Source organism: Trichosurus vulpecula, chromosome 9, assembly GCF_011100635.1.
Source record: "Trichosurus vulpecula isolate mTriVul1 chromosome 9, mTriVul1.pri, whole genome shotgun sequence".
Lineage (NCBI taxonomy): Eukaryota > Metazoa > Chordata > Mammalia > Diprotodontia > Phalangeridae > Trichosurus > Trichosurus vulpecula.
In genome coordinates, this window is record NC_050581.1 from 119,208,783 (window position 1) to 119,324,234 (window position 115,452).

A 115,452-nucleotide genomic window follows, 5' to 3' on the forward strand; every position below is an offset into this window, starting at 1 on the left:
GGAGAAATAAAAGCACAAAAAGGGAGAGGGAAACAGGATGGAGAAAAAGACACAGCTTGTAATCATAACTGTGAATGTGAATGGAATGAACTCTCCCATAAAGTGGAGGCAAATAGCAGAATGGATTAAAAACCATAATCCTACAATATGTTGTTTACAAGAAACACATCGAAACAGGGGGATACATACAGGGTAAAGGTAAAAGGATGGAGTAGAATATATTGCGCTTCAGCTAAAGTAAAAAAAGCAGGAGTAGCAATCCTAATCTCAGACAAAGCAAAAGCAAAGATAGATCTAGTTAAAAGAGATAAGGAAGGATGCTATATCCTGCTAAGAGGCACCATAGAAAATGAAACAATATCACTATTTAACATATATGCGCCAAGCGGTATAGCATGCAAATTCTTAGAGGAGAAGTTAAGGGAGTTACAGGAAGAAATAGACAACAAAACCATACTGGTGGGGGATTTCAACCTCTCCCTCTCTGAATTTGATAAATCTAATCTCAAAATAAACAAGAAAAAAGTTAAGGAGGTGAATAGAATTTTAGAGAAGGCAGATATGACAGACTTCTGGAGAAAACTGAATGGAGATAAAAAGGAATATACTTTTTTTCTCAGCAGCATATGGCACATACTCAAAAACTGACCATGTACTAGGGCATAAAAACCTCACAATCCAGTACAGAAAGGCAGAAATAGTCAATGCATCCTTCTCGGATCATGACTCAATAAAAATTATTTGTAATAAAGGACCACGGGAAGATAAACCAAAAATTAATTGGAAACTAAATAATCTAATCCTAAAGAATGAGTGGGCCAAAGAACAAATCATAGAAACAACTAATAACTTCATTCAAGAAAATGACAATAATGAAACAACAAACCAAAACTTATGGGATACAGCAAAAGCAGTTCTTAGGGGAAGTTTTATATCTCTAAATGCTTATATGAATAAAATAGATAAAAAGGAGATCAATGAAATGGGCATGCAACTGAAAGAGCTAGAAAAAGAACAAATCAAAAATCCCCAATTAGATACCAAATTAGAAATACTGAAAATCAAAGGAGAGATTAATAAAATTGAAATCAAGAAAACTATTGAACTAATAAATAAAACTAAGAACTAGTTTTGTGGAAAAAAAACCAATAACATTGATAAACCCTTGGTCAATTTGATTTAAAAAAAGAAAGAAGGAAACCAAATTACCAGTATCAGAAATAAAAAGGGTGAATTCACCTCCACTGAAGAGGAAATTAAAACAATAATTGGGAATTATTTTGCCCAATTGTATGCCCATAAATTTGATAACCTTAGGGAAATGGATGAATATTTACAAAAATGCAAATTGCCCAGGTTAACAGAAGAGGAATTAAATTACCTAAATAACCCCATCTCAGAAAAAGAAATTGAGCAAGCCATCAATGAACTCCCTAGGAAAAAATCTCCAGAGCCAGATGGTTTTACATGTGAATTCTATCAAACATTTAAAGAACAATTAATTCCATACATTATAGACTATTTAGGAAAATAGGCGAAGAAGGAGTCCTACCAAGTTCTTTTTATGGCACAAATATGGTACCTAAATCAGGAAGAGTCAAAACAGAGAAAGAAAATTATAGACCAATTTCCCTAATGAATATTGATGCAAAAATGTTAAATAAAATATTAGCAAAAAGATTGCAGCAGCTTATCAGGAGAATAAGACACTATGACCAGATAGGATTTATTCCAGGAATGCAAGGCTGGTTCAATATTAGGAAAACTATCAGCATAATTGATCATATCAATAACAAAACTAGCAGAAACCATATGATTATCTCAATAGATGCAGAAAAAGCTTTTGACAAAATACAGCACCCATTCCTACTAAAAACACTAGAAAGCATAGGAATAAATGGAGTCTTCCTTAAAATTATAAATAATATCTACCTAAAACCATCAGCAAGCATTATTTGTAATGGGGATAAGCTAGATGCATTCCCAATAAGATCTGGGGTGAAACAAAGATGTCCATTATCACCCCTATTATTCAATTTGGTACTAGAAATGTTAGCTTTAGCATTAAGAGAAGAAAAGTAAATTGAAGGAATTAGAATAGGCAAAGAAGAAACTAAATTATCACTTTTCACAGGTGATATGATGATTTACTTAGAGAATCCTAGAGATTCAAGTAAAAAACTATTTGGAATAATAAATGACTTTAGCAAAGTTGCAGGATATAAAATAAACCCACATAAATCCTCAGCATTCCTATATATTACTAACAAGCCCAACAGCAAGAGATAGAGAAATTCCATTTAAAGTTACTGTAGAAACTATAAAATATTCAGGAGTCTACCTGCCAAGACAAACCCAGGGCCTATATGAACATAATTATGAAACACTTCTCACACAAATAAAGTCAGACCTAAATAAATGGAATAACATCAGTTGCTCATGGTTAGGCCGAGCTAATATAATAAAAATGACAATTTTACATAAATTAATTTACTTACTCAGTGCCATACCAATTGAACTACCAAAAAATTATTTTACAGAGCTGGATAAAATAATAACAAAATTCATCTGGAAGAACAAAAAGTCCAGAATATCAAGGGAATTAATGAAAAGAAATGCTAGGGAAGGTGGCCTAGCCATACCAGATATCAAACTGTACTATAAAGCAGCAGTCATCAAAACTACCTGGTACTGGCTAAGAAACAGAGTGGTAGATCAGTGGAATAGCTTAGGTACACAAGACGCAGAAGTCAACAAGTATAGCAATCTACTCTTTGATAAACCCAAAGAATCCATCTTCTGGGCTAAGAATTCACTATTTCACAAAAACTGCTGGGAAAGTTGGAAAATGGTAGGGCAGAAACTGGGCATAGACCAATATCTTACACCGTATACCAAAATAAAGTCAAAATGGGTTCATGATTTAGGAATAAAGGCTGATAGTATAAGCAATTTGGGAGAGCATGGAATAGTTTACCTATCAGATCTATGGGAAGGGAAGAATTCATGACCCAACAAGAGATAGAGAGCATTACAAAATGCAAAATGAATAATTTTTATTATGTTAAACTATTTTTGTATAAACAAAGCCAATGCAACAAAGATTAGGAGGGAAGCAGAAAATTGGGAGAAAATCTTTACAATCAATGTCTCTGATAAAGGCCTCATATGTAAAATATATAGGGAACTGAGCCAAATTTATAGGAATAAAAGCCATTCCCCAATTAAGAAATGGTCAAAGGATATGACCAGGCAGTTTTCAGAGGAAGAAATTAAAGACATCTATAGGCATATGAAAAAATGCTCTAAATCACCACCGATTAGAGAAACGCAAGTCAAAACAACTCTTAGGTACCACATCTCTCCTGTCAGATTGGCTAACATGACAAAATAGGAAAAGGATAAATGCTGGAGAGGATGTGTTAAAATTGGAACATTAATACATTGTTGGTGAAATTGTGAACAGATCCAGCCATTTTGGAGAGCAATTTGGAACTATGCCCAAAGGGCTATAAAAATGTTCATACCCTTTGACGCAGCAATACCACTCCTAGGGCTGTATCCCAAAGAGATCACACAAGTGGGAAAGGGACCTGTACGTACAAAAATATTTATAGTGGCTCTTTTTGTGGTAGCAAAGAATTAGAAACCAAGGTGATACCCATCAATTGGGGAATGGCTGAACAAGTTGTGGTATATGAATGTAATGGAATACTATTGTGCTATAAGAAATGGAGAAGGTACAGACTTCATAGTAACCTGGAAAAACCTACGTGATGTGATGCTGAGTGAGAGGAACAGAACCAGGAGAACATTGTACACAACCACAGTCATATTGATTCTGTGATGACTAACTTTGATAGACTTGGCTCTCCTCAGCAATACAAGGCTCAAAGACAGCTCCAAAGGATGCATGATGGAGAGAGCTAGCTACATCCAGAGAAAGAAGTATGGAGTCGGAATGTAGACTGAGGCAAACTATTTGCTCTTTTTTTTCTGTTCTTTTTTGGTTTTGTTTCTTCTCTCTTGTGATTCATTCCATTGGTCATAATTCTTCTTTGCAACTTGACTATTGTGTAAAAAAGTTTAATGCAAAGGTTTATGTAGAATCTATAGCAGACTGCATGCTGTTTTGGGGGGAGGGGGAAGGAGAGGGAAGGGAAGAAAATTTGAAACTCAAGAACATGTAGAACTGAGTGTTGTAAACTAAAAATAAAAAATTTAATTAAAAAAAGAAAGTTAAGAAGACAAAAAAAAGAATGAAGGACAAACCACAGCTAATATTTCTAATACAATATTAAATAAAAATGACAATAATGGAATCTTTGTATCACTTCTCATCTCACTGGAAAGGCTTCTAGCTTCTCCCCACTCTGGATAATGCTTGCTCTTCATTTTAGATATACTACTTTACGTTTTTGGGGCAGTTCAGTGACACAGTGGATGAAACACCAGGTCTGTAATTAGGATGACCTGAGTTCAAATCCAACCTCGGACACTTACTATGTGACCTTGGGCAAGTTACTTAACCCTGTTTGCCTCAGTTTCCTTATCTGTGAAATGAACTGGAGAAGGAAATGGCAAATCACTCCAGTATCTTTGTCAAGAAAACCCCAAATGGGGTCACAAAGAGTTGGACATGACTGAACAACTTATCATTTTAAGAAAAGTTCCATTCATTCCTGTGCTTTGTAGTGGTTTTTTCTTTAAACAGGAATGGGTGCTATATTTTGTCAAAAACTTTTCCTGCATCTATAGAAATAACATGATTTTTGCTGGTCAATTGTGCTTATAGTTTTCTCAATATCGAACCAGTCTTGCATTCCTGGTATAAATCTAACCTTGTCATTGTGTATGGGTCTTTGTGATATATTGCTATAATCTCATTGCCAGTGTTTTAAGGTTTTTTTTTTTCATCAATACTCATTAGCGAAATTGGAATACAGTTTTCTTTCTCAATTTTGACTCTCACTGGTATAGGTTTCAAGACCATATTTAAGTCATAGAAGGAATTTGATAGGACTCCTTCCATACCTATTTTTTCAAACAGTATTATGTAATACTGAAAGTAATTATTCTTTAAATGTTTGGTACAATATACATGTAAATCCATCTGGTCCTGGAGTTTTTTTTTCCCCTTAGGGAGCTTATTTATGGCTTGTTCAATTTCTTTTTCTAAGATGGGGTTGTACTATATCAAATTACTTGCCTTCTCAATGAAGGGAGGAGAGGAGGAGGGAAAAAATTTAGAACTCAAAAATTTTAAGAAAGAATATTATAAATTATTTTACATGTAATTGGAAAAAATAAAATTTTTATAAGTTAAAAAAATAATATAGTGTTGTTTAAGTATTCTATTTCTTGTTTTGTTAATCTGGGCCATTCACATTTTTATAAATATTCATCCATTTTATTTAGATTATCAGTTTTATTGGCATATAGTTGGGCAAAATAGCTCCTAATAATTGTTTCTATTTCTTCCTCATTGGTTGTGAATTAACTTTTTAAACTTTTGATACTGATAATTTGGTTTTCTTTCTTTTTAAAAATCAGATTAGCTAATGGTTTATCCATTTTCATGTTTGTTGGAAAAAAAACACCTTCTAGTTTTATTTATTGTTTAATTCCTTTTTACTTTCAATTTTGGTAATTTCTTCTTTGATTTTCAAGATTTTTATTCTGGTGTTTAATTGAAGGTTTTAAAAATTGTGTTTTTCTAGGTTTTTTTAGTTGTATGTCCAATTAATTGATCTGCTATTTTTTATATATGTAGGCATTTTGAGATATAAATTTTCCCTAAGTACTGTTTTGGCTGTGCCCCATGAACTTTGGTATGTTGTCTCATTGTTGTCATTATCTTTAATGAAATCATTGATTGTTTGTATGATTTGTTCTTTGACCCACTCATTTTTTAGGATTAAGTTATTTAGTTTCCAATTAATTTTTTATCTATGCTTCAAAGATCCTTTACTGAATATAATTTTTATTGTATTATTGTCAGAAAGGGATAATATTTCTGCTTTTCTGCATCTGTTTATGAGGTTTTTATGCCCTAATACAGAGTCAGTTTTTGTGAAGGCTCATTGTACAACTGAGAAATAAGTTCAATTCTTTCTATTCCCATTCAATAGTATCCAGGAGTTTATCATACCTAACTTTTCTAAAATTCTATTCATCCCTTCAACTTCTTTCTTGCTTATTTTGTAGTTAATTTTACTAGATCTGAGAGGGTGTAAATTGAGGTCCTCCGGGGGTGTAGTTTACTGTTTCCTCCTGTAACTCATTTAACTTTTCCTTTAAGAATTTGGATGCTATGCCATTTGGAGCATATATGTTGAGTATTGATATTATTGTCTATTGTACCTTTTAGCAAAATGTTGTTTCCCTGTTTATCTCTATTTTTGATTTTGTTTTGTCTGAGATCCTGATTGACATCTCTGCTTTTTTTACATTAGCTGAAACATAATTGATTCTGTTCCAGCCCCTTATTTTAACTCTATATGTATCTTTCTGTTTTAAGTGTGTGTTTTTTTGTAGACTCTATATTGTTGGATTTTAATTTATTCTGCTATTTTATGAGTGAGTTCATTCCATTCACATTCATAGTTATGATTGTGGACTCTGTATTTCCCACCATCCTATTTTCTTATTTTCATCCTTCTCCTCTTTACCTTGTCCTTCCTCAAGTGTCCATTTTACTACAATATTCCTGGGAGTTTTCATTCTAGAGTTTCTTTTGGAAAGGGACTGGTAAATTTTTTTGATTTATACTTTGCCCCCGGGTTCTAGGATATCTGGAGAGATTTCCTTTATAGTTTCTTGCAATGTGATGTCTAGGTTCTATTTTTTTGTTGTTGTTGTTCATGGTTTTCACATAGTTCAATTATTCTCAAATTATGTCTTCTTGATCAATTTTTCAGGTCAGTTGTTTTTCTTATGAAATATTTCATAATTTCTTTTATTTTTTCAGTCTTTTGACTTAGTTTCATTATTTCCTAATGTTTCGTTGAGTCATCAACTTCCATTTGGCCAATTCTAACTTTTAAGGAGTTATTTTCTTTAGTAATGTTTTGTACTTCCTTTAAAATTCTCTTAATTCTCCACTTTTTGGGATAACTCATTTCTTTTCCCATTTTTTCCTTTATAGTTTCTTATCCAGTTTAATTTTTTTTCTTTTTTTAGATCTCTTTAACTCTTCTAGGAATTTTTGCTGGGCTTCCAGCCAATCTAGATTTTTCTTTGAAGCTTTGCTTGTAAATGTTTTCAAACCATTGTCTTCTGTGTTTGTGTCTTGAATTTCTCTGTCACCTAAAAGCTGCTAGATTTTTATGGTCAGATTCTTTTTTTGTTCACTCATTTTTCCAGCCTACTTCTTGACTTTGGACTTTATGTCAGTATTTGGATCTGTTCACTTACAGGGGAGATGTCTGGCCTGAGCTTTTGTCTCTTTATGACTTTCTGCTATTTGGAAATCTCAGTCTGGGGGCCTGCAAGTTTTCAGTGCTTCCAAAGCAGAGTAATCTGGGGGGAGAGGTATGTTCACTGCTCTCCTGGTCTGAGCCCTGCAAGTTCCTGACCCAAATTTGGATCTGTTGGCTTGTGTGTGGTTGAGTTTCTGTAAATGGCTGCTGGACTCAGTGATTTTTAGCCTATTGGGAGGTTCTGCAGGTTCAGAGTGACCGAACTGTTTGACTCCTGTTTGGTGCTGGTTTCTTGCCCTTGCTGTTCTATTGCAGGTTTATGTGAGGGGCTAAAGGTTAGAATTGAGTCCTTTCTCTGCTCTTGGGCTCAGAGCCACACATCTAAGCTTCTGAAACTTGTTCCTTTTCCTGTACGCAGCTAAGGACTCTCTTGCTCAAAGCTGTAACCACTCCTCTCCACTCTGGAACTGGGTAATGGATGACAGAGCTGCCAGATGGTGCCTGTTTGTGCTCCCAGCACTAGTTTAGGGGTCCCCTAGTATCTCTTTCTGGCCTGGAGCTTCCAGCGTTGGTGTTCAGTCTTAGCCCCCTTACCATCCCTAGTGCTAGAATGCTCCCCACTGCTGCTGCCACTGCACTGAGCTCCTGGCCAGTCCCCACCCCAGTGTTCACAGACCTCTCTATCTTCTTAAACTGCCCTGGGCTGAAAAAATGACTCACTGCGACTTTTTTTTGGCTTTCCCAATCAGAATTTAGTATAGCAGTTTTCCAGGTTGTTGTAGATGAGGTATGTTGGGCAAAAATGGGCAAAAATGTTGATTCTCACTCCACCATCTTGACTCTGTACCTTCAATTATTTTAAAATATTATCATAAGAATCCCATGGATTCAATGGTGATGATTCTCAAATCTACTTATCCAGCCTTAACCTCTTTACTGACCTCTACTTTCACATCTCCAAATGCTTGTTGGATAGCTTGAATCAGAATGTCCCATTCTCACCTTGAACTCAACAAGTCCAAAACAGAACTCATTATCTTTCCCTCCAAATCCTTCGCCTTCCAAATTTCCCTATTGTTGTCAAAGGCACCACCGTTCTCCTGATCATTCAATCTTGCAACCTAGAGGGCATCTAGGGGGCACAGTGGTAAAGCCAGGAGTTAGGAAGACAATTCAAATCTGGTCTCAGACACTAACTCTGTGACCCTGGGCAATTCATTTAACCCATTTGCCTCAATTTCCTCAACCATAATACTGGGATAATAATAGCACCTACCTCCCAGGGTTGTTGTGAGGAACAAATGAGATAATTGTAAGGTGCTTAGCACACCTTGTAAGTCACAGAACAAATCCCTGACTCTTAACCCTAAATGCCTCAAACTCTAACCCCTTAATGAAAGGATTTGTTCTCTGACCTAGAGGGCCACATGTGGCCTCAAGGCTGCACACCTGCTCTAGGGAAACAGATTCTGTGTCCTCAAAGCTCTGTCCACTCTCCCTTTATTTATTTTATTTTTTGCAGGGGGGAAGGCAGGGTAATTAGGGTTAAGTGACTTGCCCAAGGTCACACAGCCAGTAAATGTGTTAAGTGTCTGAGGCTGGGTTTGAACTCAGGTACTCCTGACTCCAGGGCTGGTGCTCTACTCACTGCACCACCTAGCTGCCCCCACTCTCCCACCAGTTGGAAGGGTGTGTGGCTCAAGTGTATTACTAAGTGTGACTTAGACATCCCAAATGTGGCTTCAGAGAATGAATGGGTACCCAAGGCTTAAAAAATTGTTGTAATTCTCAAACCATTTATTTGGACAGTCTCCAGCTCCCCTTTGAGGACCCCTCCTGTGTTCTCCCCATTGGATATCTGTTGTCTGCCCATCCTGCATTTCCTCTGGACAGGAGGAATGTTCTACTTTCTGTTCTTGCCAATCCTTTCTACCAAATGAAATCACTGAATTATCAGAGCTGCACGGGAACTCAGAAATCATCAAGATTGTCTCATTGCAGCCCAGAGAGGTTAAGCCACCCATCCTAGGTCACACAGCCAGTTAGCAACATAGCCTATACTCTAGCCTAGATCTCCTGATTTCCAATTCAGTGTTCCTTTTCACTGTGACAGACTCCCTGTATTCTGCCTTCCTTTAAAGTTCAGTGAAAACCACCTCCTACCTGGCAGTAAACACTCCCTTCTCTGAAGCCCCTGGCTCTGAGCCTCAGCCTCCTTCATGGTTCTCGTTCTGCTTTGGATTGGGGCTAGGTCGGGTCTTTGTAAGTTTTCTCGTCCATCAATTTCCACCTTGGGGTGGCCTAGCACAGGGCCCTGCAAGCAGAAGGCGCTCAGGAAGTGCATAACAGGGAAGGGAAGGGGGCAAGCAATTACAAAGTGCCTACTATGTGCAGGCACATCATCTCCACGGTCTATGGCAAGAGTTTTCATTCACTTTCATTGACTCCTGGTCAAGGACACAGCTTGGGTGCCTGAGCAAAGACTCCTAGGCTGTGTCAGCGCAGATGCGTATCCCTTCTATAGCAGGCATTGGTCTTCACCTTTGTTGTGTTATGGACCCTTTGGATGCTTTGCAAATGCTATCTCACCAGACACTAACCCTAATTCTAATCCCACTTAGCACTAATGCAGACCTTGCAAAGTGCTTTGTCTGTCTTATCTCATTTGATCCTCACAGCTGGGAAGTAGTGTTATTATTAGCCCTATTTTACAAAGAGGGAAACTGAGGCTGAAAGATGGTAAGTGACCCGCCCAGGGTCACACAGCTAGTAAATGCCCAAATCTTGGGCTTTCTGACTCCAACGCTCTATCCACGAGCCTCCCCCCCACCCCCGCCAGCTGCCTGCTAAATGACTATGTTGGATTAGACTGGGGTCAGGACTGTTTTGTGTCACGCATCTCTTTGGCAGCCTGGTCAAACCTAATACTGCTGTGCTTTGGTGAGTCCACTCAAATCCAAGGAATGATCAGTAAAATTAGTGGAAATAAAGATGTACATTTTTCCCTCCAAGGGCCCCTTGAAATCTTCCCAAATGACCGCCGAGAACCCCTGAACTAGGTGGTTTCTGAAGTTTAATGACAATGTAATTGGGTTTTGAGGGATGGAGGTGCGGGACTTTGGGTTGGGAAGGAGGAGGAATTCATACGTTCAGAGATTTCCCCACCAGGGGGCGCAGCTGCTCCACTCAGTCCAGGGTTTTACCTAGGAAAAGGATGAATGACCGCCAAGAAAAAGAGGCTGAAGCCGGTGTGGGGGTTAAGGGGTTGGACCTTTGAGTTTCTGGGGTTAGCCTTCACCCCTGGTTCTGACCTCTGGGCACAGAAGACCCGGAGGCAGGGCAGGGTGCAGTTAGCTCTGGAAGCTCTCATTTGGCCAGGGTTTACCGTGATCGCCCTTGGGAGTGTGTGTGGGCGGTGGTCAGATCGCACCCCCATCCCGCCCCATCCCTGCGGATCCTCCAGCCTCCCATAGCTGGCCAATAGTCCTCCTTCCTCTGCACCCCGGAAAGGGGTCTGTGTCTCTGTCAAGACTGAACGGTAGCAGCTAGCCTTTGTATGGCACTTTGAAGTTTGCAAAGCGCTTTACAAATATGATTTTATCTTTACATTCCTGGGAGACCGACGCTTTTAAGACCTTCATTTTAGAAACTGAGTCAGGCAGTGGTTACGCAGCTAGTGAAGTGACTAAGGCTGGAAGTGGACTCCCGTTTTCCAGACTCCATGTTTAACACTCTGTTCACTGTGCCAACTAACTGCCTTGATGTAGGGGGCAGAAACATCAGATCCTGATGGCATTTTTGAGCCAGAAGAGACCCTAGTCCATCTAATCTCCTTATTTTTACAAAGAAAAAGGTTTTAAACTCCGCCCCTCCCCCAATTGTTCTCTTCTCTCTACCTCTCCTCCCTCAATTAGAAAAAGAAAAACTAAATCCTTTTTAACAAACATGCATGGTCAAGCAAAACAAATCTCCCAAGTTAGGCACGTCCAAAAATATGTCTCATTTACAGAGATGAAAATTGAGGACCAGGGAGGAGCAGGCATATGGGTAGTAAGATGTTATAGAACAGGAGTTCTTACCATGGGGTCCATGGATGGATTTCAGGGGATCCTTGAACTTGGAAAATATTACATCTTGGGTTTTTACTAAGGTTTAACTGAAATTTGGGCTCTCTTTGAATTATTTCAAAACATGATTCTGAGAAAGGCTTCACTACACTGCCAGGAGGGTCCATGATACAAAAAGGGTTAAGAGGTTCCACTATAGAAGCTACTTCCCAAGCTCAGACTTCCCTGTGGTTTTAGATCTCTCTGTCTCTGTCTTTCCATCTCTCCCCCTCCCCCCCTCTCCCTTTCTCTGTCTCTGCCATTTCTACCCCTCCCCCTTCTCTTTCTCCTCCTTTCTCTCTCCCCTTTCTCTTTCTTTCTCTCCTTTCTTTTTCTCTCTCCCCTTTCTCTTTCTTTCTCTCCTTTCTTTTTCTCTCTCCTCCTTTCTCTTTCTCTCTGCTCCTTTCTCTTTCTTTCTCCTTTCTTTTTCTCTCTCCTCCTTTCACTTTCTCTCTCTCCTTTCTCTTTCTCTCTCTCCTTTCTCTTTCTCTCCTCCTTTCTCTTTCTCTTCTCCTTTCTCTTACTCTCTCCTCCTTTCTCTTTCTCTCTCTCCCTTTCTCTTTCTTTCTCTCCTTTCTCTTTCTCTCTCTCCTCCTTTCTCTTTCTCTCACTCCTCCTTTCTCTTTCTCTCTGCTCCTTTCTCTTTCTTTTTCCTTTCTCTTTCTCTTTCCTCCTTTCTCTTTCTCTCTCTGCTCCTTTCTCTTTCTCTCTCTCCTCCTTTCTCTTACTCTCTCTCCTCCTTCTCTTCTCTCTCTTCCCTCCTTTCTCTTCTCTCTGCTGCCTTCTCTTTCCTCTGCTTCCTTTCTCTTTCTTTTCCTTTCTCTTTCTCGCTCCTCCTTTCTTTCTTTCTCTCTCTCCTCCTTTCCCTTCTCTCTCTCCTCCTTTCTCTTTCTCATCTGCTCCTTGTCTCTTTTCTCTTTACTTTTTCCTTTTTCTTTTCCTCTTTCGCTTCCTTCCTTTCTCTTTCTCTTCGCTCCTTTCTCTTCTCTTCCTCCTCCTCTTTCTCCTCGCTCTTCCTCTCTCTTCTCTCTTCTCCTTTCTCTTTCTTTTTTCCTTTCTCTTCTCTCCCTCCTTTCTCTTTCTCTCTCTGCTCCTTTTTCTTTCTCCTCCTTTCTCTTTCTCTCTCTCCTCCTTTCTCTTTCTCTCTCTCCTCCTCTCTTTCTCTCTCTCTGCTCCTTTCTCTTCCTCCTCCTCCTCCTGCTTCTCCTCCTCCTCCTCCTTCTCCTCCACCTCCTCCTCCTCCTCTTCCTTCTTCTTCTTCTTCTTCTTCTTCTTCTTCTTCTTCTTCTTCTTCTTCTTCTTCTTCTTCTTCTTCTTTTCTCTCTCTCTCTCTCTCTCTCTCTCTCTCGCTCGCTCTCTCTCTCTCTCTCTCTCTCTCTCTCGTCCCATTCTCTCCCCACACCCCATTGTGGAAAGAACACTGGCCTTGAGTGAGGGTTAGAAACCCTGGGTGACTGACCCTTCTACATGTGATCTTGAGCCAGTTCCCTCCCATCTCTGGGCCTCAGTTTCCTCCTATGCACAATGAGGGCAACAGAGTAACTCTAATCCCTGGTGCCCCTTCTGGCTGACATATTCCATTTTCAATTCAGTGAACACTGATTGGGCAACAAAGACAAAAACAAAAGCCTCCATGCCTCAAAGAGATAGTAGGCTACAGATGCCATATATGTATATATACATATATATGTATATATACATATATATATATATACACCCATACATATATACATACATATATACACATACACATATTGAGAGAGAATAGGTCTGACTGGGGTGAATCAGAGGTCTTCATAGGGATCAATCAATCCACAAGTATTTATTAAGCATCTACTGAGAGTGCCAGCATTGGGATGGGTGCTGGGCATAAACACAAAAAGAAGAACACAATACCCACTTGCTAGGAGGTTTCCTTCTAATGAGGGATGCCAGCACCCGAGCTGTATGCGCCTGGAAGGAAGAGAGATTTTTGACAGGATATGAGGAGGGGGAGTGTGTTTCGTGAAGGATATCGAGCCCTGACATTCTAAATTCTATGTTCCAAGATCTCTTCCAAATCTGACATTGTGCTCTGTGTTTTAAATTCTGACTTTCAAGTGATTCTCACGAGCCCAATCACTGTTCCAAACACCCATCCACACCCCCAGGAGCCTCTCCCATACATGCCCTGTCCCACAGAAAGCTCTGGTCCCATCACTTTTGAGGGGTGGGGAGGACAAGCTCAGGAAAGAGAGGGTACAATGCGGGGAGGGGGTCACCATACTATTCCCCAGGGCTAGGTCTCCCGATTCTTGCCTCCAGCTGGAGGCGGGGGCTCCAGTTACAGCCCCCCTCCTCTCCACCCTCCCCACACTTCCCTGCCTCATTGGCTGACTGTGGGAGGGGCGCGGCCTGGGCTACAGCCAGATGTTGGGAGCAGCAGGAGGGAGGGGAGAGCAGAGCCGGCCATCCTCCAAACTCTACTCCGGCGATCCCTGCCCAAGCCACAGACGTCCTGTAGCAGCGGCTGCCTGAGTGGAGAGGGCCTGGGGAGGAGGTGCTGGCCCCAGTTGGGGCCCTTCTCCCTAGTTGGGAATGCGCAGCTCCCGGCTGGACAGCTTCCTGGGACAGTTCCGTCTAGAGTTGGTGAGCTTTCTGCCCTGAGAGAGCATGGGGAGGGGGCACAGTGGGGAACTGTAGAAGGACCCCTAGAGGGTTGGGGAGCAGCTGGCTCCTTTGCTTCTTTTCACTGAGGTGGGCTCTTAGCGGAGGTGGGTCCTGGGGAGGCAGAGGCCTGCCCACCAGGAAGAGAACCTAGAATGGTTTCTGGGGCACCCCAAGGCTGTTTCTCCTCCCACAGCCTTGACCCCAGAACAAGACAGGAAGTAGCTGTCCCCACCCCCACTCCCTAGCCAGCTCACCCCACCATAGATGTATTAGAAGAAGGTAGTACCTTGGACTTGGCATCTTTATGGGTAGTGAGTATGTGGGGATGGGGGCTTTTGGCAGACACAATTGTGGAGGACGTGTGGTCCTATATTAGGTCTGTGTTTGCCCACACGTGTGGGACTGGGGGAGGGGCACCCCAGCTGGCTGAAGCTGCCCTGGCAGATGGCTGGGGTTGGGTTTCGGACGGTTGGGGAACTTTGGGGGCTGTCCCGGGCATCAGGTAACAACATCCTGGCTAGCCGTGCTTGGCAGAGGGCTTCCCTCCCCCTATCTCCTACATCCAGGAAAGGAAAAAAAAAAGCTTCTCTCTCACAAAGAGAGAAACTGAGGTAGGCAGGCACCTAAGTCTATCCGGCACCCATGGTAGCCAGGAGGAACTCACACAACCAGCAGCTTCTATCTCAACAGCTGTGGTTTTTGTAGCTGACTGGGGGTGGGGGGTGGGGTGGGTCAGAACGAGGAGGGCTGTCTGCTGCCTGTTATGGGCCTAGGGGTAAAAAGGGAGGGGGGACTCAGCTAGCTTGAGTGTGACAAGGAGAGGGGGGAAGAAGGGGAGACCTTATAACATTCCGGGGGCCACTTCCCCTTACTCTTGAGCCAGGATAGAACCAGGATTGGAATGGGGGCTGAGACAGCAGCCCCCTGGGTCAGGATACGGCCCCCTTACCCTGCCCTGCCCTAGTTCCTTTCCCCCTCCCCAGCTCAGCTCAGCTCAGCCCAGCCCGACCCATCCTGGCCCAGCTTCTCCACACCCGCACTCCGCCACCCCCGGGCCGCCTGCAGCGGGTGCTGACTTGCCTGCTGGGGAACATGCTGCAGCCTGCCAGTCTGAAGAAAGCAGGGAGCCAGGAGGTTGGGGGGCCAGGCACGTGGCAGCTGCTGCCGGCTGGGCAGGGTTGCGCGTGCCAGGGGGCCAGGCAGGCTTTTGGTAGGTGTCCCACCTGTTTCTGGTATGCGCTATATCAGGATATAAATGCCCCCCATAGTAGGAAATAGGTGGCAATGCCCCAAATTGGACATAGCGCTTGGGGCCCAGTCTTCGTCTCCCCCAGAACATTTTCCACCAGCATGAAAATGCTTTTGGCTCCTGCAAATCTGGGCGCTTTCTGGGCTAATAGGAAAAGATGGGATAGGGGAGAGGAGGGAACCCGGGAGTGTACCCAGCATAAAGCATGAGCACAGATCCTAGAGGTGGTCCGTGACCCTGGCCTACAACGTCACAGCTGGGTAACCTTAAGAAGTCATTTTGCCTCAATTTCCTCACCTGCAAAACTAGGATATGTGTCCTTGCGTGTTATAATGTAAGAACAATAAAAATGTTTTGCTAAAATTTATTCTTGTCCAGGCTTTGTATTAATTCGTTACATGGGCTAGTCATTTTCACTGCTCAGTACCTCAGTTTCCCCATATGGGGATGGAATAATCCCATTTCTCACGACGACCAACACTCTTCACAGAATGCCTACTGTAAGCAGGCAGTGAGTCCCTCCTCTATGACTCTGTTCCCGCATCTCTAAAATAATCCCGCATGACTTTGACCTTTGCTCTCTCCTCTCTCCTTCAGCTGTGCGGGCGGGAAGAGCCGGGCTCCCCACGGATGCAGGGTCCCTCCCAGCCACCCGCACCAGAGCCAGCCAGTGGCCCCCGGCCCTGCCACCCACCAAGAGCCTCGGATGCTTCGGAAGCAGATTCAGCCTGCTGCCTAGAAGAGGACGACGAGGAGGGGGCTGCACTGTCCCCCTGTGAACGCACCCTGGACTGGGACTCAGGCTACTCAGAGGTGTCAGGGAGCACCTGGCGGGATGAGGACCGGCCAGTGCTTAGGAGGGTGGGCCGCTTACGGGGCCGGGCCAGCCCCCCACCTGGACGTCGGCCCCGCCCCAAATCTACGTCTGACATCTGTCTGGAGCAGTGGCGGGGACTAGATGCCGAGGACTGGACAGCATGTCTACTGTCCCGGAGCCGCAGCCGCCAGCCCCTGGTGCTAGGGGATAACTGCTTCGCAGACCTGGTGGAGAACTGGATGGAGCTGCCCGAGGCAGCGGGTGAAGGGTGCCCGGCGGCGGCCCCCCGCTGGTTGGGAAAGCCCCACCACTTCTTGCTCAACCTCTCGGACCATCTCAGGCGCAGGCTGGGTGGGGGTGGAGGTGGGAGCGGGGGCCGGGCCCGGGGCCCCTCTGGAGCCGGGGCAGCCCCCCAGAGGAGCAGCCCGGCAGCCATGGCTGCCAAGCGCCTGTCCTGCCCCCCTGCACCTGGGTGCCCCCTCCCCTCGCCGGACCTTGCCTCAGACTTTACCCACTTTGCTGCTCTTATGAGGAGCCGCAGCCGCCAGCCCATCATTTGCAATGATGTCATTGGCTACATTTGACACCTCTTCCCTCCACCCCCATCCCCAACCACGGACAATAAAGGGTTTTCTATTAGACCCCGATTTCTACCTTCCTTGGCAGGGAGCAGAAAGGGTTTGGGGGAGGAGCCCTGCCCCAAGACTACCCAGCAGGGTCTACCGCCGGCTCCAGGAACACCTCACCCTTAGAATCACAGGATTCGGATTCTAGCAATCCTTTCATTATCCATAGGCAGAAGCTAAGACCCAGAGGGGACAAGAGATTGGCCCAGGGTCACACAGAATCTGGCAGAGCAAAGACACAGATCCTAACCCCTTGACTCCACAATATGCCACATTGCAGCGTTTGGTCTGAAGAGAATCCCAGCTGCCTTTGAGGCGTGGTCCCAGGACGCAAGGACAGGGCCGGAACTAAGAGTAGGCAGTGAGAAGAGGGTCGGTGCCATACTTTTGGTAGTCTACAAATTTGCCTTGGGCAGATATCTTTCTTTCCTGGGCTCCCTCTGGGAACTGGATTGGTTGAGGACGAAAGTCTTTTCCAGCTCTACCTCTCACGATTCGATGAAGGAGCAGAGCCAGTATTGTTACCAGGGAGGATGCCTGGCCATGACGCAGTAGGGTGCCTGAGTCTCCAATGGGGTGGGGGGAGATGGGAGAAAAAGGAAAAGAGGGGCTCGGTGCGGCAGCCTGTTCCCTGGGCGGGAGAGGCAGAATCCTGGGCTGTAAGAGAGTCTGATTGGCTGGCAACATTTCAAGCAATTTTTTTCTGACATCCAATTGGCCACCATCACCTGGGGCTAGTTAATGCTTCATCAACTGTTTTATTAATGATTCTGGGGCTGGGAGCTCAGTCGTGTGTCCGTCTTTGTGGTCTGGGCTCAGCAAAGGCAGTAATGCAGTGGGGGGAAGGTAGTGTCCTCCTCTTCGTCCTCACAGCTGATCTCGAACACCAGCTCCTTTCGGCCCACCTTCGGCTCCATGCCAGTCACCTGATGCACCAATTCTGTCACCCTGTGGGGGAGGATGGGTGGGCAGCGGGAGTCAGGGGCTCAGCCAGACTTGGATGAGGGAGCAAAGAGAGAAAGAGAGCCAGAGTTGGGGGCCCAAGCAGGGGGGCGGTGAGAAACAGGAGCAGCTCAAGACAGGAAACATCTGAAACTATTTTAGGAGAGAGCCGAAGGCAGAGAGGCAGGAAACGGGCCATTCTCTCAGAGGAACAGCCCTGAGCAGCAAGTAGGGTGGGGATCTGGCCCTATCCCCAGAACCAAGTCCAGGACCTGCAGGATGGAGTGGGCAGATGGACTGGGGGATGCTAGCTTCTCCCTGGGCCCAGGCAGGACCCTAATTCTGCTCTTACCTAGCTTCCTCCCCCCTCCCTTTCCCTCCTCCCACCTTCTACAGAATCCATTTGGCAGCTCCATTTGGTTGCAGGAAACTGCCGGGGAAGTGTGAGGGGCCCCTTTGGTGGGGACAGGGAGGGAAGAAAAGGTCACGGTAATGGGTCAGTTAGTGATGGGACCCCTAGGAAGCTTGCTGTTGTAACACTGGCTTTATCACGCCTCTGCTATGTAGTAGCTAGATGACGTTAAGCAAATCACTGAACCCCTCTGGGACTTGGTTTTCTCTGCTGCAAAATGAAAGGGTTAGAACGAGATGTTCTTTCAGTCCCCTCCCCCTTCAAATGCTGCAGCATTCCCTACTCTTGCTACCTGACGCACACTTGGATCCTTCCGATGCCTCCTTCCCCAGCCTCCGTTCCTGATTTGTGAAAGAGACACTGCTCAGCCACACATAGTCCCGTCCTTCTGGATGCCCTGGGCTCGGACCCTAGCCTCTCTGCTCTCACCCAGGCCCGCCCCCCCCCCTCAATCACACAGACACCGGCCACTCCTGGAAGGGTCCTCTCACAGCCTGGAGGCACTGGCCGGTTTCAGCTGTGACCCAGAGGAATCTTTGCCCTGGTCCCCACAGCCACTTGCTCATCTCACCCCCTTTCCCTCCTTCTCCCCAAAGGGCAGCCTCTGAATGGGAGGAACTTCTCTGGGTCTAGAGGGGTACCTTTCTCTCTGAGCAGCCTCCAAGCTTGGATCTAGCTGAGGCCCAGAGAAGACTGAAGAGGGAGTGAATGAGTGTTTATCTATAGTGCCTACTGTGTGCCAGGTGCACACACACTGAACTCTTTTTACAAGTATTATCTCATTTGAGCCTCACAACAATCCTGGGGGGTCAGTACAATTGTTACCCCCATTCTACAGTCAGGGAAACTGAGACTGACAAAGGTGAAGTGACTTGCCCAGGGTCATACAGCTAGTACACGTCTGAGGCTGGATTTGAACTCAGGTCTTCCTGACCGTAGGCCCAGAGCTCTACTCACTGTGTCACCCTCTGAAGAGCATGAGGAGCATCTCTAATCCCCCTGGGAAAAGATGCTGGGATTTAAACGGCTACTGGAACAGAGAGGAAGCTGATCTTCTTGTGGGTGGCAGAGAGTGAGAACCCTGGGGGTACCTCAGAAAGGAGAGGTTGGAGGAGGCCTGGACACCCTTTCCTCCAGACCGGACCTCACCTGAGCTGGAGGTTTTTCTGAGCCTCTGGCCAGCGCCTTGAGTACAGGAGATAGGAATCCAGCAGTAACATGGTCACTGGAACGTTGTAATTCTCCTGGGGGTAATGGAGATAGGACATAGGCCCTGCTGAGCCCTAACCTGGCCCCATACATGTGGAGGAATCCATGGGGTGGGTTGGAAGCCATAGAGGCCACTGGTGGGGGGAGAGGGGGGCAGGTAGGGGCAAGGTGTGAAGAAGAGACTCTTCTAGGGAGAATCTACTCTGTGGGTCCTCTCCTGGGAGGGGAGGGAAGAAGAAGCCAGGACCATTAGCATCTGGACCCATGGGCATTGAAGGGATGAATGAGTCTGCTGGGAGAGGGGGTGTTTCTAAGGGATAGGGCACTGGAGGTAGGAGAGATCTGAGCCCCTAGGCAATGGGGTCCAATCTTCTAAAGGGGGACATGTCCCAAGTCCTTGGGCAACTCATCCATTCCCCATTTGGGGAGGCCCAGATAGAAGTCCATTGCTAAGGGCTATGTGACTGTGCATGAGGTCTGGCGGACAGGTGGGGATCAGCTCACCTGGAGATAGGTGAGCAGGTCCTTCAGGGTCATCTCAGGCTGACCTGGGACGGGAGCAGGCACTGTCCACCGGTGCCAGCATGTCCACTTTATGTCACGATACTGTTGGGTGAGCAGAGATGTGGGCATCAGCAGAGTCTAGACTCCACAGCAAGGCTTCAAATGAATGGAAAGGCCCTGGAGCTCCTTCCTTCTGAGTTGCAGAAGTAACAGCTAGGGCTGAAGAACCAGGTCCCAGTCTCCTACTCGGGAAGGGATAGAGTTGAACAAGAGGAACTTCCCTGACAAGTTCCTCGCCTCTTTGACTCCCTAGTGATTAAGAGCCCAGCTCAGGGCAATCTCTGGGAGCAGAGAGCAGTGAATGGGAAAGGAAGCGAAGCAAGAAGGAAGGGGCAGTAGCCCCCTCCTCACCCTGCTTTCCCAAGCCAGACCTCACCTGAGCTGAACGTTCTGCTGCCTTAAAACCAACACGTGAGATTGAATTCATCTTTTCCACGCACCCACTGCTCTTTCTGACTTTATAGTTTCTCTCTGTGGCATCACCCAGTCCCCCATGCTGGAGTTACCTTTGAGGGAGGAAACTCTCCCTCACTTCTCACCTCCAATCAGCTACCAGGTCTTGTCGATTCCAATTTGGCGACATCTCCCACCTCTATGCTTTTGCTTTGGCTGTCTCTCATACCTGGAATGCCCTCCCTCCTTATCATTGCTTCTTATAATACCTAATTTCCTTTAAAAACTCAGCTTAGGTACCAACTTCTCCACAAAGCCTTTGCTGACCCTGCAGCTGCTAATGCCTTCCCCGCAAATTAGGTTAATTTTGTGTACATCTTGCATAGTCTTCTGTAAGTACATATTGACTCTCCTGAAAGAATGTTAACTGCTTGAGGACAGGGACTGGCACACAGTAGGTGCTTAATAAATGTTTGTTGTTTGATTGAATATCTTCTGAATTTATCTCCATTTCCACTGGCACACTCTGGGACACGCCTTCCTTACCACTGCCTGAGATTACTGCAACGACCACATCACAGGACTTCCTGCTATCAATATCTCCCCCTATCCTTTCTTCTGCAACCAGGATAATCTTTTTAAAGTGTATATCTAGGCATATCACTCCTCTGCTCATCAGCCTTTACTGGCTTCCTATTACCTTTTGAGTAAAGTTCAGTTTTCCCTGTCCTCCACATGTGCCCAACCTACCTTCTCACAGAGTCCAGCCAAAAGGGACGTTTTTGCTTCTACCCTTACTCCCCCAAACACCTCCGTGCCTTCACTCAGGCTCTTCCATATGCCTGCTGTGACCTCCTTCCCCTATTAGCCTAGTGAGTTCTTATTTGTCCTTTAAAGACCAACCAAAATGCCAACTCCTCCAGAAAGCCTTCCCTTGTTATACCGGGCTGGCATTGACTTCAGGCCTCACCTGACACTTTGTAGCTCTTAGTTCTATATTATAATTGTCTGTGCCTTATTTTTGGTAACATAAGACGGGGAGTCAACTAAATGATATCAAGGGTCCCTTCCCACTTTAGATCCTTTGAGCCTAAATGTATTCCCTCCCACCCCAAAGGGAAGGCCAGGAAACCCAGGCCTGTGAGCTACTGGTGGAAGAAAGGGCAGTTCTGGAGTGGGGATGGGGAAGGGGGAGGGGGAAAGAAGCAGAAGAAGGCTGAGAGTCCAGGAAAAGGGGACGTTGAGCAGAGGGCTAGCTAGGTCAGTGTTCCTTGCTCCTCCCTCCCCAGGTCTGGCTCCTCAGTGGAGCCCGTCACAGGACATGGCTGTGGGGGCCATTTCCACAGGAAAAGGGGCTGCTTCGTCACGAAGGCTGGGGGGTGGGGTGGGGGTCAGGAGAGTTTCCTGAGGAAGTAGGGGGGAGGGGCAGCAGCTGCAAACCTTAGATAAGGAGCGTTTCTCCTCAAGTCCACGGCCGTCCAGCCAGCTCAGTCTCTGAGGTGCTAACCCTCAGCTCCCCAACCTGCCTGACGGGAGAGGATCCCCCCCACCCTGGGGCGTTAAGAAGGAACCTGCTCCAGGGTTGCCCAGTGACATCCCTAGAATAGGGACACCAGGATGGTATCTCCAGCTTCGGTTCTGCGGCTAACTGGCTGTGGAACTTGGGGCTGGTTCCTTCCTCTCCCTGGATCTCAGTGAGATGAGCTGACCTGAGTTCTTAGATCTCAGATTTCACATTTGTGTGATCCCAGAGAAGGATCCCAGAGAAGAGATCCTAGGATTTAGAGTGGGATGCACCCTAGAGACCACCTGAGTCCAACACACATATTATGGGAGAAGAAGCTAAAGCCCAGAAAGGGAAAGGAACAGTCCCACAGTTAGGAGTCGGAAGAGCCAGGATGGAGGTCTTCTGACTAGATTGCTTCAGAAGATATAAGGGACATGGGGAGGTTTTTAAGTCAGGGAACAGTGGGAAGGTTGTGGAAGGGAGGGATTGTGAGGGGTGACTGTCCTGGGGGCTCCTACCCTGGCTCATCAGAAACTCTAGTGTCCCCATAGAATGACCAGATCTAGCCCTGAGGCTGGGCCCAATCTGGAGACAAAGAAGGCCCTGTGTGTGGGGGCAGGAAGGGGGCCCTAGGTTGCTCCCTGCTAACCCTTGCCCTGGGCTTTATACAAAGGCCCTCTGTGATGGGCTTGTAGAACTGAGGGGACATGAAGGAATGAAGACCCCAGGACTAGACAACAGTCGGTCCCTGTGCCCCTGACTCCTCTCACATACTGCGTGTGGGGGGAGGGGAGGTAGACAAGCCCTTCCAGTATTTTGGACTGTTCCCTTCTCTTTCTCCCTCTTCCTGCCTTTTCCACTCCCTCCTGCCCCTCAGACCCTGTTTTTCATTAGCTTGGCCTAATGAGCTAATAATCACTTCCAGACTCAAATGCAGCTCAGTTCCCTCTGCCCATCGCCAACACACACATACATGCACACACATAAGTACACATTGAGACATACAAACAAGGCCATGAATGCCCTCACAAAGACATACATGCCTATATGTACTGATGTATATGAATGCAGGTATCACCCATAGGGACTCCCTCGAGGCAAGGCTGGCCTAAAGGCCCTCCCATGGGCCTGGAACTCTGTTCACTCATCTGCCCTGGGCCCTGGCATGGAAGCTGGTAGAACTGAGACCTACTTCCCCCCATCCCCCAGAGCCCAGCAGCTGGAACCAGGGCCTTGTCCAGGCCTATCTCATTCTCATCCCCTCTATGGGGTGGACTTGGCGCTGACTGAACCCAGAGAAGGTCTCAGGCTCCCCTTTTCGCCCCTCAGGAGGGCTCCCTAGGGGAGGAGGGCTGAGGAGGGGGATGTCTGGCTACACTAATGAGTTAAAGCTGCGAGCTCTCCCCCCACCACCCACAGACCCCATCGGGTCTGACGGCTGCTTCCTGTGTCTGACAGTTCCCAGCCTGCTGCCCCCATCCCCCCAGCCTCAGCTCTTGTTCCCCACTCTGGCCCCTCATCTCCTCCCACCCCAGCCTGGCTCCCTTCCCCAAGCCTCTGGCTCCCAAACAGTCCCCCTTCTCCCCTTCTCATCCTTCCCAGCCTGGTTCTGTCCTCCCCCTCTTCAGTCCTCACCCATTCCTCCACCTTCCAGCTTCCTAACCTCCCTTATACATCATCCCAGTGAATTAGACTGGCAATTCAAACCCTTCTGGAAGTCTGGGAGGGAAAGGGGGAGATAGTGAAGAGGGGCTGGCCTCTACTCTTGACACTCCAGTTTGGGGGAAGTTCAGAGTGCATCAGTAGAATGCCTCTTCAGGCAGGGATGGGGAGCTGAGAGTGATTGTACATCTGGATTCTCAGGGAGCTTCCTGTGGGGCCCCAATCTTCCCAAGATGCCTCTTGGACCAGGCCTGGAGCTGGAGACAGAGCAAGGCTCAAGAGTGAGTGGAGAATGAAGCATTTGGACACTAGATTAGAGATAGGAATAGGGACCTTGGCACAAAGTATTATAGTTAGGGATAGAGGGGGCACCAGAGGCCTTCCCATTAAGGAGAGAGGCTTCCTGGTGGGCTAAAGTGAGATGCTGCCAGGACAGATGAACTTTATCTAGAGTACACAACAAGGCCAAACCTGAACTGGTGTGTGTGTGTGTGTGTGTGTGTGTGTGTGTGTGCATGTGTGGACATCTAGAGAGAAAACTCTCAGCCCAGAACAGCCAGGGCAAATGTTAGCTCCCTTTAGGCACTTTAGGAAACTTGTGAGTCACCCACGGGCTAGAGGATTTAAGAGTTGGACAGAATCTTAAAAACCTAGTCTGAATTGCCTCTCACTTTATAGAACAGAAAAGAAGGGCCTTGTCCAAGGTTCACAGCTGAGATTCGAACCCAGGCCCTCTGACTCCTAAACCAATGCTCCTTCTGCCTCACTCAGTAGATGCAGGAGAATATTTTTATATACCCCAAAGCCACTTGGACCTCTACACTGGCATTTATGTAAGCGCTCATACCCTTGGAAAGAAACACCTGCGGAAAAGCCCACCAGCCCCCTGAAGTGGCCACCAGGGATCAGAGCCAGGGAATCCAGGGACTCTGTGGAGGTTGAGGGTCCTAAATAGAAAGCTAGGAGTCAGCTTAGCTGCTTATAGCCAGATGTGGTGACTTCCTACCATCAAGGAAGAACAAGTTAAGAAGGAAGCCCTGGACCAAGAGCAAAGGTTCCCTGGGGTCAGCTCAGAGAAGGAGCTGACTCATGAGAAGCTAAGACTAGAGGCTCCATGGTCCAGACCAGAATCGTCCATGGACAAGGGGGGAGGAGGAGGGACAGAAGGAAGAACTGAGATAAGGTGAGGGGCAGGGATAGCAGAAGGGGCTGGGAGAATGACTGGCGGGGGGGAGACATCAACAGGGTCTGGACTGGGGTCAGAAGGAAGAAAGACTGAGTGAAGGATAAAGTCAAGGAAAGACAGAGAATGATCTATGGGAATGGGGGAGGGAGAGGGACAGGGATGGGGCTAAGGTCTGGGTCAAGATGAGAGAGGGGGGCCAGATGAAGAATAGGGAGAGAGCCAGGAACAGGGTCAGCAATCAGGACCAAATGTAGAAAAGGAGAGGTGAAGGACTGGCTAAGGGGAAGATGACATGGATGTTAGGAAGGGGGAGAGGGTGCGGGAAAAGGCCCGAGGTGGGTAGGGATGAAGAAGAGAGACAAATGAGAGAGAGGGAGGAAGACTGGAGGCCACGGGGAGAAGATGAGGGGTTCCTGGCAGGGAGAGGGCAGAGAATGAGTCTTCACCTGTTGGACACACGCGGCCTTGGGAATCCAGCGAGAGAGGTGAGGCACAGCCAGGTGTACGTGGCTGTGGCGGTAGGAGCTAAGACATGGATGCCCCATCACAATCTTATACAGCTCCAAGCCGACCAGTCCAGCCACTACGGCTGTTGTTGTGGTTATGGCTGGGATGATCTCTCCCACAATCTTCTTACTCTGCAGAGGGATGGACATGGAGAAGGGATCAGCAGCTTTAGAGGTGAAGACATTTAGGGGATCAGGGCAAGGAGGGCTGGACCCTCCAGAAAAATGTAGAGCCACATATGTGTCCAGGCCCCCTCCTGCCCTGCCCCTGCCCAGGTCTTTCTTGTAGGGTGGAAAATGGATCCCTCTGGGTCCAGCTGGACTGGAGAATTTAACTTCTCTGTTTAGACACTTGATAGAGCTGGCATAGAGAATCATCGTATCTTAACACCTTAAAAGCTTGAGAGGACATCAGTAGTCATCTGGGCTCTAGACACCCCCAGTTTATAGCAGAAGACAGTGAGCCCCACAGAAGGAAGAGACTTGGACCAAGGTCACACAGCTAGTGATTGTTGGAAGCGGGATCAGAACCCTGTTCCTCTGACACCAAACCCAGAGTACTTTTCACTGTAACTGGAGTGGATGTGAGGACCCTAGGATGGGGGGTGGTGTCCAACCTTGCTTCGGTCAGCTGGGGGGATTCCATAGTTCTCGGCCCGAAGATTGGATGCAGCCACAATGAAATCCATATGGAAGTTACTGTCGTCGTCCTGTGGAGAGTTAGTCAAAACCCAGAGGAGTCTGGTGGGCTCTGGGGCTCTAAGCTGGGTCTAGTGACCCCAGGCCAGAGATGCTTAGTGTACTTACCGAGGCCTGTCTCTTACCTTCTCAAACAGCTGTGGCTCCAAGGAGGTTCCTGGCCATTTCACCAGAGCTGAGCGTAGTTCTTGTATGTGGTCAAGATCTGCAGCTGTGGGAAGGGAATAAAGAATGTCCTGAGGCTGAGCACCCAAGCCCAGGCCCAGGCCCGGAATCTTCTCCCATCAGCTACTTTTTTTAAAATTTAAATTCTACATTATTTAAGATGGTTAAAAAAGAAACAATAAACATTAATACAAACAGCAATATATATGTATGTATATATACATGGTTAGTAGAATTCACTTGTAAAAAAATAAAATTTTATGTTTTTTTCCCCAATTATCATTCATTTTTTTATTCCTCCCTCCTTCCATTCTCCTTCTTCCCACTGTGGGGGAAAAAAGAGAAAAAACAAAACCCCTGTAACAAATAGGTGTAGCCAAACAAATTCCCATATTGGCCATGTCCAAAAACTGCGCGTCTCTCTCTGCCATGAGACGAGCTTTAATAGTCAAATAAGAGCCCTTGAGAGACAGAGTGGGAGAATTTTTAAAGAAGGAGAGAGGTCTGAACTTGGGGTCAGGAGACCTGGGTTCAAATCTTGACTATGATATTTCCTAGCCACATGAGAACAGGTGAGCCACTGTTTCCTCACCTGTAACATACAGGTATTCAATTTTCCTACTACCTACCTCCTAGCGTTGGTATAGGGACTTCTGTAAATCTTAAAAGTGCTCTAGAAAGTGACTTGTCACCATCACTTTTATTATTATCAAGGCGTAGTGGAGAAGCCCCGAGCTGCTAGTCAAAAGAACTGAGTTCTACTCCTGCTTCTGTCACTGAGGCGCAAGTCACTTGCCTTCTGTGGGTCTGTTTCCTTTACTGTATAACAAGAGGGTTTGTCTTGATGACCACGGAGGTCTTTCCCGTGTGTGATGTGCTGCAATCCTAGGACTGATGAACAGTGCTTCTTTGTCATTTCTGGGTGTGGGAGTCCGGAGTTACCTTTTGTAAACGTTGGGGTTGATCACCTATTAGGCTGAATCATTCTGATTGATTTTTGAAGATGATGGGAGCCTGATTGTTACCTGTTTGGATGGTGGGTTTTTGTTGGGGGTATTTTTTGGTCGTTGTGTATTTTTCCTAGCACTAGTCAGCTCGGGGTCTCACTTTCTTCTTTTGTTAGATTGAATGAAGTCTAACATCTCTTTCAGGGCAGCGGGGTGGTGCAGTGGATAGATAGCGCACCAGACCTGGAGTGAGGAAGACTCATTTCCCTGAGTTCAAATCCAACCTCAGACACTTACTAGCCATGTGACCCTGGGCAAGTCACTTAACCCTGTTTGCCTGAGTTTCCTCATGAGCAGGAGAAGGAAATGGCAAACCACTCCAGTATCTTTGCCAAGGAAAAACCCAAAAGGGGTCACAAAGAGTCGGACGCGACTGAAATAACTGAGCAACAACAGAGCAACAAGGTCTCTTGCAGCTCTAGTTCCATGACCCTACCATATGGGTGAAGCCCTAACCTCCCCCTTCCCAACCCCCACTGTACAGTAAAGAGGACTTCTGACTGATTGAAAGTGGGTTTGCAGTTGCAGAATAAACCCATGACTTTGGGCCAGAAGCAACAAATGGACTCATTAATCTCAATCTCTTTAGGCATGTTAGCTAACATTCTTGAGGGAGTAGAGAGAAAGCTGGAATGGGTCAAACTAATCCTGTCCTGAAAGAGAATAGTTTAGAAAGTTTAAGGGCCACTGAATCTGGGATTGAGTAGTTATAGGCCCACTTTTAACGACTTCATTTTTGTGTAGTTTTTTTTTCTGATTTTGTCTTTTCTTTTATCTTTTTATCTTTTCTTTTTAAATGAATCATAGAAAGCTCTTTCTTGTGGTCTGAAGTATACAGATGCTCAAAATCAGATTGATACTGTCATCGCTGCTGGAAAGAGCCTGATCCTCTACTACCCCAATATGGCTCACCTCCCTGGCCACCATTGCCCTGTATCTCTAGTGTTCTCCTATTAGAATATAAACCCCTTGAGGGTAGGGACTGTCTTGATTTCATATTTTGATAGCCATTGCCTAGCTGGAAAGCACCTGGCACATAGTAGGTACTCAACAAATGCTTGCTGTTTGTTTGATGACTTCCTTCTCAAGTCCTAGCTGTCTTTCTCCGTGGACAGGAGTCATGTCTTCCCTGTTAGACTTGGGACTTCTAAGGACAGATGAAGGAGGCACAAGCCCTTACCCCATTTTGCTGAGGCTTGTCCTAGCTCCTGGTCATTGGCAAAGATGGGGGTATGGGCCTGGAGGTGAAAGGCAGGTGATGGCAGCTCCTGAAGCACCACACATAATTCATCCCGGTCCTGGGAACCCAGCAGTTTATGGGTCTTGGCATACAGGTTGGCAGCTGCCAGAATATAATCCACATGGGAGTCCTATGGTAGAAGCCAGGATCAGTGGGGCTTAATGTCACATGGATGTTTCTCTTTGGCCTATCTGATTGGATGTATGCATGTGTATTTAAGTACATGTGTGTCTGTATATATATGTCTGCAGTGTGTGTGTCTGTGCAAATGCTCCTCTGTATTTGGAGAGTCTGTGTGTGTCCATGAGCATGTATCTCCATACGTAGCTCAATGTGTGTATGTTTGCATGTGTTCTTGTGCAATACACCTGCTTGTATGCATATATATATATGTATATACACACACACACATATCTATATATCTGCGTGCCCTTGCATACCCTACACTCACGTATGCCTATGTGTCTTCTACTTCCATTGTATATATCTAGTATGTACGAAGTTGTTTTCAGGTCTGTCTTTTCCCCTCTTTGAGGGCAAAGATCACATTTCTTACTTTCTTTGTCTCCTCAGTGTTTAACACAGGGTTAAGTGAACACAGTAAGTGATTAATAAATGCTTGTGGACTGACATATACATAGCCTGTGCATTTGTCTGTGTTCATGTATATGTCTGTGTCTATGGGTCTATGTCTATGCGTCTCTGTGTGGATCCTGATATACCTCCCCTTAGGGGTTCCATTCCCATGTCAGTGTCATGGCCTGTCCTTAATTCTGGACAGATGGGGGAAAGGTGTGAGGTCCAGATCACAAACTCTTCAAGATTTGGGGAGGCAGGCATAGGCACCGAGAGAAGAGGTATACTCTCCCCTAGGGATTAATTCTTGGCTTCCCTTCCCCACTCATCCCGGTTCTTCCACCCCAGCCTCCAAGCCCCTCCTCACCCTGCTGACATCAAACTCCAGAGGCTGGGGACAGCGTTTGGTACCGGACCAGAAGGGGACTCCTTCCTCATTCACCTAGGGAGCATGGGCAGGTCTGAATCTTCATCAAGAGTGTGTTACTCTATGTATCGTTACTGACTCCCCCCTGCTCCCTCGGCTTCCCCCAAATACACAGACACACACACACACACACACACACCCCTGTTCCCTGCTCTCTTACCTTGTCATGGGGAAAGTACTGAAGAAGCTGAGTTATGTTGTCATGGAAGCAATGTTGCCAGCGACTCCGGGCCCAAGCTACACAGTCCCACCAACACTGTGGTGGTGTTAGGAAGGAAAGGCTTGCTGTCTTCAGATAATCTAGGGATTGTGGCCCCTCCATTTTTTCTAAGAAGTCTGGCTCCCTGGGAAGAGAGAATCCTCAATGCATAGTCCTAGGGTCTGGGCCCCTGGGAGCCAGGAACAGAGCCAGACCTCATGGGACCTGAACTCTGAGCTATTTCTCCCTCCCCCCCATCATTCAAGTCAATGCCTTTAGCTCTGCTCCCACAACAGGCATTCTGATCCCTACCAACCTGTACACCCGGGCCCTCGAGATGTGGGGCTCTTGGAGCCAGGATAAACACCATTTCCCAACCACCAGAGAACAAAGCTCAGTGATACCCAGTCCCTGGGGCATCCACTGTTGCTGCTGAAGACCCCATCCCATCCCTTGCCTTCCACTGTCAAGGCCTTACTGTAGGTAGCGGTTAATCATCTCTGCTGGCAATCTGAACAGCCCTTCAAACTCATTCCGGGCCCACTGTGCCAAGAGAATACGTGAAACAAAGAGGCTGGTTGGGACCCAGCCTGAAAGAGGTAGGTATCTTAAACTCTGTCCACACTCCCCCCTGCCCCCACCTTGTCCTGGAGCCTTTGCTCCTGCCTTTAGACTGTTGGCTCATCTGGTCCAACCCTCCCCATTTTCAGATGATGACATTGAGGCCCAGAGAGGTTAAGTGATTTGTCTAGGGTCACAGAGAGCAGGGATTCAAACTCCGATCCTCGGACTCCAAGTACTCCATTCTACTATGATGCCTCCCTCTCCCCTACTCTGCCTGCCTTTTAGAGGCCCTCCTGTAAAGACGAACAAGGCTCAGGTTAGAAGGAAGGCAAGGGCTCCAGGAAGTGAGTTAGTTACCTGTAGGGTGTGCTCAATGGTACTAGGAAAATGGCGTAGGGTACAGACAGGGTACGCAGTCCCAGCATCTTCGGACGGTGTGCTGTATGGCTGGGTCAGGGAGGGCACAAAGATGGCGGCACTGCCTTGGGTACCTTGAGTGCCTGACTCTAGCATCGGCTTCATATAGTGGACGCAGCGTTTGGACACATACTTACCTAGGAATCGAAGAGTTGGAGAATGAAAAGGCACCAGGGCTCAGGAACTGGGGACCAGGGGCTTCTGGGTGAGTACTCAGGGAACAGTCTAGTATCAGTATACCAAAGGTCTCTCCCCTTAGGGCAGTTGGTGGTGCAGTGGACAGAGTGCTGGGCCTCAGATCCTTACTAGCTCAGTGCGGACAAGTCACTTGACCTCTGTTTGTCTTAGTTTCAACTGCAAAATAGCTTAATGATAGCACCTACCTTGCAGGGTCTTTATTTTCACTAACCTCTAACTCAAATTTAGCATTTCCTTCAATAATTTAAAAATGAGGTTCTGAGAGTGGTTCCATGGGCTTTGCCAGTTGACCTAAAGAGTCCATAAAACAAAGGGGAAGGAGCTTCTCCTCTACCTGGTTCTTAGTTTCTTCCTCTTCCTCTGTAAAATGAGGAGCATCAGACATGATGCTGTCTATGGCCCTTCTAGGTCTAAATCCTCCCCCCAATGAGGATGACGTACGGGCCTGGAAGCTGTCCAGGGCAGAGGCCACACCATCAAGGCTGGAGAAGAAGTCATCCCCAAAGACGTGTTCAGTGTCAGGGCCCACTTCACTTGTGTATGTTGTCACAGAGAGATCTGGGTTCATGCTTCTCACAGCTAGAGCTGCTGCTTCTGACTTGGGCTTCTGGAAGAAGGAGGTGGAAAAGCGTAGGGGTGGACTGGGGCAGGGAGACTGGAGTTCTGCTTTTCTCTGCCTAGCTGGGTCTGGGAACCAGGGGTGCAAAGTTGAGGAGTCGGAGGGAAAGGGGACAGAGGTAGCCCCTTTGGGGCTGAGGAAGTCAGGGTGTGGATCTTAGAGAATCTCCCTCCCTCAAGAAAGTGGAACCCTGAGGAAGGTGATGGGAATGGGAGCTGAGTCTCCCAACTCACATTTAGGTCCCGTGACCGGAAGAGGAACTGCCTGCTGAGATTGGAGAGCTCCACAGTGTCCATGTCGGTGACAGTGATGCCCCCACCCTGCCCGGCTCCTAACCCCAGCATGGCAAAGGTCTTGAGGAGCTCACAACCAATGGCCCCTGCCCCCACCTACCCAGGAGAAAACAGGCCTCGGTAAGTTACCTATCCATTCTCTGAGATACAGGGAGGCTGTTGTACTAAATGATGGCTAAGAGACTTTGCACCTCTAAAATCCTGTGACTGACTCTTCGCCCACCTCCGCTCTCCATGGTCCCCTGACCTCCTCCAAAGATCATTTCCTTGGCTCCACCCTGCCTGGCTTCCCACGTCCTGCTCCTTCCTCCGGTGACCTTAGAGATGGGCGAGATAGTCTCCCCAGAGTTTGCTGGGCTACGGGCTCAGGGTCTAGGAGCCCAGACCCTGATTTCAACTACCCAACTCTGCTTGGGGCTGTCAGGATAGGGGACTCACACCCATAACAGCCTTAAGCAATCACACTTCCCAAGAGGCTCAGGCTGGATGAGAGAAAAGAGCCTCCCCACTCCAGGCCTGGCCTAGGCCAGCCTGGACCCCTGGAGCCCCAGACCTCTTCCTGCTCACCAGGAAATAGCGCTGCTTGCCCAGCTTCTCCTGGAAATCATCCCCAAATACAGCAATCTGTCCATCATAACGGCAATCTCTCTGAAGGAAGATTTGGGATGGGTATGGGGGAAGAGAGAGAGGGAAACAGGTGACAACCAAAATATGACTTCCACTGCTGTTCACTGACATGGCAGCCGGAAGACCCGAGTTTCTAGGTACCTCACTGCTCTTGGTAAGATTTCCTCGTCTGTGAAATGGGCATAGCCTTCCTAACAAGGTTGCTGCAAGGAAAGTGCTTTATATAAAGCACTATATAAATACCAACTGTATGTACTTAACACATATAACAGAACTCTGTTCATGAATCGTGATGGCCACAATAATGATTTTCCTCAATTTTGAGTGAATCCTGTCCTTCTGTCCCTACTAGATCTGGGATTCCTTGGGATTGTTTCCTTCTTTCTATTCTGCCCTCCCCTCCCCCAAGGTCTAACACGGGAGCTTAGACCCCAGGAAGACTTTTCCCTCCACCATCCCTGCCCCGACCCCCTGAAGCACTCACTGGGGCACATGCCTCTGGTCTCAGTGGGGGCTCTCCATCTTCGGGCAGACATTCAAGAGCATCAAAGTACAGCCACTGGTCCAGGGGTATGAACTTCCCTGAGGCTGCCTGGGAAAGCCCACATTATTAGCTACCTCTCCCCGCCAGCCTTCCACCCTCCCACCCTTATTCCTCCCTTCTACTACTCCACAGAATCAGCTCTGTTTCTCTTCCTTTCTAATAGCTCCTGGTCCTTGAAACTGTCTTCCTCTCGGTATAGTGAGCAGAGGCTTAGACTCCACAGAGATCTGGGTCTGAATCGGGATGCCAATATCCACTAGCTGTGTGATCATAAGTGTCATCACCTCTCTGAGCTTTGGTTTCCTCATCTGTATCATAGGAAGGACAACCATAATGCCTCTACTTTTCTCCCAGGGTAGTCATGAGGAAAGGACTTTGAAAACTGGGCAGCTAGGTGGCATAGTGGATAGAGTGATAGACCTGTAGTCAAGGAGACCTTAGTTCAAATCCTGCCTCAGACACTACTGTGACATTGGGCAGATCATTTAATCGCTCTATGCCTCAGTTTCCACATCTGTAAAATGCGAGAGTTTGACTTGGTGGCCTCCAAGGTCCCTTTCACTTCCAAGTCTATGATCCTATGTATGACTTTATAGAAACAGTGTAAAAATGGGAGCTGATCCTACCTCCTACTCCCTGCTCCCTACTCCCACCCCAGCTGGCTCCCCACCCACAGGAGGGGCATTGGCCACAAGGCTGCATTCACAGACCCTGGAATTAGACCTGTGTTCCAATCCCAGCTTTGCCACTCCTTGTGTGGGCTTGGGAAAACCCCTTCCCGTCCTCTGGATCTCAGCTTCCTTCTATGCATAATGAGGGAATTAGATGAAATGGTCTCTAAGATCCCTTAGAAATGGTCTCTAAATTCTAGGGTGCTGCCAGGCAGAAGGGGCTCAAGGACATTGGAGGGCATAGAAGTCTGGGCCTAGGATCCCCTCTGGCGGCCCCTTCTGGTTATTGCAAGCTAGTGGCTCCCCAGCATTTGTCAGGGGCTGCCTGGATTCTCTGAGTATGGTCCCTGATTCTCACCTTCAGCATCTCTTGGGCAGCCATCCCGCCAAGTATCGAGTTGATGGGGCTCAGGTCCCCAGTGCTGGTCATAGCAAATGCCTTCACCAGTGCCTCATCAAGGGGCTCATTCACCTTCCTGTCATCATCTCCCTGAAGGGGTTCTAGGCCCTGGGCCAGGATCACCAGCTCATTTGCATCCTCCTGCCCAGAAGGAGTAGGTGATGAAGAGAAAATTCTTTCTCCAAGCTCTACCCAGCCCCAGCTCTCCCTCCAATCACCAAGGTTCTGAGGGTTCCAGGGCAACTTACCAGGTGCCAGGGCCTGGGGAGGTGGCCAGTCTGAGCCTGGTACTTGTGCAGTGCTCGGAAGGCCTGATGCAAGCAGCGGGCACGTTGTGCCTCCTGAAGGCTAGATGCCATGATCCTGGGCTGGTACAGTGATAAGGGCAAGGCTTCCTAGAGATGGGAGGAGGGGACATCCCACCTTTATCTAGACCTCACTCCCCCTGCTTCCCTGCCCCCAACCTTTTAGATCAGAACTTCTCGAGGCATCAGCCTCTCCCCTTTCCCTCAGTATGCTAAGTCCCCATGCTTAAGGGCTTAGGTCTCAGGGTTTAGAATCAGAGCATTGGAGTTCGAATTTGACCTTAATCAAGTCATACGAAGCAATGGGACTGGAAGTTCACTTAGGTCTTTCCCAGCTCCAAATCCGATGATCCTATGGTTCCTTGCTGGGGGAAGGGCCTGTCTCTCACCCCCTGCCCCCACACAGACTTACCAGCCTCCCTGACCCTCACTGTAGCCCCTGGTATTCCTTCCTTTCCAAGGACTACTCACATAGGAACGAGTCTGAGATCTCTTGACCTCTGTGATGGCTCCACTTCGTAGGTAGGGGGAAAAGGCTGAGGTATCCCCAATCTCGAGGGTCCATTTATCTGCCAAGTTTTTCTATCAGCACAATGCTTGACCCCACCCCACTACCCTAGGAACTCTGTCCTGGGGTCATCCTGGCCTTAATTCCTGATGGTTGAGAGTACTAGTCCCTAGAGGCCAATGGGACATAGAGGAGATGCCCGAAGGCAGGGGCCATGTCTCCCACATTAGTCCAAGGAGCTCCCTGAGGGCAGGAGTCATTGTTCTTCAGACTAGGGGGTCCCCAAGGATTAGAAACCCCCCTTTGGGTTAGGGACTCCATAAATGGGGGGCAAGATTGGGCATTTTCCCAAGCTTGGGAGCTGACTCTGTCCTATAACTCATACCCTTCCTCCCTCTCTCTAACTCCATTCCCCAACTCTGGGATTTTCTCACAATCAATACACACAGGGTTGGGATGACTTACCTCGAACTCGGATGGGCCGAGGATCACAGTCATTGAGCTCTGTCATGCCCTCAACTCCAGAGAAGGTCACCCAGTCCCCATCCTGGAAACGATGGCCATTTTCTTCAAGAACAGTGAGTACACCAGGAGAACCCTAAATATGACAGGACTCAGGTTACCTATGTCAGTGCCTTCTGCAAGGGGGGCCCTCAGGCCACTCTTCATCCAAGGCTGTAGCAGTTAAGATTGTGGTTGGTTAACACCCACCTGAGAGATGTGCCGGATGTTGTTCTCTAGGGGTTCAGCTTCACTAGGGTCATGGATGGTGAATTTCTCGCCAAAGTCACAGAAAAGTTGCCTGGGAAAGAAGGAAGGGGAAGATAGGGAGGCAGCTCCTGGTAGTGGGTGCTTTGAGCGTCATGGGGCACAGCTGAATTCAGTTAAGGAATTCAAAAGATTTATGAAGCCTCTACTCTAGGTCCAAAGCGCTGTGCCTGAGGATGGGGAAATGCAGAATATAGATACAGGACTCTTTCATGAGAAGCTCGCAGTCTAGCTGCAGAATGCTGTAAGAGACTATCTCATGAAAAGTGCATTAGAGAGGAGCAAACAAAATGTGGTGTGAAGTCTGAGAGGGAGATAATTAACAATGAAATCAAAGAAAGCTTCAAGGAGTTGACTTTGAGGTGAGTTTTTGAAGAGCCAGAGCAGGGTGAAGGTTATCCTAGGCTAGGTAGGTATGGGGTTTGGAGCTGGAAGGAAAAAAGGGAATGGACCTTCGACGTTACTCACCCTGCCAGGCCCCGAGTACTGGCCACCAGGAAGTGCACCCCATGCTCATGACAAAGGCTTCCCACCTGCAGCTGTTCTTCTAGTGTGGAGTCCGTCAGTACCACCACCTGGGGGTCCTTGGAGCTCAGCATGCAGCCTGAGCCGACCAAGCCTTTCACTCCCATCCCACCACTATAGGATCTGGACAGGAACCCCCAACACAGGCCAGAAGGAATTGAAGAAGGGTCTAAAGATGGAGCCCTAAGATCCGGAGTTCCATGGATGGGATTGTGGGGGAGGAATCTCCTGGTCTTTTACGGAGGGCAGGTGGGGGCCAGTTTAAAGGAGAAGCATATACAGGGCTTGCCGGTTTGGGAATAGACCTGCTGGTTTGGAGGACAGGACGGGCTGGCTGGTGGTACCTGGAATCCTTGTAACACAGTCTCAGTGAGGGGTCCATCATAGGGGTTGAGGCACACATCACTGTTGAGCTGGGCTAGGTGAGGCAGAGAGGCTTTGGCCCTGTTTTGTCCTATGTTCTTCTCTGACAAGAAGAACTAGGGGAGAACGTGCCTTGAGGTAGTAGTGGCAAGAGAGAGAAAAACACTCTTCCCCTGTAGCTCGGACCCCACACCCAGCTGGGCTCTTCAGCCACTACTGCCTTTTCCCTAACAGGTCTCTTTGGATCTGACCCTTTCTTACTTGGGAAGCAAGATCCATCCAGCAGGTCGGACTAGGGTCATGCAGAGTGAGTTTGCCCACTCCAGCCAGGACTAGGTTCTTGGCAATCTCGACACCCAGTCCCTTCATGCCAGATACCAGCATGGAAGAGCCCCGTAGCCTCCTCATGGCATCTGTGCCCAGAACATACCTTGAGGGGTGGAGAGAGAGTTGTGGTCAGCTGATCAGCCTCCTATTCCTGCCACCCAGCTCCCCTTCTGAAAAGATGGTTTAAAATCTGGCTTCTTGCCAACCTGGGCAGTCACACACTCCACACACCCCACCCCCACCCCCAATCATCTTGTACTTACAGCTGTCGGGAATACAGTTGTTCATTGATATCCAAATACGTCTTGAGGTCACTCATTCTCCTGTATGGACCCCTACTCGCTCAGATACCCAGCCAGACACTCAACCAAACAGAAAAAAACACCCCACCCCCACCCCGACAGACACCCGGTTAAATCCTACTGGTCAAAAACCTAATCCCCAGAGAGCTACAAACAGCTGGTCAGTGTTGGCCCTAAGCTTCCAGAGGTGGCTCAGAATGATGAAAGCCAATGTCTCCCCACTCTTCTCCCTTTATTTCCCTTCCTAGGACTGTCCTGTGTCCAGGCAGCTGCCTCTATTCTGGATGTTCCCTCGTCCTTCACCTCAGGGCTCTGCTCAGTTAGAAATAAAAAGGAGCAAAGAGAAAAGTGAACAGGGCTCAGCTGCTGCTCTCTGTTCCCTCCTCCTCTTTTATTTTCTAGGGAAGCGAAAGTGAAAGCCTGACAATGAATCTTAAGGACCTAGTTAACTTGTTACTTTCCTTATCAACCTGGAACTACCCCAGTGCCCAAAGGGAAACAGCAGAAGAACCAATACACTGCCTTCGTTAGCCTGGCATTAATCCAGCTGACGTCATCCCCCTTTACGTACTTTCTCCATTCAAGCCAGACTAGGTGACTTGGCTATTCTTCAAACTAGGCCTCCTCTCACCTCCAAGAAATCCGGGCTGGCGGGGGGTGGGGTGCAGGGGGCCCAAATCCTCCTCACTTCTACCTCACAGAGTCCCCTAGCTTATCTGCCACGGCTATGGCCTCTCCCAAGTCCCCTAGCCGTTCCTGCTACCTTCCTGCTGCTCAAATGGTCACGTACCTCTCATCAGTTGATATGTGGTTCCCCAAACTCACCAGTGCACTTCCCTCCATGTGGGGACTCATTTGTTTGTATTACTAGCATGCAGCATACCATAAAGCCCAGAGTGTCAAACACAAATAGAAAGGGATCCCTGCAGGCCACATATTGACCTAGAAGACCGCAAATTAACATTCTTTGTGTTGCATTGGATTTCTATTTATTTTGTGAAATATTTCTCAATTACATTTTAATCTGGCAGCATGTTTGACACCTCTGCAGTAAATGCTTAAATTGGTTAAGATTGGGCAGAGGACAGGGTATCTGGCCCAGGCTAGGGACCTGGATTCTTTTAAAAAATATATATATTTTTATTTCATTAAATATCTCCCAATTACATGTAAACAAATTTTTAACATTTTTTAACATTTTGAGTTCCAAATTCTCTCCCTCCCTCTTGCTCCTACTCCTTTTTTTGATATCATTTATGCATGTGAAGTTATGCAAAACATACTTCCATGTAGAAAACACACACACACACACACATAAAATAAGGTTTAAAAAGTATGTTTCAATCCACATTCAGAGAAGTGAACACTTGTTGGGAATGGTGAGATTCAGTGTGTAATCATTACCATAGGTAGTTGAGGTAGAGTCATTGGTTAGGTCAGATTTAAGGAGACAGGAATTGAAGGGAGCATCAATATGGATGACGAAGTCCCTCCATATAAGGACAGGAGTTGGGGGAGGGAGAATAAGGGATGTGTGTGTGTGAGAATTAGTAAAGGGGGTGCTGGTGGTGGGGGGAAGTCTAAGGATGAACAATGATAACCAGGGTTCTGCATGAGGTCTCTGCACAGAGGACTCCAACAGGTGATATGAGTTAAACCTTGTCACACATATTTCTTACACATATGCTTCATTACTGTTTAAGCCTACTCCTCCTCCTGAGGATGCCACGTGTATTTGTGGGAAGGCATGAACCCGGTCCTTAGGAGGTTTTGCATTAATCACCTCTTTACCACGTTATCTGAGTAGTAGTAGCTGCCCTCTGGGGAAATGCTATCATCATCATCTTCTTCCTTTCTTTTTTCTCTCCTCCATCTTTCAAAAAACCAAGACAATTTATTTTTGTCCCATGCAGTTTTCATTTCAATTTCTTGAAATATAGCTCTGAAAAACAGGCTTATAAAAAGGAGCCCATTGCTTTTTTAATGGAGCTATTTGACTATGCCTTTAAACTCAAATCCTTCTGGCTTTTATTGAGTGGCCAATAGGCCCGGCCCAAGCCTGTAGAGCTCATAGGTTTAGGTATGGATGGCTTAGAATGAGTGTAAACAGCAATTGTTTTCTGTTCCAGAGGGGGTAAGGACACAGCTTGAGGGGATGGCAGAGTTGAGGGAATCCTTTCACAGAACTTGAGACACTTGAAAATGGTTGCAAATCGAGGGGAAGGAGGGAGAGTGATCAGAGAAAGAACGGTTTCTGGAAACAGAAGAGGACTGTGTGAAAGACAGAAGCGGAGGAGTTAGTTTTCAGATAATGAAGGGGTTTTGAGATGAGGAGGGACATTGAGCAGACTCACAGGAGGTCCAAAGGGCTGAGCTGTTTCAGAGGAGGGCTGCTGACCCTCCTGGGGAAACCCTCTCTAAAGGGGTCACAAAGGGCCCAGAGAATCATTTATCGCTCTGGCGAGTTAATTTTCCCCACACTGGTTGTGGCAGCGGCATAGAGTATCACAAACAAAGAAGCTTGGGCTCAGCCCTGGAGGTGAGGGAAAGTCCAGGCTATAGGGACAGCAGTGCTGGGTAACACCAGTGACCCAGGTTTTGTACGGGGTGCTGGATCATAGATTTGGAGTTGAAAGGAACTAGACCATCCAGGCCATTTTAAAGATGAGGAAAAAAGACCAAGAGGGTTGATGTGACTTGACTAAGGTCAGACAGGTAGGAAATAGCTGAACTAGAGTTTGAATCTAAGACTTATAACTGCAAATAATGTTCTTGCAATAGTTCGACCCCTCTTTGTTTTACAGGTGAAAACACTGAGTCTCAGGGAGAAAGAATAAAGCCAGTATGTGAACCTGGGTTCACTGCCCCTGAGCCCAGGACTGTGGGCAGACCCCTGGGCACGAACAGCTGGTGCCAGGCGGGCAGGAGTGGTGACCCGGAGTGAGAACAGCCAGGACAATGGGAGCTCCCTCAGGGCAGGAAGTTGTTTGTGTCTGTATCCTGGGATACAGGATGCTTGTAGACTTCACTAGATCCCCGGTGCCCCTCAGGGTACCACACTCACCTTTATCCTACCCTCCCAGCCCTGGGCCTTGGGCAGATGGAGCAAGCCAATGGTTGGTCCTCTGGAAGGTCTCTAAAAGTTTCATAGTATTTACCCATATGGATAATCTGCTTGGAGGGGTAGGCAGGTCCAGAGGCCCTGCCTGACCTTACCTCATCTTCATTCTTGTCTTGACTCCAACTCTGCTCACAAAGCCTTCTCTCCCTCCAGGAAGGAAATCTCCTTTCTAGCCCCACCCCCACCCCCACCTCTTTGTCCTAGATCCTAGTGGGTGAGACAAAGGGGACCACAGAAGCTAATGGTGGGTGACCCCCAAAGTCCCAGTAAAATACCCCTTTCAAAATGATGTTGGAGATGTGGGAAAATTGGAACACCAATGCATTGTTGGTGGAATTGTGAACTGATCCAACCATTCTGGAGAGCAATTTGGAATTATGTCCAAAGAGGTATAAAACTGTGCATGCGCTTTGACCCAGCAACACCATTTCTAGGTCTGTATCCCAAAGAGATCATAAAAATGGGAGAAGGACCCACATGTACAAAAATATTTATAGCAGCTCTTTTTGTGGTGGCAAAGAATTGAAAATCGAGGGGAAGCCCATCAATTGGGGAATGGCTGAACAAGCTGTGGTATATAAATATAATGGAATACGGTTGTGCTATAACAAGTGATGAGCAGAACTTCAGAAAAACCTGGAGACTTATATGAACCGATGCTGAGTGAAGTGAGCAAAATCTGTACACTGTACACGGTAACAGCCACACTGTGCGATGACTGACTTGGACAGACTTGGCTCTTCTCAGCAATGCAAGGATCTAAGACAACTCCAAAAGACTCGTGACGGAAAATGCTTCCCACCTCCAGAGAAAGAACTATGGAGTCTGAATGAAGGTTGAAGCAGACTACTTGCTCTCCTTTTCTTTTGTTGTTTTACTTCTTCTTTCTCATGGTTTCTCCCATTAGTTGGACTCTTCTTTACATCATGACCAATGTGAAAATGTTTGATAAGAATGTGTATCAGAGCCTATATCAGATTACATGCTGTCTTGGGGAGGGGGGAGAAGAATGGAGAGGAGAGGAAGAGGGAGAAAATTTAAAACTCAAAACCTTATGGAAGTGAATGTTAAAAACTAGAAATAACTAATTATATTTTTAAAAATACCCCCTTTCCTGAGTGCCCCGGACAGGAGGGCAGCCCTATTTCCTTCTTCCTGGTCACAGGACAGAGAGCCAGTTGGCTGGGCCTAGACACCTTTATCTTCACCTCCAGAAAACAAAAGCACTCAGTCATGCCCACACGTTTGTGAAACTACCTTTATTTCACGTGGATCCTCACAAGAACACTAGGCATGGCCCATGACACTCCATGGCAAGCCCATCACCTTCACAAGAAAGCAGGCTGTCCTCGCTTCACTCTTCTCCGAGCTGACCAGGACAGCTGAAGTCACAAAGGCAGAGTGTCTGCCGGAGGGGTCTGGTCTGGCTAAAGGGGCAGAAGGGATTGGACCTACATCGGCCCCACAGGGCCAGAGGGGGAGCGGGTCTGGGCTCTGGGGTCCATTTTGGTCACAAGGAAGAAAAACTGCACTCTAATCAGGGAGTATTTGGGTGCAGGATGCGGGGTGAGGTAAGAGAATCAAGGCCTTGAGCATTGGAGGAGTTTTTTAAAATGTACCATAGTCTAAGCTGCCTGAACCTAGAAGGCAGAAAGAGGTAACACAGGGAAGGGAGGGAACCATGCTATGGGAACTTTGCTGCTTATGGCCCCTGCCCCCGATGCTCATTCATAAGCCACCATAGGCCCGGCCAGAGCCAGCTGCACATGTTGTGAGGGTGCAGAAGGAGTCCCCATTGGGGACCTTGAGCAGTAAGTGCCCTGGGTGGCTCTCTGGGCCCCCAGTGATGGTAGATGCTGCACTCTGTGTCAGTGGTGCCTCCACCTAGTGGGCTGCAGGGTTTACAGGAGCTGCTCCCCACTCCTGCTCCCACACATCCCCTGCCAATAGGCAACCCTGTCTCTCAGAAGCCTGGAGAGCAAGTGACAATGCCCAGTGGCCTTTTCATGTGTGCTCTGGCCCCAACGTGGGCCTCCAGGTTATCTCAGGAAAGTATCCAACCTAGCCTGGACAGAGGGAGCTGCTTTCCTTGACACTGCTTTGCGCCTGGGCTTAGGCTTTACAGGTAGTGGACGGATGACAGAAGGGTCAGTCTGGAAAAAAACTGTGGTCAAGGGAAAAGTCCAGGTATCTGGAGACAGCAGGGAGCGGGGCTAGAACAGAAAAAAATCTCTGCCCTAGGAGCACACATACACAGTGTCCACACTATCCCAAGGTACAAGAAAAACACCACCAAAAGGCTGCTGAGCTGTAACAATTCATCTTGGTCCCAGCGAAGTGCTGATGAAATACTCCTTCCTCTCAGCAAAGCAGGGCAGAACCACAAAGTCAGAATGTGGTGAGATTCTTGGTTACAACAGAGTCACCTACAGAGGTGTGAGGACACTTAAAGAGGAAGTGACTTTGCTGTAAAAACGAAAGGCAACAGTAACAGTCTTAAAAAACCAAAAGTTCAGCTCTCTCGGTCTGCTTGTCCAAAGCCAAGAGGTGAGAGCAGTCCCTCCTCCCGAGGGAGGATCCGGAGGCCACCCAGTCAGGACACAACTGGGCTCACAACTACAACTCTCCTGGGCCTGGGTCATATTATACACATGAAATATCAGCCCCCTGGGTCTCCTCTGTTCCCTGCACTCCGGCTGGCCTGGTGGTTGTGGGCAATGTGTGGGAGGGCATCAGATGGTTGCTGTCTCCCCAGGGGTAGCCCTGGCCCCTCCCCCAGCTCCCCACGGCAAACTCGGGGTCAGAGAAGAAAGGATACGGGTTGAATATACTTGCTTCTTCCTCCAAGTCCATCAAAGCCTGTTCTTACCTATGGCAATACAACAAACACATATGAGTGCCTACCATATACAGCACACGGGCTCTAGGAGAAATAAAAAGCTTTGATAAAAGATAGGATCCCTGTCTGATGCCTTATCATCATAACAATGAACATTTACACAGCACTTTGAAAATGTGCCAATCACCTTCATACTTATTATTGCATTTGATCCTGTGAAGTAGGTTCTATCATTATGCAATTTTACAGATAAGGAAACTGAGGCTTAGAGGGATATCTAAGTGTTATGGAAGTAGGATTCCAACACAGGCCTTTCCTTATTTTCAGGAAGATAATCAAATACTGACTGTGAAGGAGGTAGGAGCCAGAAAGAGGAAAGAAAGGCTCTGTAGGAAGGGGATGAGGTGAAGAAGGCCTGGCTGCTGAGCTGCCAGCCCCAGAGTCAGTCTGGCCCTGGCTCAGCTCTTGGCCCAGCAGGGAGAAGGATCCATCGGCCTCCCCTGGGGAAGGCCATGAGGCATGAGGGGGTGGGCGGCAGTTCAACACCCACAGGGTCACTCTGGGGAGGGAAGTGGCCCGCTATACTCACAGTTCCACTATTCCTGCACGGGTCCCCCAGGTTGCCCAGGGGTCTCTTCTTGCCCAGGACAGCATTCCGAATGAATGAGGGAAAGTTCCCCACCAGCTCATCATCTTGTTCTCCAGCCCAATGCTGACCCCCAAGAGAAAGACCATTCACCTGAAGGGGAAAAATCCAGGGCATAGTTAAAACCTTGGATATACAGGTCAATGCATATCCCCAGAACCTCAGGGGATTTGGGAGGAAGAATCTTATGAACCTAGAATGTTAGGACAGGACAACCCTAAGAGATCAGCCAGCACAACCATCTTGTTTTAAAACTAAAGCCCTATGGGAGGTCAATGACTTGTCCAAAGTCACCCAACTGGTTCTTAAGAAAACCTGAACTAGAACACAGGTTTCTTACCAAAGCTCTTTCTACCATGCCACCCTGTGAACAGAGAGAGAATCCCAGAAGCAGACCCCCAGTGTCCTAGAGTGGTTTTCCCTTGAGTCTGCAGGGGTCAGGCTGCTACCAGCTGCTGCTTGTATTTTAGGGCTATGGAGGGAGAAGAGCAAGAGAGAAGCACAGATCTTAGTTGCTGTTGGGGCATGGAAATATCATGCTGGTCCAAGGGGTCCTTGAGAAAAGAGAGCTTTAGAGCTGGAAGCAGACCCTAGAGAGCATTTAATCCACCCCTTTAATTTTACGAACTCTTTTTTTTTAATGAATTTTTTCTTTTGGAGGGGGGAAGGCAGGGCAACTGGGGTTAAGTGACTTGCCCAAGGTCACACAGCTAGTATGTCAAGTATCTGAGGCCGGATTTGCACTCAGGTCCTCCTGACTCCAGGGCCAGTGCTCTACTCACTGTGGCACCTACCTGCCCTGAGAAAGGTCTCTCAACCTCAGGAAAGGACAGAGTGTGACAGGCTGCTGGAGCAGGATCTAATTTATCTCTTCATATAGAGATATCATTGAATGGTGAAATGTGGCACAATGCAGTGAGGCTGGGCTTCAGTGTCCTCAGCCAACACACACTAGTTGTGTGATCCTGGACATGATTTAACTATTGGGAAACGTGGCTTCCTCATTTATAAAATATTCACACTGCCTACTCCACAGGATTGTTGTACTTTGTGCATCTTAAGGCACTACATAATAATGATGTCTCCATTCTATTGTTTATGTAGATAAAAAGAAAAAGGGGAAAACAAGTTCTTGGGGCCATGAGGGTGGGGGAAATTTTTTAAATAAAGTTTTGTTGATGCTTTTTTATTTCCATACCAGTCATGTCCTATATACCTTTGTGTCTCCCAACTTGGGAGGTGAAAATTCTCGGCTCAGTCAACAAGAGTGCCAGGTACATAGTAGGCACTTAAGCTAAAAACTTGCGATTGACTGAATAAATCTATCATGTTTAGCTTTACTCATGTTCAGTAGAAATGATCTGGTTCATTCTGTATGCTTCCTATTTGAAAAAATTTGCCTGTACAAGACTAAGAAAGAATACCAGGAGGTGGTGAGAGTTCTACCTTATCCTTGGAAACTTTTTTTATTAAAGGAGAGTGGGCAGGACAGACTGCCATTTGGGAAGGCTCAAGTCCGGACTTGATTACATAAAAATAATGTCTTACATTTGCATAAGACTTTATAACTTCCAGCTCCAATATCTCATGTAAGCTCCAGAACTGAGGACATAAACAGAAAAGTCAATACAGTCCCTGCTCTCAAGGAGCTCATTTTCTAATAGAAGGATTCTATGACTAAGAGGTCACAGGATCACACAGGAAGTAGCAAAGAAAGAAGTAAAAAACTCCAAAGTGGGACACAAGTCCAGCATTCCTTCCCTCACTACGGTGTTCCCCACCATATTCTGTGTGGTGAGAGTGCTCTCTCACATAGAAAGGCTACCTAACCTACAGAACCCAGACATACTAGCTTTAGAGGTGAGGGAGGCACCGATGAGAGTGAGAGTCCAAAGCTGGCCAGGGCAGGATGGCTCTTAGCCTTAACACCTGGCGATCCTCCTGGCTTTGGAGGAGTCTAGGACAGGTCAGTTCCACAGAAGAGCAAGTTGAGATGTCTTACCTTCATGGGGTCTTTATTGTCTTTTCTGGAGATGCCAGGAGTCAGGGAGCTGCAATAAAAGCCAACAAGAGGTCAGAAGCTGGCTAGAGAGCTTGTGTGTGTGTGTGTGTGTGTGTGTGTGTGTGTGTGTGTGTGTGTGTGTGTGAGATCGTCTAAGCTCTGCTCAAAGTTGGCTGCCAGAGGCTGGGGGCCATCGTGCTAGGTCTAGCAAACCCTTGGGCCTTCACCATTAGGTTCTTCCCCAAATTATTTTGACAGAAGGGGAGAGGCTTGCTTGCAGTCCTTTGTGATACACCTTTTGGGAGCTGGCCTATAAGCTTCTCAGCATAGCAGCTACCTCCAGAATCATCCACCAGGGGGCACCTTCTTCACAGGTTTGCCGAGGCTCTGGGCACAGCTTCATTTACTCCTTCCCTTGACATCCACAAAGGATACAGCTAGGCTTGGTATTTTCTGCTAGCAAAAAAGGGCTGAAGGGGGGAGGGGATGAGGAGAGTCACAACATTTTAAGGATATCAAATAAAAGGTTTTCTCCAGTTCCACTGAATTCAAACAGCTGTTCTCAGAATACAGAGACCATGTCTGTGGTGGTGTTTGCTTATAAAGATCATAAAAGTTATACCCAGAAGGTATCTGAGAGATCACTTTGAGCTCTACACCTCTCATTTTACAGATGGGAACACTGTAGTCTCTATTTGTTCATCTTTTCCTTCAGGTGTCTAGGCCGTGGCACTTTTGGGGCCAGTTTCTCACAAGGACACTTAGAGGACCCATCTATTGAACCACTGGGCTTGATAAAATACAGATAAACCCTCTTATTTAGTTCCTTTCCCCCACGCCTGGAACACACACACCTTCCACATCCCTACTTGCTGAAATATCTCCTTTGAGGCTGTTAAGATGAGCCTGCATCAGCATTCCTCTGACCAACAACTAAAAATGATTTTTTTCCCTCAAGTTTTCCTAGAACTCTTTGCTTAGGTCTCTTTAGCTTGATCACAAGATTTTAATCTTGGATCAAATTTTATTTGTGCATGTCATATATCCCATTAGATTACAAATTTCTTAAGGGCAAGGACTCTGTGGTTTCTCATCTTTGTCTCTGCCCCAGAACTTAGCATTAGGTTCTGCACATATCCATATTCAAACATTTGCTGAACTGAGACCGCTTACTCTCTTAGGGCCTGTTAAATGGTACCTCAGGTTTTCCAATGGCTGTCTCAAGGACGGAATCCATTTGTTGTTCCACTCCCTCCATCCCTTTCCATCATTACTTATGACATTATGAGTCTAAAGTCTCTAAAACAATAGGAACTAATTGTCTTCTACCACTAAATCTTGTGCCTCCATTTCATGTCTCCATTCAACAGACATTGAAACAAGCAGGTGTTTGGCAATTTGGGAGACTGCTTAAGTCTCCTAACTGCCCCTTTCCTACTCTGGACAGATCTCTTCTAGCAGCACAAGATTCCCTCTGATCCTGGAGGATGTTAATTTTACCAGACTCAGAATATATTCAGTTTAGCTGGTTCACTGCAGCTGCTGTGCACAGCTGAGTTCACTTCCTTTCCGCCCTAGCTCATCTCCTCTTCGGGTCCTCTCACTTTGTAATGGACACCTACCTCGTTTCCTGGCCCACAGTTTTTCCTGACCTCCAATCCACCCTCTAAACCAAAGATTAATTTTCCTAATGTTGTTTTGATCAAGTTACTCCTTGTTAAAAAAAATTCAATGAATTTTTTTATGAATGTTTATGAAATAAAGTCTGACTAAATTTCTTCAATCCAGAATTAAAGACTCTCCACAGACTAACTGAAATTTACCTTCCCAGCCTTATTTCACTTTCTCACACCTGCTGAAGCCAAAATAGGCTATTTTCCCCACTTGCTAAACAGGCTCTATTCTTTCCTACCTCAGTGCTTCTGCTAACACTGTTTCCTCAACCTGAAATACCCATTCCCCCATCTACCCATCCAAATCCTACCCATTCTTCAAGACCCAGATCAAATACCACTGCCACAATGAAGCCTTTTCTGGCCTCCTCGATAGAAGTGATCTCCTCCTCATCAACTTGCAGGCTTTTTGTTTCCCTTCCTTAAACACAAGGAAGGATGTCATATCTCATGACTTACCAGAGAGTTAGCTATGTGGAAGTAGGAACTATGTCTTATACCATGACGTCAACAGTACCTTATGCATAATTTAGAATCATAGAATTGGAAAGAGGGAAAGTGCAACCCTCTACCTTGCATTGCTAATTGGCCAGCAAATGTTTGTTGAATGAACACTGGGTTCACCCCCTCCAAGTATGCCCCTAAATTTTAGCACCTGTTTTTAGGTCTACAGAGTAGGCAATTAGTGGCACAGCAGCATGGCAGGAATCTCATCAGGGCACTTGGTTCTGAACTACTTTTCTTGCAACCCCCCAAGTGTTCTCTCTGAACTTCAAAGCTGTTTTCTCTTTGGCTTGTACCAGATACCCCAGTTTGTTTTTTGAAGGATTTTCTTTCTTTTTGACGAAACTCTACATCTTTTTCTAATCAGCCCTTTCTGACTTAAAGAACACTTCCCAACCAGTTAACCTTTCTGGGACACATCAGCGTAGCAGGCAGTGTGCTGGGCTTGGGGGTCAACTGACCCGAGTTGGAATCCTGCTTCAGACACTTAGTGGCTATGTGCAAGCAGGCAAATCACTTAACCTTTCTCAGCCTCAGTTTTCACATCTGTAAAATAGGGATATAATAGAACCTATTTCACAGAGTTGTGAGGATCAAACGGGATAATATATGTAAAGTGCATTGCAAACCTTAATGAGGCTGAATGAATGTCAGTGTCATCATCATCATTATTCTGAAGATTCTGATCTCTTACCAGCTGCCTATCACTGATCATTTCCTTGGCATCAACCTTCACTTCTTTGGGCTGTTTGAGTATTAAGGTCTTCCATTCACCTTGAATGTAATGGCAGCTGAAGACTGGCCCTCTAGACAGCTGCTGCCTACTATGGTGGTCTCAGTCAAATTAAATCTCATTCAGACTGCCTCTTTTAAAAACCACGATTTATCTCTATGTTCCCCACCCCAACTACATTTTCCAGACAGACAGCCTCAAGAAACAGCACATATTCTCTCCTCACTTCTCAGCTGGCTGCACACTCTTGGGACTTCTCCACTGAGCCCCTCCCATCCCCTTTCCAGCTTCCTTTGGTGTGTTGTCTTCCCTCATTAGATTGTAAGCAACTTGAGGGTAGGGATGATCTTTTTTTATCCACAGCTGTATCCCCAGTGCTTGGCACATAGTAGGTGTTTAGTGTTTATTGACTATTGACAGTCTTGACTTCAAGAGTACAATACCTGGCCAAAAGAAGGTCACTTTCTACACTTGAGTACCTGGCTAAAAGTCATCACTTCAGAGTTTTGGAGGAAGTTATCTTGGACTCTGGGCTCTTAGACCACTGGCCATGAAGTAAGGTGTTCTGCAGCCTGAGTCAGTTTCCCTCTTACTAGCCTCATCAGATCTGTTGTCACTAACCACCTGTCTGTCTGGCTCATCACACATTGCTCTAATGGCTGTCTGTTCTACACTGTGTCCTGGCTGTTCTCATCTTCAGATTTTGCCTTGAAAACTTACTGCACTATTGTTCAACACTCTCTTGTTAGTTTTTGATATGAAACTAATTTGTTCTGTGTGGAAATATAAAGATATCAAGGAAGAATGGGGAAAGAGGGCAGGAGGACTCAAAAAAGACCTTTAAAACATACTGTAACTTCCCTAAGGCCCCAGTTGATAAATTAAACCCTGTGTTTCCCTACTCTCTGGGCCTGCACGTCTAGATGGTCAATAGCCTGTTTGTTAAGGGACTGAACACTTGATGAAGAGTGTGTGTGTGTGTGTGTGTGTGTGTGTTCTTTAGTTTAGGCCTCTGATTTCATTGGTGCAGGGAACTCCCCTTGAGGTGGGGACCTTCTCTACCAGTGCAGAGCAGCTCCTGCTCTGTACATGTACACAGACACACATAATGTCCCACTTTCTGCTTCTCTTGATGTCAGTTTTTCTCCCTCTTCTGAAGGGCACCACATTCTCTCACCACATTAAGTTTCTGAAGGGATCTGCTTCTGTCCTTTGCACCTTTGTAGCTTAGAGGCTACATAACAGCAAGCACTAGAAAAACTCGAGCTATTATTAGTTATTATAGCAGTTTCAGCTTGTGCATGCTCGAGATCCCTGCCACAGTGTTTCCAGATATCCCTGCATTCACAACAATGGGCACTTCTGACATTTAGATGCTTGTCTGGTGGTTTTCAATCACCAGAACACCTGTGACTGTAATATGAAAAGCCTATATCCTTACTGTTGTTCAGAGAGGCAAATACAAACACAAACAGGGAAATGAAGGCACAGGGAAGAAGCTCTGGGTCCTAAGGAAGCCAGCAGAGCAAGAAGAGAAGGATGCTGGGAACTTCCAGAGCAGTGGTATACAAACTTTCTTGATGTATATCCCTATTGGCAACTAAATTTTGAACATACATTCCCAATATACACATATTCACCTACTTATAAATCTAATTTATACGTACTATTGTAGTAATAATTACGCATGTTATACAACTTGCATGAAAAAATATTTTAAAGGATGAGATAAAGATGAACTAATATGTGACCACAATTTATTGAGAGGGGAAGTAACATGGTCAGATGTGTGCTTTAGAAAAATCCCTTTGGCAGCTGTGTGCAGGATGGTTTAGAGAGAGAAGAGATTGGAAGGCAGACCAAAGAGGAGCTCATCACAAGAGTCTGGTTAAGAGGAGATAAGGGCCTGAAGAAGAGTGTTAGCTATGGGAGCAGACAGAAGGGGTGAGGTTTTAGTAATAGAAACAAGATTTGGCAATCTATTGGATGTGTGGGGTGAAAGAGAATGAGAATTTGATGATGGCACCAAGGTTATGAATGTGGGTGACTGAAAGGATAGTGGTGACCTTAACAATAACAGGAAAATTGGGCAACCCTGAGATTTCACCTTGCACCCTACAAAATGGCAAAAAATGGCAACAGTCCATGTTGGAGGGGTTGTGGAAGGAGAGGCACACTACTACACCTCTGAGGGAAGTGTGAGATGGTACAACCATTTTGGAAAGCAATTTGGAATTACGCAAATCAAGTGACTAAAATATCTACACCATTTAACCCAGAGACCCCATTACTGGGCTTATATCCCAAGGAAGCCATTGATAAGAAAAATGTCCCCACATACTCCAAAATATGTATAAGCAGTACTTCCTGCGATAGCTAAGAGTCGGAAACAAAGAAGATGCCCATCAACTGGGGAATGGCTAAACAAACTATGGTGCATCGATGTGATGAAACATCACTCTACCCTAAGAAATGATATGTCGTAAGTCCAGAGAAGCATGGAAAGATTTCTATGTTTGGTGCAGAGTGAAGTAAGCAGAGCCAAGAAAACAACATGCACATTAACTACAATACAAACAGAAAGAACAATGACATACCAAAAAGACAAAAGTAAATGAATAAACTTACAAAGATTGAGTGGGACTCAAACGAAGAGAAACAAGAAGCCACCCTCAGCCCACCCCCTTTGTGGATGTGGGAGGTCCACAAGTTTTACACACTGCACGTGTTTTTGGACTTTTTAACTCTATCAATCAGTTGTGCTGACTTTTCCCCCCTCTCTAAAAAATACTATTTGTCATATGGGATGATTCTCTGGGAGGTGAGAGTATGTATGTGGAACACTATGGTGATGTAAGAAACAAAATATCAATAAGAACTTATTTTAAAAAAAAACAGTAGTAGGGAAGTTTAGAAGAGCAATGAGTTTGGGGCAAAGATAATGAACTTGAACTCAGGAGTACATGACTTCAGATCTAGCCTTGGACACTTGCTACCTCTGTGATTCTGGGCAACTCACTAATCTCCATTTACCTCATCTTCCTCAACTGTAAAATGGGGATAACAGGAACGACCTTGCAGGGTTGTCGTGAGGATGAAAAAAGTTAATATTTGTGCAGCACTCAACATAGTGCCTGACACACAGCAGGTACTCACTCCATCAATGCTTATTCCCTCCTTTTCCTTCCTTCCCCTAACAAGATGTGAAGCAGACTTCCCAACCAAAATAACAATGGGAAATACTGCGCTCTGACATGCTGGTCATCGACTGGCAGTGCAGAATCTTCCCTCAGAAGAGCATGGCGGCATCAGGCTATCTTACAAGTACCAGGAAGAGCCGATGTCTGGCACAGAAAGATTATGGTTGAGAACTCTGCACAGCAGAAGGAGGGAGCTGAGTGGGTAGAGGGATAAGGAGGTGTGGTAAATCTTTCATATGAGTATCATGGGGGAGAGTGGGGAATGACCCACATCCTCCTTGGGGTCAGGCCACAGGCCATCACACCCCGACCTCCAGCTTTGGAGTACTGGCCAGAGGAGTTAATGCCCTATTCTTAGCTCTCCTCTAGCTGTTTCTTCCTCTATCCTTCCCCATATTTCTGTAAAAACGGGATTTGGGAGCTGGTAACAAAGGAAAATGTAGTAGTAATGGCCTATGCACCTCCCCCTGTGCCCACCATTAAATTCTTTACAGACCAAGCAGAGCTTTAGTGGGCTTCCCCAGTGCAAAGAGCTGGGATCACAGGCCAGGACAAAGACCAGTCACCTTGACTTCTCCAGGCAGAGCTTCTTAGCTGGGACAAGCTTGGAGCTATGGGGCTGGGCTGGGGGTGTGTCCACATCAAAAGTGGCATTCAGATCAATGTCCTCACCACGGGCTGGCTGGCGCAACTTTAAGTTCAGCATTTCCACAGGAGCCGGGCTAGGAAGAGAAAGAGGGATCATTTGCTTCAGAGGACACACAAAAGCACGAATGGCAAGCTCATCTACCTTCCTCTCTTCAGAGTAACATTATCTTCTTCAGGATCTGACACTGAATGTCCAGCTAGGTTCAATTTATTCGCTGTACACAGGGTTCTACCCTACCTACTAAGGCAAGGCAGCTTAAGGAACCCTGAATAACACACTTTAAACACCCCCTCCCTCCCTCCAGTGTCTAGGGAACACTCTGTAGGGATCTACTATGTCCCTTGCACACATTATGTACCTAATAAACATTTGTGGGAAGAATAAACTATTTGATCACTTCAACTCAATGTATGCAAGAATGACGGCTTTTAAAACATAAACCTGAAAGGGTCATCATCAAGCACCAGAACTCAAGGAGATTAAGCTAACAATCCAAACAGCAAAAACCAAATGGATGACAGATGCGGATTTCTCCGATTTTGACTTGCTGTGCTGCATTAGAACATATAGACTGGATAGTTGTTATAAATAGACAGTGAGGTAGGCCCAGAGCTGGATAGGAAGAGAGTGGGCTAGACTGCACTTGGCAAATGTGCAATGCTTCCAACAATTCTAAGCTCCTCCCTGCCTCGAAGGCCCAACTTCTCAATACTAGCATTCTCCTTGTATGGCTATAAATCACAGATCACCACGACATCAGAAGAATAAGGGCAATGGAAAAACCCATAGTGGGTGTAAGTTAGTCATTGATAGCTTGAGCACGGCAAGTGGTACAGAAGATATCATCAAGGGGTCACATGACCAAAAAAGGCCACAAGCTGGGAAGAGAGCAAAGGATAACAAATGGAAAACTTGGAGAACAGATTTCTGAGCGCTGCATGGGTACCCACAAGATGTTAAAAGAACCAGAGGAAGGCCTCCGGCATGCTGGACAAATCTTCTATGGAGAATATCTAGAAAGACAAGGACAAGCAATACACAGGATCAGAAGGTTTGGGTGGGTTATGATCTCCGCCAGTGCAAAGAGAGCTCTCCTCAATGAGATCACAGACCCACTGAAGTATCACACACTTCAAAGTGCTGAAATATCCGAAAGGGTGAATTCAAGGTCTACCCTCATTCCTGCCTGAATCACAGCCCATGTGGCTGAGAGGAAGCAACAGAAAAGCCACACATAAAACCAGAAACCTGATTCCAATACCAGCATTTCTCCTCTCATTCTCTAAATCATTCTTGGGGCACCACCGTCCACACAAAGACACCTTGGTATTCAATGCACCAGTAGAGGTGGGTGCTTTCAGACAACAGGACAAGTGACAACCTTTCCAAGATGTGGCTGCCTAGGGAGACCTACTTTGAAATGGCTCAACTTCTGTCGCTCTCCCCTAGGGTCCCTCACAGTGTTCCACATTTCCTTTTTTGAAGCTGCTAAGGGCTGTGTTTGATGCGATAGGTGAAGCAGCATGAAGACAGATCTGGGAACTCATAGGTTTAATCAATGGAGTGAGAGAAACTGAGGTGGCAGCCTAAGAACCCTTAAGATGGAAGGGGATTGGGGAGCATGTATTGTGCCCAGCTTGGAAATGGCAAGAAATTTGACCCATTTTACCTTGAAATGAGTTCTTTTCTTCTAGTCGCTTAGAGAGCAACTTTGTTTTTAGCCAAAGATGCCATCCACCCTTTTCTATGCTTGCTTTACACAGGGGCAGGTAAACGTCATTGAATCAATTACAAAAAATAATATATTACTATATGTTATAGGTGATATAATAAAGTAGTACATATATGTATGCATGCATATGCAAACATGTGCATGTGTGTACACACATACACACACACAGAGTCATAAGACTTGAAATCCTTGCTCTGCCTACCTTATGACTGTGGACAAGTAACTTCCCCTCTGAGCCTCAGTGTCCTCATTTGTAAAATGAAGGGAAGACCTAGATGGCTTTTAAGGTGCCTCCTAGTTCTAATGCCTACGATCCAATGAGAGCCTCCTTTTCCCTTAGGTCACTGGTTCAACAGATAAAACTCACTGCCCATAAAAATCAGCCCCTGTGGTGAATGTACTCCTATCCTAACAGCACAGTGGTCAGTTCACTGCTTTTGGGGGGGAATGTACTTTGTGGAGGTGTATGTTTGGGTATCTGCTGGGAAATGTCTGTTTCATCAAAAACAAAAAAGAAAGGAACCTACATGTTGTAGTAATGCTGAGGACTACTGGAGAGACCAACAAGTACACGTGGCTCTAATTAACCAGGAGAATGAACCCAGATACTCCCAAGTAGCTTCAAGCCCAAATGGTGTCCTTGTACTGTGTAGTGCCAGAGCCTTGGGTAAATCACTTCTCTAAGTTTCAGTTTCTTCCTCCATAAAGACAGGGACAAAAGTACTTAGACTACCTGCCACACAAAGATGTTACAAATTGGTGCTTTGAAAACTTTAAAGCGCTGTAGAAAGATAAATTCTTACCACAAGATTTTTGTGTTGTTAGATTTAGGTTTTGGGGGGTGGGAGGCGAAGCACAGTTGACATAACATAGCAACAACAGATGGAGACTCCCACATCATCTAGTCACAGATTGTCACCTCTGAGTTTTTACAGACAACAGAGATGGGGTTTCAGGTTCAGCTTAAGCTTTTCTGATAGCACATCTCTGCTTCTGATACCATTTCAGGTCTGAGAAGTGTGGCTTTCTCTTAAATCTGGCCCCTGACCTTTGTCCCTCCCTGTGCTAAAATTCAGAAAGTACTTGGCCTACTCACCTTAAAAGCACAGTTCTACTACTAGCAGAACTTTAATTCAACAAGCATTTATTAACACACTGGGATATGTCCCTGCTGTCAAGGTGTATACATTTGACTTGGGGGGTGGAAGAGAAGGGACAATAAATCCCAGACAAGCAAACACAGAGCAATACGAAGTAATTTCAAGAGGGAGAGAATGAAAAGCTTCGGGGTTCAGAGGAGGAAGGGAAGCAGGAAAGTCTCATTCAAGGAGGAGGTGGCACCTGAGCTCTGCTCTGGAGGAAGCGAAGGGTTCTAAGGGAAAGAAGTAACCACTGAAGGCATTTTAGGCATGAAGGCAGAACGTACAAAGGCAGTGAGAATCTCATGGATAGGGAACAGCTAGCTGTCCAGTCTGACTAGAACAGAGTGTGTCGATGGGAGCAATAGGAACTGAGATGGAAAAGGTAGGTGGGAGCCAGGTCGTGGAGTACTTTAAAAGCCAAGCTAAGGTGCTTCTACTTTATTCTAGAGGTAGTAAAGTAATAAGCTGAAGAGTTTCTCATCTCCTTGGGCCATTCCAAATGGTAACACCAGTATCTTCCCCTGCCTTGGTGACAGTCAATGGGCCAGACAGTCAATTCTCTGTCTGCTCTTTGGCACAAGCTGGAATTCCAAATACAAAGTGCTCATATCCTAGACCTAGACCCTTCCTGGGTCCCAACTGTTAGGCTGATAGCTGGCTTCCATTTTTATGGCTTCACATTTGCTGTCCCATTTGGTCGGCCCAACAATCTTGTGAGCGTTATTATCTGTACTTAGAGGCGGAGCGCCCTGCCCAGGATCAGATAGCTGGTTAAGACCCCTAGAAAGGATTTGAAGCTGGGTCTTTCTGACTATCCCATGTCTAGTTCTCCACACCATAAAATGTGCCAGACGGCTCACTGTCAGACAGCAAGCTCCTCCCTTGCAGGCTATGATGGCTCTGGTCTCCCCAGCACCAAACTTAAATGCTTATTTAAACACGTTTGTTGGGTTAAGTGGCTACTTCCCGCCCCTCCCCCACTCCCAGCCCCAGTGACATCTCTGTGCGGCTCACTGTCTGCACACTCTCACTCTCATCTCCCTGCTTTGATTCCTTTTCTCTGGCTCCTATGCCTTTTTAAGCTTCTCTGTATTCAAAACCACCTTTCCTCACCTGTCACTTCAAATCCTTCCCCAATTGTGGCCTACAGTCTCACACTGGCTCAATATAAGGGACGGAGCAGGAAGCAAAGGATAGGACAAGAAAACTTTCAATAAGACAAGAAAACCGTTTCGAAGACCATGCTCTCTCTCTCTCTCTCTCTCTCTCTCTCTCTCTCTCTCTCTCATTACAGAAAGTGAGTCATCTTCATGGATTTCTAACATCTTGTTTTCTCTGGCAAATTTACTTGGTTAAACAGCCCCATCAGGAACAGCATGTCTTGTGCGCCATACAGGGTTTACTTGGCTCACTGTCAGCTTACGGAGGCTTAGTGTTCAAGGGACATGACATATATTCATTTTTCAAGAGCTGCTGTTTTCCAGAGTCAGAAGGGAGGCAGGCCTTGGTTAAAGAAGCTGACTGTAATAGGGAAATTGAAGTCTCTGCTATCAGTTCAAAAGGGAAAAAGGAGACCTTTAAAAAAATTATGCTACTTTTATTAACAGCTTGGTAGAGGCAGTTGAATGCATAATGATCTGCTATTTTCATAATTCTGACGAACTCTAAGAGAGACCTTTTGGCCAGGGCTTATCATAAGCCTTCTAAACAAAGGAAGGAAGCCAACATGGCTCACTGGGTAGCTTATCCAACTTGTCAAGTCAGAAAATAGAATACTAATGAAGACATGAGACATAAGTCTCCATGCTTCAGGAGGGTAGGGGCCATATTTTACTTAAACTTTGTATTTTCCCCAGGATCTAGCACAATGCCATGCATTTACAAAGTGCTTAGTAAACAAAATGATTTAATTACTCAGTTATCTTCTGGAAAAGTGACACGGCAGGCAACAATTAGTCAAATGAGAGAACGAATTAAAGACCATTTTAGGTGCAGAAAATAAAGGGGAAAAAATAAGGGTGCATGTTCTTGAGTCAATTTTTTTTAAAGAAATTAGTTCATAGGATCACAGAACATAAAAGCTGCAAGGGAAATACAGAAAAATCTAATCCAACACCTTCATTTCATATAGGAAGAAACCAGGGTAGAAGAATATCAGAAAAGCAACAAAATTCAGAAGTCTAAGGAAGGCAGAAAAACTTGACAAAATAAATCTGAAGGAAGATCGTGAGGTAAGGGACACACGGGAAGAAGATAAACAGGGAAAGGTTTGGAAAGGTTCAATGCAATGCTGTTCAAGTAACATCTCTCTGTGCACAAACAAGGGGAGAAAAATGAACTGCACCTCATAGAACCTCAGGGTCAGAAGAGACCTCAGGGCACATCTAGTTTAACCTATACTTCATTCATTCATTCACATTCATTCATTTCAACCTAGACCAGGGAACAGGAGCCTGTGGCCTCAAGTCCACATGTGGCCCTCTAGGTCCACAAGGGCAGTCCTTTGACCGAATCCAAACCTCACAGACAAATTCTCTTAATAAAAGGACTTGTTCTGTAAAACTTGGACTCAGTCAAAAGGCCACATTTGAGGATCTAGAGGGCCACATGTGGCCTTGAGGCCACAGGCTCCCCGCCCTTAACCTATAGCAAGAAGTACCCCCCAGTACCTTAAGCGCTCATCTAGCTTCTGCCTGCAGACTTCCAGTGACAGAAAAATACAGTAACTTCTCATTTTTGCTTTCACTAGACTTTTGGATAGCTCTAGCCATTGGAAATTTCTTTCTTAAATGTTGTCAAAATCTTCCTCTCTTTTGCTTCTATCTATTGGGCCTTGTTTTGTCTTCTGTGGCCAAGCAGAACCAGCCTCATCCCTTTGCCCCATGACAGTCCTTCAAATACTTGAAAACATCCCCCATGTCTCCTCTTCTCTGGGCTAAAACATTTCCAGTCCCTTCAATATTCCTTAGGTCCTCCTCATATATCATGGTCTTCCAGCCTCTTCACTTCCCAGTCACCCTGCTCTGGACACACTTCAATATTTCAATCTGAAACACGGCTGTCTGGTTGTCTGAGACTAGAATTAGCTGGGGTTTCAACTTGGACCCACTTGGCTATCTGAATCTAAGAAACATAATCCCACCTTGATGGAACAGCACTGCTATCCCCACACTCAAAGACAGATTGATAGACATGCTAATGTGTGGCCTGGCACTGTCACACATGGCAGCCAAAATGGGGGAAAAGGCCCAGCTGGCCAAACGGAGAAGCACATGTGGCAACGCAGCACAAACGGCACCTTGGGAAGGCTGCTGAGGAGAGCTACAAACACTTTTTATGGAAATATGGGCAGGAAAGGACAGGCAGGAAATATGATGCAACTTTCAAATGACAAAGGGGAAATGAAAGGCATGATTTAAATATAGTAGGAAAAAGAAAATGAGAAAGGAGGGGAGCATACAATAGAAGCTTACACAAAGGTAAAGAATAGGAAGGGTTTTTTTTTTAATCTTAAAAAAAAAAAAGGAAGGTGAACTGGAGCCAAATGAGAGATTGCGAAGCTATTGGGGAAAGATCTGGTGAAAGGTTAAATAGCTATGGTCCCGGATGGGTCTTTCTACTTCCATTTTCTACCCGTCTTCTAATGTATTCTTTGAATTATCCTGCCAGGCTAGTCTTCCCTATGTGCAAATTTTATGTTACCTTTCAGTTCAAAAAGTCTTCAGTGGCTCCCTATTACCTACCTAAAGTTCAAACTTCGTTGACTAAACTCAACCCTCACATGTTCTTCATTCTAGCCCAACTGTACCATTATCCATCTCTAGAACACAACCTGATCACTCCCACCTCCCTGCCTTCTTTTATTCCCAATGCCAGAAACTGCCTCCCCCTCTTCACTTGTAGAATTCTTACCATCTTTAAAAGACCAACTCAAATGCTACCACCTACACAAAGCTTTCACTGATTTCCTCATCTATGATTCTGATTCTCCCCCAGACTTCACATGGCACTTTATTTTGTACCTTCCTAATGAAATTATCATGCAATATTGTGCATTAGAATTACCTGTGTTTATTTCCAAACTATGGGTTTCATGACAGCAAGAACCAGGTATTATCTAAACTTTACAACTTTCTCAGTCCCCAGCAGAGGACTCTCTCCTTAGGCACTTAGTGCAGAACTACTTTTGGAAACTTATGGAAGAATGGGAAAGTACACAGAAATTAGGAAGCTTAAATTGTGCCTAGATTTAAAGAGAAAAACAAGGTTGAAGCTACCCTGTGAACATGAAAAATCAAATCAGAGACAATACAGGATAACAGCCAACACTATTATGTAAAGAAAGTATCTTGTCAATCTATCTGGTAGGGGAAATAATAGAAAATACACAACTTGGTTTTCATCAAAACTTATGGCACTTATTTTAATGCTAGATACAAAATAGATGCTTCATATTTAAAATGCATTTTTACTTGGACAAGGACAGGCTCCTCCACCTAAGGCCTGCTCTGATGCCTTGTTGTGGTGAGATCACTCCTGGAGCTGGGAGGTTATGCCACCAGATAAATAGGACTTATACACCAGACCTGTCTGGCAGGTCCCACTATAATGGAAAGTATGGGTGATGTGTCTGTCATTCAAGGGCCAATCTACCCAAGTATGGGGAAGCTCTTCGACAAATGGTGGATCATTAGGTGATGGATTTATTAACTATAAAAACTCATGAAAATATCTACTAAGACGTGGAGGGAATACAATCATACAATTTATGTTGATGGAAGGAAAATCAACAATTTAGGAAACTATGGATATTTAAGTATTCAATAAACAATCATAATAATGTCACTTAGCCTTTATATAGCACATACTATATATGCCAGGCTCTGTGCCAAGCACTTAATAAATATTATCTCACCTGGGCTTCATAACAATCATAGGAGATCCCCATTTTCAGTTAAGGAAACTGAGGCAAACAGAGGTGACTTGTCCAAGGTCACACAGCTAGCAAGTGTCTGATGCCAGATTTAAACTCTGGTTACCAGCTAACTGGAAAATATTCGAGAAAGCTCCCACAATTATTTACTGCACACTGAACTGGCTTTAGTTCATAGCTTTCCTATATAGAAGGGTTATCGAGGGTTAGCCTCAGCCAGGGCAATCTGAAGCCTGTTCACAGAGAGTCCAGTTAACAAGAGATAATACCCTAAATAAGGACAAACCAAATTACTTACCTATATGGGATTTTTTAAAAAGATCTTGCCAACCCGCTTATGTACTTAAGGGTTTTGTCTTGCTCTCTACACTTTGTATACATGTCAGTGACTTAATAAACATTAATTAAGCACTTTATTACTATTGTGCCAGGCACTGTATTAAGCTGGGAATACAAAAAGAGGCAAAAGGCAGTGTCCTCAAGGAGCTCCCAATCTAATGGGGGAGATAATAAGCAAACAAATATATACAAACAAGCTACATATGGGATAAAAAATAATTAAAAAGAGAAGGCACTAGAATTCAGAAGGGCTGGGAAAGGCTTCCAGTAGAAGACTGGGATTTTGGCTGGGACTTAAAAGAAGCCTGAAGGCAGAGCTGAGGAAAAAGAGCATTCTAGGCATGGGGGACAGCCAAAGAAAATGCCTGGAGTCAGGAGTGTTCTGTTTGTGGAAGAGCAAGGAGACCAGTGCCACTGGATCAAAGAATATGTCCGGGGCGAGGCGGGGGAGGTCGGGGAGGGGGAGTTATAAGATGTAAGAAGACTAAAAAGGTAAGAAGGGGTTAAGTTATGAAGGGGTTTGAATGTTGAATAGAATTTTGTATTTGATCTGAGAAGCTAAAGGGAGCCACTGGAGTTTATAGAGCTGGGGTGTGTGTGTTGGGGGGCGGGGGAGGCAGGGGAGGGGAGAGGGAGGGAGGGAGGGAGACAGAGAGAGGGGAGGGGAAGGAAAGGGCGGGAGGTGAGGGAGGAGAGGGAAGGGAAGGGAGGGAGGGAGAGGGTTAGACCTGAACTTTAGGAAAATCATTTCAGTGGCTGAATGGAGGATGGATGGAGGGGAGAGACTTGAGGCAGGCAGACCCTCCTGTAGCTACTGCAACAGTCCAGGCATGAGGAGATAAGGGCCTGTGCCAGAGTGGTAGCAGCGTCACAGGACAGAAAGGGGCCTATTCAATATATGTTGCAAAGGGGAAACTGACAGGCCTTGGTAATGGCTTAGACATGGGGATAAGAGAGTACAGAGTCCAGGATGACTCCTAGGTTGTGAGTCTGAGGGACTGGGAAGAAAGTGATACCCTCTACAATAACAGGGAAGTCTGGAGGAGGGGAAGGTTTGGGAGAAAGTCTCTAAGTTTCACTTTGGACATGTTGAGTTTAAGATGTCAGACTGGAGGCCAGCAGGGAGGTTGGGGCAGGAAAGGTAGATCTGCTAATCATTAGCATAGAGATAGTAATTAAATCCAAGGGAGCTGATGAGATCACCAAGTGCAGTATAGAGGGAAAAGAGGGCCCAGGACAGAACTCTGAGGAACACCTATGGTCAGAGGGAATGATGTGGATGAGAATCCAGTTAGGTAGCTAGCCTCTAGCTGAGGCAGCTAGGTGGCAAAATGGACAGAATGCTGGACCTGGAGTCAGGAAGACCTGAATTCAAATCCAGCCTCAGACACTTACTAGCTGGATGACCCTGGGCAAGTCACTTCACCCTGTTTGTCTCAGTTTACTCAACTGTAAAAGTTGATAATAGATAACAATAGCCCCTTGCTGCCAGGGGTGTTGTGAGAATCAAATGAGATAATTATTATAAAGCACAGGGCATGGCACACAGTAAGTGTATATAAATGTTAGCTATTATTATCCAGCAAAGGTAACTGAGGAGTAATCAGATAGGTAGGAGGAGAACCAGGAAAGAGTGGAATCCCAAAAAACTAGAGAAGAGGAGAGATCGACAATGTCAAAGGCTGCAGGGAAGTTGAGGAGAATGAGGCTTGAGAAAAGGCCACTGGATAGGTTAATTAAGAGGATCATTGAGGTCAGAATTAAGAGGTCAGAAGACAGACTGTAAGGGCTTAAGAAGAAATTAAGAGGAGGCAGCCTTTTCAAGGAGTTTAGCCACAAAGGGCACAAGAGATATAGGATGATAATTGTCAGAGATGAAGGACCAACTGGGAGGGTTTTTTGAGAATGGAGGAGATACAGGCCTATCTGTAGGCAGTGGGGAAGCCAGCAGACAGAGGCTGCAGATCAGTGATAGCCTGGGGATGGCAGAAGGGGCCATCTGCTGCAGGAGATAGATGGCTGAGATGGAATGGGATCACTTATGCCGGTAGAGAGGTATCTGGGCACATACAAGATGACCAGCTTGGCGGAGCTGAAAGAATGAAGAAATTGTAATTAGAAGCCGTAGTTTTCCTGATCTGGGCTTGGCTACCAGGCCATTTCTCCTCTCTGAGTCTATTTCCTCTTCTCTAAAATGAAGGTGTCAAACTAAATGATTCATCTAACTCACCTTGTGCCTGTCTTAACTGTCAGCTCCTGGAGGACAAGAGCTGGAGCTTTGTACAACATTTAGTACACAAACTGCAAGCAGATTAAGTGCTTCATTAATACTCTGTAAAAATGTCAGTGAACATGACAACTGGCTCCTCCCCCCAAAAGAAAGAAAAGAGTGTGAAGCAGTTAAGGAAAAAGCAGAGATGAGATGAGGAGGTTCAGGGAGCAACAACACAAAAAAACAGCTTTGGAACTGAAGTGATGAAATGAGTAAATACTTAAAAAAACCCAGTAAGATTTACAGTCTCACACACAATCCTCTTTCTGTACTTTGTATCTGGAAATATTCATGCTTATTGTTGTTTGTCAAATTCAGAACAAAAAAATCAGTGAGCTGTCAGATCTGGGAGATGCTCCAGTCCCACCACTTCCTGTCTTCTTCCACCAGAAGCTTAAAAAGATAGGAATAATTTGGAAGCAAGGGAGATTGGAAAGTGAGAGGCTTCAGGACTGCTGAAACCTACAAGCCAGGAATCCAGAATCCATTTGGAATGGCTGGCTAAAATGGGTACAGTAGTTCCCTCCCTTCACTGCAGGGGTGGAGGACAAGGTGGTATCAGAATGTGGTACACGCTCATAGACACTGCCACTGTGTTTGTTAGTTTAGCTGACCTTTTTTTTAGTTTGGTTTTGTTGTAATTGTTCTCACAAGGAAAGATTCACTGGGGTAGAGATAGATCTTCCTTACCCTGGCTAACGTGGGAGCTTACACTCTAATGCTTTTTTCACTGTTTCAAGGGCTCACCCACACTAATGACTGAATGCATCTATCCACCAGATCACTAAGGCCTCTGCCAATGAGGACATCTTAGCATTTCCTTGCCACCATGCATGTACCCTAGCTCTTCCATAACCCCCAGACCCTCTATTTCTTATTCTTGGAGCAATAATAAAATCAGTACCACCATTGCTCCTGGAAACGGCCTGACGAGTTACTGCTCTATGGCCCACAATCCCCACAATTACCTAATCTAAAACTCCTTGCCCTTGCTAGTGACTGCTAGGTCAATCCTTGGAGCCACTGCCAAGACAGCAAAGCTTAGGAACCAACATTCTGTTCTGTTCCACAAAACCAGGGTACTTAGGGCCTAGCTGAGATGCTCCCAAACTTGACGCTTTTAACAGATGGGGAAAGAAAATCACCACTGTTACCATACAGAAATATATTTATTGTATCCCCCAATTAGAATGCAAACTCCTTGAGGATGGAGATTGTCGCACTTCTGTCTTTGTATTTCTAGTGCCTAGCACTTAGGAGGTGTTTAATAAATAAAATAAATAAAAAGTAAAATAAAATACCACAACAAAGCTGCATTGAAGACAGACTAAAACCTGGTCAGGGCTATCCCCAGAATTTACCTGTGGGCCCGGATTATTGTTTCCTGCTTTGCTTTTCATTCCTGATGAATTTCTAGGACAGGTCACCAGCCCTTCTAGACTAGACTCCTAAAGCCAGACTTCCTCTAATAACTTAAGATGAGTAATCCTCCTCTCTGGAGAATTTTTAATGTTTTCCCCAGACCCTCCCCCCGCCACCAAAGGGGCTGAGCAAACCTCTCTAAGACAAGCCGACTGAGGGTCTCACTGGTGTAGGATGGCAAGTTCAGGGTCCCCTGTAGGATCGTCAGCTTCTTCTTTAAGCTCTTAGGAAAGAGAAAAATGACTACGTGTAAATGAGGAGACCAATGAATAAAGCTCTTAGTCTAGAGACTGACAAAGAGAAGAGAACGGGTTTGGGAACAAGAGGCAAGGCCAGCCTCGGTCAGGTCCTTCAGTACAGTGAGGCTCCTCCCTCACACAGCCAGGCTGATACGGTCCAGAGTTCAGTCCTGAAGCCCAAGGCTCAGCTTCAGGGAATAGATTTTTGAAGTGATTCTGCACAACTTACTTCTGCCTCATGCACTTCAATTATCTTGGTGTCCAAATTCACCAAGAGTGGCGACAGTAAAAAACCAAATGACGATCTTTATATTTACAGGACAGAAAGAGATTATTGGTCACACAAATAAAGTCCAAAGTCCTCTTCAGGTCAGACAAATGACAACTGAGGATGTGCCAGTCACCTCTCAAAGTGAGGTGGGGACTTTAGCTAATAGAACTCTAACCAATACTTCAGATGGCAAACACGATGACAATGTTCTGCAATGGATGGACAGCAGGACACATGAGGGAATACGGCTATGATACACCTCCCATTTCTGAAACCTGTCCTGGATGAACACTCAGGCAGCCAAAAATGGATGCAATCACTGAATTCTGGGTTTCTGTGTTGAGAATGTCAAGTGTCAAGCTTATTGGGAAGAGCTGAGCTGAGCATAGGGGTCTACACCACAAAGTTGAAAATGGGGTTACATTATTATTTCTTATAAATTCACATAAACTCTGGGCCCTTCAGGTCAGGTCTTCACCATCTCACCGTGATTTCCTTGTCTGCATTCTGTAAATCCTTCTGGGTTGATTTCAGTTCCTCCTTGACATTATCAAGCTCAGAGAGTGCCTTTTGTAACTACGGAAGAAGAAAAGGATGAGACTGGAAAAGTTCCAAAGAATTGTACCAACTCGCCCCCAAAGCACCTTCCTCTGGGACAATCTGCAGGATTCCACCTGGTAGGGAGCGCCCCATCAGTCTGCCAGAGGCTCTTGGAAGAGCCTGAGCAGGATTCCCCCAGCAAGAGAGTCCACTTTGCCCAGACAGGGCAAAAATTTTCCCCATTATCTGACCACACAAAGGGGACTCCTCCTCCCACACAACCCAGAGGGAGTGCTCCCAGCAACTCATTCAATCTCTTGAGGCAAGTAATGGAGTCATTTCCTTTAAACTCCAAAATCTAGAAACAGCAGGCACGAGTACTTGGCAAATAACTCCTGCAGGGATTGCTAGGTCTTTTCCTTGGGGCCACATCAAGACAGATGGGACTTGGTTACTGACATTTAAATCCCTGCAGCACAATCCGGGGTGCTTTGAGCCCAGCTGAGATGTCCCCAAGCCAGACTGGGAGGTAGAGAAGGTGAAGGGAAGTCACAGGAGACTGGAATTTATAAAAGATGGGGAAACTGATCCTTGTTGCTGCAGAGGATATACATTTATAGAGCATTAACAGACTTAGGAGGGGATCCTGACTAAAAGCCCCTAGACTCCTTCCCTTGCATTTTGGAGAGGTCAGGCTAAGTGCTGGCAAGGAAAACATCAAAAGCACCTTTTATAGCAGTTCTTCCAAGTAAATGAGAAGATTCTGTATCCACACTGACTTGGCTTAAAAAAGTGACCACTGGATCTTCAGAAAACCAAACAGGGGAGCTTGATGACTTGTCTCTTAATGATGCCGAGTCCTATGATGTTTAGAACAATGCTCTTTGCTTTTGGGACATGGATGGTCAAGGCCAGAGGCCTGTATCTGGCTCTTTAAAGAGGGAGGAAGGGTGGTATGGTGCCTGAGGGATGGATTGCAGTCATAGCACCCAGGCTCAAAACCTGGCTCGCTGTGTCTATGGGAAGTGGGACAAGCCACATCAACTTTCAGAGTATCTTTCCTTGTCTGCAAAATGAGGCAACGATGGAGAAGAGAACTTAAGGTCCCTTTCGAGCTCAAAATCAGTCATCTATCAATGCACATATATAAGCGCCCACTATGTGCTGCACTGGGGATACAAATAAAAGAACAAAGACATCCCTATGTCTCTAATGTGAGAGACAAGTATATCCACAAGGACACACAGAATACATCTAAAGAAAATTTTCTTGTTGTTGTTCAGTCATTTCAGTTGTGTCTGACTCTTCGTGACCCCATTTGGGGTTTTCTTAGTAAAGATATTGGGAGTGGTTTGCCATTTCCTTCTCCAGCTCATTTTACAGATAAGGAAACTGAGACAAACAGGGTTAAGTGACTTGCCCAGGGTCACCCAGCTACTAAGTGTCTGAGGCCAGAGTTGAACTCAGGAAGACTCCAAGCCCAGTGCTTTATACAATGCGCCACCTAGATGCCTACATGGAATCAACGAGGGAGGAATAAAAGGATTGCTTTGCCACAGACTATGTGATCCTAGTGAAAGGCGCTGCTGATGTTCAGACCAGGTGCTGGGCAAGAAGTATGATCTTGTCCCTTTCTAAGCCTGTCCTATAGCCCCAAAGTACTAGCTAAGTTTATAGATACCCAAGAAGAGAAGAGGCAGCCTAAAACACTTGACTTGGCTGGATGACTTAGACTGAGGAACAGGCCTTTCACCATACCAGCCTCCCCACTCTCACAGCTGTGCTTCTCACCCTTTTCTTTGCTCCCCTCCCCCATCACATTACCTTGTTATTAGAAGAAAGCAAATCCTTCCTTAGCTTATCTGCCAGTTCACCCGAAGCCTTACGGGCCTCTTTGAGATTTTCATACTCTCTGCAAAGGCATCACACAGAAGCATTAGGATGTTTGAACATAAAGTTCCCTTAGCCTCAGAGGGCATTCAATTATCCAACCTGCTTATTAATATTTATAAGTGTTAAACCCAAAGTATTATGCTAGCAGAACAGAGGAGTATTACTGATGGCAGAGAAAAGGACAATGGGATGGCGGGGAGGATCTCTGGGCACATCATTTAAACCTGTACCTCAGTTATTCTCCCTGCAAAGGGCATACCATCCGTTACCTGTCCCTCTATCTAGTTCACGGATATGAGCTGATATCCACAACTGGGGTGGCTGTGAAACCAAGCAGCATGGAGTAAGGAGGGCTCAGCAGTTCTCTAAGAGGGAGCATGGAGGAATCCATGGGCTCTGGCTCACCCCTTCCTACTCTGCTGTGTCTGGATCACTAGACTAGCTCCTGGCTGACCCTCCACCCATGCAGGCCCAGAAATCTGCTCTAAGTCTTCACCCTAACAAAGAAAAGCAGAAGGCTAAGGTTTGGAATTTTAGGCAGACACACCTACCTCTGCAGTGAGAAAAATGGATCTGGTCTCAGGGTGTAGGGGGCTTCCTCCTTGTACAGAGAGAAGTGCCTCTCTCACTCAGAGCCTCACCTGCCAGCTTCTCTTTCAAAGTACAAGATGCAGAAAGGGGAGTACTAGAGGCAAAGAGGTTCCTGTGTCTCTACGGCTGGATGCTGGGATTAATCGGTTTCTTTCAAGGAAAGACCCTCTCCTCATGTAGGCAAGTGATAATGCCTCAGGAAAGCACCGAGTGTACTTTGGAATACCTACTTCTTCAGTGATACACAGTATATAGCCAGTTGTTCCATGGCTGATGGGCCTGCTCCCATGTCTCGGATCATCTGTTCCACCTCTGGGCGCTGGCTCTGGAGCAGGATCTCGAGCCTGAAAAAAACCAGCCCCAACCTCATGGCTTGTAAAATCTAAAGGATCCAGGGCAGAAGCATCCTAGCAGCTCTGTTTCCCCTCACCGCTGTTGCTATAGCAATGTATCAGGGCTGCTGGCTGAGGAGACAGGGAAGTGTCTGCAGGCAGCATCACCAATGGATACCTACGGAAGGGCTGAGAGCAGCTGCTCTCCTCTGATTTCACAAGGATGCTGCTAGGCAAGAAGGGCCAACAATGAAAGGCAACACCTTTAACTCAGGACACGGATACCAGAGGAACACATCTAAGACCTTGCTAAGCTGATAAATAAAGGGCAAACCAGTGGAGGAATAAGCGAGACCATCCTTTGTACTCACTCCTTTACTCTCACTAAACCCGCTCTTCACCTTCAGTGAAGGCTCTGTTCTCTCCCTATTCTCCCAGTCTCTTCCTGAATCACTGGCTTCATTTGCCTCCACACCCAGACTTGACCCGAAGGTGGGCCAATTTAATAATTTACTAATAATCACCATGGAAACCTTCACTACTCATTAGCCTTCCTGCTATCACGTAGTTGTTAATTCTCAACCGTGGGTAGCATTACTCCACTATACAATTTCCTCATTTATACTCTGATCCTGGAGATCTTTAACATAGAAAGTGATGAAATGGACCTCACTGCCACTCAGCAGTCTTTTTACTCTTTTCCTGTTGGCTTATTCCTGACTAGCCATTGGTTCTGTACCTTTTCCTCCCTCTTCAAGCCCCACCCTCCACATTTATAGAAGAGAACATAGGCTATGACACAAGCTCACTCAACTCCTCTGTTTTCAATCTTAAACCTTCTAGCATCATCCATTGTGTCTCTCCTTTCTGCCCTCTCTCAGTGGAGGCAGCATCCCAATTCCTTACCAAAGCCAGTCCCTCTACCTATTCCCTTGATCCTCTCTCCAATTAAATGCTCATTCCTTCTCTGCCATGCATCTTCCAGCTTTACCTTTCCCATCTGCCTACAAGCCTGCTCAAACTTTGCCAGTTCTAAAAAAAGACAACCTTCCCTTGACCTTTCCACATCCAGCTACTATCCTCGATTTCTTCCCCTTCCTGGCTAATATGACTTTTCTCAATATCACTTACACTCTCTCATTGCCTTGCCATCCAGCTTCCATTTTCACTACTTGACTGAAACTCCTTTCCAAAGGTCACCAATAACTTCCTAATCATAATCACTATATCCAGAGCTTTTTTTAAGTCCATGATCCTTATGAAACCTATTTAACACTACTGGCTACTTCCCCCCATGGATACTCTTGGGCTTCACAGACCTCATACTGTTCTGGTTTTCCTCCTACAATGGCTTTTCTCAAGCTGCTCACTTGGCCTCCTTTGCTGGACCCTTTTCCAAATATCTAAAGGTTTTTTTTTTTGGTCCTTCTTTTCTGAAGCTACACTGTCTCCGACCACTGCAATTTCATTTATTCCCATAGTTTAAGTTAGCACCTCTAACGTAGATCTCAAATCTCTGTCACCAGCTCTGATCTCTCTCTAAAGCTTCAGACTCTCATCTCCAACTGCCTAAAAGGACACTGATATCCCACCAACACCTCAAACTCAAATGTCCAAAATTGACTTTATTATTCCTCCTAAATTCATTCCTACCTTCTAGCTATATCTCTTAGTGACCTCACCATTCATCCAAGTCTCTCATGTTGAAAATCTTGGTTTATCTTTGGTATTTTTTTCTCCTCCACATTTCATATATAATTAGTAAGTTCTATTACAGAGGCTCTTAACCTTTTTTTTGTGTACTCAACCAATGTGGAAGTCTTGTGAAGCCTACGGATTCCTATTCAGAATTTTTTTTTTAATATAGTATTTTATTTTTTCCCCAGTTCCAAGTAAAAACAATTTTTAACATTCATTTCTAAAACTGAGCTCCAAATTCTCTCCATTCTTCGCTCCTCATTAAGAAGACAAATAATTTGATATAGGTTACACATGTGTAGTCATGCAAAACATTTCCATAATAGTCATGTTGTGAAAGAAAACAGACCAAAAAAACCACACCAAACCTCAAGAAAAATAAAGAAAGTAAAAAAGTATGCTTCAATGTATATTCAGAAACCATCAGTTCTTTCTCTGGGGATGGACAGCATGTTTCATCCTAAGTCCCGCAGAGCTATCTTGGATCACTGTATGGCTGAGAAGAGCTAAGTCATTCCCGACTGATCACCTTACGACACTGCTGTTACTTTGTACACAGGACATTGCACTTTGCATCAGTTCATGCAAGTCTCTCCAGGCTTTTCCGACAGCATCCCACAGCACAGTAGTATTCCATCACAATCACATACCACAGTTTGTTCAGCTTCCAATTTCCAATTCTTTGCCCCCAGAAAAGTGCTAAAGTTATAAATATTTTTGTACACATAGGTCCTTTTCCTTTTTGTTTTTCATCTCTTTCAGGATACTGACCTAGGAGTGGTATTGCCAGGTCAAAGAGTATGCATGGTTTTATAGCCCTCTGGGCATAATTCCAAATTGCTCTACAGAATGGTTGAATCAGTTCACAATTTCACCTCCACCATTTGTCATTCTCCTTTTCTGTCCTATTAGTCAATCTAATAGGTATGAAGGAATACCTCAGAATCATTTTAATTTGCATTTCTCCACTCAATTGTGAGTTAGAGCATTTTTTGATATGGCTATAGACAGCTCTGATTACTTCATCAGAATGATTTTAAATTAATGAAAACGAATACGACTACAAAGAAAATCAATTATATTGAAATACAGTCAACAAAAATATTTTAAAAACAAATTCATGGAGGGGCAGCCAGGTGGCACAACAGACAAAGCACTGGCCCTGGAGTGAGGAGTTGAAATCCAGCCTCATACACTTACTGGATGTGTGACCCTGGGCAAATCACTTAACCCTGATTGCTGCTCTCTACCCCACCCCCCCGAAAAAAAAAGTTTATGGAGACATCTGGGTCATGTGAACCACAAGATGGCAGACAAGAGAATTTCTCTGATCCCTATGATCTCTCAAACCTCTCCAAAACAGAAATTATTCACCAAAGATAAAGCAACTTAGCTGTTTCCATGGTCTAGGAAACCCAGAATCTAAGAGAAGGCTAAAAACACAACAAAACCCAGGAATGTCTGATGTTCACTGGCCCTGAGCTCACTCAGCACCCCTCTGCCACCTCCCATTTGAGGGTGCATTAGCAGACTCAAGGACACAACACAGGCTTACACCAAACCCCCCTGCATTCCAGTTCTCCCCCCCCTCTTTCCAGTGCCACAGAGATCTTGGCACCAGGCTGCATAAGTTTAGGTGGGGTTGGACAGTCAGCTTGACCACACTACCCTTTGGAAGCAAAGAAGTGCCAGGGCTACAAAGCTCTGAATTACCAGTGCCAGGGAATAGGACAGGTTACCAGGGCAGGAGAACCTGCATTTGGGGAGTGGTGCAGCATTCCACCATCCCTGATGAAAGAGAACAGTATCCAGCTGTGGCCAATTCTAACTACCCAAAAGTCAGCTGGGGGCAGAGATCTAGGCTGGTGAACCCTGATGTGCCCAGTGTGGGAGAAGGCTGAGACACTTTAAAGATCCAGCCCCCAAGGAAAACACTATCAGAGGGAAGGGGGTCAGGAAATGGGTGATAACAAAAAGAAGGGGAGGGGAGTGGAGACTGAAAGTATCAAAAATTTCAGGAAGAAGAAATCTCAAAGACCTTGAGCATAAACAGATAAATCAACAGGAAAAACAGTAACAGAAGGAAATGTGGCTTCTAGATCTAGTAAACAAGTTCAGGCATCTATGAATAAATACTGCAAAATAAGGGAAAATGATCCAACACTTGATGAGACAGAAGAGGATCCTGTGGGATTTGAGGAGAACATGGAACCACAACATGCTGTTCTGAGTAGTTTAAAAGAGAAATAGAATGAGAGCAGAATTTATGTCCTACAAAAACAATGGGCAGAATAGAAAAACTGGAATGTGCAACGGCAAGCCTCACTGAAGAACAAAAGGGAGAACAACAGATTAGGAATGTAAATACATAGAAATGAAGAATAACCTAGAAATAGAAGCAAAACCCAAAAACATTAAAAGAAAATACGTTTACTGTGCAAGAAAAACATATAGATCTCAAAAACAGGATACATAGAGAAAACCTAAGGATCACAAGTCTCCCAGAAGAACTTTATAGGACAAAAGACCTCAACACCACGATGAAAGAAATAATAGAAAAGCCCAGAACTTCTGAACACAGAAAAATGAAATCCCAATTGAAAGAATTCATACTTTGCCTCCAGAAAAAAAAAAAAAACAAGGCTGCAAATTCCAAGACACACAGTGGTTAACAACGGAATTCAGAAACAAGTTCTACAAGCCATCAGTAGAAAGACCTTCAAATATAAAGGAAAGGACATTTGAATAACATAAGACTTCTGTACCCACTAGAAAAAGGAGGAGGGAACGGAATACTGTGTTCCAAAGACCAAGGGAGATCAGGATGCAGTCCAAGGTGACCTATCCTGCAAATCTGAGCTAAGATATACAGAACAAAAGATGGACGTTCAATAATAAAGGAGAATTTGAAACATTTTTAGAAAGAAAACCAGAACTGAAGAGCTTATTTTCTTCTTAAACACCCAAAACAACAAAGATGCTGGATGAATAAATGCAGACAGCAACAGCAACAAAGACACACAAAAGACACCTTTCTAAAGGTATACTAGGAAACGGGTAAAGCTGGAGATCTAGCAGAAGTAACAGTGAAGAGGTGGGCAGGAGACAACATTATGGACAGAACCTAGTTAAACTCTGCCTACAGGTGAATGCTTCTTTTGTGGACTACATTACAATATAGCAGGGTGCATGAAAGGGGACAAAGGGGACAGTCAAATCAAGGGCTAGCGATGAGGGCAAAGGTGACTTTTTTGGCTTCAGAAAGAGAAGAGCCTATAGGGGAATGGGTGAGGAGTAGGGAGGAAACTGAGAAGAGAGAAAGGGAAGCCTTACTTTGGAGGTGGGAGAAGGTTCCACTGATAAACGCTGCATGGGAAATGAAGGGAAATGAGGATCTTACACTGGATCAGGCCTGGGGTATTTGGTGCCTGAAAAGTCTACCTGTCCTGGGGAGGGAGGGGGTGGGACCCTTGGGGGACAACTGACACCTAGAAGAGTGAGAGAGCATGGACACAGGGAGATTTCCAGACAAATGTGGGAAAAATAAAAAAGGTCAATAAGAGGGAAAAATCGGCAGGGTGGGGGTAGGGAGTGTGACAAGGGTCCTATCATGGGGCAGTGTGTCCTCTATGACATCTGCAATAATTGGCATTACTCTGGGAGTGAGGCACAAGTGAAAGGAGAATTCCATGGGGTAAATACTACAAGGCAGTAGCAAAGCCTAGAATGGATACTTTAGAAGCTTTGATTGTATAAAGAATACTGAGAAAAGAGAGAGACTAGATGATTAAAGGGGTCATGAATCAGAGGAAAATGAGGATCTAAAGTAAACACAAAGATAAGGCAGATAAGAAGAGAGTGAGAGAAGAGTCTTTTTGGAAAGGACTCAAAAAATGAAATTTAAAAATTAATGAACAGGACTAGCTGAAGGGGAGGAGAGGGATGGGGAATCTACTTGACTCAGAGGAAAAAAGAGGGGGAAGAAATATCTAACTAGATAAAAGCAGGAGAGAAAAAGGAACAAATAAACAAAACCCTAAAGGGAAAAGAGTAACAAACAAGAAGAGGGGATTTGGGGGAAGGTGAAGGGAGCCAGTGGGAACAGGGCTGCCTTAAAAAAAGCAAAATAATTGAAGGTACATAATACTGTGTTTACAGTATAAGAAAGGGAAAACCGTAATTTGAAAGGAAAAAAAACCCCTCAATTTTAAGAGACAGAAGAAAGCATAAACCTAACTCATAACTTTAAATGTGAATGGACTAAACAATCCAATAAAACAAAAAAAGAGTGACAGAAGAGATAAGAAAATGAAACCCTTCAATCTGTTGCTTACCAGAAACACGTTTAAAAAACAAAGACATCCAGGTTAACAAATCTTGTATTGCTGATTTTATCTCTACAATGTTCCCTCACATCCATCTCCTACTCACTATTCCCACAGCAACCACCCTAGTCCAGGCCCACAAGATTAACTAAGGGGGTCTTCTTTCTTCTCTTCTCTTCCAAACCTTCTTTCCTATTGCTGGCTAGACTAATTTTCCTTATATGTAGACCTGACAAGTTACTCTTCTGGCTAAACCATTCGTTGGCTTCCTGATGCCCAAGCAAAATTTAAACTGTTTAGCATGGCACTGAAGGCTAACATGTGAAACCTAAACTTCTCCAGCCACAGCTTATTTTATTCCCCTTTCCAATTTGTTCAGCTTCTTCTCCCAAGTAGACCATTTATTTTCCTCCCTTGGTGGCTTTGCTCTTTACTCATATTAATCCTAACACCTAGAATGCTTCTCTCCTCATCACCATCCCCTCACAGAAGTAATGACCTTGCCCTCAATCTCGTATTGTATTTAAGTCCAACTGAAGTACTCATCATACATTGTTTTACATCATAACTATTTGTGTACAGGTTATATTCCCCTACCACTCTAAGCTCCAGAAATGCACTGACTGCATCTTATCTAAACTTTGTGTCTCACCAGCTGCCAGCATAGTGCTCAGGACACAATAAATACTTAATCAATGTGAATTGTGGAATTAAATTCTTATACTGGAGAATCCTACTGGCCTTTAAAGTCAAAAAAGGCCCCTGCAATGAAGTCCTTAATAAACTAAGCAAGACTATTTTTCTCCTGTTCCCCCCTGCTCAGAGCTACGAAAAATAGAACCAAAAAGAAAAATGTGAACCAGCTCCCTTGCCATTCTTGAAAGCTATGACAGAAGAGGGAAACATTTTGAGGGAAACATTTGCTAGCTCTCTTCCCCGAAGGTGGGAAAGGAAAAGGAGTTGGAAAGAGAAGGGGGTGCACTGTCACTGCCTTTGTTAAATCAAGGGCATCTGCGATACTGACTTAGTCCTTGAGCCCCAAGCTCACCGTTCCATGCTCTTCATTTTGTTCCTCAGGCGGCAGGCCTCCTCTTTCATGTTCTTGGTCTCATCCTGCTGCTGCTCCAAGTACTTAATCTGTTTCTGGGAGGAAAAAACAAATCGTTGCTTAAGTGGATTCGTAAAGATTACCACTCACAGGATGGGTTTCTTCTACAAGTCACAGGCATGCTATTCAACATGAGGAATGTACCTAGAAGCCATTCATTTTCAAGTTCAACTCTGATTCTGCACTAGACTGGCTGAATGACAATTGGTCAAGTTACTTCTTCTCCTAGTATCTGTTTTCCCTGTTTGAAAAGGAGACCATCACCTCCCTGTCCCTATGGTATTTTACAGATGAGATATGAATAATGAGCCAAATGTGGATGATTGTAACCTACAGATCCGGCAGAAATCTGTCTGCAACTAAGCTGTAAGAAATCAATCAATAAGCATTTATTTAAACTCCTACTATTTGCCAGGCTCCGTGCAAGATGATGGGAACAAAAGGACATAAAATGAAATAGTCCCTGTCCCCAAGGAGCTTAGACAACATGTACAAGTATTATAAAAGATGAATACAAGATAATTTTTGGAAGGAACTGCTCTAGCAGCTGGGGGATCAGGAAAAGTTTCATGAAGAAGATGGTACTTGAATTTCGAAAAAAACAAATGAAGGAAAAAAGCATCAATAAAATGCTACACACACACACACACACACACACACACACACACACACAGAACAGCAAAAAAGAAATTCAAAAGGGAACACAGACAAGAAGAGCAGTTTTGTAATTATCACATTAAACTTAGTGTTCACTTAAAAAAATGCAAGCTGTATATAATACAAGTACAGGTTCATATATAATCCTTTTTGTTCTTTGTACATCAAAATGTCACTTATAATAAAAAAGAAGTTAAAAAATAAAGGTATCTAAGAGATTATGGATATAACAGTAACATAGGAGGAGACCCAGCATCTGGGGAATTATATTACATATCGATTTAATTTAGAAGGGCTTACTGAGTTCTTCAATTTCAAAGAGAATTTCTCTACTTTCTTGCCTTCTACAATATGTTAGCAAACAAGCAGCAATTAGTAAATGTCCCATGAAATGATAATGTTTCTTGTTACCTTTGGATACATAATAAAACCAAATCCATCAAATCTTTTATTTGCTTCTCTAAGGAAAACCTGTAGTCAATTCTTTCATTCAACTATAACTTCCTTTGTCCTCTTGTTTGATTTATTGCAAGAACGTCAATACTGATATAATCTGTTTCCTCCAGTGTTATGTCTACTAGGTCACTGGACAAGGATCTCACCTTTAGAGTACCAAGATAACAAAGTTAATGTTTATAAATCATTTAAACCTCTGTGATTCTTTGTATCCTCTAGCCCCTTTTCTTCCATTGCACAGTCCTATTTATGGACTGCCATGGCCAAAGAATTAATCCTCATGTGGAGAGTCACTGGTGATGAGCTCTCTGTACTTTGTTCTTAGAAAGCAGATGCCAGAACCTTACTCAAAGCCTGCCTAGCACCTGAGTTGTACTTTTCCCTGGGACAGCCCTTGAGAATCCAGGGTCACCTCCACACCATGAGGAAGCATTAGAGTAGGACTTTGTACAGAAAGACAATGATGATGAAAAGGGGCTTCTGTCATCCACTATTAATCTGTGCTTATCATCTTAAGGCAAACTTGGTTTGGCTCTTGCTCAGACTCAGGAGGCAGCTCTATTTATCCTCCCTCATATCAGTGTGTTGGTTCCCAGCGTACTTCACAGTGAGAGTCAGTCCTGCACCTAAGGAATTTCTAGAAATATAATCGACAGATTCCTCGCTTTCAAGATATGCACTTCTCGCCACACTCATCCCCAGCCTCCACACTCATCTTGATGCCTGATCCTGCTCCTAAATCTTCCTTCCCTTCTTCACCCAGCTCCCTAAAACAGACCTGAAGAAACAACGAAAACCCTGCAGAACGACAGCTGCCTTTCAAACAGCCTGTCACATGGGGTTGCTGCTTCTTTTGCAGCTAGAATATGAATCTCCAGTTCAGATCAATCGCTTCATTCCCCCTTGGGGAGGGCAGGGGGGCTGTGGAGGGAAAGAGGCCAACAGGCCCATGCTGATACAATATTCATTTGGGTTTGGGGGCCGCTTGCTTTGATCTTCCCGGTCAGTTGAGCACATTCAACTTCAAAGTCCCCTGCTCTTCCCCGGGATGCTGTTTGATCTGGCTCCAGAGCGCAGCTCGGCTGAAGCACTAATGGGAGGCTTCCTGAGGCCTGTCTCATCAGCTGCCTTCTTGAAGCTGGCCTGGGCCTATCTCAAGCATAAAGGGCTCAGCTCACCCTGGCCTATTAGTTCTTGTCTTGCAAGTGCCTATAGCTGGAAGGAGCTAGAGAGGCTTTTCTGAGCTGTTGCACACTTTTCAAAGTCAATATGTAAGCTTGGCTGCCACAGCGGCCTTCATGGGCCTATATAGGTCCCAAAGGGGCTCGAGTTTAGCTGCACTCTGGGTCATTTTATAATTTGATTTAGCCGTCTAACAAAGTAGACTGCTCAAAGCAGGCTACGTATTCTCTTCCTCGGGTCCTAGAGCAGGAGTTCTTAACCTCCTGTGTCACAGATTCCTAAGGCAGTCTAGTGAAATCAATGGGACTCCTCTCAGAATAATCTTTTTAAATGCATAAAATGAAATGTGTAGGATTGTAAAGAAAATGAATTACATTGAAATACAATTATCAAAAAAAAATACAAGTTCATAGTTTAATAACACCTGCCCTATAGGGGCTAACAAAGGGCAGGGATTTGTCTCCAATTGACACTTGGGGAAACCAAAGCAGAGATAGTGGAGAACCTCAAGAATGGGGAGTTCCTGGTCTCAGGTCCTTTACCACAAGAAAGTATTATCAGTGACATAGAGAATTACTCTCTGTAGAGGAGTGAGAGCTATACATTTGAAACACACAGATCCCCCAAAGGACTTACCTTGAAGGTTGAACACAGCATTTCTGACTCGCCCAGGGCCTTTTGCAGTGACTCTATGGTAACATTGCGCACATCTAGTACTTCTCGCAAAGAGTCAATGATAGACTGGCAATCTTTCTTCTCTTTTACTGGAGGAAGACACTGAAATCAGCACAATACAGATCCCTAACCCTAGTGCCCTGCTTGTACCCTTCAACCAAATGAAAGATGAAGAGTGAGAGTGTGAGTCTGAGAGTGTGTGTGTGTTTGTGTAGGGGTGAGGGGATTAAGGGGCAAACTAAAAAGCCAATGAGGGTGTTTGCACTACTGATTTTTCTAGGAGAGGCTCTTAATTGCTCAAGAGAGGCTAGAAGCACTAGCTTCCACTCCATAGGCTACTTCAAATGAAGAGAAGTGCAGTTCTCCCTACTAAGCACCATTGAGCCACATAAGAAACTTGGGGAATATTCCAAATCCGTTCCAAACTAGCAAACAAGTTAGCTCTGCTCCCTCTTCAAGTTTCCTTCTCCTTAGTATGCTCTAGGCCAGGGACCTTGGCACTCAGGCTTAATGACAAAATTCATTTTGTTCTTTATGACTCATACTTTGTAGATAAGCTGCCCCCAGGACCTATCTTCCAAAATCCCAGGGGTTTTGCTTCACGTTCCAGGGATCCCCCTCTTTTCACAGCCACATGTGACCAGCACAACCCAGACTGAATCCCTCTTCTTTACATTCTGATCAGTTCTATACAAATCAGCTAATGACCAGGAGACAACAGGTCAGTGGCTGAAGAGTTGCACAGGTAGTACACTGTGATGGTACTTTGTCTCTATCTTAAGAGCTGGGAAGGCTGAATACACTCAACCACATGAGGGGAGGAACGCTTGGAATCAATTCCTAGATGTGGGGACTCCACTCCATTTTCAAGTACAGTTTGTGTGCTTCTTTGGGATATTTCTCAGCTGTCTGCAGGGAGTGGGCATAACTTTCTATAACTCACCTTTCAAGGATAGCTGGGCTTTAGTCTTATCCAGTTCATTCTGCAAGGAAACAAACATGGTCAGAGTTCTAAGGGCATCACAAATACTCTCCATACTATTTCTAATTAAGTAGTACTGTCTGAATTTAAGAGGGGTTTCCTACCTGATAAACAGAAAACCAAAGGTACTGGGGATATAAGGGATATAAGTCTCCACTGATAATACAAGGATGCATTCTAGCTCCAGTCCCCAGAATGCTGTTCCCATACAAAAACTTATTTTAATACCTAAAGAGATTTCATTAGTGCAGATATTCCCTTGACTTATGCAGACAACATATAAAATTTCCATGTCTTAGTAGACATCTTCATTATTTGCTGTGCCTAAAAAAAATTCATCAGATTGTGGCAAACCTGTCAAGACATCTCTATAAATCTAGATAGGCTGGTTCTTAGATAATAATTTACTGCTAGGTCCATACCTGAAGCCCTTTCAGTTTGGCAGATTCTGTCAAAGCTTGTGTTCTTCCAGCAAATCTAGGGTCACCTCCACATTATAAGGAGGTACTAGAGGGGGACTGTAGTAGAAGACGCTGGAACTAAAGTTCAGAATATGCATTCTAAAAAAAAAAGACAAGCTAGCTAGCTTAAATCTGCTTTAAGTCCATCTTGAATTCTATAACCCTGAGATGGATAAAGAGCCCTGCTTCCTGGGATCTACCTAGAATTTTCTTATTAGCTTCAGCCCTCCAAATACTTATTGGTCAAAGGTGAGTTTGGGTAGAGCAGCTATTTGAGGAATGAAGGATACTCTATAGCAGTTAACCAGGGAAAAACACCAGCCAAATGAAGCAAATAAAAACCCCAGGTCACTCTAATCCCTTTCGTATTTTGGTACAAGCTTTACTAAGCACTTACTTAAAATCATTCTTTTAGCCCCAAAGATACAGACCTCCTCCCCTACTCTCAATTTATATTTTTTAAGCAGGAAAGTATTAGAAGATGTCATTGTTGCTATCATTAAAGGGGCTATACCATTTAAAAACAGAGCTGTTGCCATGACAATGGAAGTGATGGTAATGGTTTGAGCACACTGGTTTGAAACGGAAGAGGGTACAAGAGTCCCATTATTTGAACTCCAGCTAACTCAAGGCTCAAAGGAAGCAAATGTGTCACTAAGCTACCAGCAGGAAGGTGGAACAATTCAATGCCTAGCAAAATTAACCCTTAAAACCCAGCAATTACTTGTCAGTCTTAACACAGCTTTATTAAGGGAGCCCTATGATTCTAGCCACCTCATGTCCAAAAAGCTAACAGAAAGAATCCAAATGGAGCTCCTCAGCTGTGTGAGCCAGTTTCGGAAGACTACATGATGCCCCAAAGCCAAAGGCCTAGTCATTAGGGAACTTCAAGAGTAAAGGAGTTCAATTATTTCTACTGTATATTCTGTGCTCAATTTCCCTAGCTACAAAATGAGGCTGGCAGAATTAAGTCAGTTAAGCAAACTGAAAGAACATTCAAAAAGGGCTTTAAGCTTCCCGGTTAAGAAATCTACAAGTCCAAAGCCTTACTAACGTAGCAATGTGGCTCTCAATGCCAAACACCACCACAGTAGTAAGTGTCCAGGGAATGGGTCCAGTAGTGTTTTTCAAGCTGGGAATTAGGCAGGAATTTCATGGGGACTGCAGATAAGAGCAGACTGACCCTAAATCCAGGGCTCTTTCCATTATGTCACACTGGCTCTCACATTAAAACAGTAAGAATGAGGCAAGGCATAAACTGAGGAACAAATGGGGGGCAATGGGTGCCAACCCCAACTTTGCCACTTAATCTTCAATGGCCTCCTTTTCCTTTTTTATAAAAGAACTTGCCTGAAAGGCCTTCATAGTGCTAAATCCCACGGTCACCTTGCTCCTGCATCTCTGCCCCCCTAACCACACTACTACTTTATGACCCTCCTTTGCTTCAACCTTCAATGGCAAGAGGCCAGTTATCATCACGGCTTGCTCTTTTCTACTGAATGAAAAAGTTGAAGAATATTTTCCCTGCATAATGGTCCTGTATACCTTAAATTTAAAAAAAACAAACACTGTTTATTTAGTAAACATTAAACACAAACATTTCAATATATAAAAAAGAACAGGAAAGGACGATTGCATACAAAACTGTGAATCTTTATTTGCTCTTGCATACCTTTAAGGTCTCTGCATCCAAGGCTGTTTCCTCTTCCTGTGCAAAGTCAAAGAACAGCTTATTGATAATGGCTCTTTTGCCAACCTAAATGGGAAAACAGAATAGGGAAAAGAGACTCATCATCAGATCAGGAAGCAGGTATAAAGGGAAAAGGGTAGGGATGAAGCATCAAGATCTGAATACTGCCTGCCTGATATGAAGCAAATCCCTTTCTCTTTCCATACTCAGAACACTTAGATTATGCCAGAACTAGCCCTTTGCTCCTCCTCTAAAAGAAGGAATTAGGGTCAGGGTTCTCTTAGAACATTAGGTGCACTCTAGTTAAAATAGATAGCTTCCAAGTGCCCCACATGCCCTCAGCAAACCCAGATGGCAACAAATTTGTGTTCTCTAAAGTTATGATGATGTTTAATTGAATGACAGCTCCCAAGGATTAAAAATCCTACCATTCCATGGCTAATCCAATGAAGACAAAGCAGCCAAAGGCATTGGACCTTAAGGAAATCAGGAAAAGGATGGAGACCAGGTTTCAAATGGCATCCCCTGACATAATTGAAAAATAAACTGGCCACTCACTGATCCTGATAAATAAAGGCATCTCATAGAAACACAAAATGTTGTGAGTTAGAAGGGACTTTGGCAGCTATCTAGTTTGACCCACAACCAAAAGGAATCTTCACTATAACAAATGCAAGTGGTCATTCGGCATCTGCTTGAAGATCCCTGTGCTTCCATCTTGTTGGGATGGCACCTCCTCCAAACTTTACACAGAACGAGGATGTCCAAAAGAAGCTGCAGTGAGTGGCTACAGACAAGCTTGATATTTCCCCAAGAGTTCTTCTCATTCAATCACTCCAATAAGGAAAGGCAATCTTTCATCAAAATACTCCTACCATGGATAATACACCTCTAGAAACAGTAGTTTACCTGGATCCGACATTGTGGACATGTACGACTTGGAGCTGTGTCAAACCATTTAATGAGGCTGAAAAAGAGAAAAATGGCAAAATGGCCATTTTTAGATATTGCTTAGCAAAAAGTTCAGAGACAGGGACTAACTGCTTTGGGAAGTCCATGAAAAACAGACTGAGCTTTTACTGAGTATAAAGGCCTACACTGAGAGGATCCAAGACAGGCTAGATAGATACAGATAAACTCCTGTATTCCTAAACTAGCAGGGACCTTTGGGATCATCTAGTCAAATCCCCTCTCTTTACAGACCCAGAGTGGTTAAGTGATTTGCTCACAGAAACTAAAACAGCAAATAGGACATAGTAAAGCTAGGATGTACTCTTGACTACAGATCTGGTGCCTTTCTCACTATACTATGATTTTGTCCCCACATAGTACTTAGAGTTTAACAGGAATGCTAAAATAGGATTACAAATAACACCTCAATTTGTATAGTACTTTAAGCTTCCAAAGTACTATACTCACAGTCTGCAAGGCACTATTGTTAGTGGGGTTGTGAACTGATCCAACCATTCTGGAGAGCAATTCTGAACTATGTCCAAAGGGCTACGAAACTGCATGTCCTTTGAGCAATACTACTACTAAGTCTGTATCCCAAAGTGATTTAAAAAAAAAAACAAGGAAAAGGACCTACATATACAAAAATATTTATAGCAGCTCTTTTTGTAATGGCAAAGAATTGGAAATTGAGGGGATGCCCACCAATTGGGGAATGGCTAACCAAGTTATGATTTGGATTGTAAAGTACTATTGTGTTGTAAGAAATAATGAAGGAGATGCTTTCAGAAAAACCTGGAAAGATTTACATGAACTGATGCAAAGTGAAATGAGCAGAACCAGGAGAACATTGTACATAGTAACAGCAATACTGTACAATGATCAACTATGAATGACTTAGCTATTTCCAGCAATACAAAGATCCAAGAGGATTCTGAAGGGCCTATGATGAAAAATGCTATCCACCTCCAGGCAAAGAACTGATGGAATCTGAATACAGATCGAACCATACTGTTTTTTTTTTTAATTTTCTTCATTTTTCTTGTTTCTTTTTGTTTGTGTTCTTTCACAACACAACTAATATGGAAATGTGTTCTGCATTACTGTACATGTATAACATTTATCAAACTGCTTGCCTTCTCAATGATAGGGGAGGGAGGATAAGAGAGAATTTGGAATTCCAAATTGTAAAAAATGAAGGTTAAAAATTGTTTTTATACGTAATTGGGAAAAAAATATCACTTCCACTTGACAAAGAGAAAAACTAAGGCTCTGCAAAGTTACAAGAACTTGCCCATGATCACACAATCCATGGGTGTCTGAGGCAGGATTCAAAGCTTTCTGACCATGTCCAGTGCTCCAGCCACTATACCAAGCTGTCTGTGATGTAATTACAAAAAGCTGTTACATTAATTAGAATACAATAAGCACATAGGGAAAAAAAAAACCATAGAGTTACAAAGGAACTGAATAAGAGGAAACTGCTTCTGGTTTGGGGGAAGGTGATGATAATCAGGGAGGCTTCATGAAGAGATGGTACTTAAGGTAGACCTTGAAAAGTGGGAAGGATTTCGACAAGTGGATATTTATTTATCCATCCAAAAAGAAAAAATCATCCTTTTTGGTATTGTCAGTCCCTCTATTTATGCCCTCGATCCCTTCCCCTCTTCTCTCCTCTGGCAGTGTGTGTCCTTGATCACTACATCTCTTCTCATTTTCAACCTCTCCATAGTAATAGTTTTTCCTTCAAGTACTGATCTCCCCCATCCTTAAAACACCTTCACTTAACCTTCAGATTGTAATCCTATATCCCAATTTCCATTGTTTCCACTTTCTTACCTCCCACTCGCTTGTTCACGAAGTTAGGTGGCACAGTGGGTAGAACGTAGGAGCTGGAAATCAGGAAGCCCCGCGTCCAAATCCTGCCTCAGACACTTGCTAGTTCTGTGATCCCAGGCAGGTCATTTACTCTCTGCATCAGTTTCATCACCAGTAAAAGGGAGATAATAATAGCACCTACCTTCCAGGGTTGCCATGAGGATAAAACAAGATAATATTTTTAAAGTACTCTGCCAACCTTAAAGCACTACAGAAATGCTTGGAGTCATCATCACCGCTGTTATTACTTTCAAACCCTTACAATATGCCTTCTGTCCCTACCACTCAGTAGAAAGTGATCCCTGTTAGGTTCAAAGCCCTTGTTTCAGTCCTCATTTTTCTTCACCTCTGACTCCTCTGACACTACTAACCGACCCCTCCTTCTGGATATTTTCTTCTGGGCTGTCACAATACTTCTCTATTACGATTCTCTTTCTCAGTCTTTTTATGCATCATCCTCTACATGCTGCTCCTTCTGCATGAGTATTCCAACTCAGGGCTCTGTCCTGGACTTTCTCTTCCTCTCGCTTTAGGTAATCTCATCAGCTCCCAATGATTTAACTATAATTTCCATGCAGATGACTCCCAAGTATACAAATCTAGCCCTTGTCGTTTGCCCAAGTTTCACACTCACATCTCCAATTGCTTGCTTGGCATCTTCACCTGGATGTCCCATAGATATTTAAAATTCAGTGTCTAAAACAGAATTCATCATCTTGCCCCCTAAACCCACCTTCCTCCTGAATTCCCTATTTTTGCAGAGGGCACCATCATCTCTCCAGCCACCAACGTTCACAACCTAAAGTCATCTTAAGCTCTTCACTCTCACCTCCCTACATCCAATCAATTACAAATCTTATCTTGATTCTTACCTCCTCTATATAACTCCCAATTTGGCTATATATCTCAGTCTCTATCTGTCCTCTCATATCTGCTTTTAGCAAAAGTAACCTAGTCCCTCATCACATCTTACTTAGACAATTAAAAAAAATCCTAACTGGTCTCCCTATATTTAGTCTCTTCCCTCTCTAACTCAGCTTCCACCAGTTGCCATACTGATATTCCCGACATATCTGACCATGTTACTCCTCCAGTATGAAACGGTCTGACATGTATTTTAGGAATATCAGACTTGAAGCTTCAGTGGCTCCCCACTGTCTTTATATTAAAATACAAATTCCTCTGTTTGGCACATAAAGTCCTTTACAAGCTAGCTTCAGCCAGTTTTCTCGGCTGCACTAGCAGTCTTTTCCCTCCCTCATTCTATATGCCAGTCAAACTGACCTAGCTTGAGACATTCAATCTCCTGCCTCTGCTTCTCTGAACAAGCTGATGTCCTTACCTGGAATGCTCTGCCTTCTGGAAGCCCTGGATCCCTTAAAAGCTCAATTCAAATGCTACTCCTTTCAAGAGACCTTTTCTGAACCCCTGGTAGAATGCAAGCCCCTTGAGGACAGGGGCCGCCTCAGATAGATGCTATCTGATAGGAACTTTCTCACTTTTGCATTTGTGTGCCTAATGCCTACTGGGAACAATGCCTGGCACATAGGAGGCATTTAACAAATGCTTATTAATTGGAGGAATTATGCTTTGAGCCTGCTACTAAGTAGCACATTCAAAGCATAGGGAATGACATGAGCCAAGTCACAGGGGAAGCAAACAGCACTTGAGGAAAGGTGAGTTTTCTGGCTTGGCTGCATCACAATTAGAATCAAGCTCAAGAGGTGGGCTGGGATCAAGTTGTGAGAAGCCTTGAATGTCAAGCTAAGGAGTGGAGATTTCACTTAGTAGACAATAAGGAACAATTGAGCCATCTGTTACAAAGTCTAATGCAGGTTCTAGCTCTGTTCCAAGCCTACAACATTCTGTGCTCCAACTAAGTCAAAATCCACAGTCTTACACTCTCACCCAGTCTGCACCTAAGACTAACCTAATAACTCGAGTCAGTGTGGAACACGGAGACAAGGTGTACCCCAAGAGGCCCGTGGAGACCTGAACTCTGATCTGAGCTCTACCAGTTCTTCCCTTTCTATATTTTAGTCTCCCCAGTTTCTACAATCTGAAAAATGGGAAGAACTAAAATTGTCATCTCCCTCCCATACAAAAAAGCTGCAAGGACGAGGTAGTGTCTGCTCCAAACACTTTGCAGTTCAGAAGAAAGATGTGAGAAACACTAGAGCTGTCATTCTCACTTCATATTAAGAAGCTGGAAAGTACAAAGAAATGATTTTGCTGATAAAATGGATATGTTTTAATTTTCTCCCGAAGTCCAATTTCTCTTTGTGTCTCAGGACTACAGTGTTCAGTAAATGTCTGTATGAAGTGTGCACTCAACAAAAGCTATGGGTAAAGGTTTCTGCAGGCTAGCTCCAATCACATAGAAAGGAATAACCTTTGGCTAACCAGAAATTTTAATTCCCCTATCATTACCACCCACCCGCAAATTGCAATAGTTTCTGGTACTTGTTAACAACACATAAACTCTGGCTACTTGGTTTAACAAACATGTAAGGTATGGTGAAAAGAGCACTAGTTTTGGAATTTGAGGGCCTTAGGTTCAAATCCCAGTGCTGACACTTAACAGCTGCGCAATTACAGACAAATCACTTAATCTCTTTGAGTATTGGTTTCCTCATTTGCAAAACATAATATATTTATATTCTTTACCTCATAGGGCCATTGTGGGAAAACTGTCAACTGTAAAGTGCTCTCTAAATTAGGTATTTTTATTATTATAACTTGACATTAGTTTTAACTTGGGTGAAAAAAGCAATTGTGTATAAGTCAAGCTAAAACATTCTCAACTGAAGCATAACTCAAGTAATGTAAACAACGACAGGAGGTAGCTTGACTGAGACAAGCTAGGTTCCTCTCGAAAGGACCTGTTCAAGGGAAAGGCTTGAAGCAGGCAAAATGATAAATTAATATTTGTATTTCTTTGTTCTTTACAGTTAATAACATCGCGGTCCTGAAAGCATGGCTCTTCAATTGTACAACATGGTGGGCTCCATCTCTATCCAGTAACTGAGAAGAACATATAGGCTGTCTGTCATTCTTGGACCAGCTTCCCTGTTTCCTGGGCTGCTGTTGCCCTAAGTGAGCCAACTCCTCTCTGCCTATGCCCTGCAGTTTGTTATCTCTTACTGTCACTTCTCAGAAAGCAACAGCTAGGTCACATTCTTTTGGGCTATGCTTTCTTGACCCTTCTCAGATCCATTCTTTGAAGGTTTTTTGCCTGCCTGGTCTCATGTTGCCCCAGATCAGTATGCCTCATGAAGATGCCTTTAAGAATCTTGCTTGTCTGAACATGGCTAACATGGAAATATGTTTTGCATAACTTCACATGTATAATCGATATCAAATTGCTGGCTTTCTCAAGGAAGGTGTAGGAGCAAGAGGGAGGGAGAGAATTTGGAACGCAAAATGTTAAAAAACAAACATTAAAATTATTTTACGTGTAACTGAGAAATATTTAACAAAATAAATAAAAACATATTGAAAAAATGTGAAAAGTGCAAACCTTAAAAAAAAAGAATTTTGCTGCCTGCTATCCATCCCATATGTACATTGGACAAACTATAAGCATTGCTTGAGCAGCAGGGACAGACAAATGGTCCTCCAGGGCTTCACTAGTAATGACTATGCTGCCATTTGATACTTAGTATGGTTCATTAACATAAAAAACTGGCTCCTGTTTTAAATAGAATAATCAAACCTAAGTTTGTTTGCTGCCCAATCCTTTAGATCAAGCCTATTCTAACTCTTCACATAACCAAAGAGCACAAAGTCAGTCTACCAGCAGCCAACTCAAAGGAAGCTCTACTGTGGGAAAAATGAAACTCCTTTTTCAGACCAACATATTAAAATTCCACGTGTATGTGTGTGTGTGTATGTGTGTGTATGTATATATGTATATGTTTATATGTGTGCACACACACCTTGGCTTCTTTCTCTCCGGTCTTAAAGCCACATGTTAACAAGGGAAATTTGCTTGATGGCAGAAGTATTCTTAACACAAAAACACACATACAAAGGAAGATAGTGATCTACTCAAAGTAATAAGAGACTCTGGGACGAGTGGCGAAACACCTTGGTTCCATAGCCTATCCATCACCGTGGCTCCAAACGCGTACGCTGCAGCAATACTTTTTAACAAGTGGCTTCAGCTGATGCCTGGCTTCTGGGAGCTGGCATCAACCATCCCCCACCCCCCACTGAAGGCTTTCCTGCGGCTTACACTTCTCTCTCATGTAACAGAAAGAACCTAAATTCATAGGTATGGGTTAGGAAGGCGCTTAGAGATCAGCCAGCCCAATATCCTCACTGTACTTAGAGGGACCAGGCCCAGCAACTTCAAAGTCCCCCGGGGGGTAAAGGGCAGGGCTGGGATTGCAGAGATGGAGGCGGGTGAGGGGGGCTTGCCCAGGACCTGAGCCGGGCCACGGTCCCTCCCTAGGAGTCACTCAATTTCACTTCAGTATCATGCTCTGATTCTGAACTGCCAAGAGACAGGACTCGCACCCGGTTCTCCCGACCCTTTATCCGGGGTCCTTCCACTGCTTCGCAGAGAACTCTAAGCCGAAGGAAGGGTCGGGAGGCCTAGATCTGGATACCGGCTCTGCTACCACCTCCCCGGGCCATCGGTCATTTCCCTTGGCGGCCTGCCTCAGTTTCCCTCTCTGGGAAAACCAGAAAGCTGGGCGGGGCGATCTCCGGCCCCGGCCCCGCGGCCCGCCCCGCACTCACCACGCCAGGTGGAAGGTGTGCCCGCACTGGATGGCCGCCACATCCCGGGAGTGGTCAAAGAAGTCCGAGCAGATGGTGCAGAGCGCGCGGATCGGCATCCCAGCCCCCCGCGCCTCTGCACGGGGAGTCCGTCAGCAGAGCCCGGGGCGGGCCTGGGGGCAGGGAAAGGGGTCCTGGGGTCCGTGGTCTCCAAAACTGGGCCGGAACAATCGGTCACGCAAGCTTCTAGTCTCCCTTCAAATTTGGCTCCGTCAAGGTCGCTTCCGGAAGGGAGTCGGAAGTGACGCAAGAAGAGCGAGGCGCGAGATCCGAATGAGCGCGGCGGGAGGCAGGCGCGAGGGAGAGAGGGGGAGGGGAAGGGGCGGGGCTATCCCGGGGCCGAAGTGGGCAGGAGGCGGAGGCGTGTCCTGCCTGGCCCCCCTCCCTGCCGCCTCGTAGCGCCACTGTGACCCCACGCAGTGATTTGACTGGATTCTTCTCTCGTCTTCCTCCCTCCCTCCCCACGACCTCTCTTGGGCAAATCCTTCTCCCTCCCTGGGCCTCGGTTTCCCCATCTGTAAAAGGAAGGAGATGCTCTCCAAGTGGCACCAAATGCTTGGGGAGGAGGGTGGGGAAGGGTCCCGCGGGGCGGGGGGGAAGAGGTCTGGGTGGGCTCGGGGGCAGAAAAACCTGGGCTCGTTCCCTCCCCTCCGAGAGCTCCCTGTTTCCCATCTACGAAATGCAGGGGCTGGCCTAGGTGGTGTCTGGGTTTCCTTCCAGCTCTGCCATGCTTGGATTCATCCTAGGTCCTACCCTCCCTTCTTCCGTTTCCCCTCAACCTGAGGGGCTTCTGTATCCCGAACCCGTCTCTTCTCAAGATTAAAAAAAAAACCAAAAAACCTAGATTTTCCGCATTATACCACGAGCTCCTTGAGAGCAGGAATTGCTTGGGTTTTTTGCCTTTCTTCGCATTCCCGGTGGCTGACACTTGTTTTTCAGTCATTTCGGCTGCTCTTCATGACCCCATCTGCTGTTTTCTCGGCAAAGATGCTGGGGCGCTTTGCCATTTCCTTCTCCAGCTCATTTCCGAAACTGAGGCAAACGGGATTAAGTAACTTGCCCGAGGGTCATGCAGCTGGTAAATGTCTCGGGCCAGATTTGAGTTTAGGAAGATGAGTCTTCATAATTCCAAGCCCAGTGCTCTATCCTCGGTGCTGATACCCTGATGACCTGTCTTGCTTTTCCTTATCTCTATATTGTATTGCTGGGTTAGCACAAACTAGTAAGTGTCTGAGGCCAGATCTGCACTCGGGAAGACAAGTCTTCCTGACTCCATGTCCAGCACTGTATGTACTTCACCACCTAGCTGCCTGCCTGACGCATAGTAGGTGCTTAATAGTTGACTAAGGAGAGTGGGGAGTCTCAAGTCATAGGACCAATGTCCAGGGAGCTCAGGCCCTTTGCCCTATGTCTCCAGTAAAGCTTTCTCCTGTCCTGGGCAAATTCTCCCCTCTCCTTACCGTCCCATCCCCTGGTTGTCTCTCAAATCACCCTGCCTCAGTCTTAGGTAGGGGAATATGGACTGGTTCAGACCCAAAAGTATGACTGCAGTCTATATATCCTCAAAGGAATCCACCCTTATGTATTCCTCAATTTACTCACAGTGACTCTAAGAACCAACCACTTGAATTAAGCCACAGAACTGACCCCCTTCCTCCAAGGTATTCAAGACTTGCGCCCAGGCACCCCCACACCTAGAAAAATCCAGTTAACCCCTTCACAGCAGAGAGCCAATGTGCCCAGAGCATGGCTCTTTGATTGAAGAAATCTAGAACAGACAAGGATCCCAGCTAGTGGGAATGTCATGCCCCTCCTTCAGGTTTACAGCTAGGCCATGTCATGATACAGAGACCTGTTGTCTCTGCTTGCCCAAACCATCAGACCAATAAGTTAGGGTTGGGTATACATGACAATTCCAGAAAGGAAAGGGGAAGTGAGAAGAAATGGCTTCTGGGAAGCACCGTTCCAATGACACAAAGAATTTGCTTATTATAAATGCTAAAGCTTCAATACACATCCCTGATGATTCAAAGGGTCTTAGGTTTTAGAACTTGGAGAGACCTTAATCATCTAATCCAGCTTCCTCATTTTACTAATGAAGAAAATGATGCCCAAATCGGAGCAATTACCTTCCAGGTCATGTAGAGTACTGTTCTAGTTTCAACTATGCTGTGGTAATTTCTCTCTTGGGGTTTTAAGCACCCAGGAAACCCAAATCAGCTTTAAAGAGGGGCAACTAACGGAAGATTAAGCCTAAAACCAACAATATCCTTTCCCCAGTTTTTGCAATCCATGACCCTGGATGTTAAAGGGGCCCTAACAAACACAGGCAAATAAATCCTCTCAGGGACCCTGTTTGAGAAAGAATACCTCCTGGCATGGGTTCTGCCTGGGTTGAATGGAATGTTTCCTGGTATAGGTCATAGGTGAATGGCAAGTACAGATGCAGCATAGAAACATGGCCCAGTTCAGCCCCTTTATGAACTAGATGTTCTGCCCCCTTCCCTGGTCCAAGGTTGCCTTAATCCATAAGCTGGCACAGTCCAAGTTCAGCAGCAGACTGCTTGATCTTCCTTAAACTCCACACCTATTTCTTTCTCAGTGCCTTCGCATGGCTATTCCCCCATGCCTGAAATAAAATCCACCCTCACCTTTACCTTTTAGCTTCAAAAGACTCAGCTCAAGCCCCATCTTCTACAGGAGGCCTTCCCTAATGAGACCACCTTCCTCCTCCCCTGCAAAGATCTTGTATATCCCTACTTATTTACATGTTATCTCCCCCATTAGAAGGTGAGCTCCTTGAAGACAGGTACTGAATCTGCCATTCTTTGTATCCTTGGTGCTTAGAATGGTGCCTAGCCCATAGTAAATGCTTTTTGACTAACTGACTTTGTGGGGTTGGGATGGGAGGCAAGAGTGCTGGCCCCAGACAGGAACCAGGAACAAGAAGCAGCTATGATGTAAAAAATCTGTCTGAGTCTCCCTAAACCAGTTCTTTGACCCGATCCTATCATCTACCAAATGATGTAAGGAGAAGCCTAGCTAGCCATACCACCTTGCCCCACAAGCCTATCACTTCCGACACTAAGCTGGATCTCTAATGCCCAGCAACTTTTGGGAAACGAGGGAGGAGGATTTTTCGAAGACTAGCTATGGTGTCAGATGGCCCCCGCAACACAGACCCACCAAATTCCTATAACGTCAGAGTGATGGATAGAGTTACTAGGGACCCAGGTCACCACTGTTGCCTTCCTTCCCTGGTAGATTAAGTGCAGTAAGATGAGCTTACCCCATTGCCTGCTAGGGTGCCCCAATGTTGTTTAGTTTTATCTCCCCAAAAGGCTGAAATGGAGTCCAAGGGCCAGGCCCCAGGCGGGGGCGGCGCAGTGGGACAGAGTGAGGCAGGTGGGCAGGAGACTTTGGCAGGGTGACATTTATTTGCCAATTACAGCAAGACGCGCAGTCTAGCCCTGCTGGCCTCTGAGCGCCACATCAAACCCACGGGCATGCAGGGGGAGCTGGGGCACAACCATTGCAGAAACCCTCAGGCAGGGGGCAAGAAGCCTGGCACAGCCTGGGGTAGGGACGTAGGGGCAGGGGGCTGGCATGGCTGCCCCTGCCCTTAGCAGCAGGTTCTTACAAAGGGTACCTGCCAAGTTCCTTCCCTTGATCCTTGGCTCCCTAGAATGAGGGGCCAAGAGAACCTAGCCCACATTCTCACCTTTCAGAAAAAAGAAACTTGGGATTTCTCCAGGACCCCTGCAAGGTTAGCAAGGTGTTGTGTTCTAGACCTCCCTCCAGGCCCGAGTGGGGGACAGGACGGGACGGAAGAACACTGAGTTTTTCTACCTCCATGTCACTGGTGAAATGGGTGATAGAGAAATCAGTTCATGAAAAGGCAGATCCCCAAAATATAGAAACAATAGGAAATTGATATACTGAGGGTACTACTGGGTTTTGGTAATGGGTTGACAGCCTGAGAGGAAGGAAGAGGCCTGGGCTGGAACAAGTGGGACTTTGGAGATAGACTGAACTTCAGCCCCTGCCCCCTTGTGTGGCTCAGGCTGACCACAGTCCAAAGACTGTATCACCCGGCCCCCCTTCTGGTCTCACCCTTTCTACCCATCCCTCTTTCCCCCCTTCAGCCTTTCTGCTCATTCCCCTGATGAGGGTTCAGGCCGCAGCTCAAGCCATCCCTAGCGTTTCTCTACCCAATTTAGCTGTCTGACCCAGCCTTACTCTCTCTGTCCTTTGGCCCACTGGGGAACTTTTCAGGACTGCTCCCAAGCTACCAGGAATCCAGGAGGGTAAGAAGCAAGGAAGAGGTTCCTGGCAAAGATTTCCAAGAAGGCCAGAGTGGAAGTGCATTTAGGACAGCTTCTCTTGGCATCTATGTGCACTTTGCTGTTCCACATTTTCTAAATCACACCCACTCTTTTTATACTTTCTGAGGTCATGGAGGGTAGTAGGGTCACTCATCTTGCACTCTGTGTTTTCATAAGTATCTTGTACTATTCTGTTGTTTTCTGCCCCTAACCTTTCTGTACATATGCAAAGAGGGACCCATACACTCACCAGAGAGGCTGAGGGAAGTCACCTTGATCCCTCACCCTACAGCCTCACCACATGACCAGCTCTCAGGGGAAGCCTCCCCACCACCTGGGAATGGACAGGACCTGTGGGGCCTAGGGGAATCATGAGGGAAGAAGGGAAGGGACTGGAGGGCAGTGTCCCTACAGCAGTGTCCAGCAAGGAACAGAAATAAGAGAAGCCAGCAAAAGACAAAAAAAGCCACAAAAAGTCCATGCAGGGGCCGGGGCCAGCCAGGGCCTCCCCCACCCACTCGCACATACAGAGGAAGAGACAGCTCTCTTGCAGCCCCTAGGGATCCACCCCACAGGGAGGGGGCCAGGCCATACCCCCTGACCACAGGCTGCCGCATGGCATGGCTACACTGTGGTCCTTCCAAGAAACAGGGGTTGTCATGCCAGTGACTCTATGTACAGTGAGACCCTCCCCCATGCCCACCCTCCCCTTCACCCTCCCCCCACCCATTCCCCTGCCCGGCTCAGCCGGTCTCCTCGCTCCTCGCCTCCTGGGCGGAGCTGGTAGCCTCTTCTCCTTTACACGTGGACGGAGCCTGTACTGACTGGACTCCCGAAGCTGTGCTGTCCGGTTGGGCCGGGGCCAGCTCAGGAGACACAGCTGCTTTGGCGGCAGACACATTGCTGCTTTGGGGGGCTGGCGTAGTGTGCTCTTCTGTAGCAGGTGTGGCTCTCCCTCCACTTGCTGGGGTAGCGCTCCTGTCGGTGGCTGGGGTGACGCTGCCATCGGTGGCCGGGGTGACACTGCCATCGGTGGCCGGGGTGACGCTGCCGTCGGTGGCCGGGGTGGCGCTGCCGTCAGTGGCTGGGGTGACGCTGCCGTCGGTGGCAGATGTGTCACCACTTTTTGCTGCAGGCTTGGCAGTGCTCTCTGCAGCTGGAGTGGCACTGCTCTCGGGAGCAGCAGCAGTGCCACCTGGAGCTGCAGATGTGGCTCCCCCATCTGCCGCCGGGTTGGCAGTGTCCGTGGCTGGAGCAGCCTGGGCAGCAGCTGCATTGGATTGCTCGGGAGCCCGGAGCCGTTTCATGAGTGTGGTAACTCGGACAGCTTTCTGGAAGGAGAAAAAGAACTCGGGTGGAGAATGGGTCTGGCAAACCCTAACCATAGGTACTCATGACACCTGGAATAATTCTCCAATGACCACTGACTCAAGGGTCTTTGCTGGGCCCTCTGCTCTATTTATGCAACCACTTCTGGACTACATAAAGGGTAACTTTCTCCAGGGTAGGGGTGTTTCAAAGGATCAAACCTTAGGGAAGAGAAAAATCCATGGGGAACAAGGTCAGAAATATCTGAGGCAAGGGGAGAGAAAGAAAGCGGCTGCCCAGAGAAAGAAAGAGGTCACCCTGGCCAATACCTTCCACTTGGCCCTGGCAAAGTTCTTCTCAATCTGGGCACAGACTCCATCCTTGATGTTTTTATCTGAAGCAGCATTTCCTGAAATCCTAGAAGAGGGTAAAGGGGTAAATGCCCAGATTGCTTTGGTGCCCACCCCCTGCTCCTGAGCTGTCAGAATCCTGGTTGGGCACAATCCCTACTGAGGATTTAGAAGCATAAGATTTGAGATTTGGAAGATATCCTAACTCCTTATTTTTAGAGATGAGGAAACATTCCTAGAGAGGTAAAATTCTCTGATGGGATGGAGGTACAGGTAGCTGGATAATTAGTTAAGGGATTGTATTGTATTATATTATAATGCAATATATTATGTTATGTCATGGCATGGCATGTTATTTTATTTTATATTACATTTTATTATAGCAGCAAAAGACTGATCTGTCTTCAGGAAGCTTCCTAAGTGAAGCTGAGATTATTATAAAGTGGATCAGTATGATTGGTCCATCAAATACAAGTGGGTGAACCCCAAATTTGGCTCTGAAGTGGCCCCAGAGATAGGATGCAATTCTCTCAAGAAGCCATGATACTGTTACTCTCATCTCAGCCCCCAGAGGAATCCCAATGGCCAAGCTAGCCATGGGAGAACTTACTTTAGGAATTTAGGGTCACCTGGTCTGGAACTGGCTAGATTTCTTATTGCTTCTACTAATTGCTCTACCCTTTCTGAATTTGTATATACTCTTTTTCTTTGTCAATAAACTCTAGAAAACATACTCTTATGGTCTGGAATGTGTGGAAACAAGGAATAGAAAAGAAAGAGAGCTGAGAACCCAGAGACAGTGGTAGTAGTAAGAGGATGCAGAAGGACAGGTAATTAGGGATTAGGGGTAACAGGTCTCTGAACTCAGGGAACTAAGTTAGCTCAGAGACAAGGAAGAATGAGGAGACTCCAGGTCTTGACTTGGCATTTGGGAGTCAGGGGAGTTTTAGCAAAGAGTATAAAGCAAACCAAAATGGCCTGAATTGATATTAAGAGGAAATCCAGGAAGCTCCCCATCTCTGATTAGGGACCAACCTCAGGACCACCAGTCTCCTAATTACAACCTGCTCCCAACATGTAGAGTTCAGAAGTAACTCTACACTGCCCTCTTCAAGTTGTACCCCATACTAAATGTCTTCTCTCCAAAGCTGTGGTTCCTCCAACCCCGACCTTCATCCCCTCCAGTGCCTTCCCCCATCCTGGGCCAAGGCTACACCCTGAGGTCTTGATGCCTAATGTTCTGGTGCTAGTAGGGTACAACCTCCAGGATGTACCCCTCTCTGTTCTTCATTTCAGGCTCTGGGGAGTATCCTTCATCCAAGACCCACTCAAGCCCTACTCTTCCCATAGTCCTGTGGGATGTGAACCACACACCTCACTCCCTGACCTGGACATAGCAAAGAAGGCTGGGAGACCCACTCACCATTCATGGGAGATAGCCTCTTCAGCAGTGATTCTCTGGTCCTGCTCCACTTCCATCAACCGGGTCACCAGATCTTTGGCTGTAGGGATCCAATGTGGAGAGGAAGGTTTGTGTCCCAGTTGAGACATGAGTATGGGAAAGGGTGAGTTGAATCTGACAACCCATCAAAAAGGAACAGAAGGATCCTGGAGATTGTCCAGGATAGAGTGGGCCTGAGTCCTCACAGTGAGCGGCAACCTGAGAGGTTCCGAGAAATAAGGCTGGGGGGGGGGGCAGGTTAGGCATTGTGGGAGAAGGTAGGACAAAAAATGGAGCATGAAGGAGGAGGCCTCAAGAGTTTGTGTCCATGTGGCCTTCTCACCTGCCTGCGAGATGTCATCCCAGTATGGGGAGTCAAACTCGTAGTCTCCGGCAAGGATCTTGCGAAACAAGTTTTTGTCATGGTTTTCATATTCATCTTCTTCCACCTCCTCATAAAAGGGGGGGTTTCCTGACAGCCTACAGTCCAGAGTGGGGAGAGGAATCCCTAAGTATAGCCTACCAGAAGGCCAGAACTCTTTTTCTTTCCCTCTTCCCTTCACCTCCCTCTCCTCTTGCTCTTCCCACTCACAGAATATACATGATGACTCCAATTGCCCAGCAATCCACAGGCCGTCCATACCTCTGTCGGCCGACCACCTCAGGAGCTGCAACCATGGAGTCCATCAGTGTTATGCCCCAACTAACCCCTTCTGAATTCCCCCTCTTCCCCTACCCACTGGGTTCTGCTGATGCCATCCTACCTCATACCTCTCTCTGCCCACCTGGCTCTTGGGGGAAATTCCCAAAGCATATCCAGATATGTATGGGGCAGGGGGTCTTTCTGAAGGTAAAGAGGGTGGTGGTGGGGACCCATCTTTCAGGAGCAGCCAAGCAGCCCTTGGGGATGAGATCTCAGCACAGGCTTGTTTCTTTCTCTCTCTTCCTTTGACTCTGACCTATTCCCCTCTTCTTTACATTCCCTACCCCCATCCCAAAATTCCCACTCCTTGCCCAGGTATTCTGGGGTCCCGCAGGGTTCCTTGATGAGTCCATTCTCTAGTTTGGCCAGGTGAAAGTCGCTGATGACAATCTTGGAATTCTTCAGCCTGTTGTAGTACACCAGATTCTCCAACTACAACCAGACCACATAAGTGGGAGAAGATCCTGTGAGATCCTCTTGAGAAATTGCCTGGTGCCCTCCAGACCCACTCCCTCCTACACCATTGGAACACTATGCTCTTTTCCAGAAACCACCCCAGCTACGGTTCCCTTCCTCCCTTTCTCCTGCCCTGAATTTAGTAGAATGATAGATTTAGAGATTATTTAGTCTTCCCCCCCCCCCCCGCCCATTTTACAGAGGTACAGAGAAGGTATAATATGGAAGGTCACAAAAGAAGGAAAGAGCAGAACTGGGATTCAAACTGAGCTGCCCAGACTCCAAATCTAGGGGTCTTTCAGATCTAGGACCTTTATTCTAGGGCCTTCAAATCCTTACAGCTCAGATCCCCATCCCTACTTCCTTATACCTCCAGCTCTCAAATATCTGTGTAAATGGAGAGGGACCTCCGTTATGAGGCATACATAATCCAAACTAATGGATAATGCCCAAACATGCTTCACTGATTTTTCTGAGTATCATTTTTATTTGTTGTCTGAACACATACCGCTCCCAGTAATTAGCTTTCCTGATTACTTTAGCTCAGGCTAAATCACATAGATTTATGTCTCCCCAAGTACCTAGCCACTGCCCGATGGCAGGGGTCAGTATAAGGAAGAGCCAGCCAGAGATTACAAATTTACCTGGATAGTTTATAAAGATGTTTGAAACTTGGACAAGTGACACTGCCTACAACTCAGAGCCTTCCCCTCCCCAGTATGAACCCCCAAGCCACTCATGCCCTCCAGTCCCTTTCTCCACCCTGGGCCAGGGCTACACCTTGAGGTTTCGATGCACAATCTTCAGGGAGTGCAGGTAGGCCACAGCCTCCAGGACTTGCCGCACCACGTTGCTTGTGTCCCGCTCTGAGTAGTATCCCTGGTCTAAGATCCAGTCAAACACTTCCCTCCCCGTTGCCCTGTGGGACAATGAAACTTGAGCCCTTTCTCTGCATGTATTTCCCAAGATACCCCCTAAGTTGGACATGGTAGACCAAGGGACAGGAATGGACTAAAGACTCTGGGAGGACACTGTGTATTTGGGTGTGTGGCTAGATGAGTTACTTTGATGCCAGAGCCAGAATATGTCTTCACTAGCTAGGCTGCTCCCAGTTTGACCCAAGATTCTATAGATCTTAATGAGCCTGGAGGCAGGAGGCTGGCTAACCTGGAGAAGTTCCCACATGTGCTGGAGCCTAGAGAGAGCCTGAGAAAGGGGCACAGATGCCAGAAAAGGGAGCCTGCCAACCATTCTCCAGGAGAAAGGCAGGCTCTTGGAACTCCTCTTGGGGAGCTGGCAGAGTATAAATGGTAAAGAATTCAGAAGGACCAGGTTCTCTCTAGGGCACTGCCAACCTAGGGACAGCTTTTTACTTTGGCTGCCAGGGAACTCTCACACCACTGAAACTCAGCCTTTGGGCAGGAAGTGGGAGGAGTACGTTAGCTGCAGAAAGTTAGAGCTGAGCAAAATTTCAGGGCTAAGCTAAGGGTGGGAGGATAATTGGGGACCCCAGACTCCACCTCCCCCGCTACTCACAGCTCCAAAAAAATGAAGTATTCTTTGCGGGTCACAAACACATCCACCAGCTGCAGGATGTTGGGGTGCTTCACCCTAAGGCCAGAGGTGGGAGTGAGGAATCATAGAATCTCAGATTAGAAAAGGGCCTCCAAGGCCACAACTCAATCTATACATGGACATAAGATCCTTCTACAACAGGAAGGAGTGGGGAGATATTTGGAAAGGCCCTGAACTGTTTTGCTGCAATGGATTTGGTGGGGTGGGAGCTAGCCTGGGGCTCTTCTTTCTAAAAGGAAGCTAGTGGGTCAGTAAGGAGATGGGGAGGCAGGCGTGGGAGTAGAGGCCAGGTTCCAAAAACTACCAGGTGCCAGGGACAGTGACGAGCCATCCAGAGCAAGTCATGGGGCCAAAGATCTAGACTCAAGGACCCTCTGGACCCACACTCTGCCCCCATTCTCTTCAATCCTTCTTTCTTTTTCCATGACTCTATTCTTAATCTTTCTCACGCACAACTTCTTTTCCTCTCCTTGCCTCTATTCTTTCTCCTTTTTTTCTCCCTCCACTTGCCTTCCTCTTTTTCTTTTTCATCCCCATTCCCTAGCCCCTACCTCCACCCACTTGGGCTTCTGACCTTCAGTTCCAGGGCTGGGGTCAGAGCTCAGCACTTACATTTTCAGGATGATGATCTCATTCTTGGCTGCTTTGCGCACCTTCCGCCCATCTCGCTTTAGGAACTTCTTACAGGTGTGCAGCTTCCCTGTCGCCTTATCCTTGGCCCGAAAAATCTCGCAGAACTCTTCCCTGCAGCCCAGGGCCCTGTTTAGCCTGGGTACATTCCCCACCCCACCCCCTGTCCCCTTCCCCAAGATCATGCAATCAAATGATTTTAGTACTAGAAGGCTCTTAGAGATCTTGTCCAACCCATCTCATTATCCACGTGAGTAAAGATAAAATGCCTAGAGAGATGGAATAATTTGTCCAAGGTCATCCAAATGAGCAGGAATTAGAACTCAGATCCTTTTATTTCAAATCTCTCTCAATCTCTCTCTCTTTCTCTCTCTCTGTATTTATATATGTATATATATTTATATATCTATATCTCTCTCTCTCTCTCTCTCTCTCTATATATATATATATATATATAGATATATATACACTGCTCTTCCACCCCACCGAGATGATGTCCCTCTTCTTCTCTCCTTCTCCTCTTTCCCCATCCCTTCCAGACACCTCGCTCCCTTTCTCCAGGGCCCAGCACTCACGTTTTGATGACCTGCCCCAAGTCATATCTGTCTGTCACTTCAGATGGCTGGTTATAGTCTTTCTTTTCTCCCAGAGTCACACAGCCAAACGGCATTGCCGGGCCCGGTCTGCAGGAAGGACAAAAGCAGAGTTTTCTTGAGGATGGGGTCTTCCTGACCCACAGTGCACCTTGCCTAGGTTCAGGTAACACCACAGATCCCTCAACCAGTCCCACGACGCCACTTCATGGTTGTCCAGGCAAAAATGTGATGCCTCTCAAGCCTAGGACTCCGCTCGCTTCTTTTCTTCCAGCTCTCTGGGCCAGGACTGCTCCTCCATTTGCTCCCTAATAATAACAATAACCTCCATTTCCACATCATTTTAAGCTTTGCAGAGCTCTCTCCTCAAAAAACCAGTCCTATAAGGTAAGTTGTATGAATATCATCATCTCCATTTTATAAATGAGGACCCCAATACTCAGAAAAGTCAAGGGATAAGCCAAGGTCACAGAGCTTATATGCATCTGAATGTGGATTTGAACCCACAGTTCCTGACTCCAAGGCCACTTTTGACTATAGCATGCTTTTTCTCTGAGCAACATGCTAATTCTGAGAAGTGTGTTCTCTCTGCCAGGTTGAGGCTGGGCAGAGCCCAGAAATAGGAGTTGGTAACTCCCAACCCAGAAGTCTGACTTGAATGTATTTTTGACTCAGAGACTGGTTCGAGTGCACTGCCTCCTTCCCAGAACCCTGCCTGCAGCCCAGCACCTGCTTAGCCTGGGCCCATTCCTCCCTGCCTCTCACCACACTGCCCACCCAGGCCTATAGCCTATAGCAAATGCCATCCAGAAACCTGTCCCATTGGGTCCTGAGTTAAGCGACCTGCAGATTTTTCATCTAGACTTACAAAGGAAATTGGGGCTTGGTTCCTCTCCTCTTCTAGAAAGGATTTGTTACACAGGTCCTTCAATTTGCAGGATTTGTTTCTGTCTGCATTTAGATCACAGACTTTAGGCCTGGAAGGGACCTTAGATCCTCTAGTCCAATGCCCTCATTTACAAGGGAAGATTAGGAGCCCCAGAGAGGCGCTGGCGGGTAGCAGAGCCAACATTCAAACTCAGTCCTCTGATGTCAGAGCTGCTTCTACGATGCCACTCCCAGGCTTTTTTAAAGGAGTGTTTAAAATAGGATTTGATTTACATAAATTTTATTTATATGCAACTTTTTCAGGAACAAATCTATTGAATAAGACAAGGTCACCTTTTAAAACAGCTCTTTGTGCACGGCTCTGTACAGAGTGCTGTATGGTGTGTCAGACCTGTCCTCTGCTTACACTCTGAGAGCAAATAGCAGGCTAATTTCATAGACAGTGTTCTCTAAAGTCTGTATTTCTCCCCAGCCTCTGTACACAACATGCCTTTGATAAATATTTGAATTGTTGCATGGGATATAAATACATAATGCATTTTTTTTACCTGACCTACAATTTCATTGACAGAGGGAATCTGCAGTGAAGACTTTCATTTTCCAATGCAGACAGACATCTTTGCTGAAACTTAGTGCCTTAGAGTTGTCAGGGCCATTGAGAGGTTAAATGATTTGCCCAGGGTCTCACAGTGATTATGTGTAATAGGTAGGACTTGAACCCACGTCTTTCTGACCCTGAAGCCAGCTAACTATCTACAACACTTGACTTCCTCTCACTTAAGACATATGTCCAATAAATAACTGAGATCATCTGATTTCATAATACTTTATACTTGTCATATGCTAAGTTGTATTAATTTATTTGTTCACATGTCTTACCTTCCCTATTAAACTACGAGCTCTAAGATATCTCTGTGTCTCTGCCCAGGACCTACCTTAAGAACATGTATATAGTCAATACTTAATGAAGAGTTTGTTGAATGAATGAACAAATGAATTTACACATGTAAATAGACAAGTAAGCTAGCAGCACATTTTTGCAATAGAGAGCTTAGGAGACCTCACCCCAATTTTAGTTTGGTGGAATGGGGCAAACTCCTGTCCCATTCAAGTCTAGTCATCCCCTAAAGGAAGGACTCAGGGATTATGTCCTGGAGTTCAGGCTCCTATTGCTTTTGGGCTCATGGGGAGAATCTGTGCCCAATGGAACACAGGTTCCACTGGGCAGTTTCCTCAGCACAACTGGGACATCTATCAACTTCTGCAACAGTGAGGGACCATCACAAGCAGGTAGAGGAGCCAGGAACACAGGCCTCATTCTCCTTCCACTAAGGTGGAAGCTATTCTCCCTCCCCACTTCCATATCTGACTTGCCTCTTGCTAGGATGTCTCAACCTATGGCAAGAACGCTCTCAGGCAAGCAAAGAATTGCCCATCACTAAAGGGATCTCTCCTTAGTACCTTTTCCCAAGAGAAAGAAGCAAAGTCCTGAGTCTTTGTATGCTCCCATCTCCTGGGGACAGGCCCAATTGGCTTTGAATGGGGGTAAGAGGAAACGTCTTAGCTCTCTTGATCCCTCATACAGTAGAGTAGAAAAGGTCTAGAGATTCTCCCCCATAGACTGTCAGAGGGCCCCTCTGTCTGGAGGGGAGAAGAGAAATTAAGGAAGCTCAGAGCCTCTGTAATTTACCTTTCCCACCCTGACACCTCTGTCCCTATAGCCACCAGATACCCTTGAAACCCAAATCCTTACTCCCACATATAATTGGTTGCCTGGCCTCAAATCTCTCCCCTCTTTCTGCTAATCTTCCATACCACTTATCACACCACTTATCTTTCCCTAAAAGCAGATCTGCCTATGTCATTCTTCTACTCAACCAACTTCAGGGGCTCCCTATTACACCTTTAGGTTCAAGACCAAATTCTTCATTTGGTTTTTAAAGCCCTCCATGAGCTGGTCTCAGTCTAGCTTTCCAGCCTTGTTGGACATTCCAACCGCTGCCTTTTGCTATCTGGCCAAACTGGCCTTCTCTCTCTCTGTTACTTACACACATATTATGCCTCACTTCTTTCAGCTTTTGCACTGGTCATCCTTCATGCCCGGAATGCACTCCCTCCTTACTTCCACCTGATACAGTCCTTCTTTTCCTTCAAAATGCAGCTTAAGCACCCCTTCTGATCCTCCCAGCTATTCCTTCCCAAACTACCTTGTATTTAACTTCTATTTATCTGTCTTTATTCTCCTTATGTTTATCCTGTATATATTTATATATGTACTTGTAGCCTTCACTAAAGTGCAAGTTCTTTGAGAGTGAGGATTGTTTCATTCATCAGAGACAGCTGGGTGTTGCAGATAGTGTGCTTGGTCTGGAATCAGAACAGACCTGAATTCAAATTCAGCCTCAGACATTTACCAGCTGTGTGACCCAGGACCTCTGTCTGCTTCACTTTACTCAACTGTAGAATGGAGATAATGAGATAATATTTGTAAAAGTAATTCTTACCTGGCACATAGTAGGTGCTTAATAAATAATTATTCCCTTCTCATTTTTCAGGTTGAACGACTGATTCATTTTTTTTTTGGAGGGTGGAGGCAAGGCAATCGGAGTTAAGTGACTTGCCCAAGGTCACACGGATAGTGTCACGTGTCTGAGGCCACCTTTGAACTCAGGTCCTCCTGACTCCAGGGCCAGTGCTCTCTTCACTGCACCACCTAGCTGCCCCCAATTGATTCTTAATCTCCAAAGTGTCTTGTCTGGCACAGAGTATACCATATTGAGATGTAACCAAAAGCATAGAGCTGGGCTTTGGTCATTTATTAACCATCTCCCTCACTGATATTCCCAGAGCGCTTTGTCAAGAATTTCCCTTTGGCCCTGCCACATTCTACTTCACATTCCACTTATTTATGTCTGTGTTTTCATCCTTCCTTTTAGAGTATAAGTTCTTGGAGGGCCAGGCCTGTGTCATTTTCCATCTTCTTATTCCTGGTACCTAATGTGAGGCTGGTATCTTTGCACAGCCCTCCCTCACTTAAATCCAATTCACTTGTAAGTTATGGCATCACCTTCCTGATGTCATGGTCCTCTTCGAGAATAAAGGACAAAAAAACCAAAACAACAGCCTAGTACAAAACCTTGCATACAGTAAGCACTTAATAAATGCTCATTGAACTTAATCATACAAGTCACTGTACCTACCTGAGCCTTTTTCCTCATTTTAAAAATGGAAATAGTGATACTGTCTACCTGCGATGATAATAATAATGTCTACCCCACAGAGGCTATTGTGACAAAGAAATAAAGGCAATGAATATGAAAGGGTCTTGAAGGTCCCCCGGAGCTTTAGCATGGAATGGGTTGAACAGTGCCTGAGGGCTACAGCCAGTGGGACTGACAGATAGAAGAGCGTTCAGCAAATAAAAAGCAGCAACCTCGAGGCACCCTTGGGAGGCCAACAATATACTGGGTTTCTCAAGGGTCCAGGAAGAAAGTGTGACTTCAGATAACGCCCAATGATCTGTCTCGTAAGGAACAACCACGATAGGATTCATTCTAAACCAGAGGACCATCTTGCCACCATAAATCTCAAGTAGTTCAGAGCTTGGGGCACCTATCAGGCCAGAGTAATTCTGATGTATGGAGATCTGGGGTGGAAATTCTGAGTCTAGAATCTCAGAGTCAGAGAGACCTCAGAAGGCATCTAGTCAAAGCCGTCCATGACCCAGAATCACCTCCTCAACACCCATGGAGAGGCTGGACTAGATGCCCTCTATTTCCTCCTCTTCTTCCCACACCTCCCCCCACCAATATTCCACTTTGAGATATTTCTAATTGTTTTTATTTACCATCCTCCCACTCTAAAAAGCATTTTTAGAATGTCTACTATGAGCAAGGCACTGTGCTAGGTGGTCTGGAGACACAATATACACCATAAATAAATACATAACTAGATAACGAGATAGATTAAAAGTCCCTTTCCTTAAGAAACATATATTCTACTACAAGCCCTATAAGTGATACAAACAAGTGCTATGGTGATTCAAAGGGGGTAAAGAGAGATCAAGGAAGGTTTGATGGAGGAGGGGGCTAGCATTTGAGCTGAGCCATGAAGAAGGCAGAGGATTTGGACAGAAGAGAAAGAGCCATAGAGAGAGCACTGGACTTGGAATTAGAAAGACCGGAGTTCAAATTCTCCTGATGCCTGTGTGACCCCGAGCAAGTCACTTAATTTCTCTATGTGTCAGTTTCCTCACCTGTAAAATGGGGGTGATAATAGCCCTAGTTCCCAGGGTTGTCGTGAGGCTCAAATGAGATAACATATGGAAGGCATTTTGCAAACCTTACAGGAATATATAAATGCAATTATTATCGTTAACGTGAGCAATAGGCATGGAGTTGGTTTTAGGAATTTGTTCTTGCACTTAGACAAAATATGTCTTTATCCTCCCATTCTGCTTTGTTCTGTCCTCTGGGACCAAGGAAATAAAACTAAACCCCTCTTCTACACACTGGCCCTTCAGATACTTGAAAACAGCTCTGATGTTCCTTCCGAAGCCTTCTCTTCCACAAGCCAAGCAAGAATCCTCATTTCCTTCCATGGATCCTCAAAGGACGTAATCTCCTCTAAGTCATAAAATTCTATCCAACAGTGGAGGGTCTGTCTCAGAGTCAGGAAAGACTGGGTTTCACTCTGACCTCTAGCACAACCTGACCATGTAACCCTAGGAAAGTCACAGAAGTTTTCAGTGCTCCCAGGTAACTTTCTAAGACCACAGAGATAGAATGGTTGCCAATCTGCATTGGCAGAGGGAGTTTCCATTCTGAGAGTTTCTTATGCCAGTGAAATCCAAGATCTGCCCTCCTTGCTCCACCCCCTGAAATGGCAACTTACATACATTTTAGGTATGATAGTATCTATTCCTATCAATTATGGTTAATTAAATGTGATATTTGTGTTTACTGCTACAGAAACAGGATACCAAGACCTTTGTCAGGCACCTGCCCCTAGATTATGTCATAAACAAAGACCCAGAGTCTCTTGAGAGGGGATGGGGCACAGTGATGAGTGGGTTAGGTGTGGAGTCCCAGGCCCTGGCTTTAAACAACACTTTTGGAACTTAGTAATTGTATGACTGTGATCGAGTCTCTTAAAGTCTCTGTTTCCCCCTTTGTAAAATTGGGCTGATTGCTGCTATCTACCTCCCAGGATTGTTTAGAGAAAAGTACTTGAGAAGCTTGAATGGGCTATACAAATGGGAGTCCTCCCTGATCTTAAAACCCCTTGCCTCAGCTGCTTGGCTTCTTCCATGTGGCAGCAACTGGGGATCATCCATCCATTAGTGGCTTATCTGTAGGGACCTGTAATTTTTTGAAACTCTGCCACAGGCTTCACTTGGAAAAGGGCCATAAATAGGTCTACAGTACTTTTGGGCCCAGAGCTCTAGAAATAGTTCTAGAAAAAACACCACCCTCCCTTCTTTGTAGAGCAGGAGGACTCTGGGGTCAGACTCAGTTGATGCATTGGTTAATTTTGTTGAACAGCTCTTACTTCTCTTTCTCTTTAATTCCTTTTACAGGGGATAACTTGCTGGAAAAGAGAGGGTAGAAGGATGTGTTTGGAAGAGAAGGTGATTAAAAAAAGATATTGATAAATTTGTTTAAATTTAAAAGAGAGAAATAGCTAAAGAACACATGGAAATGGAAGCAGGAAGGGAGATTTCAAGCTGAGCCCTGGTTTCCTCAGGTGGGATGACATGCTTGGTACCCCAGAGTTCTGATTTCCAGTCCTACATGCTCCTTGGGGCAGCTAGGTGGGTGAAGTAGATAGAGTGCCAGACTTGGAGTCAGGAAGACTCAAATTCCTGAGTTCAAATTTGGCCACAGATGCTTATTATTTGTGCAACCCTGGACAAGTCACTTAACCCCATTTGCCTCAGTTTCCTCATCTGTAAAATGACCTGGAGAAGGAAATGGCAAACCACTTTAGTATCTTTGCCAAGAAAACCCCAAATGGGGTCACCAGGAATTGGACACAACTGAAATGACTAAATAACAACATGCTCCTTGGCATGAGATTGAGGAAGTGTAAATTCATTGTAACATCTCTCTATCTGGACATTCCCTCCACAGGCAGAGGCAGATCAATGCCTAAGGGCAATTGTTAGAAGGCAGTCTTTGTTGGGTTATGGTGACCAAAACAATTCATCACTTGTTGGACAGCCCTCTGGTGATGAGCATAGCTAGGCTGGTTCTCGAACAACAGATGTATAATGCCATCACCCAAGCCTTTCTGGCAGCCTTTCCTGCTTGTTAGCTCCATCCATCTGGAAGGCCAGCGTAGCCTTCCAGCGCCGAAGGCTACTCTGTGCATGCCATAAGGCTGCAGAGGAAGACTTCAGTGAAGGCACTGGAATAAAACAAAGCTAAACCTATCACCTAATTCCATTCCATTTAGCGAATACTGACTGAGCACCTACTTTGTGCTAAGCCACAGTCATACATTAAAAGATTTGGAGACTATCCACTGTTTCAGGAACCTTCTTGCCTGTGGTTTTTTTCCACTTCACAACCTGATTCCAAGCCACCTTTCCAAGTTTTTTATACTTTGTTTTCTTTCACACTATCTTTGGTCCAACCAAACTAACTTTCTTGGAGACCCTCATACATAGCCTCCCATCTCCTGCCCCTCCAGAGCACTAGCTCTTTCTCATGCCTGAAATACTTCCCCTCCTCATCTCTGCTTCTTAGAATCCCTCCCTTCCTTTAATGTTCAGCTTATACACCATCTTCTGGAGAAGCCTTTCCTATCTCCCCAGCCGCTAGGATCTCCCACTCTAATTACCTTGTATTATCACATACACCCCATCTCCATCCATGGAAGGTAAGCTCTGTAAGGGCCGCCTCATTTCGGTCTTTGCATCCTTAGCACCTAGCACAGTGCAAACAGTAGGTACTTAAATGCTTGTTGATTGATTGTCTTCTCTCCACTAGCACAGAGTTGAGAATTGACTATAATCACACTTCAGAGTGCTCAAAGCAGCAACTGGGAGCTTTCTTGAATGTAGACCCTCTGCCCCATCCTTTCTGGGTTCCAGGGTTCCAGTTGCCTTGGCGTCACAAGGCTCTATTTGCATCTGCAAAAGTGGTTGGGGTGGAGGATAGAGGCAGTGATCACCCTGGACTTCAATGGATCCCATTATCTTCCTCTGCTTCTTCTGCTCCCACATTCCCTCCCCCCAGAGGGGTGCCTCTGCCCTGTGCTCTTGCCATTGGCTCTTGCCATTCCTTCTGACTAGAATGGCCTCCCTCTAACCTCCACCTAAAAAATACTGCACTTGCTTCCAGGCCCAACTTAAATACTGCCTCTACATGAAGCCCATCTGATTTCCTACCACACAACCAGGGCAGAGCTCTCCCTCCTCTCCAGGGATCCATGAACTTGTTTAAAAATATATAATTACTGTTTGTATAATGAGTTTCCTTTGTAATCCTGTGTTTTTTATGCATTTAAAAAACCCCATTATTCTGGCTGGGGGTGGTGAGCCCACGGGTAATCTCTGCTACTGAGGCTGGTAGATCACTTAAGCTGTGGTAGGGCTAAAGCTGAATGGGGTGTCTGCACTAAGTGTGAGCTCCCAGTAATAGGGAGCTGCCAACCTGCCTAAGGAGGGGGCAAACAGAGCAGGTCCAAGCTTCCACATCCATCAGCAACAGAACCGGGCCTATGAAAGGCTACTTCACTCCCAGCTTTGGCACAATAGGAAGTTAGTGTCAGTCGTATCTGACTCTTCATGACCCCATTTTGGGGTTTTCTCAGCAAAGATGCTGGAGTGGTTTGCCATTTTCTTCTCAGTGCATTTTATAGATAGGGAAACTGAGGCAAATGGGCTTAAGTGACTTGCCCAGGATCACACAGCTAGTGAATGTGTGAGTCCAGATTTGAACTCCCTCCTTGAACAACACGGAGAGCCAGTCTTAAAAAACAAACAAAACAAAAAGCATATTATTCTGAGAAGGATTCTATAGGTTTTGCCAGACTACCAAAGGGAGTCTATGGCACAGAAGAGGTTAAGAATTCTTACTCTAAGCCCTCCACTGCCTTCTCTACCTCTCTCATGGCAGTGATTACATTCCATCTTGTAGTGCTTTGTGTCTGTCTTATTCCTATTGGATTGGAAGCTCCTGGAAGGGAAGGACCAGGTCTGACCTGTCTCCCCTTCAGCCTGTGCTACCTGGTCACAAGCACTCTATGGGTTCTGTGGAATGAAACCATGAGGACAGGAGAATGGCAGGCAGGGGAGGAGCCTGGTGGGATGGTGTAATGAAAAAAAGGGCTGACTTTGGACTCAGAAGATCTGGGTTCAGATTCTAACTTTTACTTCCTATTGCATAACCTTGGATAACTTGTCTCTAGGCCTCAGTCTTCTCATCTACAGAATGGGGTGGAGGAAGTTGGATCAGACAATCTCTAAGGTGCCATATAATCTAGATATTCTTTTTCTATGATGTTCCAGATGGTAAGTCAAGCACCTAGGATTTTGTTAATTTGCCTATTTCTTCAATGTGGAAACTTTTTTCCGCCAACACAGATCAAATATTTCTAAAACTCAGGAGGTAAACCTTAGGAAGATGTCTCAGGCTCAGAAAGGTTAAGTGATTTTGCCCATAGTCAATAAATGTCAGAGGCAGGATCTGAAGCCAGGTCTTCCTGACCCCAGGTCCAGGACCTTGTCTACTATGCCAAAACTGTCTCTGAAGAGTGAGAAATGCACAAGAAATATGATCCTTCATGATCATGTAGAAACAAACCCAGACTCCGCCTATGACACCTACTGATGTAAATGAACTCTCTACACAATATCTCTTCCCCTTCTTCATCTTCCTGGAAAGCCCATCTTGATGATCCCAGATAATACAACTCCATCTGCTCTGAGGAGATAGAGGCCTTCCCCTAAAGCAGTCCTCAGGGGGTTCAGCCAGCCCTACCCCCTCAGGACAAATGTACAGAAGGTCATCCATCTAGTCCCTGCATTGAGGCAGGACAGAGCCTATCTCACCCTTAGCCAGAGGTCTTTGCTTCTCTGAAGGTCTTTTGTTCCCCAGGAAAGGATTCACATTTAACAGAAAGGGCCCTCACTATGGTAAACCTGTTTCATTCTAACCAAATCCCTCCTGCTGCATCCCGGCCAGTCTCAGACACTGGAACAAAATAGCGAGCCAGACAACAGGGAGCGTTTTGGTTCTTCCCAGGGTAACAATAAGGCCCTCTTCATGCCCCCTCCCCCTCCCCACTCTTCGCCCACTCTCACCATCTGCTCCCCGACTGCATTGATGCCTTGTTGAGATACTGAGCACTCCACTGAACCTCCCTCCCTGCCTCTCTCAGTTGCCTCCCAGCCTGTTCTCACCTCTGGAACCTGGTCCCTGGTCTAGTCTCCCCTCTACTTCACACCCCCTCTAATTCCCTCTTCCCTGGAACTAGTGAGGTTAATCTCCTGCTATAATCATAACTGGGAAGGAGAGGTGGCACATGGAACTCAAGGCCACCATCAGCACATCGAATAAGTAGCATCTCAGCCTCTCCCCTCCATTTTGGCTAACCCTCCCTCTAGGCTATAGGGTGAATTTAGAGGTCCCTACATTGAAAGCCCCTGAATACTCCTAAGACCAGACCCCTCCATCCCCTACTACTGTGTGGTTGAATATCAACACAAGGAAGACACGTATACAGCCAAACAACGTGTGTTTCATGTAGGCACATGGGTGTACTTTTACATGCCAGGCATAGTTTTCTCACTGTGAAAGGCAGAACCCTCTGAGCCCAGACCTCTCTCTACATCTCCCGCTCTAAAGCAACAGGGCGTCAACAAAAGGAAGATCTATATGACAACAGATACGAATTCAACAGGGGTACACAAGCGCACTTTTAGATGTCAGGCCTCAGTTTCTCCATTATGAAAGCCAAAGAAGGGAAGAGAGGAGGCAGAGATGAAAAGACGAGGGGGGAGTCAGTCTGTCACTGATCCCTGCTCCTCTGTTCCTGCCTGTTGCTGAGGGTTGTTTTCCATATTTTAATGGTGTATTTTAATGGTGTGCTACTGCCCTGAGGGTTTGTTTGTTTGTTTGTTTAAAGGAAATGGAAAAAAATAGAATACATGAGAAGCTGGAAGGGGAGGGGGAAAGAGGATTTAATCTAAGACTATCCCCTACCCCAGTCCTCACCTCACTCTCACCCTGATCCCCAAGTCCTAACTCATTCCAATCTATCTTAATTTGAGGCTTTGAGTGTATTGAAATCACTTAATCTTTCTGGGGCTCAATTTCTTCATCTGTAAAATGAGGGGTTGGACTAAGGTTCTTCTAGCTCTAAATCCTAGTATCCTCTGACCCTTCCAAAAGACTGCCCCTCCCCAGGGAACTTCCTTGCCTTAACTTGAAATAGGCTGAATTTATTTTTTCTGCCCTAAGATGTACTCCCTGCCCAATGCACACTAGCCTTCCCTTAATGTGGTGGTGGTGGTGGGGGTGGGGAATGAACGACCTCTAACCCAGCCTTAGATGTTGTTAAGGTCAAGGGCATGAGCCTGACCAATCAATCCCTCTCAAGATTTGGGTTGTTTAAGAAGGATGCTAAGGCCCAGGGGATGTGGGAGTGACTCTTTGTCCAGGATGCCCAAAGTCTGAATCAGAGACTGGTCCTGGGGTGGAGGTGAATGACTCACCTGTGACTGTGCCCTAGGGAACCTTTACTCAGGGAGGGAGCTTGAGCTTCTAGATTCTCAGTCCTGGCCTGGCTAACTCGGGAGGGCACGTCTCTGTGGGCTAGTCTATTTCTGCCCTCATGTCTCCCCATGATGCCAGTCCCAGCTCTCCTCATTGTTATTGAGGGCAAGTCTCTCTGGGTGTGGGCTTCTTCCATGTAAAAAGGGGGAGGGGTCAAATGAGATAATCTCTAAGTTGGTTTTCCTTTCGAAATCCTATGATCTACCGTTCCTTTTTGGCCACGGACTAACAAAAGGTTCTTTTCTTCCTTCCTCTCTCTTCTCCTGTTTTTTGGTTTTTTTTTTTTCCAAAACCTGCTTCATTCTCTCTTATTTTGGGGCTGCCTGGGGGTCAGTCCCCGAATGAGCTGGCATTATCTAGACACAGCCAACTGCCTCCCCCTCCCACTGGGTCACAGGGAGGGAGGCAGAGAGGGAAAGAAGGAAGAAGGGACGGCCCCCTGCTTCCTTCTCACCGTGGTTGCTGTTACCAACACCTCCTGATTTAGTGGCAGCTGTGAATATCATCTCTGCCTGTGGCCTCCCCCACCTACCCTGAAAAACCTCTAGGGACCCAGGAACCCCTATCCTGTCTCCATAGAGAACTTACCCAGCCCATATTGTTCTAGGGCCTTCACACAATAGGCAGCTCTCCCTTTCCTCTCCTCCCCTTTTCTTCAGCCAACATGGGGTCTTCCTTGCTTCCAGAAGGGGAAAACTGACCCGATTTGACTATCTGAAGCTCCTTCTCTCCCCCTGAGCACTACCATCCAGGGCAGTTCAAGTCAGTGGGATCTGTTCAGTTTCCTCTCCAGTTGATTATAGTAACTAGGATTTAGCATCCAAAGTTCAGGCCCCTGCAGCTTCCCCCCAGGGGAAGGGAGGATGGGTAAAGCAAGACTCCTGGTCAGTCTGGTAGGTATCATGATGTAAAGGAAGGATCATCAGACTTGGGTGTTGAAAGACCCAGAATCCAGTACTTCCGCTACTATTTACTGCCTTGTGACTTTGGCCAAGTCATTCAGCCTCTCTGGATCTATTTCCTTTTCTGTAAAATTAAGCTGTTGTATTTGATGATTTTTAAGGTTTCTTTCTGCTGAGTTCTATGGTCTCATTCTCATTCGCTTTGGTTGATCCAACTCTTCCCATAATTCTGACTCCATCCTCCCAACCATTCAATTTCCCCAGAGACTGGGGCTGGGGAGCTTTTTTTGGGGGGGGCAGGAGAACCAGAACTTATATCCTGCTCCCTCTAGTAGCTCTACAGCTCCCCCATAAGAATGGAAGGAGGAAGTTGAACCTAGGACTAGAGGTTTGACCCTTCATGGTACCAAGATCTGACCCTTGCTCCCTTTGCCACCTAAGCAGTCTCATCCCCCCAGTGAAGTTAGGGAGCTTCCCCCCACCTAACCACTTTTCAATCAGTTATGGTGGGAGAATCTGCTGGAAGGTAGGGAAGAGAAAGGGGATGAACATCCATCAAGAAACATGAGCAATGGAAGTTTTAAACGAAGGGGAGGGGGTGGGGGAAAGGGAATTAATGGGCATGAAAGCCAGCCCCCTCTTGCCTAGGATGTGTCTGTCGTCAGGTAGGGCGGCTAACTCTGTCAGGACTGGGTGAGGTTTCTTTCTCACACCACAGCCCAGCCACCCTAGGAGGGGGCTGAGGAGTGAGAAGAAGGAGGGAGGAGAAGAGGTGGAGCCAGGGTTAGATAATATTCCTTTCTAACTCTTAGATTCTGTTATCCTCAGAGGCTCAGATGTGGGAGAATGGAGAACGGTAGAGATTGAAAGTAAAGAGAAACAAAGAGATGGAGAGACTGAGAACAGGTGTATGAAAGCAAAGGGAATCCGAAGTGACTAAAATCAAAGAACTTTGCGGGGGGTAGGGAAGAGAACATAGCCCCCAGTACTGGTGATACAGAATGAGAAAAAGCAGCAAAGGGAGAGTAGCCAAAAGAGCTGGAGAGAGAGAGAATGAGAAAATGAACAAGAGAACTGCAGAGTGATGGCAGACGGGAGGAGGGAAAGCCAATGAATGCAACAGGGGTTTTTTTTGGTAGGAAGGCCATCAGATCTGTGATCTCAGAGCACTTTGGGGAACCCCTAAAGTGTGTGGAGTTTCCAGCCCTCAGAAAGGGCAGGAAGCTGTTCCTGGTGCCTTCCTATTTCTCTCTGGTATTGGTTGCTCCCCATCCTCATACCCCCAAATCTGAATTAGGAGTAGAGATGAAGGTAAAGGAGGAAAAAGTACTGGGTGCTCTTCCCCTGGAGCTAAGAATGAGGAACCAACTGAACCTCCAAATCAGGCCAGACACACCTGGGAGCAGGAAGAGCAGCCAAGTGCTTTTAAATTGTTCCAGCCCCTGGTATCACACCGTCTCTCAGAGGATGGAAAAGCAACATGGCTCTTGACACTGCATCAGGGTCCTGATTTGGGAAAACAGGGGCAGGTCAGCCCCAATTCACCTAGGAGATACTGTAGCACCACCCTCAGCACCCATTCCAGTCCCACTCCCTCTCCTGCCTGCCATCACAGACGTTCAGGGGGAAAAATAGCTAGGATTTGTCGTCAGCTTCAACATGTCGGAAGTTTAGGGAGGGAATAGAAGAGCTGGAGAGCGTAAATCTCACCCAGGCCCCAGACTAGACCAACCACCTTCTCTGCTCATCCCTCGCCCTTCCCATACTGAATCTGCCTTTTGGACTAAGCCTCCCCCACAAAGCAAGAACTATGGAGCAGGAGGTGTGGCCGAAGAACTGAGAGCTGGGGGAAGCAATGTCGCTGGGGCTGCTTCAGTCTCATCTCTGACGAGCAGGCCCTCCCCTCCAGGGGTCTGTTAGGACAAATACCTAAGAAGGAAAATGGATGAGTCTCTTCAGTTATCTCAAAGCGTAGAAACGTCAGTTGCATTATCTCATTTCCTTCTTGTGTCTCAGTTTCTTCCCTGTTTTGTTCGTATGGCTCTCAAAGAGAAAAGATTTTTTTCCTTATACACCAGTGAGAGGCAGGGGAGGAGGAAGAACTGGGGTTCCAGGGAGGAGATGGAAGACAGACAGAAGGACATTGCAAGAGGGTAGTGTCACCAAGGAGCAATATAGCCACCTCTAACACAGAGATCTCTCTAGAGCAGCCACCAAACCCCACCCCCTGCACACACACACACACAGCCCCCAGAAATGAGGACAGGGAGGCTACTTATTCTCCATCTCCACCCCCCGCCATGCTCCTCCCCACCCTCCAGACAGCACCCCACTGATGAACACCCAGAATGGTGAGTGTGAAATTAATTTCACAGGGGGAGAGCTCAGAACACCAAGACCTAACTTCCAGTATGAGACTGTGTTTCAGGAAACAATTGCCTCCTCCCCCCCCCCCCCCCCCGCCCCCGCCATCCCCCTGGGACTGCTAGGAGGGCTATAGCTATGTTCTGTTCCTCAATGCTCCTCAATTATCCTTTACTACCTGTAGTTACTGTCCAGAAGATCATCGAATCCCAGTAGAAC

The 115,452-nt window shown here is 45.8% G+C and overlaps 4 protein-coding genes across 6 annotated transcripts in view; 1 reads left to right on the top strand and 3 right to left on the bottom strand.

Moving 5' to 3' along the window:
• The first annotated feature begins 13,987 nt into the window (after positions 1 to 13,987).
• On the top strand, positions 13,988 to 16,881 carry INKA1 (inka box actin regulator 1). Its single transcript, XM_036739148.1, has 2 exons — positions 13,988 to 14,155; positions 16,023 to 16,881. The coding sequence occupies exons 1-2, from the start codon at positions 14,105 to 14,107 to the stop codon at positions 16,824 to 16,826; spliced, it is 855 nt and encodes a 284-aa protein (XP_036595043.1). The 5' UTR covers positions 13,988 to 14,104; the 3' UTR covers positions 16,827 to 16,881.
• Positions 16,882 to 17,010: 129 nt separating this feature from the next.
• UBA7 (ubiquitin like modifier activating enzyme 7) lies at positions 17,011 to 37,371 on the bottom strand. Of its 3 annotated transcripts, none has more exons than XM_036739087.1 (24): positions 36,955 to 37,371; positions 36,626 to 36,794; positions 36,346 to 36,480; positions 35,945 to 36,051; positions 35,420 to 35,510; positions 35,174 to 35,306; positions 34,672 to 34,769; positions 34,144 to 34,290; positions 33,854 to 34,036; positions 32,765 to 32,872; positions 32,221 to 32,301; positions 31,594 to 31,749; positions 31,183 to 31,348; positions 30,484 to 30,680; positions 30,041 to 30,105; positions 29,524 to 29,707; positions 29,304 to 29,378; positions 28,301 to 28,490; positions 26,074 to 26,159; positions 25,867 to 25,959; positions 25,190 to 25,381; positions 19,936 to 20,037; positions 19,372 to 19,466; positions 17,011 to 17,816 (listed from the first exon to the last, which is right to left on the bottom strand). In XM_036739087.1, exons 1-24 carry the CDS (start codon positions 37,008 to 37,010, stop codon positions 17,684 to 17,686), a joined length of 3,042 nt encoding a protein of 1,013 aa, XP_036594982.1. In that variant the 5' UTR covers positions 37,011 to 37,371; the 3' UTR covers positions 17,011 to 17,683. The 3 variants fall into 3 exon arrangements, 2 of the variants coding, with proteins under 2 accessions (XP_036594982.1, XP_036594984.1); XR_005009149.1 differs by having other exon boundaries at positions 17,738 to 17,816; positions 19,314 to 19,466; XM_036739089.1 differs by lacking the exon at positions 19,372 to 19,466.
• Positions 37,372 to 41,360: 3,989 nt separating this feature from the next.
• On the bottom strand, positions 41,361 to 89,151 carry LOC118831541 (TRAF interacting protein). Its single transcript, XM_036738921.1, has 15 exons — positions 88,876 to 89,151; positions 82,210 to 82,267; positions 81,283 to 81,366; positions 79,111 to 79,150; positions 78,129 to 78,256; positions 75,138 to 75,232; positions 67,965 to 68,078; positions 67,075 to 67,162; positions 65,197 to 65,286; positions 64,335 to 64,423; positions 52,278 to 52,433; positions 45,602 to 45,650; positions 43,543 to 43,692; positions 42,933 to 42,983; positions 41,361 to 42,267 (listed from the first exon to the last, which is right to left on the bottom strand). The coding sequence occupies exons 1-15, from the start codon at positions 88,971 to 88,973 to the stop codon at positions 42,154 to 42,156; spliced, it is 1,404 nt and encodes a 467-aa protein (XP_036594816.1). The 5' UTR covers positions 88,974 to 89,151; the 3' UTR covers positions 41,361 to 42,153.
• A 4,831-nt stretch (positions 89,152 to 93,982) lies between these two features.
• The window catches only part of CAMKV (CaM kinase like vesicle associated), a 23,525-nt gene continuing 2,055 nt past the window's right edge, over positions 93,983 to 115,452 (bottom strand). The window contains exons 2-11 of the mRNA XM_036737545.1: positions 100,278 to 100,385; positions 99,685 to 99,816; positions 99,034 to 99,108; positions 98,278 to 98,416; positions 97,353 to 97,473; positions 96,931 to 97,006; positions 96,682 to 96,818; positions 96,321 to 96,399; positions 94,877 to 94,964; positions 93,983 to 94,570 (exon numbers count right to left, since the gene is read on the bottom strand). Coding sequence (XP_036593440.1) covers positions 93,983 to 94,570; positions 94,877 to 94,964; positions 96,321 to 96,399; positions 96,682 to 96,818; positions 96,931 to 97,006; positions 97,353 to 97,473; positions 98,278 to 98,416; positions 99,034 to 99,108; positions 99,685 to 99,816; positions 100,278 to 100,372 — 1,530 coding nt within the window. The 5' untranslated portion in view covers positions 100,373 to 100,385. The remainder of the gene's footprint in view (positions 94,571 to 94,876; positions 94,965 to 96,320; positions 96,400 to 96,681; positions 96,819 to 96,930; positions 97,007 to 97,352; positions 97,474 to 98,277; positions 98,417 to 99,033; positions 99,109 to 99,684; positions 99,817 to 100,277; positions 100,386 to 115,452) is intronic.

What these genes read in the sequence shown, in the direction of transcription:
- INKA1 (XM_036739148.1), top strand. Translation starts at nt 14,105, where the DNA reads ATGCGCAGCTCCCGGCTGGACAGCTTCCTGGGACAGTTCCGTCTAGAG. An exon ending in GACAGTTCCGTCTAGAGTTG is followed by an intron (nt 14,156 to 16,022) that starts GTGAGCTTTCTG and finishes TCTCTCCTTCAG; the next exon opens with CTGTGCGGGCGGGAAGAGCC.
- UBA7 (XM_036739087.1), bottom strand. Translation starts at nt 37,010, where the DNA reads ATGAGTGACCTCAAGACGTATTTGGATATCAATGAACAACTGTATTCC. An exon ending in ATGATTAACCGCTACCTACA is followed by an intron (nt 29,708 to 30,040) that starts GTAAGGCCTTGA and finishes CTCTCTTCCCAG; the next exon opens with GGAGCCAGACTTCTTAGAAA. An exon ending in CCCCAGCTGACCGAAGCAAG is followed by an intron (nt 25,382 to 25,866) that starts GTTGGACACCAC and finishes ATCCCTCTGCAG; the next exon opens with AGTAAGAAGATTGTGGGAGA.
- LOC118831541 (XM_036738921.1), bottom strand. Translation starts at nt 88,973, where the DNA reads ATGCCGATCCGCGCGCTCTGCACCATCTGCTCGGACTTCTTTGACCAC. An exon ending in AGTCGGCTTGTCTTAGAGAG is followed by an intron (nt 52,434 to 64,334) that starts GTTTGCTCAGCC and finishes TTCTCTTCCTAG; the next exon opens with CCCGGCTCCTGTGGAAATGC. An exon ending in CGTGCAGGAATAGTGGAACT is followed by an intron (nt 42,984 to 43,542) that starts GTGAGTATAGCG and finishes GTATTGCCATAG; the next exon opens with GTAAGAACAGGCTTTGATGG.